The 143,403-nt window shown below is 48.4% G+C and overlaps 1 long non-coding RNA gene and 1 pseudogene across 2 annotated transcripts; one reads left to right on the top strand and one right to left on the bottom strand.

Moving 5' to 3' along the window:
• Positions 1-56,293: 56,293 nt before the first annotated feature.
• On the bottom strand, positions 56,294-130,696 carry LOC309621474 (thimet oligopeptidase-like; annotated as a pseudogene). The gene is made up of 8 exons: positions 130,673-130,696; positions 59,580-59,715; positions 59,004-59,379; positions 58,729-58,924; positions 57,673-57,724; positions 57,438-57,566; positions 56,663-56,801; positions 56,294-56,449 (listed from the first exon to the last, which is right to left on the bottom strand). The product of its transcript is annotated as a thimet oligopeptidase-like (transcript).
• A 2,023-nt stretch (positions 130,697-132,719) lies between these two features.
• LOC309621473 lies at positions 132,720-136,302 on the top strand. Its single transcript, XR_014240039.1, has 3 exons — positions 132,720-133,122; positions 133,896-134,232; positions 135,417-136,302. It is a non-coding gene; the product is annotated as an uncharacterized lncRNA (long non-coding RNA).
• The last annotated feature ends 7,101 nt before the right edge of the window (positions 136,303-143,403 follow it).

Raw genomic sequence — 143,403 nt, 5'->3', positions numbered from 1 at the left:
GGCAGCCACTAATCTGTTCTTTTGTCCCTTTTCCCTAGTTGTGCCTTTTCTGAAAAGTCATATAAATGGGATTGTACTGCGTGTAACCTTTGGAATCGGCTTCTTCCACTTATCACAATGCACAGCGCATTTGAGATTCACCCATATTGTTGCAGCTGTGAGCCGTTAGTTCTTTTATTCTATTGTATTTTATTGCACAGCTTTGTTTATCTGTTCGGAGGGGGACCAGTTGTCCTGGTTTCCGTGGGAGGGAATGGTTTTTCTGGGACATGGGACTTTCAGTGCTAAAACCAGGGTGGTTGGTTATCTTAGTTCTTTAGTTGAGGGACATTTGGGTTGTTTCTAGGTTGTTGATGATTTTGAATACCTCCTCAATATAACCAGTGACAGAGGGTTTTTTGGTGAACACAAATGTCCATTTCTCTTGGGTAAATACCTAGGAGTGGGGTTGCTCAGTTGTATGACGAGTGTACGTATCACTGTAAAAGAGGCTGCCAAGCTGTTCTCCAGAGTGGCTGTATTGTGTAGCATTGTGGGAGAATTCCACTTGCTCTGCATCTTAACCAGAACTTGGTAGTGTGTCAAAAAAAATTAAAAACCGGTTTTTTAGCCATCTTAATAGGTGTATAATGATATCTCCTCACGGTTGGCAGAGATTTCCTTTATTCGCCTTGAGTAGTGTTGTGCCCCCAGTGCCTGGGTTAGTGCCTGCTATGTAGTAGACACTCAATGAATTTTTCTTTTTTTTTACTGAGTGAATGAATGTATGGATGGATGAATGAATGAAGTCAAAGGGGCTTCCGGTATCTAAATCTGTTATAGCAAATACATAGCACACGTACCGCCAATTCCCCCATGCCCCATTCTGTTTCCATGGCAGACGTCACTCATCAATTGAGCCATTTTATCCACCTGCTTCATTTCAGACAGGTACGATCCAGTCCTTTGTGTAGCAAGTGAGATGAGCCCCATGAGCTAATGCAGCTTTAGTTCAAGCCTCTCATTGGCTGAAGAAGAGGCCAGGCTCAGAGCAGGGTCCAAGGCTGCCCAAGGACTCACAGCGAGCCAGTGGCAGGACTAGATCTCCAGGCTGGGCTCTCCCCAGAAAAATGCACGACGTCTCTGACAAGGCTGGAGTAGGATGGGAGGCATGGACGTGGATCTGGGCCTGAGGCCGGGTTGGAGCATTGTGGAGTGCTCCCTGGGCCCCGGCCGGGTGGGAAGGCTGATGCCGGCGCTCTTCCTGCAGGTGCCCAGGAGCTGCTGGGATGGCCTACCCGCCCACGTTGGCTCCCTGGCCCAGCGGGCGTACTGGGCTCTGCTGAGCCAGCAGAGGGACCAGAGCATCGTGGCCCTGGGCCAGAGCGGTGCTGGCAAGACCACCTGCTGCGAGCAGGTCCTGGAGCACCTGGTGGGGATGGCAGGCAGTGTGGATGGCAGGGTCTCAGGTACAGTGGTCTCCAGGTGACGTGCAGCTGGGACGTGGTGGGGGCGGTGGCGTGGGGGAAGGGAAGGGAGAGTCAGAGGGGGTGCTGGGCGGCTCTTTCTTATATCTGCTCAGCTAGCGTTCACTGAGCACCTGTGTGCAGACCCTGTGCTGGCTTCTGGGCAGGGCCACCCCTAGTCTGTTGGGTACTTTTGTGTGAATTAGAAACAGGTACTCCTTGCCTAAGACACTCACTGCCACATGTGGAACCGTCGTCACGCATTGACATTGTTAGAACCAAACACTTGACCACCACGTTCTGGGCCATCATCCTAATAAGTATACAGGCCTATGGCTATCTGATATAAATGCTGTGCCCTTAGGTGTGGTGTCCTTGTGCAGCGCACAGCCCACTGGACTGTGCAGAGGACCCGATAAGTAAAAACAAAGACAAGGAGGCACTGACAGCCGGAAGGGAGACTCAGCTGCTCATCTGTGCCAGACTCCAGTGCTCTGCACCGCTTGCTGGCCGAGCTGGGGAGGGGAGAGGCGGAGGGAGCACAGAGAAGGGGCCGGGGGGCTTCCTTGAGGAAATGATGTTTGAGCTGGGCATTAAAGAAAGAGTTTCAACATTGTAAATCAACTATACTTCAATAAAAAATAGTGTCAGTTGGTGATAATAATTACAATATTGATGGGGATCGTGGTAAATGCTTGCTGAGGACTTACGCGCCAGGCTCTATTCCAAGCAGGTTAACTTATTTATTATTTAAAACATCCCTATAAGGTAGACATTATTATTATTTGAATTTTATAGATGAGGCCATTAAAACGCAGGGAGGTTAACCAGCTTGCCCAAGGCCACACAGCTCATACATCCTAGCACCGAGATTCAAACACAGACAGTTTGGCTCCAGAGCTGTTACCCCTGGGCCAGTGTTCTCAATGTATTGTTGCCCCTCTGAGGAGCCTTTTTAGTTGTTCTTTCTCCTAATCGTCTCCCACCATGAAAAGTTAATGCCATAGATTCACCATATATTTGTTTATGCAGTGTGTGTGTATGTGTGTATATATATACAGACACACACAGACGTGTGTGTGTGTGTGTGTGTGTGTATCTGTGCTCTATTCTATACATAAGAAAGGAAAACTGCCCCCATCCTCAAGAATCAGTTTCTGCCCTCTTGGGGGCAGTATTCCCCCTGCTGAGAATATATGGCCCAGGCAGTATTGCTTTTCTAATAATAACAAACAATACTAACACCACCACATTTGGAGCATGTTCTGAGCACTTTACATTATTAAAGCTTTTAGTCTTTGTGGCAACCACATGAGGTAAGTAAGTACTATTATTACCCCCATCTTATAGATGGGGTATCTGAGGCACAGGGGGGTTAATTTATTCGCTCCAAATCAGGTGACTAACAACGGGGAGAGGCCATATTCAAGCTTGTTTAACCATTGTACTATCCTGCTTCTCCACTGGGCTTATTCCAATGCTTTATTGATCACCTGTTCTGCACCTGGCCCAGGTTAGAGCCCTGTGAGGAGCTGGGGATACAGCAAGGAGAGGCCCTCCCAGAATGTAGATCTGCTGAAAGTGTGTGTTGGGGGAGTGGGAGTCAGGCTAGGCTGTATCCAGGTGCCTAGCACATAGTGGGTGCTTGTTAAATAGTTATGTTAAAAAGCTTGGGACTGCTGGGCTTTTTGAGCTGGCTGTGATGGGCGTTCCCCGACAGCAGGTCCAAGAATGTTAATGCTCTGCCCTCCTCCTAGACTCCACCAGGCCCAGGAGGCCCTAGGGCAGCCCTTGTCACTCAGATCGTACCAATCCTAGGTGTGTGTATCTCCCCTTCTGGGCTCACTCTTGCTCACCCCGCGCCCCTGCTTGCAGCACAGGGCCAGCCCAGCAGCGGAAGAGGTGTGGCTTAGAGCTGAGTTGGGGGAGTGGAGGGGCCCCTGCTGGGGCCTGGGGCCAGAATGGGGTCCTGTGAGAGGTGGGGGTGGCAGCACCTGGGCCACGGGTGATGCCCTGTCTGTGCCCCACCAGTGGAGAAGATTCGAGCCACCTTCACTGTCCTCCGGGCCTTTGGCTCCGTGTTCACCGGCCACAGCCGCCGTGCCACCCGGTGCTCCATGGTGATGTCACTGGACTTGAACGCCACAGGCCGAGTCACGGCCGCCCAGCTCCAGGTGAGGCCTCTGGGTGGGAGGGAGAGGGGGCTCTTTAGGGCTGCAGTAGCCTCAGCCCCACTCAGCAGGGCCCACGCCTCCAGCTGGGACCCTGGAATGTGTCTAAATGGTCATCGCTCCCCAGGCCAAGGCCAGCTCCTCCCCACCTCACTCAGTGCCCAGACATCTCCTCCCGGAGCAGGCCAGCTCGTCTGTGCCTCGGAGTATCACAGGGATGAAATATTCATGAGTAGATACATAATTCAGCCACTCATTAGCTGGGTCTTAAAAGCGTAAGCTGAAATTAAACAGGCGCTCGCTGGCCTTCTGCGGCAGCCCGTGTGTGACAGGCACATGGCCTGTTTGTTCCTCTCTCTGAAATCACCTGGCTCCTCCCCTTCCCCCACCCCCGCCCCCACCAACATTCTGTTTGAACAGAAAACAGGATTAGGTTATTAGAAGGGTTGTTTGTATGCGGAGCTAGGAGAATACCCAGACTCGCTGGTGCACGATAAATCCCTTTCTGTCCCGGCCCTGAAAGTCTACCGTGCATCACCATGTGGGTCAAGTTATTAAGGGCTTCGGTTGCATAAGAGTGTGTTGGAGGGCGGCTCTGGGTTAATTGTTAGTACCCTTGGATTCCTTCATCGGAATGAGCCCGTTGCATTCATTGATTGCCTGCGTGGACGCTGAATCAGTGAGACAAAGGCCTGGCACGTTTTGATTTGGAGGCGTCCAGCCAAGTTGGGGCCTGAGGTGCTGCCTCGAAGAGTGGGCCTGGGGGTTGGTGGGGGTGTGCGGGCAGCCTAGCGGGGCCTCGTGCTGACCGGCGCCTGTCCTCTCCCCTGGCAGACGATGCTGTTGGAGAAGAGCCACGTGGCCCCGCAGCTGGAAGGGGAAGGCAGTTTCGAGGTTTTCTCCCAGATGCTATCCGGATTGGACCTGGCTCTCAGGTGAGCGACTGGGCTGAGCAGGGACAGCCGAGGGCAGTGAGACAAAGGGCCTCCGCTCTCCAGGGCCCCAGCCCTGCCTCTGCCCAGAGGTGAGAGGCAGTGGAGCCCAGTGGTTAGGAATCTGGCCTCTGATTCTTGCTGCCTGGTACTGCTCCTGGGCTGGGTGAACCTGGCCAGGTGTCACCTGCTCTGAACCTCCGTTTCTTCCTCTGTAAAGTGGAAATAGTACCTTGACTGCTGACCTTACAGGATTAAGTGAGATAATTCACATATGGCTCTTTATACACGCTGGGGGGTGGTGGTGGGTGTCTGCTGTGACGGTGACATTTTGGTACAGGTTCTGACAGCAGCGTGGGAGGTGGGCAAGGAACAGCAGACCCCAAATCTTCCAGAAGCTCCTAAACTCTGTGAGAGCCTTGGGTGCACCTGAGGTAGCTCAGGGCGAGGAGGCACCAGGTGGAACAGCAGAGAAGCCACAAGACTCATCTGGGAGGGCCTTCTGGGGGAGGTGGCCCAGGGAGTCATCTCTGCCCCTCGCTGACTCCTGGGAATTCTTGGACATGTGGCTCCCTGTCTCTGAGCCTTGGTTTCCTCATCTGTTGAACGAATGAGTAAGGTTCTATCTAGTGAAGCTCCAGGGAGTGCTCACCCCAGGCGAGGGGTGATAATTTTCAATTTGCCTCTGCGTCCCCCATCATTTGTCTCCTGCCTTCCACCCCCGTCTGAAGGGCAGGCCCAACCTGTCCTGAGCCTCTTGGCTAAGGCCAGAGGGGCACCTTACCCTTTGGAGAGAGGGCAGATTAGGGAGGAAACTCCCAGTTTTCAGAGCAGGGTAACTGAGGAGTAAGGAAGCTTCTGGGAGGCCTTCACTTAAGAAGGGCCCATTGAGGGCAGCAAGTGAGGAATATTCGGGAGGCAGGGCCAGGGCCTGAGGCAGACCCCGGGGCCACCTGGGGCACTCTGTGGAGCCCCGTGCCATGATGCCCACCTGCCCTGCCAGGCCACTGGTGTGGGTGGGTCCTCCCTTACTTCTGGTCCCTTCTCTGTTTCCAGGACAGAACTGTACCTGCACCAGCTGGCAGACAGCAGCTCCTTCGGCATGGGCGTGTGGCCTAAGGTAAAGAGGAGGTCCTTCTGGGTGTGAGTGGGTGTCTGTGTCCCCATGGCCAAGATGGGCGGGTCCCCTGTGTGGCTCGTCCCTCTGCCACTGGGGTGAGTAGTTGGCAAGGGCTGGTCACGTGGGGGAGGCAGGGTTGCCTTTATGGGGCCTGGGCTTGTCAGGGAAATGAGTCTTGTGCTAATAAAGGGAACCAGGAGGTGGTTTGTGTAGAGGTAAGGGCGTGGTCTCCGGGACAGGCTGTCTGGGTTCAAACCCCGGCTCTGACACTTACTGGATATGAGACCTCAGGCATGGACCCTAGCCTCTCTGAATGTCTGTGTCCTCTTCGGTAAAATAACAACGGAACGGGCGGGCAGGCTGAAGGGAGGACAGAGCGTGGCACGGCCTGCCCGCCTGGGCCACGGGGAGAAGGTCGGGGCGCCGCCCGCGCCCTCGTTCCGCTGCCTGGCGTCCTTTGTGGAGGCAGGGCTCCCAAGGAGCTCAAAGGCCAGGGAAGGACACACGGGACGGTCCAGAGCCACCCTACCGCTCCAGTGGTGCAGCACCCTCTCTGAATTCCTACTGCCACCAAAACACATCCCTAAGGCCTTTGGGAAGAATTGCTAGGACCCAGGAAGGCGGCCCCTTGCTGTGGTCCAGACTTCAGCAGCTGCCGATGACCAGAGGGAGCCAGCCGGCCGGCCGTGAGCAGGAGGACAGGACACGGGGACAGGGACAGCCACAGCCGGGCTTCCCGCAGCTGTGCCCACCGCCAGAACCAGCTCCAGCCAGTCACAGCCCCCGAGATGCCAAACAGTGACGGGCGAGAGGCCGGCAGGAAACTGACACCCCCTCACTGGAGAGCCTGCCCGGTCGGGGTGCGGGGCACCATCCCCGTCTGAACTCACCCCACAGCTCAGCCGTCTCCCAGTGACCCAGACGCGTCACCACGGCCCCAGGGCTGATCCCCGACCAAGGTCAGAACTCCCCCCAGTGTGACGGCCCCCATGCCACTCCTGTGGTGGAAGGGACGGCAGGCAGAGACCAGGAGTAGAGTCTTTTTTATTAATGGCTGCGTTTTCAAAGAACCGTTTTGTTACCAGGAAAGCTCCCCAGGAAGGGATTGCATTAGTGCAACAAGGGGGAGCCTTGATGCCAGGCTTTCCAGACACTTCCAGGTGGAGACTTTTGGCCTAGGCCGGCCGCCGGGGACTCGGGGGCTGGGAGGACACACGGCCCCTCCCCCGCCCCGACGGGGCGCTAAGGCACCCGGCCCGCCCGGGGGGGCAAAACCCCGTGCCGTCAGCAGGCCGGCGGCTTGCAGCCCTCAACCTGCAGCCCTTTGCTCAGGAGGAAGGCGTCCTGCATGGGGTCACAACCCAGGAAGAGCTTCACCATGCCCTTGGCATCCTCGGAGCCCCCTGGCCTCAGAATGCAGCTTCTGTAGTCCATGGCAACCTGAGGAGAGGGGGCGGGGCTGCAGGAGGGTGGAGCACCCCCTTCACGGAGGGTGTGGGTGTGGCCACCTCTGCTGTGACTCAACAAAGGGCAGGGGAGCAGGGGGTTCTGGGCAGGGCCCTCAGAGCCTGGCAGGCCCAGGCGGGCGGCAAAAGCATCTAGGCCCAGGCCCAAGGACCTCCGTGTTGGTCTGCACGGCAGGCCGGCCTCTCACCTTGCCACTCAGGACGCCCTCCTGCTTGAAACGAGTGTGTGGACCGTGTCCGCGGAGTACACCTCGCTGCACAGGTAGCCATAGGACTGGGCGTCGTAGCTTCCTGCCAGGTGGCCGAAGGTCGCAGGCAGGTGGGTCCCTGGGACACACGCGGAGAGGCTCCTGCCCGGCCCCCTGGCCGCTCCGTGCCCCTTCCCCAGAGCCCAGAGCTTGGGGCCTCAAAGCAGCCCTGTCTGAGTCCCCTGCCACTAGAGGGAGTATTGGCCCAACACTTCTAGAAAACGGGGACCTTGCGGGCAACTCAGTGGAGGGACACAAATCAATCTTTGCCGACTTTCTGCTGAAGCTCACGAGGGTTCACCCCTAAGCCTCTTACAGGGACAGCTGCCCGAGGCTCCGAGGGATGAGTCAGGGCTCGCCCTCCAGCACGGGGAGAGCGCGGGTTAAAGCGCTCACGAGGGAGTGAACTGCGTCTCCGCACCGACACGCTCGGGCAAACCTCGTCGACGCGTTCCGTCCGGGGTATGAAGCCCTCTCCTGCCTCTTCCAGGCTCTCCAGAAAGCACGTGCAGATACGCCCAGCCCACCCTCGGACTCCGCGGGCCACAGCTGGAGGGACCAGCCCAGGAACCCAGGCAGGAAGAGGCCAGAGGTCAGCGAGCCTCGACCAGAGCCCGTCAGTCGGTCCCCCTTCACACACCACCAGAGGATCCTCTTGACCTGGGCAGTAGCCGCCAACCGACCGCTAAGGTGGGCCCGGCGTGCGCTTGGCTACCTGGCGTGGCTGGGACCCCGAGGATCTCCTGGCAGAGGCGGGCATTGTCCTAGGCCGGGTCCGAGGGCGTCTGCGTGTGCAGGGCCTGGTCCACCTTGGCCAGGACGATCTGGCGCAGGTTGAAGAGGCCTGGAGGGCGGGAGGAAGGAGACGGGGGCGCTGGCACTGTGTCCAGGCCGCGCTTTCCAGCCGGGCGGTCCGGGAGCCCCTTTCCTTTCCCTCGGCCCGGCCGCACGGGGGTTGGCCAGCCGGGACTTGATGAGCTTGTCCAGCAGCTCCTGGGGGACGGCGCTGCTCGTGCCCCGCCGAGACTGGCAGCAGCGCCAGGGCTTCACAGGGCGCGGCGCTCCCGGCCCCAGAGCCTACCCTCTGGTTCTCATCCCCGGCTGTCACCAGAGTCGCAGGCAACGTGCCCTTCTTTTCGTTTGTCTTTTTTCCGGCCCTCGACCACGCAAAGGTGTGAAGCCCTGCCACTCGCTGCCACGTGGATGCACCGTGAGAACACGGTGCTCAGCGAGAGAAGTCAGACACAGAAGGACACACAGGGTGTGACCCCACTGAGGGGAAACGTCCAGAACAGGTAGATCCACAGAGTCAGAGTGGGTTCCTGGTTGTCAGGGACAGGGGAGGGGAGGGAATGATAACTAAGGGCGTGAGGGACCTTTTTGGGGTGAGGGAAATGTTCCAGAACAGGGCAGTAGTGACGGCTGCACAGCTCAGTAAAGTGTCCCCACGCGCTCCGGTTGCAGTCTGTGAGAGCATCGCTCTCAGGACGAAGGGCTGACTGCAGGAAGACTGAACGAGCACTGGGTCCTGGGCCCAGACGCTCATCTGGGGACCCCCCCCACATTGGGAAGTCACTGGGACTTGCTGAGCCTCCACCGAGACTGGCAGCAGCCCCAGGGCCTCACAGGGCGTGGTGCTCCCGGCCCCAGAGCCTAACCTCTGGTTCTCATCACTCATCACTCACCAGCCTTGCATGCAACGTTCCTTTCTTCTATTTTGTCTTTTTTAAAGGCAACTCTTGAATACCTGTATTTAACATGCAGGGAACCAGTCCTGACTCCTTGATCTGGGACTTCCAGCCTCCAGAGTCTCGAGGACATCCACTTCCGTTGTTTACGCGCCCAGTGCGTGGGGTTTGATGATGGAAACTGACACCGAGGGCGTCTCCTCGTGCGGGGTGACATCAGCGGAAGAATCCCGTGGCGAGGGCCTGCCTGAGGACCACGGGAGAGCCCGGGCCCTCCCCGCCCCCTGCCTTCAGCCCCTCGCCCGCACCCTCCTGGGAGCGGAGCTGGTGCATCGCTTGCCAGAACTCATGGAAGTAGGTCTCCAGCTCATCATGCTGGAACAGGGAGGGCGGGTTGGGCGTAGGCTTGGTGAAGTTGGCCACCATGGCCGCGATGGCAATCTGGCGCCTCCCGTCCTGCTGCAGGCAGCCCGGCTGCAGGCCAAAGCAGGCCATGTGCCCGGACTTCCCTTCCCTGGGGAGGGACGCGGGTGAGGCCCCGCTACCACAGAGGAGCCCCGGCCCACGGCCGACAGGTTCCCCCACGCATGCACCGAGGGTAGAGGTCCAGGTAGAACTTGCTGATGGATGACCTTGCCCGAGGCCACGTCCCGGACCGTGTAGAGCCTCACATCTTCATCTTCGTGACGCATGTTGGCGCCTTCCTCCAGGTCGAAGGTCAGCCCCAGCAGCTCCTGGGAGATGCCCAGCCGCCCGCGCGTGACCACCTGCATGGGGAAGGACTCATTGAGCAGGTACTGGTCCACGTGGTAGCGCGTCTCCTCCCCCTGGTTCATGTAGTAGCGCAGGTCCTAGACGTTGATGGGCCCGTCAAAGTGCAGGCCCCGCCTCTGGCACTCAGCCTTCTTTAGCTCCAGGATCACGGCCGCTCCTGCTCCCCGAGGGGCTTCAGCTTCTGGGCCAGCTCATCTGCGGGCGGAGGGGAGAGGCTCAGCTATGTCCCTGTGGCAGCCGCCCAGCCGCCCCCCACCCCACGCCCCTCGAGGCAGAATGAAGGGTTGGGGAAGGCGACCCCCAAGGGCTGACACAGTGGGGTCTCAGGCAGCACCACGTCCAGTCAAGGTCCACCTGACCCCCGTCCCCACTGGGACTCGGGGAGGCGGGGTTACCTAGGAAAGTGGCCACCACCTGGCTGGTCTTGGCCATGTTCATCTCCAGCACAGAGTCGGCACGCGTGCTGAATCCCAGCAGGCGGGACTTCTGAGCCTGCAGCCTTACCAGCTCCCCGAGGATCGCGCAGTTCTCCTGGAACCCAGAGACAGCCAGCGCTGGGGACCGTGGGCCACGCCCTCCCCACAGGCCCCGGGCCAGGTCTCTGTGGGTGGGAGGGCTCTCAGGCCACTGGCGGGCACAGCCAAACCCCCTCCCTCCTCCTCCTGGCCTGGATTTCTAGACACTTTGGTGCTGTCCTAACATGTGGTCTTTATGAACACAGGTCCTTTTGGAACCAGAAACGGCGTGAACCATGATGAGCTCTAAGGCCAAGGGCAGGAAGAAATGTGACCAGGCTCTCCAGGAGCCACCCAGGGGCCTCCCCGGGCTCAACAATACAAACTTGGCTGCCGTGCAGACAGCAGCTCATCCCCACGGCGCCCGAACACCCAGCCCCTGGACGGCGAGAGACCTGTTGCTGCAGGTGCCCCGTGGTTGGCTGGTGAGGCCTGGCCCCAGGCGTACGCCACCTTCTCTGGGGCCACCTCTCTGGGTCTGCGGTGGGGTTCTCCTGGGAGCCCCCAGTCACCACAGGACCAACGTGGCCTGTCTGCAGCCCAAGAAGGTGGGGACACAGGTCTGTCCCCCGTGGACATCACCCGCGAGGCCGAGCAAGCACCAGTGGTGTCTGCGGGGAAGATGAAGGGCTCATGCACAGCCCCCATCTACTGAAGATGCTAAACGGGAGAAGCACAGACTGCAGCCACATGCGGTATGGACCAAACGCAAGTGTCCTTGCAGGAACCGATGTCTGAATGTCGAGGCTGTTCCCGGGCCACAGTGAGAAGGCCCAGGCCCCACGCAAGGCACAGAGAGGGGATGGGGGGAACATCTGCGAATCTGAGCTCATCGGGCATCACCCCAGAAGGAGAGGGAGAGAGCCAGAAGGAGATACGGAGGGAGAGGGAGAGAGAGGGAGGTACAGACGTCTCTCCTTTCCCTGGGGGTTCTCTAGTGCAGCCAAGCCTGAAAACCACTGCATTTCGGGAGATGGGTCCTCGTGGAAAAGTTAAATAGTAGCTCATGGCATTATCGACACATATTAAAATGGCCCCAAATCTTGGGGAGTCAGGGAGGGGAGCTGGCGGCTGCCTCGTAAAGGAGGAGAGATTGGGCGTCAGAGGAGGTGCCTGCCTCCACCACCTCCGCCGCCGCTGCCCCCCCCCCAGGGCCCCGCAGACTTCATCTCCCAGCTGTGGTCCTGGGCTGGAAGGCAGCGGGGAGGTCAGGCCGTCCCAAGCATCAACGTTGACTTCAGGGCTGATCTGAAAGGCGCCTGGTGTTTGTTGAAGCAGAAAAAAGAGAAAGCAGTGGGCAGAGGATGGGAGGGGGAGGGAGCCCCCATCAGCCCTTCTCCCTGTCTCCCTCTCTGTCTCCCTCCCTCCCTCCCTCCCTCTACCTCCCTGCCTCTCACTCTCCCTCCATCTCTCCCTCTGCCTCTCTCCCTCCCTCTCTCCCTCCCTCTCTCCCTGTCCCTCTTGCCCTGTCCTGTCCCTCTCTCCCTCCCTCCATCCCTGTCTCTCTTTCCCTGTCCCTCTCTCCCTCTCCCTCTATCCGTCCCCCCTCCCTTTCCCCGTTTCCATCTCCCTCTCTGCCTCCCTCTTTCCCTGTCCCTGTTTCCCTGCTCTGCTCTCCCTCTCCCTCTCCCTCTTTCCCTCTCCCTCTCTCCCTGTCCCCCTTTCCCTGTCCCTGTTTCCCTGTTCCGCTCTTCCTATACCTCTTTCCCTCTCCCTCTCTCCCTCTCGTGCTCCCTCTCCCTCTCCCTCTCCCTCCACCTCCTTCCCTCTCCAGAGAGGGAAGGAGGTGGAGGGAGAGGGACAGGGAGCAGGAGAGGGAGGGGGGAGAGGGAGAGAGGGATAGAGGGAGGGAGAGGGACAGGGAGCAGGAGAGGGAGGGGGAAGAGGGAGAGAGTGATAGAGGGAGGGAGGGAAAGACAAAGACATCTCTCCCTCCCTCCCTCCCTCCCTCTCTCCCTCCCTCTCTCCCTCCCTCTCTCCCTCTTCCTCGCTCCCTCTCCTCCCTCTCCCTCCGTCTCTCCATCTCCCTCACTCCCTCCCAGAGACAGAGAGACGAAGAGGCAGAGACAAGGGAGAGGGAGAGAGGGAGAGGGAGAGAGAGGGGGAGAGAGGGAGAGACGGAGAGAGGGAGAGAGAGAGAGGTCTCTTCCTCCCTTTCCCTCTCTCCTCCTTCTCTCCCTCTCTCCCACTCTCCCTCTTCCCTCTCCCTCCCTCCCCCCTCCCTCTCTCCCTCTCCCCCTCTCCCTCGTCTCTCCCTCTCCCTCCATCTCTCCCTCTCTGGGAGGGAGTGAGGGAGAGGGAGAGACAGAGGGAGGGAGAGGGTGAGACAGAGGGAGGGAGAGGGAGAGAGGAAGGGAAAGGGCGAGGGAGGGAGAGGGAAGGAGGACGAGACGTCTCTCCCTCTCCGTCTCCCTCCCCCTCCCTCTCTCCCTCTCCCTCCCTTCCTCTCCCTCTCCCTCTCCTAGAGGGAGGGAGGGAGAGGGAGAGACAGAGGGAGAGGAGAGGGGGAGTCGGAGAAGGAGGTAGGGAGAGGGAGAAGGCGAGAGGGTGCCTGCTTCCCTCTCTGTCTCCCTCCCTCCCTCCCTCCCTCTCCGTGTCCCTGTCTCCCCCCTCTCCCTCTCCCTCTGTCTCTCCCTCTCTGGGAGGGAGAGAGGGAGAGGGAGAAGGAGGGAAAGTGATGGAGGGAGGGAGAGGGAGAGAGGGTGAGGGAGAGAGGGAGAGAAGGAGGAGAGAGGGAGAGGGAGGGAGGAAGAGAGCTCTCCCTCTCTCCCCCCTCTCTCTCCCCCTCCCTCTCTCCCTCTCCCCCTCTCCCTTGTCTTTGCCTCTCCCTCCGTCTCTCCCTCTCTGAGAGGGAGTGAGGGAGACGGAGAGACGGAGGGAGAGGGAAAGGGAGGAGAGGGAGGGAGGGAGGGAGAGACGTTTCCTCCCTCCCTTTCCTCCCTCTTCTCCCTCTCCTTCTCCCTCTCCGTCTAACTCTCCCGCTCCCTCCATCTCTCCATCTCCCTCACTCCCTCCCAGAGGGAGAGGGGAGGGAGAGAAGGAGAGGGAAAGAGGAGAGGGAAGAGGGAGAGGAAAGAGGCAGAGGAAAGAAGCAGAGGGAAGAGGCAGAGAGGGAAGAGGGAGAGAGGGAGAGGGAGAGAGAGGGGGAGAGAGGGAGAGACGGAGAGAGGGAGAAAGAGAGAGGTCTCTTCCTCCCTTGCCCTCTCTCCTCCTTCTCTCCCTCTCTCCCACTCTCCCTCTTCCCTCTCCCTCTCTCCCCCCTCCCTCTCTCCCTCTCCCCCTCTCCCTCGTCTCTCCCTCTCCCTCCATCTCTCCCTCTCTGGGAGGGAGTGAGGGAGAGGGAGAGACAGAGGGAGGGAGAGGGAGAGACAGAGGGAGGGAGAGGGTGAGACAGAGGGAGGGAGAGGGAGAGAGGAAGGGAAAGGGCGAGGGAGGGAGAGGGAAGGAGGGCAAGACATCTCTCCCTCTCCGTCTCCCTTCCCCTCCCTCTCTCTCTCTCCCTCCCTTCCTCTCCCTCTCCCTCTCCTAGAGGGAGGGAGGGAGGGAGAGGGAGAGACAGAGGGAGAGGAGAGGGGGAGTCGGAGAAGGAGGTAGGGAGAGGGAGAAGGCGAGAGGGTGCCTGCTTCCCTCTCTGTCTCCCTCCCTCCCTCCCTCCCTCTCCGTGTCCCTGTCTCCCCCCTCTCCCTCTCCCTCTGTCTCTCCCTCTCTGGGAGGGAGAGAGGGAGAAGGAGGGAAAGTGATGGAGGGAGGGAGAGGGAGAGAGGGTGAGGGAGAGAGGGAGAGAAGGAGGAGAGAGGGAGAAGGAGGGAGGAAGAGAGCTCTCCCTCTCTCCCCCCTCTCTCTCCCCCTCCCTCTCTCCCTCTCCCCCTCTCCCCCTCTCCCTTGTCTTTGCCTCTCCCTCCGTCTCTCCCTCTCTGAGAGGGAGTGAGGGAGACGGAGAGACAGAGGGAGAGGGAAAGGGAGGAGAGGGAGGGAGGCAGAGGGAGGGAGGGAGGGAGAGACGTCTTCTCCCTCCCTCTCCTCCCTCTTCTCCCTCTCCCCCCTCTCCCTCTCCCTCTCCCTCCAACTCTCCCGCTCCCTCCATCTCTCCATCTCCCTCACTCCCTCCCAGAGGGAGAGACGGAGGGAGAGGCAGAGACAGGGGAGAGGGAGAGAGGAAGAGGGAGAGAGAGGGGGGAGAGAGGGAGAGGGAGAGGGGGGAGGGAGAGAAGGAGAGGGAAAGAGGAGAGGGAAGAGGGAGAGGAAAGAGGCAGAGGAAAGAGGCAGAGGGAAGAGGGAGAGGAAGAGGGAGAGAGGAGAGAGGGAGATAGGGAGAGGAAAGAGAGAGGGAGAGGGAGGGAGAGGGAGAGAGGGAGGGAGAGAGGAAGAGACAGAGGGAGAGCGAGAGAGGGAGTGGGAAAGAGGTAGAGGGAGAGCGGAACAGGGAAAGAGGTACAGGGAGAGAGGGAGGCAGCGAGGGAGGAGAGGAAGCAGGGAGAAAAGAGAGAAAGAACACACCGTCTACATTTCTGTCAAATGACACCGGGGATCCTTACACAACCAGGAGAAAGTAACACAGGGAGGCTCTTTCTCAGCTGGAACTGGAACTGCAGACGGGGCCAAACACCACCAGGCTGGCCACACGTGTCCAGCCGCCGCTCCAGCCCCGTCAGCCGTGAGTCCGGTCACCAGGGCTCTGAGTGTCTGCTCCAGGGAGCTGGGGTTCACCCTCTCACCCGGGAGGCCGGGCCAAGAGAGCAGGGCCCCGGGCTGGACACATAGGGGAAAACGCATCCCCACAGGACAGCTTGTGCGAGCAGATTCAGCTACCAGATTCTAGAGGCCCGGGACCACCCTGTGGCCCGTGAAACCCAGGAGCCACGAGGGTCTTGCAACGTGATTCCTGTCCGTTGGACTGTAAAGTTTATGTAGGGAATCTTGGAAACAGTGGTAACAAGGCTGAATTGGAACGAGCTTTAGGCTATTATGGACCACTCTGAAGTGTGTGGGGTGCTAAAAACCCTCCCGGCTTCGCTCTCGTTGAATGTGAAGATCCCCAAGATGCAGCCGATGCTGTCCGAGAACTAGATGGGAGAACACTATGTGGCTGCCGAGTAAGAGTGGACCTGTCGAATGGGGAAAAGAGAAGTCGAAATCGTGACCGCCTCCTTCTTGGGGTCGTCGCCCTCGAGATGATTATGGGAGGAGGAGTCCTCCACCTCCCACACATCTCCAAGATGGAGAGCCTTCTCCGTCAGCCAGAGCAGGTCCCTTTCTAGATATAGGAGAAGAGAGAGATCCCTGTCCCAAGAGAGAAATCACAAGCCGTCCCGATCTTTCTCTAGGTCTCCTAGCCGATCTAGGTCAGATGAAAGGAAATAGAAGACCACTTTGCAAGAGGAGTGGTGTACAGGCAATAACTTCATTTGGCAGGAGTATGTACAGAAAATTCAAGTTTTGTTTGAGACTTCCGAAGCTTGGTGCACTTTTTAAATGTTTTAGTTGTTCACATTTGTTTGTCTCTTGGGACAGTGACACATAAAGGTGTCATTCTCTATGGTTTGAAATGGGTCCTGTGAGGCATGTAATATGAAGAATTGTTACCTTACAATGTTCCCTTAAGCAAAATTGAACTTGCTTTGAATTTTTGGTCTTGCCTAGACTGATAATAAAACTCTAACTCCTGCCCACCTAAAGTGTGATGTTTACTATTATGGAAACAACACTGGCAAACATTGAAAAGACTTTCTGTAGCTGGGATGTGGTATGCAGCTGTAGTTAAGCAAGCAGTCTTTAAAAGGTGCTGTGAACCCAAGCCAGCAGGTAAAAATGAAAGCCGCACCCTTACCCTAGATTAGAGGTTTAAAAATTCCACTAGTCTTCACACCGGACAAGAGATTGTCCAGGGAGTTTAAAATCTAAGAAGTTTCAAGGAAGTTAGTTTACCTTTGAGTTAGGTCATACGTCCCCTCTGTGATTGCTGTACATGAATACATAGCTCTTTGTAATATTTTTTGGAAATTTGAGATTATCAAGATACCAATGTCCTGCCAGATTAAGAGTATATTGTAGAGCTGAACTTTGAGTTACTGTGCAATTTTTTTTTTCATGCTGTCATTTGTAATATGTTTTGTGAGAATCCTTGGGATTAACGTTTTGGTTGCAAAAGAAAAAAAGAAAAGAAAAGAATCCGCCTGCCAATGCAGGGGACACAGGTTCAAGCCCTGGTCCGGGAAGATCCCAGGTGCCGCAGATCAACTAAGCCCGTGGGCCACAACTACTGAGCCTGCACTCTAGATCCTGGGAGCCAGAACTCCTGAGCCCCCGTGCCACAACTACAGAAGCCCACACGCAACGAAGACCCAACGCAGCAAGAAAAAAAAGACAATACTGGCCAGGTGATCAAGGGTAAAATCGTTTGTCATAAGTCCCGTTGATGGTGTGTATCCTTGATGTGACCTGAGGAGAATGGCATTTTTATCTCTGTCTGGGTCTTCCGCCCCAAACCCCATAACTCCAGACCAACCATAAGAAAACATCAGAAAACAAACAGACTAACAAATTGAGGGACAAAACACCTGACCAGTCCTCCTCAAAACTTTCAAGGTATCAAAACCCAGCGACGTCTGAGAAATGTCACAGCCCAGAGGAGACTGGGACAGAAAAAGGATGTTAGGGGAACACTAGGGAAATTCTAATAAAGTGTGGACTTTAGTTAATAACAATGTATCCATCTTGGTTCCTTAGTTGGATAAACATGTCACACTAAGGTACTAATGAGTTGGAAATAGGGGTACTGGGTCAGGGTCCACGGCACTCTGTACACTCTGTACAGATCTTTGCAACTTTTTTGTAACTCTAAGCTCTTGTAAAATTAAGCGAGTACTGAACAGAGCTAAGAATGTTATTTCCCTGATTTGAACATGCCTGAGTTTCTTTTCATGGTCACATTTTTGCTATTTGGATGTGTCTTGGAATCAGTAGCAAAGGAGAGTTGCCAGCCCCTGGGAAGATGTGGGTGGTTCGCAGGTGGCTTGCTCTGGAGCTGAAGACCACGGTGGGGTGGGAAGTCTGCAGCCTCGGGCTGCACTTAGAAACATGGGAGGGGATGGGCCAGCTCAGTTAGGGATGGAACCTATAAATAAAACTTTTTTCTTTTCCGTTATGGCTTATCACAGGATACTGAATATAGTTCCCTGTGCTAGACAGTAGGACGTTGTAGTTTATCCATCCTATATTTAATAGTTTGCATCTGCTAACCCCAAACTCCCAATCCAACCCTCCCTCACTGTTTCTCCCCCTTGGCAACCACAAGTCTGTTCTCTATGTCTGTGAGTCTGTTTTTGTTTTGTAGACGCGTTCATTTGTGTCGTATTTTAGATTTCACATATAAGTGAGATCATATGATATTTGTCTTTCTCTTCTGACTTACTTCACTTAGTATGATAATCTCTAGGTCCATCCACGTTGCTGCAAATAGCATTATTTCATTCTTTTTATGGCTGAATAATATTCCATTGTATATATGTACCACATCTTCTTTATCCATTCATCCATCAGTGGACATTTAGGTAGCTTCCATGTCTTGGCTACTGTAAATAGTGCTGCAATGAACGTTGGGGTGCATGTATCTTTCTTTCTTTCTTCTTTCCTTCTTCCTTTCTTCCTTTCTTTCTTTCTCTCTCTCTCTTTCTCTTTCTTTCTTTCTTTCTTTCTTTCTCTCTCTTTCTCTCTTTCTCTCTTTCTTTCTTTCTTTTTTCTTTCTTCTTTTATTGTCACACGGCATGTGAGATCTTAGTTCCCTGACCAGAGATGGAACCCACGCCCCCTGCACTGGAAGCATGGATTCTTAACCACTGGACCACCAGGGAAATGCCAGGGGTGTATGTATAGTTTTGAATTAGAGTTTTCTCCGGATCTATGCCCGGGAGTGGAATTGTGGGACCCTATGGCAGCTGTATCTGTTCCTGCACGCCTCACATCAACCACCTGCACTCCAATCCTTGCTCTCAACGTCATCTTCGGGGAACCCAACCTGCGACAGGGACCTTGACAAGAAGAAATGGCTCAGGGAAAAGCTACCTGCACGGGGAGGAGATAGAGACCATCGCCCCTGGGGTGCGGAGGGGAGAGTGGGTGCAGAGGTTTGTCATTTCACCCCCGATACTCATCTCAGCCCTCGTGGCTGCCCCACTCTAGGTCACCTCGGGATACAGAGGTGAGCCGGTTAGAGTCCCTGCCTGTGCAGGAATCGGGGCACCAGCGGGTCTGAATAATATTAGTGCAGGGTCTCCCCCGTGGCACTGGGGTTATTTGGGGCGGGTCATCCTCTGCTGAGGGCCCCTCCTGGGCACTGTGTGGGGTTTAGCAGCATCCCTGGCCTCACCCATTTGATTCCAGGGGCCCTCCCTCCCAGTTGTGACAACCACAGATTTTCCCCACACATCACGGAAGAACTGGGTGAGGCGGGGGCAGGATGGCTCTGGGCGAGGACAGCTGTGTTGAAGCAACCAGCCTGGCCCAGGGCAAGGTCTGCCCCAATCCCGTCAGCGCCTGCATTTAGAACTGCCCCTTTCCTCTCCCACCTCCCCTGCCCTGCAGTGGTCTCCGAGACATCATCCCCATGTAATAAATCACACCTTCTCAGTTTACTGTTTGCTGCCCTCACTAGAACGTGAGCTCTTTGAGGACAGGGATGCTGTTATGTCCCCAGCACCTAGAAGAGTGTCTGCTGTGTAGTAGATGCTTCATAAATACTTGCTGAATAAAGGAGTTGAATAAAGGGATGAGTGGATGAATGAATGAAGGTTACAATGGAAGGAGGGGGGAGATTCCCTTTCTGGCTCTCGGGGGTTGGGAGATCAAGTGAAAGATCTGTCCTAAATAGGCTGACCAGCCTTCTGGGGTTCCCCAGGACTGAGAGTTTCCCCAGAGTTCCAGCGCTCAAACCTGAGCGGTCCTGGGCAAACTGGGGGCGGGTGTTGGTCACCCTATCTAAACACAGTAACAATTCCAGCTGCAATAGCAATGGCCAATGACCTCTACGGTCTTATTGACCATGCACAGTTCTCTACCTGGCGGGGAAGGGTGGGCCGGGATTGGAATTCTGGTGATCCAGGGCGGGTGAGGGCACACCCTGGGCTTGTGGAGGGGAGTCCAGGAAGGTTCTGGAGGAAGTGACAGTGACACAGGAGGGAGGGAGGAGTCTAAGGAAGAACATCCCACATGACAACCTGTGCCAATGGCCCTGGGCCCAAGGTCACACCTGACCAGGGCTTGCTTTTTTTTTTCTAATTTACTTTTCCCCACATGGATATGCAATTGTCCTAATGCCATTTATTGAAAACTCCTTAATTTCCCCACTTTCTATCATATCAAGTTCTCATATATCTGTTTCTGGACCTTTTTTCTATACCATAGAGCTATACGTCCCATCCTTGCACCACTAGGGCTGTTTCATCACTATAACTTTATTCATTTTGTTTTGGCCGTGCTGTGTGGCATGTGGGATCTTATGTCCCTGACCAGGGATCGAACCCGCGTCCCCTGCAGTGGAAGCTCGGAGTCTTAATCACTGGACCTCCAGGGAAGTCCCCAGGGCTTGCTTTGACATCCATGGAATGGTGGCAGGTGGGCACGGGGAGCAGCTGTCTGTGAGCCATCCTGGGTAGAAATGCAGGGTGGAGGGGAGGACAGATGGAGCTGGAGGGGAAGAAGCGGAGGAGGGAGGGAGGAAGGGAGGGAGGCCGGGCGAGAGACAGACAGAGAGTTTCCGGAGACAATAGCTCTGGCCGTGTCCTAGGGCATGAAAGCTGAAAATAGCTCCTAGTGCCGGGAGCCTTGGAGCCGGAGGCTGGGAGCCAGGGTGACTGGCTCTCCTCCCTGGTGTGTGTGTGTTGCGGGGGGGTGGGTGGCTCTGGGCTTCTCAGGCTGGGAATGGGGTGCACAGAGCAGGAACGGAGCAGGGACCCTTCTCTCTGGAACCTCGTGGGCCATCCTCAGCTCACAAAGCTGAGCCACTCCTTGCCCTACGAGTGGGGGGCTTATCCTCCCTGTCCCCTGGATCATACCCCCTCACACACAACTTCCCCGTGTGTGTTCCCAGCAACCAAGAGAATCTGTTTTTAAAAGATTTGGGGGAGGGGGGTAACCATACAAACAAGAGCAGAATGGATACTTTTTCAGGATATGAATGGCTCTGTGTAAGCCCACCCCCAGGGTAACCACAGTCCTGACCTCTAACACTCTTGACGAGTCAGCCTTGGTCTGGGCTTGCGGACCCACGGAAGCTTCCTCATTCCCTCCTTCAGGTCCCGACTCTCCCTCGGCATCTTTGTGAGAAGCACCCGGGGAAGTGGGACTGCTAAGCTGTACTGCTGCTAGAACTCCACCTGGGCTCCACCAGGCTCCAGCCCCCCGCCCTGTCCACCTAACTGACCCTGAGGCACCTCAACTGGTAGGAGCAGCATCACCTTCCCTCCTGGGACTCGTGATACTTAAGGGAGACACCGAAAGACAAGCCTTTGGCTCCCTGGCTGGCAAAGAGCAGGTACTCAATTGTCATAAGTGTCCGTATCAGTGAGGGTTCTCCAGACAAACAGAATCCATATGGGGTGTGTGTGTATATACACACACACGTACATATGTACAAGCATACAAAAATATACAGCTGTGTACATATGCAGTATGCGTACACACATATACACACATAGTATATACAATACACACATACATATATACACACATATAAAATGCAGTTCGTATATATACAGTATGTATACACACATATACACACAATATAGACAATACACACATACATATACACTATACATACACACATATAAAATGCATAGTTTGTATACAGTATGTACACATACATATAACATATGCAATATACACACCTAGGTACATATATAGCATACGTATATACACACATACAAAGATATTTAGGTGTGCATATAGACAGTATACATACATACACATATAATATATGCAATACATACACGTACATACATATAGACACACATATACACCTACATATAAAAGCATATAGCATAAAAATATATATGTACTGTATATAGAAATTCATCGTATATATACATACATATATCATATATATAAGATATATACACATACATATATACAATGTGTACACACACACACCTATATGTAAATATGCGCATGTACATACACATATAAATTCATACGCAAGTGTGTATATAATAGTATATTCATATATACATATAATACCTAGAAACATATTGGGGGGGAGGTGTCACGGTACGTCAAGGGCGGGAGTCGAACCCGCCACCCCAGGCCCCGAGGGGTCTCCCCGGGTCTCCACTTCGGGCCGGTGGGTGTGGCCGGGGGCAGCTGAAGACGTGCGTGCGTGCTTGCGTGCGTACGTGCGTGCGTTCGTACGTGCGTACGTGCGTGCGTGGGGGCGGGTCCACGGGGCGGGAGGTGCTCGCCGCGAGTGAGTGGTTCAGCCGGGCCCCGGCTCATTGTGCTTGCTCAGGCCGGCCCCAGTTGGCAGCAGCGCTGGAGGCCCCGGGCCTGTGACCACAAAGAGGGAGCCGGGGGCCGGACGGGAGCAGGCCGGCGGCGGCGGCGGCGGCGGCGGCGCCGGCTGAGGCCCAGGCCAGGCTCCCTCCCCTCAGCCTCCCGCCCGCCCGCCCGCCTGTCCCGCCCCCGCCGGCGGCGCCCCGCCCCTCCCCCAACCGCCAGACTAGCCTGGTGCGGGGGCCGCGCGCGAAAACGTGGGGGAGAAGCTGAGACTGGAGTCGCCCGTGGTGGCCGAGCCCGCCGTCTACCCATGGCTGCTGCTGGTCTACGTGAGTGCCGCCCGTCCCCTCTTCCCGGACCTCCACCTCTCTTCCCCCACGGCGCGCGCTGAGCCCACCGAGTAACGGAGCGACTCGAGTCGCCAGACCCTCTTTGGAGCCCCCCTTCCCGCCCTGCCTGGTTCTCCACGGCCGTTTCCAGCCCCCGCGCGCAGGGTGGGCAGAGGGGAGCCGGAGCCGGCCGGGGCCACAGACTCGGCAGCGGGGACCCCGCGCTTCCGAGGGGCGCCCGAGCCGGTCTGCCGTTGGCCCTGTAGGGCTGGGGACCCAGGTCCCCCCCACCCCGGCCTGGACTGCCGGCGGGCTTGCCCTTCCGTACTTTATGATCTTGACACGTCGGGTTTCTTTTTCCTGGCCAGCTTTACCATTACCTGACCAGCTTTCCCAGCATCCCCTGATAATGTGTTAGATATTCAAGTTTTAGGGCCCGGTCCCAGCCCTATGGAATCAGCAACTCTGGTGGGGCTCAGTGATCTCTGTTACAACAGGCCCTCCAGATGATTTTTATTCACCTTAAAGTTTGAAAATATCTGCATTGTCAGCTGGCCGAAGCGTCCACCAGCAGGTGAAGGGGAGTGGCGCCTGGAAAAGATAGGGACTAGCCAAGGTAAGTACAGTAGCATTTGCCATGGTAGTAATGGAGAATGCCTTTTCTCCACTGGTTGGCACAGACTAGTATCTGGGAGCAGTGGCAGGGTTATTTAGGATGCTTTACATTGCAGTGTAGAGTGACCGCTGTCCTGGTTTGCCAGGGACTTCCCCTGTGTGAGCACTTAAAATCTCATCCTGGCAAACCCCTTAGCCTTGGGTTTGATAAACTTAGGGAATAACATGAAATTTAGGGGAAACATGATCTAGGTTTTGGGCAAGTCACAAGTGCTAATTAAAGCTAAGCAAGTATGGACAACATCTAGCCTTCTTTACCCCTTTGCGGGGAGGTAAATCTTGATTGGGTGAGAGGACTTATTGTTAAGAGATCTTTGTAGAAACATCCCCTTCTGCTTAGTCCGCTGGTTCTCCGTTCTGGCTAGACATTGGCATCGTCTGAGGAGAGTTAAAATGATTGTATTGGTCTAGCATGACCAACCGTCGGTGTGAGGGTTTTTAAAAAGTGCTTCAGAGGATTCTAATGTGCAGCCAAATTTAGGTGCCACTGCTTAAGCTTTTGAACCGCTGCTATGTATTTTCACCTCATCTTGCTGTGAGAATATCCAACTGTAGTTGAGGTTTGTTGTTTTTCTTTTTCTTTTTTTAACTGTCTTATTATAAGAGTTACTGTCTTAAATAAGATTGAATGGACAGAAAATCCTGCTAGTCCATTTGGTATAGCTGGATACCCAGAGTAATATCGTTAAGATATGTACCATTTAAGTATTGTGACTGGCCTTTTAAAAATTAACATATGCATTAAATTAGTATTGATAGTATAGATCTCTTTCGAAGTTGTCATGTTGGGGAGCTATACCTCTAATCTGCTGCCATTGCTAAATATCTGGACACCTCTTATTAGGAATTGCTTTTAAAAATCTTTAGGGATTAAAACCAAGATTGTTGTATTATTTGTACTGGGACCACAAAAACCTCACAGAGTTCCCCCGCTGTACCTTCTACCCCCATCTCTAACCCTTGGCAACTTCTAATCTGTTCTCCATCTCCACAGTTTTGTTATTTTAAGAATAATATGTAAACATAATCATGAATTACTTAATCTTCGGAGATTGGCTTTTAAAAACTTTCCCCTCGGCATCATTCCCTTGAAGTTCATTTCAATTTTTGCATATATTAATAATTTGTTCCTTGTTGTTGCTCGGTAGTATTCTATCATAAGATTTTATCACAATCTGTTTCAACATTCACCCATTGAAAGACATTTGGGGAGTTGCCAGTTTGTGGCTATTAGAAATAAAACTGCTATGAACATTTATGTGTAAGTTTCTGTGGGAACTTCATTAAGTTTTTGTTTCTTTTGGATAAATGCTCAAGAGTACAATTACTGCATTGTAGGGTGAATCTACTTTTAGGATTAAAAGAGACTGTCAAGCTGTTTCTCAGAGTGGCTAAACCATTTTATTTTCCCACCAGTGATGTGATATAATTTTTCTACGTACTCGCTAGCATTTGATGTTGTCACTATACTTTAATTTTAGTTATTCTCTGATATCTCATTATGGTCTTAATTTGCATTTCCCTGATGGCTAACGATGTTGAACATCTTTTCATGTGCTTCTTTGCCATGTGTATATTCTCTTCCATGAAATGTCTGTTCCTGTCTTCTGCCTATTCTCTAGTTGGATTTTTTTAAGTTGTTTGGAGAGTTCTTTGTATATTATAGATACAAGTCATTTGTCTCCTATGGGATTTTCAAATATGTTTTCCCACTGTGTAATTTGAGTTTTCATCCACTTAAAAGGATCTTCTATGAAGCATTTTTAACTCATTTTGATGAGATCCAATTGATCAGTTTTTGCTTTTATTGATCATACTTTCGGTGTCAAGTCTAAGAATTATTCACCTAGTTGTAGATGCCAAAGATTTTCTCCTATTTTTTTTTTCTAAAAATGTCCTGCTTTTACATTTAAGATTATGATCCACTTTGATTTAATTTTTGTGTAAGATGTGTAAGGTTTAGGTTAAGGTTCATTGTTTGTTTGTTTGTTTTTGTCGAGGGATGTCCAACTGTTTCAGTACCATTTTTTGAAAAGTCTATTCTTCCTTGATAGCTTTTGCACTGCTGTCAAAACCAAGTTAAATGTATTTGTGTCAGTCTATTGCTGGGTTCTCTGTTCCATTCCATTGATCTATGTATCTACCCTCCATCACTACTGCGAAATCTTGAAATTGGGTAGATTAATTCCTCCCATTTTAATCTTCCTTTACAAATTGTTTTAGCTATTCTTCAGCCTCTTCCTACCATATAAATCTTAGAATAAGCTTGTCTATATCCACAAAAACCTTGAGGGCATTTTAAGAGTAATTGTGTTAAGCCTCTTAACTTGGGGAGAATTGACAGCTTTATTATGTTGTGTTTTCTAATCCGTGAACAAGGTATGTCTCCCTCTTTGTTTGGGACTTTTAAAATTTTCTTCATCAGCATTTTGTAATTTTCAGTATAGAGGTCCTATAAATGTCTTATTGGGCTTCTATTTAAGTATTTATTTAGGTCAGTTGTAAATGGCATCACATATTTTTATTTAAGCTTCTACACATTTGTTATTAATATATAATTTGATAAAATTGTGTGGATCTTGTACTCTAAAACATTTACAAACTAATATTATTTCTCAAGCTTTATGTGGATTCCTTGGTATTTTCTCCATTTAGATTATCATCTCATCTTCAGATATAGACAGTTTTAGTTTTCCTTATTCAATATAATAGGATATATTACTATTCAACATTCAGGAGGATATATTCCTTCCTATTCAACATAGTAGGAATAGTTCTTTCATCTTTTAAATAAACTTTTTAAAAATTTAACTTTTAAATTTATCTATTTATTTATTTTTGCTTTATTTTCTTACTAGAACCCCCAGTAATATATTTAATAAAAGTGGTGAGAGCAGATATCGGTGCCTTGTTTCTGATCTTACAGAGAAAGCGTTCAGTCTTTCACAGTTAAATATAATGTCGGTATAGGTTGTTTGTAGATCATCGTTATGAGTTTCTGTATGTTCCTTTTCTATTCCTAGTTTGCTTGGAGTTTCTTTTCTTCTTTTTTTTTAAATCATGAATGGGATTGGATTTTGTCAAATGCTTTCTCTGCATTAATGATTAGGATCACATGACTTTTCCCCCTTAATCTATTGGCTATGGTAGATTACATTGTTTGATTTTCAAATATTTAACCAACTTTGCATAACTGGAATAAATACCACTTGGTCATGGTATATTATTCTTTTTATATATTTCTGGAGTTAATTTGCTAATATTTGGCTGAAGATTTTTACAGCCAATTTCATAAAAAATACTGGCCTGTAGTTTTCTTCTTTCTATACTATCCCAGTCTGGTTTTGGTATCAAGGTAATACTGGCTTCATAAAATTAATTAGGAACTGTTCCCTCTACTTCTGTTTCTTATCAAGTCATGTAAAATTGGTGTTAATTCTTTAAGTCTTGGGTAAAAGTGAAACATCTAAGCCTGAATATTTCTTTTGGGAGTTTTTAAATGAAAAATCAGTGTTTCTCATAGTTACAGGAAAATTGAGATTGTCTCTTTCATCTTGGCTGAGTTTTGGTAGTTTTGGGTGTAGACGCATTGGTCCATTTCATCCACATTTTTGAATTTATAGTGTAGACTTGTTCATAATAACTTGTCCCTTATTAACCTGCAGGATATGTCATGGTATCCTTGGTTGCATTTCTGATATCTGTGATTTGTGCCATCTCTCTTTTTATCTTGATCAGTCTTGCTACATCTTTCTTGATGAGATTGTTTATTTTGAAGAACCAGCCTTTTGTTTCATTGATTTCCTCCCCCCCCCCATTTTCCTGTTTTCAGTTTCATGGATTTTTGTTTCATCTTTATTATTTCCTTCTTTCTGCTTGTTTAGTGTTTTTTCCTCTTCCGTTTTTACTATTTTAATATAGAAAATTAGACTATTTCTTTGAAATATTTTCTTTCCCAATTTAGTGCTATAGACTTCCCTTTCAGCATTGCTTTCACTTCATTCCACAAATGTTGATCTGTTATATCTCCATTTTCTTTTATTCTATGCATTTAAAAATTTTTCCTTGACTTTTTACCCATGAGTTATTTGGAATTGTGATGTTTAGTTTTCATGTGATTGAAGATTTTCCTGTTGTCTTTCTGTTATTGATTTCTAGTCTGGTTCCATTATGGCTAGAGAATATACTCTCTATGATTTTAATTCTTTTAAATCTGCTAATGTTTTTTTTTATCACCCAGTGTATGGTATATGAGTGAATGTTCCATGGACACTTGAATATGTATTCTGCTTTTATTGAGTGTGTTCTTTAAATGTCAGTTATATCCTGTTGATTGATGATGTTTTCAGTTCTTCCATACCCTTGCTGATTTTTCTCTCTGGGAGTTCTATAAATTGCTGTGTTGAAGTCTCAAATAATAATTGTGGATTTGAAATTCTCTCCTTTTACCTTTTTCAGTGTTTGCTTCATGTGTTTTGAAGTTCTGTTGTTTGGTGCACACACATTTAGTATCACTAGGTCATCTAGGTGGATTATTCCTGTTATCTTTATGTAATGACCCTCTTTGCCCCTAATAATTTCCTTTGCTCTGAAATCTACTTTATCTGATATTAATATAGCCATTCCTGCTTTTTCTGATGAATGTTCACATGATATACCTTTTTCATCCTTTTACTTTGAACTACCTATATCATGATGTTTAAAGTAAGCTTCTTATAGACAGTATAGAGTTGGATCATGCTTGTGATTTTTTCATCTACTCTTCCAATCTCTGTCTTTGACTTGGTTATTTAGATCATTTACAGTTAATGTAATTATTGCTATGTTAAAGATTAGGTCTACCATTTTATTTTTTGTTTTGTCTTTTACCTTAGTTTCTCAATCCTGTGTTTCTCTTATTTTGCCTTCTTGTGGGTTACTTAAACATTTTTTGGTAAGTCCATTTTAATCTAATTTATTTATAATCATTTGTGTATACTGTTTGTATAGTTTTCTTAGTGGTTGCTTTTGGCCTTACACTATACATATGTAACTTATCATAGCCTACTGGAATCTGTCTTTTATTACTTCAAGTGAAGTTTCAAAATTTTACTTCCATTTAGGTCTCTTAATAGTCCCCAGTTTTAAAGTATGATTTTCTGTAGTATTTCCTTTATATACATTGAGAACCACATCAGATGGTGTCATAATTTTTGTTTGACCATCATAGGGAATTTAAGAAACTCATGAGACTAATGATAGTCTCTTATATTTATCCCACTTGTTTTCACCCATTCCATTGTTCGCCTTTTCTTTCTGAAGTTGCCAGTCTTCTGTTATTGTTTTTTATGTTTTCATAACAGTAGGTGATATCTGGGCTTTCCAGTGCCATTGGATATGAGTTTCAGGAAACACTGAGCCTGGCTCACTTAATGCTACTGAGTTGGAGGGTTTGTATACGTTGGGCCTGTTGGCACAGCAGATGCTAGCAGATTAGACTAATGCTGATGGGACTAGTGCCACAGGAGGATGCATTCCCATTCAGGCTATGCTGCTGCTACAGTAGATCAAATCCCCCTCTACCCCAAGTGTGGGGCAGTGACCTGCTGCTGTCACTGCTTCTTTATTAGGCTGCTTTCGCCTCAGGTGTGTGGTGGGATCCCTTGGAAGCTGCTGCTGCTGTGAATCACAGGGTTAAATTCATTTTAGAAATACTTAAATATAAATATATAGCCTGGCTCTTGTAGGACCTCTGTATTTGTTTTTTATTGCTTTCATACGAATTACCGCAAATTGAGTGACTCAAAACATCGTAAATTTATTACCTTACAAGTCTGACATTGGTCTCAGTTGAGTAAAGTAAAAGTGTTGGCAGGATCGACAGATGAATGGATAAAGCTGTGGCACATATATACAATGGACTATTACTCAGCCATAAAAAGAAAAGAAATTGAGTTATTTGTAGTGAGGTGGATTGACCTAGAGACTGTCATACAGAGTGAAGTAAGTCAGAAAGAGAAAAACAAATACCGTATGCTAACACATATATATGGAATCTAAAAAAAAAGAAAAAAATGGTTATGAAGAACCTAGGGGCAGGACAGGAATAAAGACTCAGCCATAGAGAATGGACTTGACACAGGGAGGGGGAAGGGTAATCTGGGATGAAGTGAGAGAGTGGCATGGACATATATACACTACCAAATGTAAACTAGATAGCTATTGGGAAGCAGCCACAAAGCACAGGGAGTGGAATCCTGCAGTGTTTGCTGATGGTCATTTGACTGGTGTGAGCTGAAACCTTTTTGACGTTGAATTTGCATGTGGCTAATAATTCCTTATACTGAGCTTTAGGCATGTCCTTTTTTTTCTTTTCCTTTTTTTTAAAGAGTGACTACAACTTCCCTCTTCATATTGACGTCTTGAAAAATTTGTCATGTGTTGAATTTCCTTGCCTATTCCCTACCCCAGGGCATTTTTTGAGGGCAGGCGTCATTTACAGCCCAGCAGTCCTTGTGACTATTAAGCTACCATTAGCACTGGGTTTAAAGCTGCTGTTGTGGGAAAGAGCCACAAGGTGGCAGCATTATTTCGTTCTCAACTCTTGTTACTAGGGCAACAGAGTCTTCCTGGAGGTAGCGTTCCAAGGTTGTAAATTAGAGTGGAATGTGCTCGGACAAGCCCCCAGAAGTTTATGTCTCCTTACTTATGTTTGCTTTTTAAATTTAATTTCTATTTCTTATCGGAGTAAATTTGATTAGAGTGTTGTGATTGTTTGGCTGTACAGAATCTGCTCAATGATTCATGCATATGTCTGTTCATCTTCGGATCCTGTTACCATGTATGTTATTACAGAATGTTGAGTAGACCTCCCTTGGTATTTGGTAGGTGTTTTGTCATTATATATTTTCTATGTATTCGTGATTATATAATTCATATAGTTTATATGTTATATGTTTATATACATTTAACATACATTAATCTATGTATGTTAGCCCCTTAGTCCTAAATTATCCATCCTCCCACCTTTCATTTTGGTTAACCATTAGTTTGTTTTATAAGTCTGTGAGTGTCTTTTTCTGTGGAAATATGTTCATTGGTAGCAATCTTAGGATAACATGTATAAATGATATCATAGGATATTTGTCATTCCCTTTTGACTGACTTAACCTAATATGATTATTTCTAGGCTCATCTGTAGTCCTGTAAACGGCACTGTTCATTTTTTTCCCGAGGCTACTATTCCATTCGGTACGTATACCACTTCTTCTTTGTCCATTTATCTGTTGATGGGCATTTTGTTTGCTTCCATGTCTTGCCTATTGTAAATACTGCTGCAATACACGATTTTCCATCCCGTGTCTTTTGGATTCTGGCTTTCACAGGTGACAGGCCCAATAGTGGGCCTTCCAGATCATATGGTGACTCACTTTTTACCTTTAAACACACTGCCATTCTGTTCCTATTATTGGCTGTTACCAGTTTACATCCCACTTAGACCGAGAGGTTATGCTGTTCTCCACAACTTCTTCAACATCTATTGTTTGTTGACTTTTTGCTGATGGTCATTCTGACTGGTGTGAGGTGATACCTTTGTGTAGATTGGGTTTCCATGCGTCTGACAATTCCTGATGTTTTGCGTTTATCAATGTCCTTTTCATTTTTTTTTAAGATTGAGCTAAACTTACAACTTCTAATTGCCTTCTTGAAAAATTTGCCGCGTTTGGATTTTTTGGCCATTCCCTGCCCCAGGATATTTTTTGAGGGCATGAGTCATTTACAGCCCTGCAGTCCTTGTGAATATTAGTGACCATTAGCAGTAGATTTGAGCTGCTGTTTGAGGAAACGGCCTTAGGGTGGGAAGACTTCTACGTTGCCAACTCTGCTTGCTAGGGAAACAGAACCTTGCTGCAAGTTGTGCTTTTAGGTTGCAGATTAGAGTGGAATGTGCCAGGACAAACCCCCATAAGTTTTAGCCTCCTTAATTCTTGTCTGTGTCTTTAAGTTGTAGTTTTTATCAGAGCAAACTTGATTGAAAAATGTCTTTTTTTCTAGGTGTACAGAATCTTGTTCATTTACACATATACATATATCTATTGATCTTTGGGTTCTTTTCCATGTAGGTTATTACAGAGTGTTGAGTAGACCACTCTTGGTATTCCATAGGTCTTTGGGGATTATATATTTTATATGTATTAGTATATGTGTGTTAACCCCAATATCCTAATTTATCCATTCCTCACACCTTTTCTTTGGCTTAACCATAAGTTTGTCTTCTCAATCTGAGATTGCCTTTCTCTGTGGAAATATGTTCATTTTTATGAATTTTCAGATAACATAAGTGATATCAAAAGGCATTTGTCTTTCGCATTCTGATTTACTTCACGTTGTGTGATTATCTCTAGGCTCATGTGTGGTGCTGCATATGCCATTCTTTTACTTTTTTTCGTGACTTATATTCCATTCTGTCTATATACCACTTCTTCTTTGTCCATTCATCTGTTTATGGACCTTTTTTTTGCTTCCATATCTTGGCTATTTCAATATTGCTGCAGTGCACATTTGCCTGCCTCTGTCTTTCCGATTCTGGTGGCCTTAGGTTATAGGCCCAAAAGGTGCCCTGCCGCATCATATGGTAGCTGAATTTTTACCTTTTAAAGCAGCTCCATTCAGTTTGTGTTAGTGCTGTTACCACTTTACATCCCACCAGCAGCTAGAAGGTACACAGTTCTCTACAAGCCCTTCAGCATTTATAGTTTGTAGACTTTTTGCTGATGGTCATTTGACTGGTGTGAGCTGAAACCTTTTTGGACGTTGGATTTGCATATGGCTAAGAATTCCTTATAGTGAACTTTAGGCATGTCCTTTTTTTTCTTTTCCTTTTTTTTTTAAAGAGTGACTACACCTTCCCTCTTCATATTGAGTTCTTGAAAAATTTGTCATGTGTTGAATTTCCTTGCCTATGCCCTACCCCAGGGCATTTTTTGAGGGCAGGCGTCATTTACAGTTTTTTTTTAAATTTAATTTATTTTATTTTTTATTTTATTTTATTTTTGGCTGTGTTGGGTCTTCATTGCTGCGCACTGGCTTCCTCTAGTTGCGGTGAGCAGGGGCTACTCTTTGTTACAGTGCGCAGGCCTCTCATTGTGGTGGCTTCTCTTATTGTGGAGCACGGGCTCTAGGGTGCGCGGGCTTCAGTAGTTGTGGCACGCGGGCTCAGTAGTTGTGGCGCACGGGCTTAGTTGCTCCGCGGCATGTGGGATCTTCCGGGACCAGGGCTCGAACCCGTGTCCCCTGCGTTGGCAGGCGGATTCGTAACCACTGCGCCACCAGGGAAGGCCAAGAAGGTGTTTTTTAACGTGTAATTTGAGCAAGTGGTTCCGTGTTATTAACATGCCCGGGGCGGGGTGGGGGGTCGGTGTGACAGGCCTGCCCTCCTCTGCAGGTCTAGTTCCAGTCTCTGAAAGGCATTGAGGATTCTGTTTGAGGATTCTGTCTTCCTTTGTGTTTTCTGCTCCCCACGCTCCCTCCTGTAACCCCTTTCTGCCATCCCCACTCCCCCCACCCCCCCAGTCACACGTTGCAAACCCCAGACCCGTTTTTTCCGTTGTGATTAAACCGTCACCTGAAGCCGCCTCCAGGAGCCTCTGATCTGAACCCCCTAGTGGCATTAACGTGGCCCTCGTGCTATTAACTTCAGCCTCACAGACTTTCCCCGCTGAGAACAGCTTTGCTGGGCACTGAGGGTCTGTGACTTTTATCTCAGTTAGGCCGTTAAAAAACTGAAACATGGTTTAGATAAATAAATAACTCCTCCTTCCCTTCCTCCTGGCTCTGAGCTTGGAGCTGGTGAGCTGTCTGGGGAGAAGGTCACGGGATGGGGGCTGGGGGATGGGGAGAGAGGACAAGGTAACCGTGCCTGACACGGATCTGTAACTACACGTGGACAGAGCTCTATACTGAACGTGTCTGGTCCCTCCTTTGCTCCGAGGCGTTCCCGTTTTCTGGTTGGTGTGAGGGGTGGGGCAGAGTGGAAGGTGGACCAAGGTTGCAGTAGCTTTGTCTGACTCTAGGTCTGTGACATCCCCCTTCAAGCACATCCCTCTTCCCCACTGTCTCCCCATCTCTTCCCTCCGCCCCTTTCCGTGACTGTCTCCGTGTGTTTCCACCTTGTTGCTTTTCTGTGGTCCCTCTGTTTCTCTTTCACCCTCTACCTGTCTCCGCCTTTTGTCTCCTTCCGAACCTTCCAGCATCCCCTGTGCTGCGGTTGGCGCATGGTTTGGGGGATCGCCCTCCAACGCGGGCTGCAGGCGACTTGTCAGACTGCTTTGTGAAACCAAAAAATGTAGAAATCTTTCATTTCCTTGGCCTCTGAGGCTTCGCTGGGGTGGCGGGCAATTGGCAGGCCTGTCGGCTACACCCCACACTGGTCGTTGTTTCATATTCTTAGCTATAAAAGTGGGGATACAAATGGTACCTGCTTCATAAGGCCGTAGTGAGGATCCAGCAGGAAGTGGATGTGAAGCCCTGAGCACAGTGATTGATTCTCAGCAGATGCTCAATGAATGAAATCTCTTAAATGAAATCGTTTATTATAAAAATGTTTAGTCCGGGGTAAAAGTGGACCAGAACAATGAGCCCCCATGCATATACATCAGCCAGATTCGGTATGTTTCAACATTTTGTGTACCTGCTTTGTCCATCCCCTCTTCTTGTGGTTGCCGGAATATTTTAAAGCAATTAGCAAACCCCTCGTAGCATTTCAGCCCTATGTGCGTCTCTAAAAAATCTGAATGTTTTCTCATACAACCTTAAGACCTTTATGCCAACCAATGAAAATGATGATTCTTACTTTAATACTGAGTCCATATTCAGGTTTTTCTGATTAACTTTAAAATGTCCTTTTACTCTTGTGTTTTTTGAATCAGGATCCAAATATTGTTCTTGTATTGTAATTGGTAATAACATCCCATTAATCCAGAACAGCCCCCCACCCCACCCCCACCCCCACCCCCAGGTAATTGACGTATTGAAGAAACTGGGCCGGCTGTAGAGTGTTCCACATTCTGGATTTCTCTGTTTGCTTTTTCGTGGTGTCATTTAAATTGCACTTCTGCTTCCTAAATTTCCTATGAGCTGAAAGCCAGCTCCAACAGCTGGATTAGCGTGTTAGGTTCGGACTTTGTAGCAAGAGGCACATGACACGTAGGGGCCGCTCTGCCGTCCGTCACTTCTCTAAAGTGGGCTCAGGTGCGCTCAGCTCTCCGGCTCCTCACTCAGCTGTCATCTGCCATTCGTTTCATTTTCACTGACGATCTCTGCATAAATCGATTATTTTATTAGGAAGTTAGGAAGCGGTGAGTTTGCTAATCATGCCATTCCTTCCACGTTGACTGCTTTTTACTCATCCACTTGCGCTATATATTTGCCTGTAAAGACAGTCAGGTGCGGTTGGCAGATTTCTGCGACGTCTCCCGTGACTTTTAAAAGCCTCCAGGGGTTACTCCCAGGGGTAACCCGCTGAAAGAGATTTTGCAGATATAATTAAGGTTGTGTTCTGGGTGGGTTGAATTTGCTCACACCAGCCCTTTAAAAGCAGAGAATGTCCTCAGGCCGGCAGCAGAAGTCAGAGAGATTGAAGCAGGAGAAAGGTGGGACGCACCCTTGGCAACTTTGCAGGTGGAGGGGGCCCCATGAGAAGGATTGTGAGTGTGTCGAGGAGCTGAGGGTGACCCCTCCTCCTTGGCAGGCAGCAAGGGAACGGGGACCTCAGTCCTACAGCCCTCGGACCTGCATTCTGCCAACAGCATGAATGAGTTTGGGAGCAGATTCCTCCCTGGAGCCTCTAGATAAGAACCCAGGTTGCCAGCACCTTGATTCTGGCTTTGTGAGCCCCTAGGCAGAAAACCCAGCAGAGCCAGCCAGGACTTCTGACCTCCAGAACTGGGAGGTATTTATTAGCGGTGTTTTTAAGTCACTGAGTTTGTGGGTGTTTGTTACACAGCAATAGAAGACTAATAGAGCAGGATCAATGCTTAACTTCTTTGTTTTTAATTGCCGGTTTCCAGAATAAAAAAGGTTAAGTAAATGACAGCTGCCTTTATCTTCCTCATCCTTACATAGAAACCATACGTCTTAACGGACATCAATGAAGTGGATTCCTAATTTGCTGTCAGTAAAACTTACTCATTTAGAGATTGACAAGTGTCCTGGGTTTGGCTCATTGAAAGAATGGTTTTAAAGGGATACTGGTTATCAAATAGACAGTAAAATCAATTTGTCGGTTAAAATCAATTTGTATGGTTAAGATGTTTTGCTACCATTTTCTTCTGTGATATACTGAAATAATTTCATCATATGCAAGTGGGGCACATAACATTTGATAAATTCCATCTGTCTGTTGACAATCTACTCACTTCTCTGACTGCATACCCTCTCCTGTTAGAGAAGGATGTTTCCGATTATAAGGAGACTCCAAAATAGATGCTTAATTCATAAAGTATGCAAATGTTACTCTCATATATAAAGAACATCATGGTTAAAGTACTATGACGTCACATCATTATTGCCATGGAAGACATTTCATTTTCTCACACTGACTTCAGAGCTTAATCCAGAGTCTGAATATTGATCTTTTTGAATTCGTGTGAGAATTGGTGTCTTTGAAACATGGTTTTGGTCAAAACAAAATTTTGCAACTTTTACTCTTTGAAAAACAGCTTTATCGAGGCATGCTATTACATGTTATAAAATTCACTCACTATGAGTGTAAATTTGATGAGTTTTAGTAAACTCTGAGTTGTGCAGCCAGCACCACAGTCTAATTTTAAAACATTTCCATGTGTCAAAGAGACCCCCTGTGCCCACTTGTAGTCACTTCCTGCTCCCATCCCCAGGCAACCAATAATCTGCTTTCTGTCTCTATAGTAATTTTCCTTTTCTGAACATTTCATATGAGTGGAATCTTACAGGTTGTAGACTGTTTGTCTTTTGCACATGGCTTCTTTCATTTAACACCAGGTTTTGGAGGTTGATCCACGTTGTGTGTTCCGGTCTCTCGTTCCCTTTTGTTGCTGAATAATATTCCATTACGTGGATAGACCACATTTTGTTTATCCCTTCGCCAGTTGATGGACATTTGAATTATTCCCACTTTTGGTCTATTACAAACGATGCTGCTGTGTTCACATTCACGTACAAGTGTGGATGTATGTTTTCATTTCTCCTGGGTATGTAACTAGGAGTGGAATTGCTGGGCTGTATGGTGAATTCATGTTTAACTTTCTAAGGAATCACTAGTTGCTTTCTAAATTATACTACATTTACATTCTCACCATCATTTTATGAGAGTTCCGGGTTTGCCATAGCCTCATCAACACTTGCTGTTGTCTTTGATTCTAGCCTTCCTAGTGGGTGTGAAGTGGTGCTTCATTGGGGTCTTGATTTGCATTTCCCTAACAGTTAGTGATATTGGACATGTTTGTGGTGATTAGCCATTCTTATATCTTCTTTGGTGAAATATCTATTTAAATCTTATGCCCATTTAAAAAATTGATTGTCTTTATTTATGTTATTTATCATGTGTATAATTCACAAATACTTCCTCCCAGTCAGTGGCTTCTTTTTCATTTTCTTCATAGTGACTTTTGAAGTACAGAAGGTTTTAATTTTGAAGTCCAGTTTACAACTTTTTGGAATGAATTTTAGTGTCTTATCTAAGAACTTTTTGCCTAACTGAATTCCCCAAAGATTTTTTTCTCTTTTTCTTCTAGAAGTGTTTTAGCATTTTAGCTCTTAGGTCTTTGTTTGATTTTTGAGTTGTCATGTATAACGTGAGGTAAGGGTCTAAATTCATCTTTTTTTGCATGTGGCTATCTAGTTGTCTGAAAAATGTTTGTTTTTTTGTTTGAAGATAAAAACGTTTTCTTCCCCCGTTGGATTGTCTTGGCACCTTTGTTGAAAATTGATTGACCATAAACTTAAGGACTTATTTCTGGACTCTTAGTTTTGTTCTGTGGATGTATATGTCTGTCCTTATGCTGGTCCCACAGTGTCTTGATTACTGTAGCTTTATAGTAAGTTTTGAAATCAGGAAATAAAAATCTTCTCACTTTATTCTTTTCTTTCTTTTTTTTTTTTCAAACTTGTTTTTGGCTCTTCTGGATCCTTTGCATTTCCATATGAATTTTAGCATCAGTTTTTCAATTTCTGCCCCCCCTCAAAAAAAAGCCTACTCAGATTTTGGTAGGGATTTTGTTGAATGTATAGATTTGGAGACAACTGTCATTTTAACAACATTAAGTCTTCCAATCCATGAATGAAATGTCTCTACAGTTGTTTACGTCATCCCTAATTTCTCTCAGCAGTGCTTTGTAGTTTTCAGTCTTATGTGTCTTCTTAAATTTATTCACAAATATTTTAATGTTTTTGATGCTATTATGGATGAAATTGTTTCTTTAATTTCATTTTTGGTTGTTCATTGCTAGTACATGGAAATAGAATTGGATTTTGTATGGTGATCTTGTATCCTACAATCTTGCTGAACTAATTTATTAGTTCTAGTAGATTTGTGTATGTGTGTATGTGTGTGAGTTCTTCAGGATTTTCTACATGTAAGATCCTGTCTCTGAATAAAAACAAATGTACTCCTTTCTTTCCAGTCTGGTGCCTTTTCTTTTCGATTTTTACTTTTCACTTTAATTTCTTAAATATTTATTAACGTTGGTCTCAAACATATTTAGCATGCTTTCAAAGAACATTCGGGTTGAAAGAATGCATAAATTATATTTGGCGTTTGGGGCTAAGGCATAAGAAATATACTTGCCATGGACTTTGAAAAAAAAATGTATGTTTCATTATAAAAAGGATACATTGGAAAGACAAATTGCTATCTTACAAAGTTCTTTTTTTTTTAATTATTATTTATTTATTTATTTATTTATTTATTTTTGGCTGTGTTGGGTCTTCGTTTCTGTGCGAGGGCTTCCTCTAGCTGCGGCAAGTGGGGGCCACTCTTCATCGCGGTGCGTGGGCCTCACTATCGTGGCCTTTCGTTGCGGAGCACGGGCTCCAGACGCGCAGGCTCAGTAGTTGTGGCTCACGGGCCTAGTTGCTCCGCGGCATGCGGGATCTTCCCAGACCAGGGCTCGAACCCGTGTCCCCTGCATTGGCAGGCAGAGTCTCAACCACTGCGCCACCAGGGAAGCCCCAAAGTTCTTTTTAAAAGGATTTTCTAAGCAGGCCTGTAGAAAGAAAGATGGACACAGACATGACATAGAGACCTCTTTTTTTAATTTGGTAATTATATGCAAAATACAGGACCACAGAAGTACTGAAAAAAAAATAAGCGACACAGAGGAAAACATTTTAGGTTTACTTTTTTGTCAGTTTCAAGGAACAAAGTTACCAGCCTATTTTATGATTATAAAATTATTGCTCGAAGTGCTTTGTGCTTCAAAACATGGTAGGTGGCTAAAATCTGCAAATACTTAACCTCTGTGCAACTTCTGACTTGAAGAGCAGAGTTAAATGATAGAACATCGAGCCCTTTTGCTTGTGGTCGTAGAGAGGGAAATCTTAACCTGGGAACCCCCCTTCAGGCTTTGTTTTCTCTTTTGTTTCCACCTTTGTTTGGAAGAGTTTGTTTGTGTCCCTGTGCAGGGCCTTCCCCAGACAAACAGCCTCCCTGATTGACAGTCACAGATGGCCGCCGTCCCACCCTGTCTGACGTGTAAAACTTCCTCCAGCTGAGAGCCACCAGCCCCAAAAGGGAAGAAAACCTGAGGCCCCATTCAACCCTGCATCAATTATCCATGGCTTTGTGGAGACTTCTAGTGAGGGAAAGAGTTAAAGATCCATTTAAACTTTCAAACAGCAGAGGTAAACACTTGGCTAAGCACAGCTGATTGGATTTTCAATTGAAGAGGCCAGGCAGCCACAGGCAACGGGTGGTGAGGAACCCACAGAAATGATGGACACAGATTCTGCACTTTCAACTTGCATCTCTAGACAGAAATGCCGCCTAGAGAGGAAAGACACTGAAGAAGAGGGAAAGGCTGTGAGTCCAAACCCCACTGGTAGGCAGTCCTTTGGGCTGACTCCTTATCTGTGTTGGCTCCCACAAGCCTGGGTATTGGCGCCCCAGGTTGGAGACGCCACCTGCCCTGCCACGCAGCCTCTGCGGCTCTGAAAACTGGGGACATCTGAGAAAATTGTGGCAGCTTTCAAAGAGAGTAAAAAGGCTTAAACCAGTCCTATGAGAAATTTCGTTGTCTTTTTTGTTCGTTTATTTTAAACCAGTTTATTTGGGCCGGTTTTCCTCTTACAAGACATCATTCAGGTTCTAAGATCAGCCATGATTATCTCTTCCCAGAAAAATTCAGAAGAGCTACACTTCTGCTGGAATGGCACAATCCTTTAACATCTGCTAATCACTAGAACTATAGGAACCCTGGCATGTGACCACCAGACCCCTGATCTGCAGGCTGGCAACTCTCTCTCTGATCTTGTAGGTGGTTGCTATTTAATTTTCCCTGAGCTCTTCTGAGCCCGTGGTTGATGGGAATTACTGTTGGTTTAAGACAGTGATGGCCACCTGTGTACTAAACACAGCACTAGTATTTTCTATGCTAGTTAAAATAATGTGACCAAGTTTGCCCATCCCCCAAAAAGCAGAGCCTGAATAGGAGGTAGGCACTTCACAACTGCTATTTTCCGTCTGTCACCAGGAAAAGTTAGTGGGGAAATGAGCACGCCTCGGGTTTTTTTTTTTTTTAATTTTTTTCTTTAAATTTATTTATTTATATTTATTTTTGGCTGTGTTGGGTCTTTGTTTCTACGCGAGGGCTTTTCTCCAGTTGCGGCAAGCGGGGGCCACTCTTCATCGCGGTGCGCCGGCCTCTCACTCTCGCGGCCTCTCTTGTTGCGGAGCACAGGCTCCAGACGCGCAGGCTCAGTAGTTGTGGCTCACGGGCCTAGTTGCTCCGCGGCATGTGGGATCTTCCCAGACCAGGGCTCGAACCCGTGTCCCCTGCATTGGCAGGCAGATTCTCAACCACTGCGCCACCAGGGAAGCCCTGGGTTTTTTTTTAATTGAAGTATAGTTGATAGAATGTTGTGTTAGTTTCAGGTGTACAGCAAAGTGATTCAGCTATACATATATGTATTGTTTTTCAGATTCTTTTCCATTATAGGTTATTACAAGATACTGAATGTAGTTCCCTGTGCCATACAGTAGGTCCTTGTGTTTATCTATTTTATATATAATGGTGTGTATCTGTTAATCCCAAACTCCTAATTTATCCCTCCCCACGTTTCTCCTTCGGTAGCCATAAGTTTGTTTTCTATGTCTGTGAGTCTATTCCTGTTTTGTAAATCAGTTCATTTGTATCATTTTTTTAGATTCCATGTATAAGTGATACCATGTAATATTTGTCTTTCTCTGTCTGACTCACTTCACTTAGTATGATCATCTCTAGGTCCGTCCATGTTGCTGCAAATGGCATTATTTCATTCTTTTTTATGGCTGCATAATATACCATTGTGTATATATTGATATATACCACATCATCTTTATCCATTCATCTGTGGACGGACATTTAGGCTGCTTCCATGTCTTGGCTATTGTAAGTAGTGCTGGAGTTTGTTTTTTAAAAAAGCATATAAACTATACAATTCCTAGTTAATATATCATGATACTAAAATCCAGAATTTGGGGGCAGTGCACAGGTCTCTGCTTTATGTGCTTTGTTGAATGAGACATTGAGAATCTAATATATATTAAGTGCTCCACTGGAAATGTCTTATTAAACAAAACAGCACATAGGGGAGACTAGAACAGCGTCAGGCCACAGAGGACTTTCCACCTGCCACCAGCTCACTCTGCAAAAGGATGGATGTGAAACCCACAGACCTCTGGCATGCCAGTATCAGACAGCTGTAAGGAGTGTTTACTACTGCCCAGAAGTCTCCGAAATTCTTGGAAGGGGCTACTGGTGATGTTTCAGCGCCATGAGTTTAGATCCCACGGCAAGTGTGGGGAAACCACTCTTAGCCAAAAGGAAAGTCTAGCCAATCAGCCAACATCTGCAACTGACTCAACTTTGTAGCTGTCTCGTTGCCTGGGTCCACATAATTAAGGGAAAATGCTACATGCTCTAGCAATATTAGCAAAGCTGGGGTCTTAATATATATTCCTAGAGAGTTCTAAGGACCCAGGAAACATCACCTCTACTGGAAAAGTTGACCGTCAGCTTTTTGAACTGACAGTAGAGGGATGATTGGGCGGGTTTAGGACTTTAGGAGCCCCAAACGCCTGAAATTCCAGGTGGCAGTGCACTGTCATTAATATCCCCTGGTTTTAGCTCTTTGGGAGATACCTTTTCTGAGGGTTTTATACATTATTTTTGATTTATTTTAGTATTCCTACTTCTAGTCAAAGTCAAGACCAGGAAATGTAGAGATATGCTATGAGGTGGTTCTCGGGCTTTGTTTGAAATCTACTAAAAATTCCGTCATTCGTTCAGTGACTTTCACTGTGTACCATGCATCCGTGAGTAGTACTGCTATGGGTGCCCCTATGGAGCTGACATTCTTTGTTTAATATATTTATTTAATTATTTATTTGGCTGCGCTGGGTCTTAGTTGTGGCACGTGGGATCTTTTAGTTGCAGCATGCGAACTCTTAGTTGTGGCATGTGGGATCTAGTGCCCTGACCAGGGATCGAACCCGGGCCCCCCTGCACTTAGCCACTGGACCACCAGGGAAGTCCCTGGAGCTAACATTCTACCGGGGGGTTGGGGGGGGGGCGGGAGACAGACCAACGAATACACACTGTCCGCACAGTAGTAAATGTTGTGGAGAATTGTAGAGGCCAGAGGGGGGCAGGGCTTGCCGGTATGTGCGGCAGTTTCAAAAGGGTGTTTGGAGAAGGCACCACTTATAAAGGGACGGTTGAACAGCGTCCTGGGGAGGTGTGAGGGCTGAGCCCCTGTGTACTGGGGGGAAGTGGGTCCAGGCAGAGGGCTCAGCAGGGCAGAGACCCTAAGACTGGAACCACGTGGTGGAGGAAGAGCAAGGTGGCTGCAGCCAAGGGGCTGAGTGCGAGGGACCGCGAGACAGGTGGGGGGTGGTTGGCGAGGCTTTTTAGGCAATCACGAGGATCTCCACTTTTACTGGTCCTGGGATGGGGCACAGGAAAGTTTGAGCACTGGGGCGGCACACCCTGACTCAAGTGCTCATGCAGCATCGTCTCGGTGCTGTGGAAGCAAGAAGCAGGAGATGCTGCAGCGCTCAGCAAGAGATGATCCCGGCTTTGGGACCAGCGGCCAGCAGTGGAGGTGGTGAGAAGTCATCTGAAGATGGGAGGATAGATTTGCAGTGAATTGTGCTGTGGTACAAAAGCGGGTGGGAGGCACAGGGGCTTGCAGGGTACCATGTGCTTGGGTTCAGCTGGGGTCAGAAGGTGAAAGAAAGGCTCAGGCAAGAGCCTGAGGGTGTAGGGCGATGACTGTGTTCATGCATCTCGGAATTAAGGTGACTTGCTTGCTTTGCACAGTGGGCCGTCTGCTGAAGAGTATTGTCACACCCGCTCTGTGTTCTGCGTGATGCTTTTAGGTCAGCCTTAGAGTTCAGAGCTTTGTCCCAACTCTGCTCGCTGATGAACAGAGAAGATTCTTGTGATTTGGTGGTTTCCAAGAGAAATCCCAGCAAAGTGTGGATGGAGGTGGGGGCAGAGAGAATTGCTTTAGTCCCTCAAAGAGACTGTTTATAACAGTAGAACACAGTGAGAGCAACTAGGACAGCTTCTTCAAGAAGCACATATTCTTTCTTCCCTTGTAAGAGGCACTTACTCTCCAAAGAAATCTTTTTTTTTTTCCTTACTGGAAATATTTCACTGCTTTGATTTTATTTTTTAATTCATTGTCTTCAAAGTTTGCTCTTTCAGAATTCATTTGCTTACCATACAATCTATGACTATTTCAGAAGATTGAAATTAGGTTTGTTTTGTGGCTTCTACTTTTAAACCAAGAAGTGGGTTCAGAATTGGTGATGGAAGAGAACTTGAAATAGGATAGCTTATTGGGAACATTGATTTGGGCCCTTTTCTTCTAGTGTTAACTTTTTAGCTTATCTCTTTCAGAATATGCCTGATTTCCTTCTCGTGAGATACCACATGTCTAAGGATCCAGTTGTTACTTAATTTTTCTTTGTTTACTGATAAATATGCTGTATGCTTTTGTTCTTTTAAAAAGCAATTTTATTGAGGTATAAAACACTCACAATAAAATACATCCAATTTAAGTATAGAGTTTGAGTTTTGACAAAAGTGTGCACCCGCGTACCTGTTACCACGATCCATATATGGACCATTTCCATCACTTTAAAAAGTACACTCTGGGCCCGTTTCTAAATAGCTCATCCCACCCAGCCCCAGGCAAACACTGATCTGCTTCTGCTTCCAGTCACAATAGATTATATTTGCCTTTTCTAGAACATCCTATCAATAGAATCAAATCCTATGCACTCTTTTGGGTCTGGCCCCTTTGCCTCAGCACCATGTTCTTCCTTGAGGTTCATTATCATGTTGCTTGTGTTGGGATTTTTGTTTCTTTTATTGCTGAATAGTATTCCAATGTATGGACTTATTAACACACTTCACTTTTCATGGACATCGGGTTGTTTCCAGTTCAGGGAAATTATGAGTAAAGCTGCTATGGATATTTTTCATCAAGTCTTGTTGTGAACAAATGCTGTCATTTCTCTTTGGTAAGTGCCTAGGAGAGGCATTGTTGCATCTCCTGTGATAGGTACACACGGTATTTTTTTGTTTTTTGGTCGTACCATGCAGCTTGCGGGATCTTAGTCCCCCGACCAGAGATTGAACCTGTGCCCCCTGCAGTGGAAGCATGGACCCCTAACCACTTACCGCCAGGGAATTCCCAGTACACACACATTATGATTGTTATGTCATCTTGATGAATCTACCACTTTTATCATGATGAGAAGTCTGTCCTGGTAATAATATATTTGTTCTGACGTCTACTTTGTCTAATATTGTTATAATCACTCGAGCTTTCTTGATATTAGTGTTTGCATGGTATGTCTATTCTCTGACCTCTGCCTTGTAATTAGACTATTTAGACCATTTACACTTGAATAATTACCAATTTAGTTGGATTTAAATCTCGTATGTATTATTTGTTTCCTTGTTGCTTTTTTCTTCTCCAGTCTTCTTTTGGATTGAGTATATCCTAGTAAGTTGTCATCACCACTGGCTTATAATAGCTATATAGCTCTTCATTTCATTTATTTTTCTGGTGTTTCCAGGCACCTCGTCTTCCGTGAACTCCTGGTGCCTTTGCCTCGGCAGGACCACCATGGTCTGCTTGGGTCCCCCTCCCAGCACCACATTTCAGAAAGTGCCTCCAGGCGAAGAGCTGACGCAGCCTGGGGTCCTCCTAGTTTGCTTCCCTTCTTTCAGGGACTCTAGCCCCTTCTGTGTCTGAAAACAGTTACTTCATATATTTTGTCCAGTTTTCTGGTTGTTATTGTGGGAGCTTAGGTTCGGCTCTGGTTACCATATTATGTTCTGAAGTGTAATTTTATTTTTGAAATAAAGTATTTGGTTCTTGGCAGGAGAATGTGTTAAATATGTGAAATTGGGACTGCCTGTAAAACCCTAGATGCATAACACCATTGTTATGACTTCACAAAGTGATGTAAAGATGGTGATGATCAGTTTCCGGCTTAGGCATAGCAGCACGTGTAAACCTCAGAAGCAGAAGCTTTGAAAAGTTCTGTATCAGTCCCGTTTGAATGATAACAGCCCATAATCGAGCCCTTAGGTGCTCAGTGTTCTACATACAGATCTTTTTTAAAAAAATCATCTTACGTGTGTGTTTTTTAAATTATTTATTTATTTATTTATTTTTGGCTGCGTTGAGTCTTCGTTGCTGTGCACGGGTTTTCTCTAGTTGCGGCGAGCGGGGGCTGCTCTTCGTTGTGGTGTGAGGGCTTCTCACTGTGGTAGCTTCTCTTGTTGCAGAGCACGGGCTGTAGCACGCGGGCTTCAGTAGTTGTGGTGCGTGGGCTTCAGTAGTTGTGGCTCACCGGCTCTAGAGCGCAGGCTCAGTAGTTGTAGTGCACGGGCTTAGTTGCTCCGAGGCATGTGGGATCTTCCCGGACCAGGGCTTAAACCCGTGTCCCCTGCATTGACAGGCGGATTCTTAACCACTGTGCCACCAGGGAAGCCCCTGAGGTTTTAATTTAATTTTAATTCATTTAAATTGAAATAGCCCCATGTGGCTAGTGGCTGCCGTATTAGACAGCAAAACTCCAGGTAGCAAGGGAGCAGGGGTAGAAAGACAGCCCTGTGATGGAGCAGTCAGGGGAGCCTCCCAGCAAAAGACTGACCAGCCTCTTGCCTCACTGTGGCAGGGGAAGCCCCAGGCTGGAAATGGCAAATACTTGGCACAGGCACCACTCCGAACCATTCCTGCGCCCATGGCAGACATTGCTAGTCAATCACCACACACTTTCTTGCTAGTTCAGCCATAGCTCAGGATCCTTCTCAATACAACACTCCAGGCAGTCCCCAACTACAGATCAGTAGATGCTAGCATTTGAGAGAAATATTACTGGTCATCCCTAGGCCAGGAGGCCCATCTGGGAGGTCCAGGATCTCACCAGGCTGTAAGGTGGCTGGCAAGGGACGTGTGGCCAACCTGGGTCAGTGAGGCAACCACAAATATGGAGAGTGGAGAGGCAATGTGCTGGAGGAGCCAAGATTTTTCTATTTCTTCAAGAAACACTCAGAGCATGATTTAGGGAGAGAGGAAGGGGGTGGGGGGAGAGGTGAAGACTTGTCAAAGCCAGCTGATGTGCAAAGCATTTGGAGATTTTTATTGAGCTGGGTGCAATATTGTGATTTATGAAGAAAAATACATATTTGGTCATTCAGACCAAAAATATATATTTGGCCATCTCCCACGTGGCCCAAACCTTAAAATATTTACATTTTCGCCCTTTTTGGAAAAAAAAAATTTGCGGACCCTTATTCTAGAGAGGGTTCTGAATTGCCCACAAAAGTGGACTTGCTGGATTAAAGGAAATATGCATTGAAAATTTCAGCAGATGCTGCCCTTCATACTTGCACTAGCAGTGTATGAGATTGCCTGTTCCCCAGTATCCTCACCAACACAGAGTAATATCAGACTTTTCCATGTGGCCAATTTGATAGGTGAAAATGGTATTTCACTATCGTTTTAATTGTACTTACCTTATTAGCAGTAAGATTTAGTATTAGGCAGTAGGTATAATAAAATATATATTTGGTCTTTGTCCCTCATTCCTGGCACAAAACTTCTAAACCCCGTGGAATTTCCAGATAGGAGTGTCTTTTGATATTCATAACAAAACCCTTTCAACCACACCTGAGTTTGTGTTAATGAGGTGACTTTTGGAAAGCCCCTAAGGAAGGGGCTGGTTGCCAGGGGAACCAACCAGAATTAGAGGATTGGAACTTTCAGTCTCTTCCACCCTCCCCCCCACCCCCTTGAAGGGGAGAGGGGCTTGAGGTTGAATCAGTTAATCCTGTCTACATAACGAAGCTTCAGTGAAATTAAAAGAATGGAGTTTGGGGCTTCCCTGGTGGCGCAGTGGTTGAGAGTCTGCCTGCCAATGCAGGGGACGCGGGCTCGAGCCCTGGTCTGGGAAGATGCCACATGACACGGAGCAAGTGGGCCCGTGAGCCACAACTGCTGAGCCTGCGCGTCTGGAGCCTGTGCTCCGCAACAAGAGAGGCCGCGATGGTGAGAGACCCGCGCATCGCGATGAAGAGTGGCCCCCGCTTGCCACAACTAGAGAAAGCCCTTGCACAGAAACGAAGACCCAACACAACTAAAATAAATAAATAAATAAATAATTTTTAAAAAAAGTTCTTCAAAATTATTAAAAAAAAAAAAAAAAAAGAATGAAGTTTGGAGAGCTTCTGGATTGGTGTACCCAGGGAGGTGCCAGGTGGGACAGCATGGAAGCTTTGCACCCCTTTCCCCATACCTTGCCCTGTGCGTCTCTTCCATATGGCTGTTCCTGAGTTAGATCTTTTTATAATAAACTGGTAATCTAGAAAGGAAAAAAAAATATTATATATATATATATATTTGGTCATCTCATATATATTTGGCTTTCCAAAAGTCACCTCATTAACATAACAAAAGGCACCTTTTTTAAAAAATTAATTTTATTTGAGCGTAGTTCTGCTGTACAGCAAAGTGAATCAGCTATACATATACATATATCCCCTCTTTTTTGGATTTCCTTCCCATTTAGGTCACCACAGAGCATTGAGTAGAGTTCCCTGTGCTATACAGTAGGTTCTCATTAGCCTGGAAGGGCGACGCTGCACTCTCCCCTCCGTTGCCAGGCAGGCTGTGCTTCTGTTACTGCAGCCCAAGGCCCCGAGAGCCTGCTCTGGTTCCTTAGGGGCCCCTGGGAGGGGTGTTTGTCACAGGTCTCTCCGCAAGCCCAGTTCTCTCGACCGTGACTGTCCTCGATTGAGGCGTCTGCTACACGGCCTGGGTCAAAGAGCCTAAAAGTGCGGGGATTGGGACCCAACCTGGTAGGAGGAACTTGAGTCCCGTGATCCCCCTAAGCCCCTGTAACCCTGCGGTGGGCGTGGGTCCCCCTCAAGTCACGCTGCCTCCCACACCCACAGCTTCCTTCTGTCTTTGGCTGAGTCCCCTCTGGTTCCTCAAATGGCCACCAGGTGGGAGCAGAGACCTGCGGTGAGGCTGGGACTGAGGCCTCCTTGAAGATGGGCTAGGAGGGCTCCAGGCAGGGCTGGGGGCCTCTCTCACTGGGGGTCTGGGCTTGCCGGGTGGCTGGGAGCTGGGTGCGTGCCTGGGGGTGCAGGCCTCTTTTGGGGTGAGTGTGCTGTGACTGCGTGGGGTGTAGATGGGCACACCTGTGTGCAGAGGCCTCTGCAGCTGTTGGGTGCGTGTGCCCTTGAGCATGCCCGTGTGCAAGCATGCAGGGGGTACCTGTGTGTGACTGTGGGGCCTGGGTCTGCAGAATCCTCCCTGTTCCCCTGCAGGCCTGAGAAGGCTGACGATTGGGATAGCCTGGCCCTTGAACTTTATGTTTCCAAAGCGGCAGGTGGCTCCGAGGCTCGGACCTCAGGACCCCCTGCCCGCTGCGTTCCCTTAGGCTGTGTCCAGCCAGTGTGGCGGCTTGTCCTACTTTGCCAGGTTTGGGGTCCTGCTGAGCCTTTTTTATTTATTTATTTATTTTAACATCTTTATTGGAGTATACTTGCTTTACAATGGTGTGTTAGTTTCTGCTGTGTAACAAAGTGAATCAGTTATACATATACGTATGTTCCCATATCTCTTCCCTCTTGCATCTCCCTCCCTGCCACCCTCCCTATCCCACCCCTCTAGGTGGTCACAAAGCACCAAGCTGATCTCCCTGTGCTCTGCGGCTGCTTCCCACTAGCTCTCTATTTGACGTTTGATAGTGTATATATGTCCATGCCACTGTCTCACTTTGTCACATCTTACCCTTCCCCCTCCCCATATCCTCAGGTCCATTCTCTAGTAGGTCTGTGAGCCTTTTGATTTGTGTCAGGATGGGGACTCATTGCTGTTCCTGGGGGCCTCGGGGTAGGAAAGGCCAACAGTGCACTGGGGGTGCTCCTTAGCCCCAGGCTGGGGGTTCGGGGAAGGGGAGGGCCGCCACACCGGAGTTTGTGCCCCTGGTCCTGCCAAGCCACTGGGAGGGTGGATGCTAGCCCACTTGTCACCCGCTTAGCATCCTGGGCTTCCAAGGTCCTCCTCCAGCCAGGCCCGTTTCCCTGCTCCCTTTGGTGCCTTTCTACTGCCCTCACTACCTCCACCGCCCTCTTCCGTTCTCCCTGAAAACCACGCTAAGCAGACATTTGTCAAGGTCACAGTGACCTCCATGCTGCCAAGCCCAGTGGACAATTCTCCGGCCTCCTCTGACTTGACCCTCAGCAGCACTTCAGGGGCTGGTCCTTCCCTCCTCCTGCCATCACTCCCTTCCGCAGCTCAGGAATTCCGCTCTCCTGGTTTTCCTTCTGTCCCGCTGGCCCTCCCTCTCAGCCTCCTTTGCTGGTCCCTGATCTCTCCAAGTCTGGGTGCCCCATCCCTACACCTCTTCTGTCTCCCTCTTTAAACGCCCACTTCCTTGGTGATCTCATCCAAGCTCATGGCTTTCAAATGACTCCCGTTCAGTATAATTTAATTAGTTGGTTTTTTATCATCTGTCTTCTCCCAAAGGAAAGCAAGCTCTACAGGCAGGGCTTTTTTTGTCTTAAGTCAGGTTTATTAAGGTATAATTTACATACAGTTAATGTCACCCTTTTTAGTGTTCACTTCTGTAAGTTTTTGACAAACACGTATAGTTGTGAAACTGTCTCTGCCGTCAATTACAGGACAGTTCCCATCACCCCCAAAAGTTCTCCATACCCTTGTGGTCATCCCCTCCCCCATGTCCCGCCCTGGGCAGCCACTAATCTGTTCTTTTGTCCCTTTTCCCTAGTTGTGCCTTTTCTGAAAAGTCATATAAATGGGATTGTACTGCGTGTAACCTTTGGAATCGGCTTCTTCCACTTATCACAATGCACAGCGCATTTGAGATTCACCCATATTGTTGCAGCTGTGAGCCGTTAGTTCTTTTATTCTATTGTATTTTATTGCACAGCTTTGTTTATCTGTTCGGAGGGGGACCAGTTGTCCTGGTTTCCGTGGGAGGGAATGGTTTTTCTGGGACATGGGACTTTCAGTGCTAAAACCAGGGTGGTTGGTTATCTTAGTTCTTTAGTTGAGGGACATTTGGGTTGTTTCTAGGTTGTTGATGATTTTGAATACCTACTCAATATAACCAGTGACAGAGGGTTTTTTGGTGAACACAAATGTCCATTTCTCTTGGGTAAATACCTAGGAGTGGGGTTGCTCAGTTGTATGACGAGTGTACGTATCACTGTAAAAGAGGCTGCCAAGCTGTTCTCCAGAGTGGCTGTATTGTGTAGCATTGTGGGAGAATTCCACTTGCTCTGCATCTTAACCAGAACTTGGTAGTGTGTCAAAAAAAATTAAAAACCGGTTTTTTAGCCATCTTAATAGGTGTATAATGATATCTCCTCACGGTTGGCAGAGATTTCCTTTATTCGCCTTGAGTAGTGTTGTGCCCCCAGTGCCTGGGTTAGTGCCTGCTATGTAGTAGACACTCAATGAATTTTTTTTTTTTTTACTGAGTGAATGGATGTATGGATGGATGAATGAATGAAGTCAAAGGGGCTTCCGGTATCTAAATCTGTTATAGCAAATACATAGCACACGTACCGCCAATTCCCCCATGCCCCATTCTGTTTCCATGGCAGACGTCACTCATCAATTGGGCCATTTTATCCACCTGCTTCATTTCAGACAGGTACGATCCAGTCCTTTGTGTAGCAAGTGAGATGAGCCCCATGAGCTAATGCAGCTTTAGTTCAAGCCTCTCATTGGCTGAAGAAGAGGCCAGGTTCAGAGCAGGGTCCAAGGCTGCCCAAGGACTCACAGCGAGCCAGTGGCAGGACTAGATCTCCAGGCTGGGCTCTCCCCAGAAAAATGCACGACGTCTCTGACAAGGCTGGAGTAGGATGGGAGGCATGGACGTGGATCTGGGCCTGAGGCCGGTTTGGAGCATTGTGGAGTGCTCCCTGGGCCCCGGCTGGGTGGGAAGGCTGATGCCGGCGCTCTTCCTGCAGGTGCCCAGGAGCTGCTGGGATGGCCTACCCGCCCACGTTGGCTCCCTGGCCCAGCGGGCGTACTGGGCTCTGCTGAGCCAGCAGAGGGACCAGAGCATCGTGGCCCTGGGCCAGAGCGGTGCTGGCAAGACCACCTGCTGCGAGCAGGTCCTGGAGCACCTGGTGGGGATGGCAGGCAGTGTGGATGGCAGGGTCTCAGGTACAGTGGTCTCCAGGTGACGTGCAGCTGGGACGTGGTGGGGGCGGTGGCGTGGGGGAAGGGAAGGGAGAGTCAGAGGGGGTGCTGGGCGGCTCTTTCTTATATCTGCTCAGCTAGCGTTCACTGAGCACCTGTGTGCAGACCCTGTGCTGGCTTCTGGGCAGGGCCACCCCTAGTCTGTTGGGTACTTTTGTGTGAATTAGAAACAGGTACTCCTTGCCTAAGACACTCACTGCCACATGTGGAACCGTCGTCACGCATTGACATTGTTAGAACCAAACACTTGACCACCACGTTCTGGGCCATCATCCTAATAAGTATACAGGCCTATGGCTATCTGATATAAATGCTGTGCCCTTAGGTGTGGTGTCCTTGTGCAGCGCACAGCCCACTGGACTGTGCAGAGGACCCGATAAGTAAAAACAAAGACAAGGAGGCACTGACAGCCGGAAGGGAGACTCAGCTGCACATCTGTGCCAGACTCCAGTGCTCTGCACCGCTTGCTGGCCGAGCTGGGGAGGGGAGAGGCGGAGGGAGCACAGAGAAGGGGCCGGGGGGCTTCCTTGAGGAAATGATGTTTGAGCTGGGCATTAAAGAAAGAGTTTCAACATTGTAAATCAACTATACTTCAATAAAAAATAGTGTCAGTTGGTGATAATAATTACAATATTGATGGGGATCGTGGTAAATGCTTGCTGAGGACTTACGCGCCAGGCTCTATTCCAAGCAGGTTAACTTATTTATTATTTAAAACATCCCTATAAGGTAGACATTATTATTATTTGAATTTTATAGATGAGGCCATTAAAACGCAGGGAGGTTAACCAGCTTGCCCAAGGCCACACAGCTCATACATCCTAGCACCGAGATTCAAACACAGACAGTTTGGCTCCAGAGCTGTTACCCCTGGGCCAGTGTTCTCAATGTATTGTTGCCCCTCTGAGGAGCCTTTTTAGTTGTTCTTTCTCCTAATCGTCTCCCACCATGAAAAGTTAATGCCATAGATTCACCATATATTTGTTTATGCAGTGTGTGTGTATGTGTGTATATATATACAGACACACACAGACGTGTGTGTGTGTGTGTGTATCTGTGCTCTATTCTATACATAAGAAAGGAAAACTGCCCCCATCCTCAAGAATCAGTTTCTGCCCTCTTGGGGGCAGTATTCCCCCTGCTGAGAATATATGGCCCAGGCAGTATTGCTTTTCTAATAATAACAAACAATACTAACACCACCACATTTGGAGCATGTTCTGAGCACTTTACATTATTAAAGCTTTTAGTCTTTGTGGCAACCACATGAGGTAAGTAAGTACTATTATTACCCCCATCTTATAGATGGGGTATCTGAGGCACAGGGGGGTTAATTTATTCGCTCCAAATCAGGTGACTAACAACGGGGAGAGGCCATATTCAAGCTTGTTTAACCATTGTACTATCCTGCTTCTCCACTGGGCTTATTCCAATGCTTTATTGATCACCTGTTCTGCACCTGGCCCAGGTTAGAGCCCTGTGAGGAGCTGGGGATACAGCAAGGAGAGGCCCTCCCAGAATGTAGATCTGCTGAAAGTGTGTGTTGGGGGAGTGGGAGTCAGGCTAGGCTGTATCCAGGTGCCTAGCACATAGTGGGTGCTTGTTAAATAGTTATGTTAAAAAGCTTGGGACTGCTGGGCTTTTTGAGCTGGCTGTGATGGGCGTTCCCCGACAGCAGGTCCAAGAATGTTAATGCTCTGCCCTCCTCCTAGACTCCACCAGGCCCAGGAGGCCCTAGGGCAGCCCTTGTCACTCAGATCGTACCAATCCTAGGTGTGTGTATCTCCCCTTCTGGGCTCACTCTTGCTCACCCCGCGCCCCTGCTTGCAGCACAGGGCCAGCCCAGCAGCGGAAGAGGTGTGGCTTAGAGCTGAGTTGGGGGAGTGGAGGGGCCCCTGCTGGGGCCTGGGGCCAGAATGGGGTCCTGTGAGAGGTGGGGGTGGCAGCACCTGGGCCACGGGTGATGCCCTGTCTGTGCCCCACCAGTGGAGAAGATTCGAGCCACCTTCACTGTCCTCCGGGCCTTTGGCTCCGTGTTCACCGGCCACAGCCGCCGTGCCACCCGGTGCTCCATGGTGATGTCACTGGACTTGAACGCCACAGGCCGAGTCACGGCCGCCCAGCTCCAGGTGAGGCCTCTGGGTGGGAGGGAGAGGGGGCTCTTTAGGGCTGCAGTAGCCTCAGCCCCACTCAGCAGGGCCCACGCCTCCAGCTGGGACCCTGGAATGTGTCTAAATGGTCATCGCTCCCCAGGCCAAGGCCAGCTCCTCCCCACCTCACTCAGTGCCCAGACATCTCCTCCTGGAGCAGGCCAGCTCGTCTGTGCCTCGGAGTATCACAGGGATGAAATATTCATGAGTAGATACATAATTCAGCCGCTCATTAGCTGGGTCTTAAAAGCGTAAGCTGAAATTAAACAGGCGCTCGCTGGCCTTCTGCGGCAGCCCGTGTGTGACAGGCACATGGCCTGTTTGTTCCTCTCTCTGAAATCACCTGGCTCCTCCCCTTCCCCCCCCCCCGCCCCCACCAACATTCTGTTTGAACAGAAAACAGGATTAGGTTATTAGAAGGGTTGTTTGTATGTGGAGCTAGGAGAATACCCAGACTCGCTGGTGCACGATAAATCCCTTTCTGTCCGGGCCCTGAAAGTCTACCGTGCATCACCATGTGGGTCAAGTTATTAAGGGCTTCGGTTGCATAAGAGTGTGTTGGAGGGCGGCTCTGGGTTAATTGTTAGTACCCTTGGATTCCTTCATCGGAATGAGCCCGTTGCATTCGTTGATTGCCTGCGTGGACTCTGAATCAGTGAGACAAAGGCCTGGCACGTTTTGATTTGGAGGCGTCCAGCCAAGTTGGGGCCTGAGGTGCTGCCTCGAAGAGTGGGCCTGGGGGTTGGTGGGGGTGTGCGGGCAGCCTAGCGGGGCCTCGTGCTGACCGGCGCCTGTCCTCTCCCCTGGCAGACGATGCTGTTGGAGAAGAGCCACGTGGCCCCGCAGCTGGAAGGGGAAGGCAATTTCGAGGTTTTCTCCCAGATGCTATCCGGATTGGACCTGGCTCTCAGGTGAGCGACTGGGCTGAGCAGGGACAGCCGAGGGCAGTGAGACAAAGGGCCTCCGCTCTCCAGGGCCCCAGCCCTGCCTCTGCCCAGAGGTGAGAGGCAGTGGAGCCCAGTGGTTAGGAATCTGGCCTCTGATTCTTGCTGCCTGGTACTGCTCCTGGGCTGGGTGAACCTGGCCAGGTGTCACCTGCTCTGAACCTCCGTTTCTTCCTCTGTAAAGTGGAAATAGTACCTTGACTGCTGACCTTACAGGATTAAGTGAGATAATTCACATATGGCTCTTTATACACGCTGGGGGGTGGTGGTGGGTGTCTGCTGTGACGGTGACATTTTGGTACAGGTTCTGACAGCAGCGTGGGAGGTGGGCAAGGAACAGCAGACCCCAAATCTTCCAGAAGCTCCTAAACTCTGTGAGAGCCTTGGGTGCACCTGAGGTAGCTCAGGGCGAGGAGGCACCAGGTGGAACAGCAGAGAAGCCACAAGACTCATCTGGGAGGGCCTTCTGGGGGAGGTGGCCCAGGGAGTCATCTCTGCCCCTCGCTGACTCCTGGGAATTCTTGGACATGTGGCTCCCTGTCTCTGAGCCTTGGTTTCCTCATGTGTTGAACGAATGAGTAAGGTTCTATCTAGTGAAGCTCCAGGGAGTGCTCACCCCAGGCGAGGGGTGATAATTTTCAATTTGCCTCTGCGTCCCCCATCATTTGTCTCCTGCCTTCCACCCCCGTCTGAAGGGCAGGCCCAACCTGTCCTGAGCCTCTTGGCTAAGGCCAGAGGGGCACCTTACCCTTTGGAGAGAGGGCAGATTAGGGAGGAAACTCCCAGTTTTCAGAGCAGGGTAACTGAGGAGTAAGGAAGCTTCTGGAAGGCCTTCACTTAAGAAGGGCCCATTGAGGGCAGCAAGTGAGGAATATTCGGGAGGCAGGGCCAGGGCCTGAGGCAGACCCCGGGGCCACCTGGGGCACTCTGTGGAGCCCCGTGCCATGATGCCCACCTGCCCTGCCAGGCCACTGGTGTGGGTGGGTCCTCCCTTACTTCTGGTCCCTTCTCTGTTTCCAGGACAGAACTGTACCTGCACCAGCTGGCAGACAGCAGCTCCTTCGGCATGGGCGTGTGGCCTAAGGTAAAGAGGAGGTCCTTCTGGGTGTGAGTGGGTGTCTGTGTCCCCATGGCCAAGATGGGCGGGTCCCCTGTGTGGCTCGTCCCTCTGCCACTGGGGTAAGTAGTTGGCAAGGGCTGGTCACGTGGGGGAGGCAGGGTTGCCTTTATGGGGCCTGGGCTTGTCAGGGAAATGAGTCTTGTGCTAATAAAGGGAACCAGGAGGTGGTTTGTGTAGAGGTAAGGGCGTGGTCTCCGGGACAGGCTGTCTGGGTTCAAACCCCGGCTCTGACACTTACTGGATATGAGACCTCAGGCATGGACCCTAGCCTCTCTGAATGTCTGTGTCCTCTTTGGTAAAATAACAACAGAACGGGCGGGCAGGCTGAAGGGAGGACAGAGCGTGGCACGGCCTGCCCGCCTGGGCCACGGGGAGAAGGTCGGGGCGCCGCCCGCGCCCTCGTTCCGCTGCCTGGCGTCCTTTGTGGAGGCAGGGCTCCCAAGGAGCTCAAAGGCCAGGGAAGGACACACGGGACGGTCCAGAGCCACCCTACCGCTCCAGTGGTGCAGCACCCTCTCTGAATTCCTACTGCCACCAAAACACATCCCTAAGGCCTTTGGGAAGAATTGCTAGGACCCAGGAAGGCGGCCCCTTGCTGTGGTCCAGACTTCAGCAGCTGCCGATGACCAGAGGGAGCCAGCCGGCCGGCCGTGAGCAGGAGGACAGGACACGGGGACAGGGACAGCCACAGCCGGGCTTCCCGCAGCTGTGCCCACCGCCAGAACCAGCTCCAGCCAGTCACAGCCCCCGAGATGCCAAACAGTGACGGGCGAGAGGCCGGCAGGAAACTGACACCCCCTCACTGGAGAGCCTGCCCGGTCGGGGTGCGGGGCACCATCCCCGTCTGAACTCACCCCACAGCTCAGCCGTCTCCCAGTGACCCAGACGCGTCACCACGGCCCCAGGGCTGATCCCCGACCAAGGTCAGAACTCCCCCCAGTGTGACGGCCCCCATGCCACTCCTGTGGTGGAAGGGACGGCAGGCAGAGACCAGGAGTAGAGTCTTTTTTATTAATGGCTGCGTTTTCAAAGAACCGTTTTGTTACCAGGAAAGCTCCCCAGGAAGGGATTGCATTAGTGCAACAAGGGGGAGCCTTGATGCCAGGCTTTCCAGACACTTCCAGGTGGAGACTTTTGGCCTAGGCCGGCCGCCGGGGACTCGGGGGCTGGGAGGACACACGGCCCCTCCCCCGCCCCGACGGGGCGCTAAGGCACCCGGCCCGCCCGGGGGGGCAAAACCCCGTGCCGTCAGCAGGCCGGCGGCTTGCAGCCCTCAACCTGCAGCCCTTTGCTCAGGAGGAAGGCGTCCTGCATGGGGTCACAACCCAGGAAGAGCTTCACCATGCCCTTGGCATCCTCGGAGCCCCCTGGCCTCAGAATGCAGCTTCTGTAGTCCATGGCAACCTGAGGAGAGGGGGCGGGGCTGCAGGAGGGTGGAGCACCCCCTTCACGGAGGGTGTGGGTGTGGCCACCTCTGCTGTGACTCAACAAAGGGCAGGGGAGCAGGGGGTTCTGGGCAGGGCCCTCAGAGCCTGGCAGGCCCAGGCGGGCGGCAAAAGCATCTAGGCCCAGGCCAAGGACCTCCGTGTTGGTCTGCACGGCAGGCCGGCCTCTCACCTTGCCACTCAGGACGCCCTCCTGCTTGAAACGAGTGTGTGGACCGTGTCCGCGGAGTACACCTCGCTGCACAGGTAGCCATAGGACTGGGCGTCGTAGCTTCCTGCCAGGTGGCCGAAGGTCGCAGGCAGGTGGGTCCCTGGGACACACGCGGAGAGGCTCCTGCCCGGCCCCCTGGCCGCTCCGTGCCCCTTCCCCAGAGCCCAGAGCTTGGGGCCTCAAAGCAGCCCTGTCTGAGTCCCCTGCCACTAGAGGGAGTATTGGCCCAACACTTCTAGAAAACGGGGACCTTGCGGGCAACTCAGTGGAGGGACACAAATCAATCTTTGCCGACTTTCTGCTGAAGCTCACGAGGGTTCACCCCTAAGCCTCTTACAGGGACAGCTGCCCGAGGCTCCGAGGGATGAGTCAGGGCTCGCCCTCCAGCACGGGGAGAGCGCGGGTTAAAGCGCTCACGAGGGAGTGAACTGCGTCTCCGCACCGACACGCTCGGGCAAACCTCGTCGACGTGTTCCGTCCGGGGTATGAAGCCCTCTCCTGCCTCTTCCAGGCTCTCCAGAAAGCACGTGCAGATACGCCCAGCCCACCCTCGGACTCCGCGGGCCACAGCTGGAGGGACCAGCCCAGGAACCCAGGCAGGAAGAGGCCAGAGGTCAGCGAGCCTCGACCAGAGCCCGTCAGTCGGTCCCCCTTCACACACCACCAGAGGATCCTCTTGACCTGGGCAGTAGCCGCCAACCGACCGCTAAGGTGGGCCCGGCGTGCGCTTGGCTACCTGGCGTGGCTGGGACCCCGAGGATCTCCTGGCAGAGGCGGGCATTGTCCTAGGCCGGGTCCGAGGGCGTCTGCGTGTGCAGGGCCTGGTCCACCTTGGCCAGGACGATCTGGCGCAGGTTGAAGAGGCCTGGAGGGCGGGAGGAAGGAGACGGGGGCGCTGGCACTGTGTCCAGGCCGCGCTTTCCAGCCGGGCGGTCCGGGAGCCCCTTTCCTTTCCCTCGGCCCGGCCGCACGGGGGTTGGCCAGCCGGGACTTGATGAGCTTGTCCAGCAGCTCCTGGGGGACGGCGCTGCTCGTGCCCCGCCGAGACTGGCAGCAGCGCCAGGGCTTCACAGGGCGCGGCGCTCCCGGCCCCAGAGCCTACCCTCTGGTTCTCATCCCCGGCTGTCACCAGAGTCGCAGGCAACGTGCCCTTCTTTTCGTTTGTCTTTTTTCCGGCCCTCGACCACGCAAAGGTGTGAAGCCCTGCCACTCGCTGCCACGTGGATGCACCGTGAGAACACGGTGCTCAGCGAGAGAAGTCAGACACAGAAGGACACACAGGGTGTGACCCCACTGAGGGGAAACGTCCAGAACAGGTAGATCCACAGAGTCAGAGTGGGTTCCTGGTTGTCAGGGACAGGGGAGGGGAGGGAATGATAACTAAGGGCGTGAGGGACCTTTTTGGGGTGAGGGAAATGTTCCAGAACAGGGCAGTAGTGACGGCTGCACAGCTCAGTAAAGTGTCCCCACGTGCTCCGGTTGCAGTCTGTGAGAGCATCGCTCTCAGGACGAAGGGCTGACTGCAGGAAGACTGAACGAGCACTGGGTCCTGGGCCCAGACGCTCATCTGGGGACCCCCCCCACATTGGGAAGTCACTGGGACTTGCTGAGCCTCCACCGAGACTGGCAGCAGCCCCAGGGCCTCACAGGGCGTGGTGCTCCCGGCCCCAGAGCCTAACCTCTGGTTCTCATCACTCATCACTCACCAGCCTTGCATGCAACGTTCCTTTCTTCTATTTTGTCTTTTTTAAAGGCAACTCTTGAATACCTGTATTTAACATGCAGGGAACCAGTCCTGACTCCTTGATCTGGGACTTCCAGCCTCCAGAGTCTCGAGGACATCCACTTCCGTTGTTTACGCGCCCAGTGCGTGGGGTTTGATGATGGAAACTGACACCGAGGGCGTCTCCTCGTGCGGGGTGACATCAGCGGAAGAATCCCGTGGCGAGGGCCTGCCTGAGGACCACGGGAGAGCCCGGGCCCTCCCCGCCCCCTGCCTTCAGCCCCTCGCCCGCACCCTCCTGGGAGCGGAGCTGGTGCATCGCTTGCCAGAACTCATGGAAGTAGGTCTCCAGCTCATCATGCTGGAACAGGGAGGGCGGGTTGGGCGTAGGCTTGGTGAAGTTGGCCACCATGGCCGCGATGGCAATCTGGCGCCTCCCGTCCTGCTGCAGGCAGCCCGGCTGCAGGCCAAAGCAGGCCATGTGCCCGGACTTCCCTTCCCTGGGGAGGGACGCGGGTGAGGCCCCGCTACCACAGAGGAGCCCCGGCCCACGGCCGACAGGTTCCCCCACGCATGCACCGAGGGTAGAGGTCCAGGTAGAACTTGCTGATGGATGACCTTGCCCGAGGCCACGTCCCGGACCGTGTAGAGCCTCACATCTTCATCTTCGTGACGCATGTTGGCGCCTTCCTCCAGGTCGAAGGTCAGCCCCAGCAGCTCCTGGGAGATGCCCAGCCGCCCGCGCGTGACCACCTGCATGGGGAAGGACTCATTGAGCAGGTACTGGTCCACGTGGTAGCGCGTCTCCTCCCCCTGGTTCATGTAGTAGCGCAGGTCCTAGACGTTGATGGGCCCGTCAAAGTGCAGGCCCCGCCTCTGGCACTCAGCCTTCTTTAGCTCCAGGATCAGGGCCGCTCCTGCTCCCCGAGGGGCTTCAGCTTCTGGGCCAGCTCATCTGCGGGCGGAGGGGAGAGGCTCAGCTATGTCCCTGTGGCAGCCGCCCAGCCGCCCCCCACCCCACGCCCCTCGAGGCAGAATGAAGGGTTGGGGAAGGCGACCCCCAAGGGCTGACACAGTGGGGTCTCAGGCAGCACCACGTCCAGTCAAGGTCCACCTGACCCCCGTCCCCACTGGGACTCGGGGAGGCGGGGTTACCTAGGAAAGTGGCCACCACCTGGCTGGTCTTGGCCATGTTCATCTCCAGCACAGAGTCGGCTCGCGTGCTGAATCCCAGCAGGCGGGACTTCTGAGCCTGCAGCCTTACCAGCTCCCCGAGGATCGCGCAGTTCTCCTGGAACCCAGAGACAGCCAGCGCTGGGGACCGTGGGCCACGCCCTCCCCACAGGCCCCGGGCCAGGTCTCTGTGGGTGGGAGGGCTCTCAGGCCACTGGCGGGCACAGCCAAACCCCCTCCCTCCTCCTCCTGGCCTGGATTTCTAGACACTTTGGTGCTGTCCTAACATGTGGTCTTTATGAACACAGGTCCTTTTGGAACCAGAAACGGCGTGAACCATGATGAGCTCTAAGGCCAAGGGCAGGAAGAAATGTGACCAGGCTCTCCAGGAGCCACCCAGGGGCCTCCCCGGGCTCAACAATACAAACTTGGCTGCCGTGCAGACAGCAGCTCATCCCCACGGCGCCCGAACACCCAGCCCCTGGACGGCGAGAGACCTGTTGCTGCAGGTGCCCCGTGGTTGGCTGGTGAGGCCTGGCCCCAGGCGTACGCCACCTTCTCTGGGGCCACCTCTCTGGGTCTGCGGTGGGGTTCTCCTGGGAGCCCCCAGTCACCACAGGACCAACGTGGCCTGTCTGCAGCCCAAGAAGGTGGGGACACAGGTCTGTCCCCCGTGGACATCACCCGCGAGGCCGAGCAAGCACCAGTGGTGTCTGCGGGGAAGATGAAGGGCTCATGCACAGCCCCCATCTACTGAAGATGCTAAACGGGAGAAGCACAGACTGCAGCCACATGCGGTATGGACCAAACGCAAGTGTCCTTGCAGGAACCGATGTCTGAATGTCGAGGCTGTTCCCGGGCCACAGTGAGAAGGCCCAGGCCCCACGCAAGGCACAGAGAGGGGATGGGGGGAACATCTGCGAATCTGAGCTCATCGGGCATCACCCCAGAAGGAGAGGGAGAGAGCCAGAAGGAGATACGGAGGGAGAGGGAGAGAGAGGGAGGTACAGACGTCTCTCCTTTCCCTGGGGGTTCTCTAGTGCAGCCAAGCCTGAAAACCACTGCATTTCGGGAGATGGGTCCTCGTGGAAAAGTTAAATAGTAGCTCATGGCATTATCGACACATATTAAAATGGCCCCAAATCTTGGGGAGTCAGGGAGGGGAGCTGGCGGCTGCCTCGTAAACGAGGAGAGATTGGGCGTCAGAGGAGGTGCCTGCCTCCACCACCTCCGCCGCCGCTGCCCCCCCCCAGGGCCCCGCAGACTTCATCTCCCAGCTGTGGTCCTGGGCTGGAAGGCAGCGGGGAGGTCAGGCCGTCCCAAGCATCAACGTTGACTTCAGGGCTGATCTGAAAGGCGCCTGGTGTTTGTTGAAGCAGAAAAAAGAGAAAGCAGTGGGCAGAGGATGGGAGGGGGAGGGAGCCCCCATCAGCCCTTCTCCCTGTCTCCCTCTCTGTCTCCCTCCCTCCCTCCCTCCCTCTACCTCCCTGCCTCTCACTCTCCCTCCATCTCTCCCTCTGCCTCTCTCCCTCCCTCTCTCCCTCCCTCTCTCCCTGTCCCTCTTGCCCTGTCCTGTCCCTCTCTCCCTCCCTCCATCCCTGTCTCTCTTTCCCTGTCCCTCTCTCCCTCTCCCTCTATCCGTCCCCCCTCCCTTTCCCCGTTTCCATCTCCCTCTCTGCCTCCCTCTTTCCCTGTCCCTGTTTCCCTGCTCTGCTCTCCCTCTCCCTCTCCCTCTTTCCCTCTCCCTCTCTCCCTGTCCCCCTTTCCCTGTCCCTGTTTCCCTGTTCCGCTCTTCCTATACCTCTTTCCCTCTCCCTCTCTCCCTCTCGTGCTCCCTCTCCCTCACCCTCTCCCTCCACCTCCTTCCCTCTCCAGAGAGGGAAGGAGGTGGAGGGAGAGGGACAGGGAGCAGGAGAGGGAGGGGGGAGAGGGAGAGAGGGATAGAGGGAGGGAGAGGGACAGGGAGCAGGAGAGGGAGGGGGAAGAGGGAGAGAGTGATGGAGGGAGGGAAAGACAAAGACATCTCTCCCTCCCTCTATCCCTCTCTCCCTCTCTCCCTCTCTCCCTCTTCCTCGCTCCCTCTCCTCCCTCTCCCTCCGTCTCTCCATCTCCCTCACTCCCTCCCAGAGACAGAGAGACGAAGAGGCAGAGACAAGGGAGAGGGAGAGAGGGAGAGGGAGAGAGAGGGGGAGAGAGGGAGAGAGAGAGAGGTCTCTTCCTCCCTTTCCCTCTCTCCTCCTTCTCTCCCTCTCTGGGAGGGAGTGAGGGAGAGGGAGAGACAGAGGGAGGGAGAGGGTGAGACAGAGGGAGGGAGAGGGAGAGAGGAAGGGAAAGGGCGAGGGAGGGAGAGGGAAGGAGGACGAGACGTGAGACGTCTCTCCGTCTCTCCCTCTCCGTCTCCCTCCCCCTCCCTCTCTCCCTCTCCCTCCCTTCCTCTCCCTCTCCCTCTCCTAGAGGGAGGGAGGGAGAGGGAGAGACAGAGGGAGAGGAGAGGGGGAGTCGGAGAAGGAGGTAGGGAGAGGGAGAAGGCGAGAGGGTGCCTGCTTCCCTCTCTGTCTCCCTCCCTCCCTCCCTCCCTCTCCGTGTCCCTGTCTCCCCCCTCTCCCTCTCCCTCTGTCTCTCCCTCTCTGGGAGGGAGAGAGGGAGAGGGAGAAGGAGGGAAAGTGATGGAGGGAGGGAGAGGGAGAGAAGGAGGGGAGAGGGAGAGGGAGGGAGGAAGAGAGCTCTCCCTCTCTCCCCCCTCTCTCTCCCCCTCCCTCTCTCCCTCTCCCCCTCTCCCCCTCTCCCTTGTCTTTGCCTCTCCCTCCGTCTCTCCCTCTCTGAGAGGGAGTGAGGGAGACGGAGAGACGGAGGGAGAGGGAAAGGGAGGAGAGGGAGGGAGGGAGGGAGAGACGTTTCCTCCCTCCCTTTCCTCCCTCTTCTCCCTCTCCTTCTCCCTCTCCGTCTAACTCTCCCGCTCCCTCCATCTCTCCATCTCCCTCACTCCCTCCCAGAGGGAGAGGGGAGGGAGAGAAGGAGAGGGAAAGAGGAGAGGGAAGAGGGAGAGGAAAGAGGCAGAGGAAAGAAGCAGAGGGAAGAGGCAGAGAGGGAAGAGGGAGAGAGGGAGAGGGAGAGAGAGGGGGAGAGAGGGAGAGACGGAGAGAGGGAGAAAGAGAGAGGTCTCTTCCTCCCTTTCCCTCTCTCCTCCTTCTCTCCCTCTCTCCCACTCTCCCTCTTCCCTCTCCCTCTCTCCCCCCTCCCTCTCTCCCTCTCCCCCTCTCCCTCGTCTCTCCCTCTCCCTCCATCTCTCCCTCTCTGGGAGGGAGTGAGGGAGAGGGAGAGACAGAGGGAGGGAGAGGGAGAGACAGAGGGAGGGAGAGGGTGAGACAGAGGGAGGGAGAGGGAGAGAGGAAGGGAAAGGGCGAGGGAGGGAGAAGGAAGGAGGGCGAGACGTCTCTCCCTCTCCGTCTCCCTTCCCCTCCCTCTCTCTCTCTCCCTCCCTTCCTCTCCCTCTCCCTCTCCTAGAGGGAGGGAGGGAGGGAGAGGGAGAGACAGAGGGAGAGGAGAGGGGGAGTCGGAGAAGGAGGTAGGGAGAGGGAGAAGGCGAGAGGGTGCCTGCTTCCCTCTCTGTCTCCCTCCCTCCCTCCCTCCCTCTCCGTGTCCCTGTCTCCCCCCTCTCCCTCTCCCTCTGTCTCTCCCTCTCTGGGAGGGAGAGAGGGAGAAGGAGGGAAAGTGATGGAGGGAGGGAGAGGGAGAGAGGGTGAGGGAGAGAGGGAGAGAAGGAGGAGAGAGGGAGAAGGAGGGAGGAAGAGAGCTCTCCCTCTCTCCCCCCTCTCTCTCCCCCTCCCTCTCTCCCTCTCCCCCTCTCCCCGTCTCCCCCTCTCCCTTGTCTTTGCCTCTCCCTCCGTCTCTCCCTCTCTGAGAGGGAGTGAGGGAGACGGAGAGACGGAGGGAGAGGGAAAGGGAGGAGAGGGAGGGAGGCAGAGGGAGGGAGGGAGGGAGAGACGTCTTCTCCCTCCCTCTCCTCCCTCTTCTCCCTCTCCCTCTCCCTCTCCCTCCAACTCTCCCGCTCCCTCCATCTCTCCATCTCCCTCACTCCCTCCCAGAGGGAGAGACGGAGGGAGAGGCAGAGACAGGGGAGAGGGAGAGAGGAAGAGGGAGAGAGAGGGGGGAGAGAGGGAGAGGGAGAGAGGGGGAGGGAGAGAAGGAGAGGGAAAGAGGAGAGGGAAGAGGGAGAGGAAAGAGGCAGAGGAAAGAGGCAGAGGGAAGAGGGAGAGGAAGAGGGAAGAGGGAGAGAGGAGAGAGGGAGATAGGGAGAGGAAAGAGAGAGGGAGAGGGAGGGAGAGGGAGAGAGGGAGGGAGAGAGGAAGAGACAGAGGGAGAGCGAGAGAGGGAGTGGGAAAGAGGTAGAGGGAGAGCGGAACAGGGAAAGAGGTACAGGGAGAGAGGGAGGCAGAGAGGGAGGAGAGGAAGCAGGGAGAAAAGAGAGAAAGAACACACCGTCTACATTTCTGTCAAATGACACCGGGGATCCTTACACAACCAGGAGAAAGTAACACAGGGAGGCTCTTTCTCAGCTGGAACTGGAACTGCAGACGGGGCCAAACACCACCAGGCTGGCCACACGTGTCCAGCCGCCGCTCCAGCCCCGTCAGCCGTGAGTCCGGTCACCAGGGCTCTGAGTGTCTGCTCCAGGGAGCTGGGGTTCACCCTCTCACCCGGGAGGCCAGGCCAAGAGAGCAGGGCCCCGGGCTGGACACATAGGGGAAAACGCATCCCCACAGGACAGCTTGTGCGAGCAGATTCAGCTACCAGATTCTAGAGGCCCGGGACCACCCTGTGGCCCGTGAAACCCAGGAGCCACGAGGGTCTTGCAACGTGATTCCTGTCCGTTGGACTGTAAAGTTTATGTAGGGAATCTTGGAAACAGTGGTAACAAGGCTGAATTGGAACGAGCTTTAGGCTATTATGGACCACTCTGAAGTGTGTGGGGTGCTAAAAACCCTCCCGGCTTCGCTCTCGTTGAATGTGAAGATCCCCAAGATGCAGCCGATGCTGTCCGAGAACTAGATGGGAGAACACTATGTGGCTGCCGAGTAAGAGTGGACCTGTCGAATGGGGAAAAGAGAAGTCGAAATCGTGACCGCCTCCTTCTTGGGGTCGTCGCCCTCGAGATGATTATGGGAGGAGGAGTCCTCCACCTCCCGCACATCTCCAAGATGGAGAGCCTTCTCCGTCAGCCAGAGCAGGTCCCTTTCTAGATATAGGAGAAGAGAGAGATCCCTGTCCCAAGAGAGAAATCACAAGCCGTCCTGATCTTTCTCTAGGTCTCCTAGCCGATCTAGGTCAGATGAAAGGAAATAGAAGACCACTTTGCAAGAGGAGTGGTGTACAGGCAATAACTTCATTTGGCAGGAGTATGTACAGAAAATTCAAGTTTTGTTTGAGACTTCCGAAGCTTGGTGCACTTTTTAAATGTTTTAGTTGTTCACATTTGTTTGTCTCTTGGGACAGTGACACATAAAGGTGTCATTCTCTATGGTTTGAAATGGGTCCTGGGAGGCATGTAATATGAAGAATTGTTACCTTACAATGTTCCCTTAAGCAAAATTGAACTTGCTTTGAATTTTTGGTCTTGCCTAGACTGATAATAAAACTCTAACTCCTGCCCACCTAAAGTGTGATGTTTACTATTATGGAAACAACACTGGCAAACATTGAAAAGACTTTCTGTAGCTGGGATATGGTATGCAGCTGTAGTTAAGCAAGCAGTCTTTAAAAGGTGCTGTGAACCCAAGCCAGCAGGTAAAAATGAAAGCCGCACCCTTACCCTAGATTAGAGGTTTAAAAATTCCACTAGTCTTCACACCGGACAAGAGATTGTCCAGGGAGTTTAAAATCTAAGAAGTTTCAAGGAAGTTAGTTTACCTTTGAGTTAGGTCATACGTCCCCTCTGTGATTGCTGTACATGAATACATAGCTCTTTGTAATATTTTTTGGAAATTTGAGATTATCAAGATACCAATGTCCTGCCAGATTAAGAGTATATTGTAGAGCTGAACTTTGAGTTACTGTGCAATTTTTTTTTTCATGCTGTCATTGGTAATATGTTTTGTGAGAATCCTTGGGATTAACGTTTTGGTTGCAAAAGAAAAAAAGAAAAGAAAAGAATCCGCCTGCCAATGCAGGGGACACAGGTTCAAGCCCTGGTCCGGGAAGATCCCAGGTGCCGCAGATCAACTAAGCCCGTGGGCCACAACTACTGAGCCTGCACTCTAGATCCTGGGAGCCAGAACTACTGAGCCCCCGTGCCACAACTACAGAAGCCCACACGCAACGAAGACCCAACGCAGCAAGAAAAAAAAGACGATACTGGCCAGGTGATCAAGGGTAAAATCGTTTGTCATAAGTCCCGTTGATGGTGTGTATCCTTGATGTGACCTGAGGAGAATGGCATTTTTATCTCTGTCTGGGTCTTCCGCCCCAAACCCCATAACTCCAGACCAACCATAAGAAAACATCAGAAAACAAACAGACTAACAAATTGAGGGACAAAACACCTGACCAGTCCTCCTCAAAACTTTCAAGGTATCAAAACCCAGCGACGTCTGAGAAATGTCACAGCCCAGAGGAGACTGGGACAGAAAAAGGATGTTAGGGGAACACTAGGGAATTTTAATAAAGTGTGGACTTTAGTTAATAACAATGTATCCATCTTGGTTCCTTAGTTGGATAAACATGTCACACTAAGGTACTAATGAGTTGGAAATAGGGGTACTGGGTCAGGGTCCACGGCACTCTGTACACTCTGTACAGATCTTTGCAACTTTTTTGTAACTCTAAGCTCTTATAAAATTAAGCAAGTACTGAACAGAGCTAAGAATGTTATTTCCCTGATTTGAACATGCCTGAGTTTCTTTTCATGGTCACATTTTTGCTATTTGGATGTGTCTTGGAATCAGTAGCAAAGGAGAGTTGCCAGCCCCTGGGAAGATGTGGGTGGTTCGCAGGTGGCTTGCTCTGGAGCTGAAGACCACGGTGGGAAGTCTGCAGCCTCGGGCTGCACTTAGAAACATGGGAGGGGATGGGCCAGCTCAGTTAGGGATGGAACCTATAAATAAAACTTTTTTCTTTTCCGTTATGGCTTATCACAGGATACTGAATATAGTTCCCTGTGCTAGACAGTAGGACGTTGTAGTTTATCCATCCTATATTTAATAGTTTGCATCTGCTAACCCCAAACTCCCAATCCAACCCTCCCTCACTGTTTCTCCCCCTTGGCAACCACAAGTCTGTTCTCTATGTCTGTGAGTCTGTTTTTGTTTTGTAGACGAGTTCATTTGTGTCGTATTTTAGATTTCACATATAAGTGAGATCATATGATATTTGTCTTTCTCTTCTGACTTACTTCACTTAGTATGATAATCTCTAGGTCCATCCACGTTGCTGCAAATAGCATTATTTCATTCTTTTTATGGCTGAATAATATTCCATTGTATATATGTACCACATCTTCTTTATCCATTCATCCATCAGTGGACATTTAGGTAGCTTCCATGTCTTGGCTACTGTAAATAGTGCTGCAATGAACGTTGGGGTGCATGTATCTTTCTTTCTTTCTTCTTTCCTTCTTCCTTTCTTCCTTTCTTTCTTTCTCTCTCTCTCTTTCTCTTTCTTTCTTTCTTTCTTTCTCTCTCTTTCTCTCTTTCTTTCTTTCTTTTTTCTTTCTTCTTTTATTGTCACACGGCATGTGAGATCTTAGTTCCCTGACCAGAGATGGAACCCACGCCCCCTGCACTGGAAGCATGGATTCTTAACCACTGGACCACCAGGGAAATGCCAGGGGTGTATGTATAGTTTTGAATTAGAGTTTTCTCTGGATCTATGCCCGGGAGTGGAATTGTGGGACCCTATGGCAGCTGTATCTGTTCCTGCACGCCTCACATCAACCACCTGCACTCCAATCCTTGCTCTCAACGTCATCTTCGGGGAACCCAACCTGCGACAGGGACCTTGACAAGAAGAAATGGCTCAGGGAAAAGCTACCTGCACGGGGAGGAGATAGAGACCATCGCCCCTGGGGTGCGGAGGGGAGAGTGGGTGCAGAGGTTTGTCATTTCACCCCCGATACTCATCTCAGCCCTCGTGGCTGCCCCACTCTAGGTCACCTCGGGATACAGAGGTGAGCCGGTTAGAGTCCCTGCCTGTGCAGGAATCGGGGCACCAGCGGGTCTGAATAATATTAGTGCAGGGTCTCCCCCGTGGCACTGGGGTTATTCGGGGCGGGTCATCCTCTGCTGAGGGCCCCTCCTGGGCACTGTGTGGGGTTTAGCAGCATCCCTGGCCTCACCCATTTGATTCCAGGGGCCCTCCCTCCCAGTTGTGACAACCACAGATTTTCCCCACACATCACGGAAGAACTGGGTGAGGCGGGGGCAGGATGGCTCTGGGCGAGGACAGCTGTGTTGAAGCAACCAGCCTGGCCCAGGGCAAGGTCTGCCCCAATCCCGTCAGCGCCTGCATTTAGAACTGCCCCTTTCCTCTCCCACCTCCCCTGCCCTGCAGTGGTCTCCGAGACATCATCCCCATGTAATAAATCACACCTTCTCAGTTTACTGTTTGCTGCCCTCGCTAGAACGTGAGCTCTTTGAGGACAGGGATGCTGTTATGTCCCCAGCACCTAGAAGAGTGTCTGCTGTGTAGTAGATGCTTCATAAATACTTGCTGAATAAAGGAGTTGAATAAAGGGATGAGTGGGTGAATGAATGAAGGTTACAATGGAAGGAGGGGGGAGATTCCCTTTCTGGCTCTCGGGGGTTGGGAGATCAAGTGAAAGATCTGTCCTAAATAGGCTGACCAGCCTTCTGGGGTTCCCCGGGACTGAGAGTTTCCCCAGAGTTCCAGCGCTCAAACCTGAGCGGTCCTGGGCAAACTGGGGGCGGGTGTTGGTCACCCTATCTAAACACAGTAACAATTCCAGCTGCAATAGCAATGGCCAATGACCTCTACGGTCTTATTGACCATGCACAGTTCTCTACCTGGCGGGGAAGGGTGGGCCGGGATTGGAATTCTGGTGATCCAGGGCGGGTGAGGGCACACCCCGGGCTTGTGGAGGGGAGTCCAGGAAGGTTCTGGAGGAAGTGACAGTGACACAGGAGGGAGGGAGGAGTCTAAGGAAGAACATCCCACATGACAACCTGTGCCAATGGCCCTGGGCCCAAGGTCACACCTGACCAGGGCTTGCTTTTTTTTTTTTCTAATTTACTTTTCCCCACATGGATATGCAATTGTCCTAATGCCATTTATTGAAAACTCCTTAATTTCCCCACTTTCTATCATATCAAGTTCTCATATATCTGTTTCTGGACCTTTTTTCTATACCATAGAGCTATACGTCCCATCCTTGCACCACTAGGGCTGTTTCATCACTATAACTTTATTTATTCATTTTATTTTGGCCGTGCTGTGTGGCATGTGGGATCTTATGTCCCTGACCAGGGATCGAACCCGCGTCCCCTGCAGTGGAAGCTCGGAGTCTTAATCACTGGACCTCCAGGGAAGTCCCCAGGGCTTGCTTTGACATCCATGGAATGGTGGCAGGTGGGCACGGGGAGCAGCTGTCTGTGAGCCATCCTGGGTAGAAATGCAGGGTGGAGGGGAGGACAGATGGAGCTGGAGGGGAAGAAGCGGAGGAGGGAGGGAGGAAGGGAGGGAGGCCGGGGGAGAGACAGACAGAGAGTTTCCGGAGACAATAGCTCTGGCCGTGTCCTAGGGCATGAAAGCTGAAAATAGCTCCTAGTGCCGGGAGCCTTGGAGCCGGAGGCTGGGAGCCAGGGTGACTGGCTCTCCTCCCTGGTGTGTGTGTGTTGCGGGGGGGTGGGTGGCTCTGGGCTTCTCAGGCTGGGAATGGGGTGCACAGAGCAGGAACGGAGCAGGGACCCTTCTCTCTGGAACCTCGTGGGCCATCCTCAGCTCACAAAGCTGAGCCACTCCTTGCCCTACGAGTGGGGGGCTTATCCTCCCTGTCCCCTGGATCATACCCCCTCACACACAACTTCCCCGTGTGTGTTCCCAGCAACCAAGAGAATCTGTTTTTAAAAGATTTGGGGGAGGGGGGTAACCATACAAACAAGAGCAGAATGGATACTTTTTCAGGATATGAATGGCTCTGTGTAAGCCCACCCCCAGGGTAACCACAGTCCTGACCTCTAACACTCTTGACGAGTCAGCCTTGGTCTGGGCTTGCGGACCCACGGAAGCTTCCTCATTCCCTCCTTCAGGTCCCGACTCTCCCTCGGCGTCTTTGTGAGAAGCACCCGGGGAAGTGGGACTGCTAGGCTGTACTGCTGCTAGAACTCCACCTGGGCTCCACCAGGCTCCAGCCCCCCGCCCTGTCCACCTAACTGACCCTGAGGCACCTCAACTGGTAGGAGCAGCATCACCTTCCCTCCTGGGACTCGTGATACTTAAGGGAGACACCGAAAGACAAGCCTTTGGCTCCCTGGCTGGCAAAGAGCAGGTACTCAATTGTCATAAGTGTCCGTATCAGTGAGGGTTCTCCAGACAAACAGAATCCATATGGGGTGTGTGTGTATATACACACACACGTACATATGTACAAGCATACAAAAATATACAGCTGTGTACATATGCAGTATGCGTACACACATATACACACATAGTACATACAATACACACATACATATATACACACATATAAAATGCAGTTCGTATATATACAGTATGTATACACACATATACACACAATATAGACAATACACACATACATATACACTATACATACACACATATAAAATGCATAGTTGGTATGTATACAGTATGTACACATACGTATAACATATGCAATATACACACCTAGGTACATATATAGCATACGTATATACACACATACAAAGATATTTAGGTGTGCATATAGACAGTATACATACATACACATATAATATATGCAATACATACACGTACATACATATAGACACACATATACACCTACACATAAAAGCATATAGCATAAAAATATATATGTACTGTATATAGAAATTCATCGTATATATACATACATATATCATATATATAAGATATATACACATACATATATACAATGTGTACACACACACACCTATATGTAAATATGCGCATGTACATACACATATAAATTCATACGCAAGTGTGTATATAATAGTATATTCATATATACATATAATACCTAGAAACATATTGGGGGGGGAGGTGTCACGGTACGTCAAGGGGGGGAGTCGAACCCGCCACCCCAGGCCCCGAGGGGTCTCCCCGGGTCTCCACTTCGGGCCGGTGGGTGTGGCCGGGGGGGGGGCGGGGCAGCTGAAGACGTGCGTGCGTGCTTTGCGTGCGTACGTGCGTGCGTACGTGCGTACGTGCGTACGTGCGTGCGTGGGGGCGGGTCCACGGGGCGGGAGGCGCTCGCTGCGAGTGAGTGGTTCAGCCGGGCCCCGGCTCATTGTGCTTGCCTCACGCCGGCCCCAGTTGGCAGCAGCGCTGGAGGCCCCGGGCCTGTGACCACAAAGAGGGAGCCGGGGGCCGGACGGGAGCAGGCCGGCGGCGGCGGCGGCGGCGGCGCCGGCTGAGGCCCAGGCCAGGCTCCCTCCCCTCAGCCTCCCGCCCGCCCGCCCGCCTGTCCCGCCCCCGCCGGCGGCGCCCCGCCCCTCCCCCAACCGCCAGACTAGCCTGGTGCGGGGGCCGCGCGCGAAAACGTGGGGGAGAAGCTGAGGCTGGAGTCGCCCGTGGTGGCCGAGCCCGCCGTCTACCCATGGCTGCTGCTGGTCTACGTGAGTGCCGCCCGTCCCCTCTTCCCCGACCTCCACCTCTCTTCCCCCACGGCGCGCGCTGAGCCCACCGAGTAACGGAGCGACTCGAGTCGCCAGACCCTCTTTGGAGCCCCCCTTCCCGCCCTGCCTGGTTCTCCGCGGCCGTTTCCAGCCCCCGCGCGCAGGGTGGGCAGAGGGGAGCCGGGGCCGGCCGGGGCCACAGACTCGGCAGCGGGGACCCCGCGCTTCCGAGGGGCGCCCGAGCCGGTCTGCCGTTGGCCCTGTAGGGCTGGGGACCCAGGTCCGCCCCCCCTCCCCCCGGCCTGGACTGCCGGCGGGCTTGCCCTTCCATACTTTATGATCTGACACGTCGGGTTTCTTTTTCCTGGCCAGCTTTACCATTACCTGACCAGCTTTCCCAGCATCCCCTGATAATGTGTTAGATATTCAAGTTTTAGGGCCCGGTCCCAGCCCTATGGAATCAGCAACTCTGGTGGGGCTCAGTGATCTCTGTTACAACAGGCCCTCCAGATGATTTTTATTCACCTTAAAGTTTGAAAATATCTGCATTGTCAGCTGGCCGAAGCGTCCACCAGCAGGTGAAGGGGAGTGGCGCCTGGAAAAGATAGGGACTAGCCAAGGTAAGTACAGTAGCATTTGCCATGGTAGTAATGGAGAATGCCTTTTCTCCACTGGTTGGCACAGACTAGTATCTGGGAGCAGTGGCAGGGTTATTTAGGATGCTTTACATTGCAGTGTAGAGTGACCGCTGTCCTGGTTTGCCAGGGACTTCCCCTGTGTGAGCACTTAAAATCTCATCCTGGCAAACCCCTTAGCCTTGGGTTTGATAAACTTAGGGAATAACGTGAAATTTAGGGGAAACATGATCTAGGTTTTGGGCAAGTCACAAGTGCTAATTAAAGCTAAGCAAGTATGGACAACATCTAGCCTTCTTTACCCCTTTGCGGGGAGGTAAATCTTGATTGGGTGAGAGGACTTATTGTTAAGAGATCTTTGTAGAAACATCCCCTTCTGCTTAGTCCGCTGGTTCTCCGTTCTGGCTAGACATTGGCATCGTCTGAGGAGAGTTAAAAGGATTGTATTGGTCTAGCATGACCAACCGTCGGTGTGAGGGTTTTTAAAAAGTGCTTCAGAGGATTCTAATGTGCAGCCAAATTTAGGTGCCACTGCTTAAGCTTTTGAACCGCTGCTACGTATTTTCACCTCATCTTGCTGTGAGAATATCCAACTGTAGTTGAGGTTTGTTGTTTTTCTTTTTCTTTTTTTAACTGTCTTATTATAAGATTTACTGTCTTAAATAAGATTGAATGGACAGAAAATCCTGCTAGTCCATCTGGTATAGCTGGATACCCAGAGTAATATCGTTAAGATATGTACCATTTAAGTACTGTGACTGGCCTTTTAAAAATTAACATATGCATTAAATTAGTATTGATAGTATAGATCTCTTTCGAAGTTGTCATGTTGGGGAGCTATACCTCTAATCTGCTGCCATTGCTAAGTATCTGGACACCTCTTACTAGGAATTGCTTTTAAAAATCTTTAGGGATTAAAACCAAGATTGCTGTATTATTTGTACTGGGACCACAAAAACCTCACAGAGTTCCCCCGCTGTACCTTCTACCCCCATCTCTAACCCTTGGCAACTTCTAATCTGTTCTCCATCTCCACAGTTTTGTTATTTTAAGAATAATATGTAAACATAATCATGAATTACTTAATCTTCGGAGATTGGCTTTTAAAAACTATTCCCTCGGCATCATTCCCTTGAAGTTCATTTCAATTTTTGCATATATTAATAATTTGTTCCTTGTTGTTGCTCGGTAGTATTCTATCATAAGATTTTATCACAATCTGTTTCAACATTCACCCATTGAAAGACATTTGGGGAGTTGCCAGTTTGTGGCTATTAGAAATAAAACTGCTATGAACATTTATGTGTAAGTTTCTGTGGGAACTTCATTAAGTTTTTGTTTCTTTTGGATAAATGCTCAAGAGTACAATTACTGCATTGTAGGGTGAATCTACTTTTAGGATTAAAAGAGACTGTCAAGCTGTTTCTCAGAGTGGCTAAACCATTTTATTTTCCCACCAGTGATGTGATATAATTTTTCTACGTACTCGCTAGCATTTGATGTTGTCACTATACTTTAATTTTAGTTATTCTCTGATATCTCATTATGGTCTTAATTTGCATTTCCCTGATGGCTAACGATGTTGAACATCTTTTCATGTGCTTCTTTGCCATGTGTATATTCTCTTCCATGAAATGTCTGTTCCTGTCTTCTGCCTATTCTCTAGTTGGATTTTTTTAAGTTGTTTGGAGAGTTCTTTGTATATTATAGATACAAGTCATTTGTCTCCTATGGGATTTTCAAATATGTTTTCCCACTGTGTAATTTGAGTTTTCATCCACTTAAAAGGATCTTCTATGAAGCATCTTTAACTCATTTTGATGAGATCCAATTGATCAGTTTTTGCTTTTATTGATCATACTTTCGGTGTCAAGTCTAAGAATTATTCACCTAGTTGTAGATGCCAAAGATTTTCTCCTATTTTTTTTTTCTAAAAATGTCCTGCTTTTACATTTAAGATTATGATCCACTTTGATTTAATTTTTGTGTAAGATGTGTAAGGTTTAGGTTAAGGTTCATTGTTTGTTTGTTTGTTTTTGTCGAGGGATGTCCAACTGTTTCAGTACCATTTTTTGAAAAGTCTATTCTTCCTTGATAGCTTTTGCACTGCTGTCAAAACCAAGTTAAATGTATTTGTGTCAGTCTATTGCTGGGTTCTCTGTTCCATTCCATTGATCTATGTATCTACCCTCCATCACTACTGCGAAATCTTGAAATTGGGTAGATTAATTCCTCCCATTTTAATCTTCCTTTACAAATTGTTTTAGCTGTTCTTCAGCCTCTTCCTACCATATAAATCTTAGAATAAGCTTGTCTATATCCACAAAAACCTTGAGGGCATTTTAAGAGTAATTGTGTTAAGCCTCTTAACTTGGGGAGAATTGACAGCTTTATTATGTTGTGTTTTCTAATCCATGAACAAGGTATGTCTCCCTCTTTGTTTGGGACTTTTAAAATTTTCTTCATCAGCATTTTGTAATTTTCAGTATAGAGGTCCTATAAATGTCTTATTGGGCTTCTATTTAAGTATTTATTTAGGTCAGTTGTAAATGGCATCACATATTTTTATTTAAGCTTCTACACATTTGTTATTAATATATAATTTGATAAAATTGTGTGGATCTTGTACTCTAAAACATTTACAAACTAATATTATTTCTCAAGCTTTATGTGGATTCCTTGGTATTTTCTCCATTTAGATTATCATCTCATCTTCAGATACAGACAGTTTTAGTTTTCCTTATTCAATATAATAGGATATATTACTATTCAACATTCAGGAGGATATATTCCTTCCTATTCAACATAGTAGGAATAGTTCTTTCATCTTTTAAATAAACTTTTTAAAAATTTAACTTTTAAATTTATCTATTTATTTATTTTTGCTTTATTTTCTTACTAGAACCTCCAGTAATATATTTAATAAAAGTGGTGAGAGCAGATATCGGTGCCTTGTTTCTGATCTTACAGAGAAAGCGTTCAGTCTTTCACAGTTAAATATAATGTCGGTATAGGTTGTTTGTAGATCATCTTTATGAGTTTCTGTATGTTCCTTTTCTATTCCTAGTTTGCTTGGAGTTTCTTTTCTTCTTTTTTTTTAAATCATGAATGGGATTGGATTTTGTCAAATGCTTTCTCTGCATTAATGATTAGGATCACATGACTTTTCCCCCTTAATCTATTGGATATGGTAGATTACATTGTTTGATTTTCAAATATTTAACCAACTTTGCATAACTGGAATGAATACCACTTGGTCATGGTATATTATTCTTTTTATATATTTCTGGAGTTAATTTGCTAATATTTGGCTGAAGATTTTTACAGCCAATTTCATAAAAAATACTGGCCTGTAGTTTTCTTCTTTCTATACTATCCCAGTCTGGTTTTGGTATCAAGGTAATACTGGCTTCATAAAATTAATTAGGAACTGTTCCCTCTACTTCTGTTTCTTATCAAGTCATGTAAAATTGGTGTTAATTCTTTAAGTCTTGGGTAAAAGTGAAACATCTAAGCCTGAATATTTCTTTTGGGAGTTTTTAAATGAAAAATCAGTGTTTCTCATAGTTACAGGAAAATTGAGATTGTCTCTTTCATCTTGGCTGAGTTTTGGTAGTTCTGGGTGTAGACGCATTGGTCCATTTCATCCACATTTTTGAATTTATAGTGTAGACTTGTTCATAATAACTTGTCCCTTATTAACCTGCAGGATATGTCATGGTATCCTTGGTTGCATTTCTGATATCTGTGATTTGTGCCATCTCTCTTTTTATCTTGATCAGTCTTGCTACATCTTTCTTGATGAGATTGTTTATTTTGAAGAACCAGCCTTTTGTTTCATTGATTTCCTCCCCGCCCCCCATTTTCCTGTTTTCAGTTTCATGGATTTTTGTTTCATCTTTATTATTTCCTTCTTTCTGCTTGTTTAGTGTTTTTTCCTCTTCCGTTTTTACTATTTTAATATAGAAAATTAGACTATTTCTTTGAAATATTTTCTTTCCCAATTTAGTGCTATAGACTTCCCTTTCAGCATTGCTTTCACTTCATTCCACAAATGTTGATCTGTTATATCTCCATTTTCTTTTATTCTATGCATTTAAAAATTTTTCCTTGACTTTTTACCCATGAGTTATTTGGAATTGTGATGTTTAGTTTTCATGTGATTGAAGATTTTCCTGTTGTCTTTCTGTTATTGATTTCTAGTCTGGTTCCATTATGGCTAGAGAATATACTCTCTATGATTTTAATTCTTTTAAATCTGCTAATGTTTTTTTTTAGCACCCAGTGTATGGTATATGAGTGAATGTTCCATGGACACTTGAATATGTATTCTGCTTTTATTGAGTGTGTTCTTTAAATGTCAGTTATATCCTGTTGATTGATGATGTTTTCAGTTCTTCCATACCCTTGCTGATTTTTCTCTCTGGGAGTTCTATAAATTGCTGTGTTGAAGTCTCAAATAATAATTGTGGATTTGAAATTCTCTCCTTTTACCTTTTTCAGTGTTTGCTTCATGTGTTTTGAAGTTCTGTTGTTTGGTGCACACACATTTAGTATCACTAGGTCATCTAGGTGGATTATTCCTGTTATCTTTATGTAATGACCCTCTTTGCCCCTAATAATTTCCTTTGCTCTGAAATCTACTTTATCTGATATTAATATAGCCATTCCTGCTTTTTCTGATGAATGTTCACATGATATACCTTTTTCATCCTTTTACTTTGAACTACCTATATCATGATGTTTAAAGTAAGCTTCTTATAGACAGTATAGAGTTGGATCATGCTTGTGATTTTTTCATCTACTCTTCCAATCTCTGTCTTTGACTTGGTTATTTAGATCATTTACAGTTAATGTAATTATTGCTATGTTAAAGATTAGGTCTACCATTTTATTTTTTGTTTTGTCTTTTACCTTAGTTTCTCAATCCTGTGTTTCTCTTATTTTGCCTTCTTGTGGGTTACTTAAACATTTTTTGGTAAGTCCATTTTAATCTAATTTATTTATAATCATTTGTGTATACTGTTTGTATAGTTTTCTTAGTGGTTGCTTTTGGCATTACACTATACATATGTAACTTATCATAGCCTACTGGAATCTGTCTTTTATTACTTCAAGTGAAGTTTCAAAATTTTACTTCCATTTAGGTCTCTTAATAGTCCCCAGTTTTAAAGTATGATTTTCTGTAGTATTTCCTTTATATACATTGAGAACCACATCAGATGGTGTCATAATTTTTGCTTTGACCATCATAGGGAATTTAAGAAACTCATGAGGCTAATGATAGTCTCTTATATTTATCCCACTTGTTTTCACCCATTCCATTTTTCCCCTTTTCTTTCTGAAGTTGCCAGTCTTCTGTTATTGTTTTTTATGTTTTCATAACAGTAGGTGATATCTGGGCTTTCCAGTGCCATTGGATATGAGTTTCAGGAAACACTGAGCCTGGCTCACTTAATGCTACTGAGTTGGAGGGTTTGTATACGTTGGGCCTGTTGGCACAGCAGATGCTAGCAGATTAGACTAATGCTGATGGGACTAGTGCCACAGGAGGATGCATTCCCATTCAGGCTACGCTGCTGCTACAGTAGATCAAATCCCCCTCTACCCCAAGTGTGGGGCAGTGACCTGCTGCTGTCACTGCTTCTTTATTAGGCTGCTTTCGCCTCAGGTGTGTGGTGGGATCCCTTGGAAGCTGCTGCTGCTGTGAATCACAGGGTTAAATTCATTTTAGAAATACTTAAATATAAATATATAGCCTGGCTCTTGTAGGACCTCTGTATTTGTTTTTTATTGCTTTCATACGAATTACCGCAAATTGAGTGACTCAAAACATCGTAAATTTATTACCTTACAAGTCTGACATTGGTCTCAGTTGAGTAAAGTAAAAGTGTTGGCAGGATCGACAGATGAATGGATAAAGCTGTGGCACATATATACAATGGACTATTACTCAGCCATAAAAAGAAATGAAATTGAGTTATTTGTAGTGAGGTGGATTGACCTAGAGACTGTCATACAGAGTGAAGTAAGTCAGAAAGAGAAAAACAAATACCGTATGCTAACACATATATATGGAATCTAAAAAAAAAGAAATAAATGGTTATGAAGAACCTAGGGGCAGGACAGGAATAAAGACTCAGCCATAGAGAATGGACTTGAGGACACAGGGAGGGGGAAGGGTAATCTGGGATGAAGTCAGAGAGTGGCATGGACATATATACACTACCAAATGTAAACTAGATAGCTATTGGGAAGCAGCCACAAAGCACAGGGAGTGGAATCCTGCAGTGTTTGCTGATGGTCATTTGACTGGTGTGAGCTGAAACCTTTTTGACGTTGAATTTGCATGTGGCTAATAATTCCTTATACTGAGCTTTAGGCATGTCCTTTTTTTTCTTTTCCTTTTTTTTAAAGAGTGACTACAACTTCCCTCTTCATATTGACGTCTTGAAAAATTTGTCATGTGTTGAATTTCCTTGCCTATTCCCTACCCCAGGGCATTTTTTGAGGGCAGGCGTCATTTACAGCCCAGCAGTCCTTGTGACTATTAAGCTACCATTAGCACTGGGTTTAAAGCTGCTGTTGTGGGAAAGAGCCACAAGGTGGCAGCATTATTTCGTTCTCAACTCTTGTTACTAGGGCAACAGAGTCTTCCTGGAGGTAGCGTTCCAAGGTTGTAAATTAGAGTGGAATGTGCTGGGACAAGCCCCCAGAAGTTTATGTCTCCTTACTTATGTTTGTTTTTTAAATTTAATTTCTATTTCTTATCGGAGTAAATTTGATTAGAGTGTTGTGATTGTTTGGCTGTACAGAATCTGCTCAATGATTCATGCATATGTCTGTTCATCTTCGGATCCTGTTACCATGTATGTTATTACAGAATGTTGAGTAGACCTCCCTTGGTATTTGGTAGGTGTTTTGTCATTATATATTTTCTATGTATTAGTGATTATATAATTCATATAGTTTATATGTTATATGTTTATATACATTTAACATACATTAATCTATGTATGTTAGCCCCTTAGTCCTAAATTATCCATCCTCCCACCTTTCATTTTGGTTAACCGTTAGTTTGTTTTATAAGTCTGTGAGTGTCTTTTTCTGTGGAAATATGTTCATTGGTAGCAATCTTAGGATAACATGTATAAATGATATCATAGGATATTTGTCATTCCCTTTTGACTGACTTAACCTAATATGATTATTTCTAGGCTCATCTGTAGTCCTGTAAACGGCATTGTTCATTTTTTTCCCGAGGCTACTATTCCATTCGGTACGTATACCACTTCTTCTTTGTCCATTTATCTGTTGATGGGCATTTTGTTTGCTTCCATGTCTTGCCTATTGTAAATACTGCTGCAATACACGATTTTCCATCCCGTGTCTTTTGGATTCTGGCTTTCACAGGTGACAGGCCCAATAGTGGGCCTTCCAGATCATATGGTGACTCACTTTTTACCTTTAAACACACTGCCATTCTGTTCCTATTATTGGCTGTTACCAGTTTACATCCCACTTAGACCGAGAGGTTATGCTGTTCTCCACAACTTCTTCAACATCTATTGTTTGTTGACTTTTTGCTGATGGTCATTCTGACTGGTGTGAGGTGATACCTTTGTGTAGATTGGGTTTCCATGCGTCTGACAATTCCTGATGTTTTGCGTTTATCAATGTCCTTTTCATTTTTTTTTAAGATTGAGCTAAACTTACAACTTCTAATTGCCTTCTTGAAAAATTTGCCGCGTTTGGATTTTTTGGCCATTCCCTGCCCCAGGATATTTTTTGAGGGCATGAGTCATTTACAGCCCTGCAGTCCTTGTGAATATTAGTGACCATTAGCAGTAGATTTGAGCTGCTGTTTGAGGAAACGGCCTTAGGGTGGGAAGACTTCTACGTTGCCAACTCTGCTTGCTAGGGAAACAGAACCTTGCTGCAAGTTGTGCTTTTAGGTTGCAGATTAGAGTGGAATGTGCCAGGACAAACCCCCATAAGTTTTAGCCTCCTTAATTCTTGTCTGTGTCTTTAAGTTGTAGTTTTTATCAGAGCAAACTTGATTGAAAAATGTCTTTTTTTCTAGGTGTACAGAATCTTGTTCATTTACACATATACATATATCTATTGATCTTTGGGTTCTTTTCCATGTAGGTTATTACAGAGTGTTGAGTAGACCACTCTTGGTATTCCATAGGTCTTTGGGGATTATATATTTTATATGTATTAGTATATGTGTGTTAACCCCAATATCCTAATTTATCCATTCCTCACACCTTTTCTTTGGCTTAACCATAAGTTTGTCTTCTCAATCTGAGATTGCCTTTCTCTGTGGAAATATGTTCATTTTTATGAATTTTCAGATAACATAAGTGATATCAAAAGGCATTTGTCTTTCGCATTCTGATTTACTTCACGTTGTGTGATTATCTCTAGGCTCATGTGTGGTGCTGCATATGCCATTCTTTTACTTTTTTTCGTGACTTATATTCCATTCTGTCTATATACCACTTCTTCTTTGTCCATTCATCTGTTTATGGACCTTTTTTTTGCTTCCATATCTTGGCTATTTCAATATTGCTGCAGTGCACATTTGCCTGCCTCTGTCTTTCCGATTCTGGTGGCCTTAGGTTATAGGCCCAAAAGGTGCCCTGCCGCATCATATGGTAGCTGAATTTTTACCTTTTCAAGCAGCTCCATTCAGTTTGTGTTAGTGCTGTTACCACTTTACATCCCACCAGCAGCTAGAAGGTACACAGTTCTCTAAAAGCCCTTCAGCATTTATAGTTTGTAGACTTTTTGCTGATGGTCATTTGACTGGTGTGAGCTGAAACCTTTTTGGACGTTGGATTTGCATATGGCTAAGAATTCCTTATAGTGAACTTTAGGCATGTCCTTTTTTTTCTTTTCCTTTTTTTTTTAAAGAGTGACTACACCTTCCCTCTTCATATTGAGTTCTTGAAAAATTTGTCATGTGTTGAATTTCCTTGCCTATGCCCTACCCCAGGGCATTTTTTGAGGGCAGGCGTCATTTACAGTTTTTTTTTAAATTTAATTTATTTTATTTTTTATTTTATTTTATTTTTGGCTGTGTTGGGTCTTCATTGCTGCGCACTGGCTTCCTCTAGTTGCGGTGAGCGGGGGCTACTCTTTGTTACAGTGCGCAGGCCTCTCATTGTGGTGGCTTCTCTTATTGTGGAGCACGGGCTCTAGGGTGCGCGGGCTTCAGTAGTTGTGGCACGCGGGCTCAGTAGTTGTGGCGCACGGGCTTAGTTGCTCCGCGGCATGTGGGATCTTCCGGGACCAGGGCTCGAACCCGTGTCCCCTGCGTTGGCAGGCGGATTCGTAACCACTGCGCCACCAGGGAAGGCCAAGAAGGTGTTTTTTAACGTGTAATTTGAGCAAGTGGTTCCGTGTTATTAACATGCCCGGGGCGGGGTGGGGGGTCGGTGTGACAGGGCTGCCCTCCTCTGCAGGTCTAGTTCCAGTCTCTGAAAGGCATTGAGGATTCTGTTTGAGGATTCTGTCTTCCTTTGTGTTTTCTGCTCCCCACGCTCCCTCCTGTAACCCCTTTCTGCCATCCCCACTCCCCCCACCCCCCCAGTCACACGTTGCAAACCCCAGACCCGTTTTTTCCGTTGTGATTAAACCGTCACCTGAAGCCGCCTCCAGGAGCCTCTGATCTGAACCCCCTAGTGGCATTAACGTGGCCCTCGTGCTATTAACTTCAGCCTCACAGACTTTCCCCGCTGAGAACAGCTTTGCTGGGCACTGAGGGTCTGTGACTTTTATCTCAGTTAGGCCGTTAAAAAACTGAAACATGGTTTAGATAAATAAATAACTCCTCCTTCCCTTCCTCCTGACTCTGAGCTTGGAGCTGGTGAACTGTCTGGGGAGAAGGTCACGGGATGGGGGCTGGGGGATGGGGAGAGAGGACAAGGTAACCGTGCCTGACACGGATCTGTAACTACACGTGGACAGAGCTCTATACTGAACGTGTCTGGTCCCTCCTTTGCTCCGAGGCGTTCCCGTTTTCTGGTTGGTGTGAGGGGTGGGGCAGAGTGGAAGGTGGACCAAGGTTGCAGTAGCTTTGTCTGACTCTAGGTCTGTGACATCCCCCTTCAAGCACATCCCTCTTCCCCACTGTCTCCCCATCTCTTCCCTCCACCCCTTTCCGTGACTGTCTCCCTGTGTTTCCACCTTGTTGCTTTTCTGTGGTCCCTCTGTTTCTCTTTCACCCTCTACCTGTCTCCGCCTTTTGTCTCCTTCCGAACCTTCCAGCATCCCCTGTGCTGCGGTTGGCGCATGGTTTGGGGGATCGCCCTCCAACGCGGGCTGCAGGCGACTTGTCAGACTGCTTTGTGAAACCAAAAAATGTAGAAATCTTTCATTTCCTTGGCCTCTGAGGCTTCGCTGGGGTGGCGGGCAATTGGCAGGCCTGTCGGCTACACCCCACACTGGTCGTTGTTTCATATTCTTAGCTATAAAAGTGGGGATACAAATGGTACCTGCTTCATAAGGCCGTAGTGAGGATCCAGCAGGAAGTGGATGCGAAGCCCTGAGCACAGTGATTGATTCTCAGCAGATGCTCAATGAATGAAATCTCTTAAATGAAATCGTTTATTATAAAAATGTTTAGTCCGGGGTAAAAGTGGACCAGAACAATGAGCCCCCATGCATATACATCAGCCAGATTCGGTATGTTTCAACATTTTGTGTACCTGCTTTGTCCATCCCCTCTTCTTGTGGTTGCCGGAATATTTTAAAGCAATTAGCAAACCCCTCGTAGCATTTCAGCCCTATGTGCGTCTCTAAAAAATCTGAATGTTTTCTCATACAACCTTAAGACCTTTATGCCAACCAATGAAAATGATGATTCTTACTTTAATACTGAGTCCATATTCAGGTTTTTCTGATTAACTTTAAAATGTCCTTTTACTCTTGTGTTTTTTGAATCAGGATCCAAATATTGTTCTTGTATTGTAATTGGTAATAACATCCCATTAATCCAGAACAGCCCCCCACCCCACCCCCACCCCCACCCCCAGGTAATTGACGTATTGAAGAAACTGGGCCGGCTGTAGAGTGTTCCACATTCTGGATTTCTCTGTTTGCTTTTTCGTGGTGTCATTTAAATTGCACTTCTGCTTCCTAAATTTCCTATGAGCTGAAAGCCAGCTCCAACAGCTGGATTAGCGTGTTAGGTTCGGACTTTGTAGCAAGAGGCACATGACACGTAGGGGCCGCTCTGCCGTCCGTCACTTCTCTAAAGTGGGCTCAGGTGCGCTCAGCTCTCCGGCTCCTCATTCAGCTGTCATCTGCCATTCGTTTCATTTTCACTGACGATCTCTGCATAAATCGATTATTTTATTAGGAAGTTAGGAAGCGGTGAGTTTGCTAATCATGCCATTCCTTCCACGTTGACTGCTTTTTACTCATCCACTTGCGCTATATATTTGCCTGTAAAGACAGTCAGGTGCGGTTGGCAGATTTCTGCGACGTCTCCCGTGACTTTTAAAAGCCTCCAGGGGTTACTCCCAGGGGTAACCCGCTGAAAGAGATTTTGCAGATATAATTAAGGTTGTGTTCTGGGTGGGTTGAATTTGCTCACACCAGCCCTTTAAAAGCAGAGAATGTCCTCAGGCCGGCAGCAGAAGTCAGAGAGATTGAAGCAGGAGAAAGGTGGGACGCACCCTTGGCAACTTTGCAGGTGGAGGGGGCCCCATGAGAAGGATTGTGAGTGTGTCGAGGAGCTGAGGGTGACCCCTCCTCCTTGGCAGGCAGCAAGGGAACGGGGACCTCAGTCCTACAGCCCTCGGAACTGCATTCTGCCAACAGCATGAATGAGTTTGGGAGCAGATTCCTCCCTGGAGCCTCTAGATAAGAACCCAGGTTGCCAGCACCTTGATTCTGGCTTTGTGAGCCCCTAGGCAGAAAACCCAGCAGAGCCAGCCAGGACTTCTGACCTCCAGAACTGGGAGGTATTTATTAGCGGTGTTTTTAAGTCACTGAGTTTGTGGATGTTTGTTACACAGCAATAGAAGACTAATAGAGCAGGATCAATGCTTAACTTCTTTGTTTTTAATTGCCGGTTTCCAGAATAAAAAAGGTTAAGTAAATGACAGCTGCCTTTATCTTCCTCATCCTTACATAGAAACCATACGTCTTAACGGACATCAATGAAGTGGATTCCTAATTTGCTGTCAGTAAAACTTACTCATTTAGAGATTGACAAGTGTCCTGGGTTTGGCTCATTGAAAGAATGGTTTTAAAGGGATACTGGTTATCAAATAGACAGTAAAATCAATTTGTCGGTTAAAATCAATTTGTATGGTTAAGATGTTTTGCTACCATTTTCTTCTGTGATATACTGAAATAATTTCATCATATGCAAGTGGGGCACATAACATTTGATAAATTCCATCTGTCTGTTGACAATCTACTCACTTCTCTGACTGCATACCCTCTCCTGTTAGAGAAGGATGTTTCCGATTATAAGGAGACTCCAAAATAGATGCTTAATTCATAAAGTATGCAAATGTTACTCTCATATATAAAGAACATCATGGTTAAAGTACTATGACGTCACATCATTATTGCCATGGAAGACATTTCATTTTCTCACACTGACTTCAGAGCTTAATCCAGAGTCTGAATATTGATCTTTTTGAATTCGTGTGAGAATTGGTGTCTTTGAAACATGGTTTTGGTCAAAACAAAATTTTGCAACTTTTACTCTTTGAAAAACAGCTTTATCGAGGCATGCTATTACATGTTATAAAATTCACTCACTATGAGTGTAAATTTGATGAGTTTTAGTAAACTCTGAGTTGTGCAGCCAGCACCACAGTCTAATTTTAAAACATTTCCATGTGTCAAAGAGACCCCCTGTGCCCACTTGTAGTCACTTCCTGCTCCCATCCCCAGGCAACCAATAATCTGCTTTCTGTCTCTATAGTAATTTTCCTTTTCTGAACATTTCATATGAGTGGAATCTTACAGGTTGTAGACTGTTTGTCTTTTGCACATGGCTTCTTTCATTTAACACCAGGTTTTGGAGGTTGATCCACGTTGTGTGTTCTGGTCTCTCGTTCCCTTTTGTTGCTGAATAATATTCCATTACGTGGATAGACCACATTTTGTTTATCCCTTCGCCAGTTGATGGACATTTGAATTATTCCCACTTTTGGTCTATTACAAACGATGCTGCTGTGTTCACATTCACGTACAAGTGTGGATGTATGTTTTCATTTCTCCTGGGTATGTAACTAGGAGTGGAATTGCTGGGCTGTATGGTGAATTCATGTTTAACTTTCTAAGGAATCACTAGTTGCTTTCTAAATTATACTACATTTACATTCTCACCATCATTTTATGAGAGTTCCGGGTTTGCCATAGCCTCATCAACACTTCCTGTTGTCTTTGATTCTAGCCTTCCTAGTGGGTGTGAAGTGGTGCTTCATTGGGGTCTTGATTTGCATTTCCCTAACAGTTAGTGATATTGGACATGTTTGTGGTGATTAGCCATTCTTATATCTTCTTTGGTGAAATATCTATTTAAATCTTATGCCCATTTAAAAAATTGATTGTCTTTATTTATGTTATTTATCATGTGTATAATTCACAAATACTTCCTCCCAGTCAGTGGCTTCTTTTTCATTTTCTTCATAGTAACTTTTGAAGTACAGAAGGTTTTAATTTTGAAGTCCAGTTTACAACTTTTTGGAATGAATTTTAGTGTCTTATCTAAGAACTTTTTGCCTAACTGAATTCCCCAAAGATTTTTTTCTCTTTTTCTTCTAGAAGTGTTTTAGCATTTTAGCTCTTAGGTCTTTGTTTGATTTTTGAGTTGTCATGTATAACGTGAGGTAAGGGTCTAAATTCATCTTTTTTTGCATGTGGCTATCTAGTTGTCTGAAAAATGTTTGTTTTTTTGTTTGAAGATAAAAACGTTTTCTTCCCCCGTTGGATTGTCTTGGCACCTTTGTTGAAAATTGATTGACCATAAACTTAAGGACTTATTTCTGGACTCTTAGTTTTGTTCTGTTGATGTATATGTCTGTCCTTATGCTGGTCCCACAGTGTCTTGATTACTGTAGCTTTATAGTAAGTTTTGAAATCAGGAAATAAAAATCTTCTCACTTTATTCTTTTCTTTCTTTTTTTTTTTTCAAACTTGTTTTTGGCTCTTCTGGATCCTTTGCATTTCCATATGAATTTTAGCATCAGTTTTTCAATTTCTGCCCCCCCTCAAAAAAAAGCCTACTCAGATTTTGGTAGGGATTTTGTTGAATGTATAGATTTGGAGACAACTGTCATTTTAACAACATTAAGTCTTCCAATCCATGAATGAAATGTCTCTACAGTTGTTTACGTCGTCCCTAATTTCTCTCAGCAGTGCTTTGTAGTTTTCAGTCTTATGTGTCTTCTTAAATTTATTCACAAATATTTTAATGTTTTTGATGCTATTATGGATGAAATTGTTTCTTTAATTTCATTTTTGGTTGTTCATTGCTAGTACATGGAAATAGAATTGGATTTTGTATGGTGATCTTGTATCCTACAATCTTGCTGAACTAATTTATTAGTTCTAGTAGATTTGTGTATGTGTGTATGTGTGTGAGTTCTTCAGGATTTTCTACATGTAAGATCCTGTCTCTGAATAAAAACAAATGTACTCCTTTCTTTCCAGTCTGGTGCCTTTTCTTTTCGATTTTTACTTTTCACTTTAATTTCTTAAATATTTATTAACGTTGGTCTCAAACATATTTAGCATGCTTTCAAAGAACATTCGGGTTGAAAGAATGCATAAATTATATTTGGCGTTTGGGGCTAAGGCATAAGAAATATACTTGCCATGGACTTTGAAAAAAAAATGTATGTTTCATTATAAAAAGGATACATTGGAAAGACAAATTGCTATCTTACAAAGTTCTTTTTTTTTAAATTATTATTTATTTATTTATTTATTTATTTATTTTTGGCTGTGTTGGGTCTTCGTTTCTGTGCGAGGGCTTCCTCTAGCTGCGGCAAGTGGGAGCCACTCTTCATCGCGGTGCGTGGGCCTCACTATCGTGGCCTTTCGTTGCGGAGCACGGGCTCCAGACGCGCAGGCTCAGTAGTTGTGGCTCACGGGCCTAGTTGCTCCGCGGCATGCGGGATCTTCCCAGACCAGGGCTCGAACCTGTGTCCCCTGCATTGGCAGGCAGAGTCTCAACCACTGCGCCACCAGGGAAGCCCCAAAGTTCTTTTTAAAAGGATTTTCTAAGCAGGCCTGTAGAAAGAAAGATGGACACAGACATGACCTAGAGACCTCTTTTTTTAATTTGGTAATTATATGCAAAATACAGGACCACAGAAGTACTGAAAAAAAAATAAGCGACACAGAGGAAAACATTTTAGGTTTACTTTTTTGTCAGTTTCAAGGAACAAAGTTACCAGCCTATTGTATGATTATAAAATTATTGCTCGAAGTGCTTTGTGCTTCAAAACATGGTAGGTGGCTAAAATCTGCAAATACTTAACCTCTGTGCAACTTCTGACTTGAAGAGCAGAGTTAAATGATAGAACATCGAGCCCTTTTGCTTGTGGTCGTAGAGAGGGAAATCTTAACCTGGGAACCCCCCTTCAGGCTTTGTTTTCTCTTTTGTTTCCACCTTTGTTTGGAAGAGTTTGTTTGTGTCCCTGTGCAGGGCCTTCCCCAGACAAACAGCCTCCCTGATTGACAGTCACAGATGGCCGCCGTCCCACCCTGTCTGACGTGTAAAACTTCCTCCAGCTGAGAGCCACCAGCCCCAAAAGGGAAGAAAACCTGAGGCCCCATTCAACCCTGCATCAATTATCCATGGCTTTGTGGAGACTTCTAGTGAGGGAAAGAGTTAAAGATCCATTTAAACTTTCAAACAGCAGAGGTAAACACTTGGCTAAGCACAGCTGATTGGATTTTCAATTGAAGAGGCCAGGCAGCCACAGGCAACGGGTGGTGAGGAACCCACAGAAATGATGGACACAGATTCTGCACTTTCAACTTGCATCTCTAGACAGAAATGCCGCCTAGAGAGGAAAGACACTGAAGAAGAGGGAAAGGCTGTGAGTCCAAACCCCACTGGTAGGCAGTCCTTTGGGCTGACTCCTTATCTGTGTTGGCTCCCACAAGCCTGGGTATTGGCGCCCCGGGTTGGAGACGCCACCTGCCCTGCCACGCAGCCTCTGCGGCTCTGAAAACTGGGGACATCTGAGAAAATTGTGGCAGCTTTCAAAGAGAGTAAAAAGGCTTAAACCAGTCCTATGAGAAATTTCGTTGTCTTTTTTGTTCGTTTATTTTAAACCAGTTTATTTGGGCCGGTTTTCCTCTTACAAGACATCATTCAGGTTCTAAGATCAGCCATGATTATCTCTTCCCAGAAAAATTCAGAAGAGCTACACTTCTGCTGGAATGGCACAATCCTTTAACATCTGCTAATCACTAGAACTATAGGAACCCTGGCATGTGACCACCAGACCCCTGATCTGCAGGCTGGCAACTCTCTCTCTGATCTTGTAGGTGGTTGCTATTTAATTTTCCCTGAGCTCTTCTGAGCCCGTGGTTGATGGGAATTACTGTTGGTTTAAGACAGTGATGGCCACCTGTGTACTAAACACAGCACTAGTATTTTCTATGCTAGTTAAAATAATGTGACCAAGTTTGCCCATCCCCCAAAAAGCAGAGCCTGAATAGGAGGTAGGCACTTCACAACTGCTATTTTCCGTCTGTCACCAGGAAAAGTTAGTGGGGAAATGAGCACGCCTCGGGGTTTTTTATTTTATTTTATTTTTTTCTTTAAATTTATTTATTTATATTTATTTTTGGCTGTGTTGGGTCTTTGTTTCTACGCGAGGGCTTTTCTCCAGTTGCGGCAAGCGGGGGCCACTCTTCATCGCGGTGCGCCGGCCTCTCACTCTCGCGGCCTCTCTTGTTGCGGAGCACAGGCTCCAGACGCGCAGGCTCAGTAGTTGTGGCTCACGGGCCTAGTTGCTCCGCGGCATGTGGGATCTTCCCAGACCAGGGCTCGAACCCGTGTCCCCTGCATTGGCAGGCAGATTCTCAACCACTGCGCCACCAGGGAAGCCCTGGGTTTTTTTTTAATTGAAGTATAGTTGATAGAATGTTGTGTTAGTTTCAGGTGTACAGCAAAGTGATTCAGCTATACATATATATATTGTTTTTCAGATTCTTTTCCATTATAGGTTATTACAAGATACTGAATGTAGTTCCCTGTGCCATACAGTAGGTCCTTGTGTTTATCTATTTTATATATAATGGTGTGTATCTGTTAATCCCAAACTCCTAATTTATCCCTCCCCACGTTTCTCCTTCGGTAGCCATAAGTTTGTTTTCTATGTCTGTGAGTCTATTTCTGTTTTGTAAATCAGTTCATTTGTATCATTTTTTTAGATTCCATGTATAAGTGATACCATGTAATATTTGTCTTTCTCTGTCTGACTCACTTCACTTAGTATGATCATCTCTAGGTCCGTCCATGTTGCTGCAAATGGCATTATTTCATTCTTTTTTATGGCTGCATAATATACCATTGTGTATATATTGATATATACCACATCATCTTTATCCATTCATCTGTGGACGGACATTTAGGCTGCTTCCATGTCTTGGCTATTGTAAGTAGTGCTGGAGTTTGTTTTTTAAAAAAGCATATAAACTATACAATTCCTAGTTAATATATCATGATACTAAAATCCAGAATTTGGGGGCAGTGCACAGGTCTCTGCTTTATGTGCTTTGTTGAATGAGACATTGAGAATCTAATATATATTAAGTGCTCCACTGGAAATGTCTTATTAAACAAAACAGCACATAGGGGAGACTAGAACAGCGTCAGGCCACAGAGGACTTTCCACCTGCCACCAGCTCACTCTGCAAAAGGATGGATGTGAAACCCACAGACCTCTGGCATGCCAGTATCAGACAGCTGTAAGGAGTGTTTACTACTGCCCAGAAGTCTCCGAAATTCTTGGAAGGGGCTACTGGTGATGTTTCAGAGCCATGAGTTTAGATCCCACGGCAAGTGTGGGGAAACCACTCTTAGCCAAAAGGAAAGTCTAGCCAATCAGCCAACATCTGCAACTGACTCAACTTTGTAGCTGTCTCGTTGCCTGGGTCCACATAATTAAGGGAAAATGCTACATGCTCTAGCAATATTAGCAAAGCTGGGGTCTTAATATATATTCCTAGAGAGTTCTAAGGACCCAGGAAACATCACCTCTACTGGAAAAGTTGACCGTCAGCTTTTTGAACTGACAGTAGAGGGATGATTGGGCGGGTTTAGGACTTTAGGAGCCCCAAACGCCTGAAATTCCAGGTGGCAGTGCACTGTCATTAATATCCCCTGGTTTTAGCTCTTTGGGAGATACCTTTTCTGAGGGTTTTATACATTATTTTTGATTTATTTTAGTATTCCTACTTCTAGTCAAAGTCAAGACCAGGAAATGTAGAGATATGCTATGAGGTGGTTCTCGGGCTTTGTTTGAAATCTACTAAAAATTCCGTCCTTCGTTCAGTGACTTTCACTGTGTACCATGCATCCGTGAGTAGTACTGCTATGGGTGCCCCTATGGAGCTGACATTCTTTGTTTAATATACTTATTTAATTATTTATTTGGCTGCGCTGGGTCTTAGTTGTGGCACGTGGGATCTTTTAGTTGCAGCATGCGAACTCTTAGTTGTGGCATGTGGGATCTAGTGCCCTGACCAGGGATCGAACCCGGGCCCCCCTGCACTTAGCCACTGGACCACCAGGGAAGTCCCTGGAGCTAACATTCTACCGGGGGGTTGGGGGGGGGGGCGGGAGACAAACCAACGAATACACACTGTCCGCACAGTAGTAAATGTTGTGGAGAATTGTAGAGGCCAGAGGGGGGCAGGGCTTGCCGGTATGTGCGGCAGTTTCAAAAGGGTGTTTGGAGAAGGCACCACTTATAAAGGGACGGTTGAACAGCGTCCTGGGGAGGTGTGAGGGCTGAGCCCCTGTGTACTGGGGGGAAGTGGGTCCAGGCAGAGGGCTCAGCAGGGCAGAGACCCTAAGACTGGAACCACGTGGTGGAGGAAGAGCAAGGTGGCTGCAGCCAAGGGGCTGAGTGCGAGGGACCGCGAGACAGGTGGGGGGTGGTTGGCGAGGCTTTTTAGGCAATCACGAGGATCTCCACTTTTACTGGTCCTGGGATGGGGCACAGGAAAGTTTGAGCACTGGGGCGGCACACCCTGACTCAAGTGCTCATGCAGCATCGTCTCGGTGCTGTGGAAGCAAGAAGCAGGAGATGCTGCAGCGCTCAGCAAGAGATGATCCCGGCTTTGGGACCAGCGGCCAGCAGTGGAGGTGGTGAGAAGTCATCTGAAGATGGGAGGATAGATTTGCAGTGAATTGTGCTGTGGTACAAAAGCGGGTGGGAGGCACAGGGGCTTGCAGGGTACCATGTGCTTGGGTTCAGCTGGGGTCAGAAGGTGAAAGAAAGGCTCAGGCAAGAGCCTGAGGGTGTAGGGCGATGACTGTGTTCATGCATCTCGGAATTAAGGTGACTTGCTTGCTTTGCACAGTGGGCCGTCTGCTGAAGAGTATTGTCACACCCGCTCTGTGTTCTGCGTGATGCTTTTAGGTCAGCCTTAGAGTTCAGAGCTTTGTCCCAACTCTGCTCGCTGATGAACAGAGAAGATTCTTGTGATTTGGTGGTTTCCAAGAGAAATCCCAGCAAAGTGTGGATGGAGGTGGGGGCAGAGAGAATTGCTTTAGTCCCTCAAAGAGACTGTTTATAACAGTAGAACACAGTGAGAGCAACTAGGACAGCTTCTTCAAGAAGCACATATTCTTTCTTCCCTTGTAAGAGGCACTTACTCTCCAAAGAAATCTTTTTTTTTTTTCCTTACTGGAAATATTTCACTGCTTTGATTTTATTTTTTAATTCATTGTCTTCAAAGTTTGCTCTTTCAGAATTCATTTGCTTACCATATAATCTATGACTATTTCAGAAGATTGAAATTAGGTTTGTTTTGTGGCTTCTACTTTTAAACCAAGAAGTGGGTTCAGAATTGGTGATGGAAGAGAACTTGAAATAGGATAGCTTATTGGGAACATTGATTTGGGCCCTTTTCTTCTAGTGTTAACTTTTTAGCTTATCTCTTTCAGAATATGCCTGATTTCCTTCTCGTGAGATACCACATGTCTAAGGATCCAGTTGTTACTTAATTTTTCTTTGTTTACTGATAAATATGCTGTATGCTTTTGTTCTTTTAAAAAGCAATTTTATTGAGGTATAAAACACTCACAATAAAATACATCCAATTTAAGTATAGAGTTTGAGTTTTGACAAAAGTGTGCACCCGCGTACCTGTTACCACGATCCATATATGGACCATTTCCATCACTTTAAAAAGTACACTCTGGGCCCGTTTCTAAATAGCTCATCCCACCCAGCCCCAGGCAAACACTGATCTGCTTCTGCTTCCAGTCACAATAGATTATATTTGCCTTTTCTAGAACATCCTATCAATAGAATCAAATCCTATGCACTCTTTTGGGTCTGGCCCCTTTGCCTCAGCACCATGTTCTTCCTTGAGGTTCATTATCATGTTGCTTGTGTTGGGGTTTTTGTTTCTTTTATTGCTGAATAGTATTCCAATGTATGGACTTATTAACACACTTCACTTTTCATGGACATCGGGTTGTTTCCAGTTCAGGGAAATTATGAGTAAAGCTGCTATGGATATTTTTCATCAAGTCTTGTTGTGAACAAATGCTGTCATTTCTCTTTGGTAAGTGCCTAGGAGAGGCATTGTTGCATCTCCTGTGATAGGTACACACGGTATTTTTTTGTTTTTTGGTCGTACCATGCAGCTTGCGGGATCTTAGTCCCCCGACCAGAGATTGAACCTGTGCCCCCTGCAGTGGAAGCATGGACCCCTAACCACTTACCGCCAGGGAATTCCCAGTACACACACATTATGATTGTTATGTCATCTTGATGAATCTACCACTTTTATCATGATGAGAAGTCTGTCCTGGTAATAATATATTTGTTCTGACGTCTACTTTGTCTAATATTGTTATAATCACTCGAGCTTTCTTGATATTGGTGTTTGCATGGTATGTCTGTTCTCTGACCTCTGCCTTGTAATTAGACTATTTAGACCATTTACACTTGAATAATTACCAGTTTAGTTGGATTTAAATCTCGTATGTATTATTTGTTTCCTTGTTGCTTTTTTCTTCTCCAGTCTTCTTTTGGATTGAGTATATCCTAGTAAGTTGTCATCACCACTGGCTTATAATAGCTATATAGCTCTTCATTTCATTTATTTTTCTGGTGTTTCCAGGCACCTCGTCTTCCGTGAACTCCTGGTGCCTTTGCCTCGGCAGGACCACCATGGTCTGCTTGGGTCCCCCTCCCAGCACCACATTTCAGAAAGTGCCTCCAGGCGAAGAGCTGACGCAGCCTGGGGTCCTCCTAGCTTGCTTCCCTTCTTTCAGGGACTCTAGCCCCTTCTGTGTCTGAAAACAGTTACTTCATATACTTTGTCCAGTTTTCTCGTTGTTATTGTGGGAGCTTAGGTTCGGCTCTGGTTACCATATTATGTTCTGAAGTGTAATTTTATTTTTGAAATAAAGTATTTGGTTCTTGGCAGGAGAATGTGTTAAATATGTGAAATTGGGACTGCCTGTAAAACCCTAGATGCATAACACCATTGTTATGACTTCACAAAGTGATGTAAAGATGGTGATGATCAGTTTCCGGCTTAGGCATAGCAGCACGTGTAAACCTCAGAAGCAGAAGCTTTGAAAAGTTCTGTATCAGTCCCGTTTGAATGATAACAGCCCATAATCGAGCCCTTAGGTGCTCAGTGTTCTACATACAGATCTTTTTTAAAAAAAAATCATCTTACGTGTGTGTTTTTTAAATTATTTATTTATTTATTTTTGGCTGCGTTGAGTCTTCGTTGCTGTGCACGGGTTTTCTCTAGTTGCGGCGAGCGGGGGCTGCTCTTCGTTGTGGTGTGAGGGCTTCTCACTGTGGTAGCTTCTCTTGTTGCAGAGCACGGGCTGTAGCACGCGGGCTTCAGTAGTTGTGGTGCGTGGGCTTCAGTAGTTGTGGCTCACCGGCTCTAGAGCGCAGGCTCAGTAGTTGTAGTGCACGGGCTTAGTTGCTCCGAGGCATGTGGGATCTTCCCGGACCAGGGCTTAAACCCGTGTCCCCTGCATTGACAGGCGGATTCTTAACCACTGTGCCACCAGGGAAGCCCCTGAGGTTTTAATTTAATTTTAATTCATTTAAATTGAAATAGCCCCATGTGGCTAGTGGCTGCCGTATTAGACAGCAAAACTCCAGGTAGCAAGGGAGCAGGGGTAGAAAGACAGCCCTGTGATGGAGCAGTCAGGGGAGCCTCCCAGCAAAAGACTGACCAGCCTCTTGCCTCACTGTGGCAGGGGAAGCCCCAGGCTGGAAATGGCAAATACTTGGCACAGGCACCACTCCGAACCATTCCTGCGCCCATGGCAGACACTGCTAGTCAATCACCACACACTTTCTTGCTAGTTCAGCCATAGCTCAGGATCCTTCTCAATACAACACTCCAGGCAGTCCCCAACTACAGATCAGTAGATGCTAGCATTTGAGAGAAATATTACTGGTCATCCCTAGGCCAGGAGGCCCATCTGGGAGGTCCAGGATCTCACCAGGCTGTAAGGTGGCTGGCAAGGGACGTGTGGCCAACCTGGGTCAGTGAGGCAACCACAAATATGGAGAGTGGAGAGGCAATGTGCTGGAGGAGCCAAGATTTTTCTATTTCTTCAAGAAACACTCAGAGCATGATTTAGGGAGAGAGGAAGGGGGTGGGGGGAGAGGTGAAGACTTGTCAAAGCCAGCTGATGTGCAAAGCATTTGGAGATTTTTATTGAGCTGGGTGCAATATTGTGATTTATGAAGAAAAATACATATTTGGTCATTCAGACCAAAAATATATATTTGGCCATCTCCCACGTGGCCCAAACCTTAAAATATTTACATTTTCGCCCTTTTTGGAAAAAAAAAATTTGCGGACCCTTATTCTAGAGAGGGTTCTGAATTGCCCACAAAAGTGGACTTGCTGGATTAAAGGAAATATGCATTGAAAATTTCAGCAGATGCTGCCCTTCATACTTGCACTAGCAGTGTATGAGATTGCCTGTTCCCCAGTATCCTCACCAACACAGAGTAATATCAGACTTTTCCATGTGGCCAATTTGATAGGTGAAAATGGTATTTCACTATCGTTTTAATTGTACTTACCTTATTAGCAGTAAGATTTAGTATTAGGCAGTAGGTATAATAAAATATATATTTGGTCTTTGTCCCTCATTCCTGGCACAAAACTTCTAAACCCCGTGGAATTTCCAGATAGGAGTGTCTTTTGATATTCATAACAAAACCCTTTCAACCACACCTGAGTTTGTGTTAATGAGGTGACTTTTGGAAAGCCCCTAAGGAAGGGGCTGGTTGCCAGGGGAACCAACCAGAATTAGAGGATTGGAACTTTCAGTCTCTTCCACCCTCCCCCCCACCCCCTTGAAGGGGAGAGGGGCTTGAGGTTGAATCAGTTAATCCTGTCTACATAACGAAGCTTCAGTGAAATTAAAAGAATGGAGTTTGGGGCTTCCCTGGTGGCGCAGTGGTTGAGAGTCTGCCTGCCAATGCAGGGGACGCGGGCTCGAGCCCTGGTCTGGGAAGATCCCACATGACACGGAGCAAGTGGGCCCGTGAGCCACAACTGCTGAGCCTGTGCGTCTGGAGCCTGTGCTCCGCAACAAGAGAGGCCGCGATGGTGAGAGACCCGCGCATCGCGATGAAGAGTGGCCCCCGCTTGCCACAACTAGAGAAAGCCCTTGCACAGAAACGAAGACCCAACACAACTAAAATAAATAAATAAATAAATAATTTTAAAAAAACGTTCTTCAAAATTATTTAAAAAAAAAAAAAAAAAAAGAATGGAGTTTGGAGAGCTTCTGGATTGGTGTACCCAGGGAGGTGCCAGGTGGGACAGCATGGAAGCTTTGCACCCCTTTCCCCATACCTTGCCCTGTGCGTCTCTTCCATATGGCTGTTCCTGAGTTAGATCTTTTTATAATAAACTGGTAATCTAGAAAGGAAAAAAAAATATTATATATATATATATATATATATTTGGTCATCTCATATATATTTGGCTTTCCAAAAGTCACCTCATTAACATAACAAAAGGCACCTTTTTTAAAAAATTAATTTTATTTGAGCGTAGTTCTGCTGTACAGCAAAGTGAATCAGCTATACATATACATATATCCCCTCTTTTTTGGATTTCCTTCCCATTTAGGTCACCACAGAGCATTGAGTAGAGTTCCCTGTGCTATACAGTAGGTTCTCATTAGCCTGGAAGGGCGACGCTGCACTCTCCCCTCCGTTGCCAGGCAGGCTGTGCTTCTGTTACTGCAGCCCAAGGCCCCGAGAGCCTGCTCTGGTTCCTTAGGGGCCCCTGGGAGGGGTGTTTGTCACAGGTCTCTCCGCAAGCCCAGTTCTCTCGACCGTGACTGTCCTCGATTGCGGCGTCTGCTACACGGCCTGGGTCAAAGAGCCTAAAAGTGCGGGGATTGGGACCCAACCTGGTAGGAGGAACTTGAGTCCCGTGATCCCCCTAAGCCCCTGTAACCCTGCGGTGGGCGTGGGTCCCCCTCAAGTCACGCTGCCTCCCACACCCACAGCTTCCTTCTGTCTTTGGCTGAGTCCCCTCTGGTTCCTCAAATGGCCACCAGGTGGGAGCAGAGACCTGCGGTGAGGCTGGGACTGAGGCCTCCTTGAAGATGGGCTAGGAGGGCTCCAGGCAGGGCTGGGGGCCTCTCTCACTGGGGGTCTGGGCTTGCCGGGTGGCTGGGAGCTGGGTGCGTGCCTGGGGGTGCAGGCCTCTTTTGGGGTGAGTGTGCTGTGACTGCGTGGGGTGTAGATGGGCACACCTGTGTGCAGAGGCCTCTGCAGCTGTTGGGTGCGTGTGCCCTTGAGCATGCCCGTGTGCAAGCATGCAGGGGGTACCTGTGTGTGACTGTGGGGCCTGGGTCTGCAGAATCCTCCCTGTTCCCCTGCAGGCCTGAGAAGGCTGACGATTGGGATAGCCTGGCCCTTGAACTTTATGTTTCCAAAGCGGCAGGTGGCTCCGAGGCTCGGACCTCAGGACCCCCTGCCCGCTGCGTTCCCTTAGGCTGTGTCCAGCCAGTGTGGCGGCTTGTCCTACTTTGCCAGGTTTGGGGTCCTGCTGAGCCTTTTTTATTTATTTATTTATTTTAACATCTTTATTGGAGTATACTTGCTTTACAATGGTGTGTTAGTTTCTGCTGTGTAACAAAGTGAATCAGTTATACATATACGTATGTTCCCATATCTCTTCCCTCTTGCATCTCCCTCCCTCCCACCCTCCCTATCCCACCCCTCTAGGTGGTCACAAAGCACCAAGCTGATCTCCCTGTGCTCTGCGGCTGCTTCCCACTAGCTCTCTGTTTGACGTTTGATAGTGTATATATGTCCATGCCACTGTCTCACTTTGTCACATCTTACCCTTCCCCCTCCCCATATCCTCAGGTCCATTCTCTAGTAGGTCTGTGAGCCTTTTGATTTGTGTCAGGATGGGGACTCATTGCTGTTCCTGGGGGCCTCGGGGTAGGAAAGGCCAACAGTGCACTGGGGGTGCTCCTTAGCCCCAGGCTGGGGGTTCGGGGAGGGGGAGGGCCGCCACACCGGAGTTTGTGCCCCTGGTCCTGCCAAGCCACTGGGAGGGTGGATGCTAGCCCACTTGTCACCCGCTTAGCATCCTGGGCTTCCAAGGTCCTCCTCCAGCCAGGCCCGTTTCCCTGCTCCCTTTGGTGCCTTTCTACTGCCCTCACTACCTCCACCGCCCTCTTCCGTTCTCCCTGAAAACCACGCTAAGCAGACATTTGTCAAGGTCACAGTGACCTCCATGCTGCCAAGCCCAGTGGACAATTCTCCGGCCTCCTCTGACTTGACCCTCAGCAGCACTTCAGGGGCTGGTCCTTCCCTCCTCCTGCCATCACTCCCTTCCGCAGCTCAGGAATTCCGCTCTCCTGGTTTTCCTTCTGTCCCGCTGGCCCTCCCTCTCAGCCTCCTTTGCTGGTCCCTGATCTCTCCAAGTCTGGGTGCCCCATCCCTACACCTCTTCTGTCTCCCTCTTTAAACGCCCACTTCCTTGGTGATCTCATCCAAGCTCATGGCTTTCAAATGACTCCCGTTGAGTATAATTTAATTAGTTGGTTTTTTATCATCTGTCTTCTCCCAAAGGAAAGCAAGCTCTACAGGCAGGGCTTTTTTTGTCTTAAGTCAGGTTTATTAAGGTATAATTTACATACAGTTAATGTCACCCTTTTTAGTGTTCACTTCTGTAAGTTTTTGACAAACACGTATAGTTGTGAAACTGTCTCTGCCATCAATTACAGGACAGTTCCCATCACCCCCAAAAGTTCTCCATACCCTTGTGGTCATCCCCTCCCCCATGTCCCGCCCTGGGCAGCCACTAATCTGTTCTTTTGTCCCTTTTCCCTAGTTGTGCCTTTTCTGAAAAGTCATATAAATGGGATTGTACTGCGTGTAACCTTTGGAATCGGCTTCTTCCACTTATCACAATGCACAGCGCATTTGAGATTCACCCATATTGTTGCAGCTGTGAGCCGTTAGTTCTTTTATTCTATTGTATTTTATTGCACAGCTTTGTTTATCTGTTCGGAGGGGGACCAGTTGTCCTGGTTTCCGTGGGAGGGAATGGTTTTTCTGGGACATGGGACTTTCAGTGCTAAAACCAGGGTGGTTGGTTATCTTAGTTCTTTAGTTGAGGGACATTTGGGTTGTTTCTAGGTTGTTGATGATTTTGAATACCTACTCAATATAACCAGTGACAGAGGGTTTTTTGGTGAACACAAATGTCCATTTCTCTTGGGTAAATACCTAGGAGTGGGGTTGCTCAGTTGGATGACGAGTGTACGTATCACTGTAAAAGAGGCTGCCAAGCTGTTCTCCAGAGTGGCTGTATTGTGTAGCATTGTGGGAGAATTCCACTTGCTCTGCATCTTAACCAGAACTTGGTAGTGTGTCAAAAAAAATTAAAAACCGGTTTTTTAGCCATCTTAATAGGTGTATAATGATATCTCCTCACGGTTGGCAGAGATTTCCTTTATTCGCCTTGAGTAGTGTTGTGCCCCCAGTGCCTGGGTTAGTGCCTGCTATGTAGTAGACACTCAATGAATTTTTTTTTTTTTTACTGTGTGAATGAATGTATGGATGGATGAATGAATGAAGTCAAAGGGGCTTCCGGTATCTAAATCTGTTATAGCAAATACATAGCACACGTACCGCCAATTCCCCCATGCCCCATTCTGTTTCCATGGCAGACGTCACTCATCAATTGAGCCATTTTATCCACCTGCTTCATTTCAGACAGGTACGATCCAGTCCTTTGTGTAGCAAGTGAGATGAGCCCCATGAGCTAATGCAGCTTTAGTTCAAGCCTCTCATTGGCTGAAGAAGAGGCCAGGCTCAGAGCAGGGTCCAAGGCTGCCCAAGGACTCACAGCGAGCCAGTGGCAGGACTAGATCTCCAGGCTGGGCTCTCCCCAGAAAAATGCACGACGTCTCTGACAAGGCTGGAGTAGGATGGGAGGCATGGACGTGGATCTGGGCTTGAGGCCGGGTTGGAGCATTGTGGAGTGCTCCCTGGGCCCCGGCCGGGTGGGAAGGCTGATGCCGGCGCTCTTCCTGCAGGTGCCCAGGAGCTGCTGGGATGGCCTACCCGCCCACGTTGGCTCCCTGGCCCAGCGGGCGTACTGGGCTCTGCTGAGCCAGCAGAGGGACCAGAGCATCGTGGCCCTGGGCCAGAGCGGTGCTGGCAAGACCACCTGCTGCGAGCAGGTCCTGGAGCACCTGGTGGGGATGGCAGGCAGTGTGGATGGCAGGGTCTCAGGTACAGTGGTCTCCAGGTGACGTGCAGCTGGGACGTGGTGGGGGCGGTGGCGTGGGGGAAGGGAAGGGAGAGTCAGAGGGGGTGCTGGGCGGCTCTTTCTTATATCTGCTCAGCTAGCGTTCACTGAGCACCTGTGTGCAGACCCTGTGCTGGCTTCTGGGCAGGGCCACCCCTAGTCTGTTGGGTACTTTTGTGTGAATTAGAAACAGGTACTCCTTGCCTAAGACACTCACTGCCACATGTGGAACCGTCGTCACGCATTGACATTGTTAGAACCAAACACTTGACCACCACGTTCTGGGCCATCATCCTAATAAGTATACAGGCCTATGGCTATCTGATATAAATGCTGTGCCCTTAGGTGTGGTGTCCTTGTGCAGCGCACAGCCCACTGGACTGTGCAGAGGACCCGATAAGTAAAAACAAAGACAAGGAGGCACTGACAGCCGGAAGGGAGACTCAGCTGCACATCTGTGCCAGACTCCAGTGCTCTGCACCGCTTGCTGGCCGAGCTGGGGAGGGGAGAGGCGGAGGGAGCACAGAGAAGGGGCCGGGGGGCTTCCTTGAGGAAATGATGTTTGAGCTGGGCATTAAAGAAAGAGTTTCAACATTGTAAATCAACTATACTTCAATAAAAAATAGTGTCAGTTGGTGATAATAATTACAATATTGATGGGGATCGTGGTAAATGCTTGCTGAGGACTTACGCGCCAGGCTCTATTCCAAGCAGGTTAACTTATTTATTATTTAAAACATCCCTATAAGGTAGACATTATTATTATTTGAATTTTATAGATGAGGCCATTAAAACGCAGGGAGGTTAACCAGCTTGCCCAAGGCCACACAGCTCATACATCCTAGCACCGAGATTCAAACACAGACAGTTTGGCTCCAGAGCTGTTACCCCTGGGCCAGTGTCCTCAATGTATTGTTGCCCCTCTGAGGAGCCTTTTTAGTTGTTCTTTCTCCTAATCGTCTCCCACCGTGAAAAGTTAATGCCATAGATTCACCATATATTTGTTTATGCAGTGTGTGTGTATGTGTGTATATATATACAGACACACACAGACATGTGTGTGTGTGTGTGTGTGTATCTGTGCTCTATTCTATACATAAGAAAGGAAAACTGCCCCCATCCTCAAGAATCAGTTTCTGCCCTCTTGGGGGCAGTATTCCCCCTGCTGAGAATATATGGCCCAGGCAGTATTGCTTTTCTAATAATAACAAACAATACTAACACCACCACATTTGGAGCATGTTCTGAGCACTTTACATTATTAAAGCTTTTAGTCTTTGTGGCAACCACATGAGGTAAGTAAGTACTATTATTACCCCCATCTTATAGATGGGGTATCTGAGGCACAGGGGGGTTAATTTATTCGCTCCAAATCAGGTGACTAACAACGGGGAGAGGCCATATTCAAGCTTGTTTAACCATTGTACTATCCTGCTTCTCCACTGGGCTTATTCCAATGCTTTATTGATCACCTGTTCTGCACCTGGCCCAGGTTAGAGCCCTGTGAGGAGCTGGGGATACAGCAAGGAGAGGCCCTCCCAGAATGTAGATCTGCTGAAAGTGTGTGTTGGGGGAGTGGGAGTCAGGCTAGGCTGTATCCAGGTGCCTAGCACATAGTGGGTGCTTGTTAAATAGTTATGTTAAAAAGCTTGGGACTGCTGGGCTTTTTGAGCTGGCTGTGATGGGCGTTCCCCGAGAGCAGGTCCAAGAATGTTAATGCTCTGCCCTCCTCCTAGACTCCACCAGGCCCAGGAGGCCCTAGGGCAGCCCTTGTCACTCAGATCGTACCAATCCTAGGTGTGTGTATCTCCCCTTCTGGGCTCACTCTTGCTCACCCCGCGCCCCTGCTTGCAGCACAGGGCCAGCCCAGCAGCAGAAGAGGTGTGGCTTAGAGCTGAGTTGGGGGAGTGGAGGGGCCCCTGCTGGGGCCTGGGGCCAGAATGGGGTCCTGTGAGAGGTGGGGGTGGCAGCACCTGGGCCACGGGTGATGCCCTGTCTGTGCCCCACCAGTGGAGAAGATTCGAGCCACCTTCACTGTCCTCCGGGCCTTTGGCTCCGTGTTCACCGGCCACAGCCGCCATGCCACCCGGTGCTCCATGGTGATGTCACTGGACTTGAACGCCACAGGCCGAGTCACGGCCGCCCAGCTCCAGGTGAGGCCTCTGGGTGGGAGGGAGAGGGGGCTCTTTAGGGCTGCAGTAGCCTCAGCCCCACTCAGCAGGGCCCACGCCTCCAGCTGGGACCCTGGAATGTGTCTAAATGGTCATCGCTCCCCAGGCCAAGGCCAGCTCCTCCCCACCTCACTCAGTGCCCAGACATCTCCTCCTGGAGCAGGCCAGCTCGTCTGTGCCTCGGAGTATCACAGGGATGAAATATTCATGAGTAGATACATAATTCAGCCGCTCATTAGCTGGGTCTTAAAAGCGTAAGCTGAAATTAAACAGGCGCTCGCTGGCCTTCTGCGGCAGCCCGTGTGTGACAGGCACATGGCCTGTTTGTTCCTCTCTCTGAAATCACCTGGCTCCTCCCCTCCCCCCCCCCCGCCCCCACCAACATTCTGTTTGAACAGAAAACAGGATTAGGTTATTAGAAGGGTTGTTTGTATGTGGAGCTAGGAGAATACCCAGACTCGCTGGTGCACGATAAATCCCTTTCTGTCCCGGCCCTGAAAGTCTACCGTGCATCACCATGTGGGTCAAGTTATTAAGGGCTTCGGTTGCATAAGAGTGTGTTGGAGGGCGGCTCTGGGTTAATTGTTAGTACCCTTGGATTCCTTCATCGGAATGAGCCCGTTGCATTCGTTGATTGCCTGCGTGGACTCTGAATCAGTGAGACAAAGGCCTGGCACGTTTTGATTTGGAGGCGTCCAGCCAAGTTGGGGCCTGAGGTGCTGCCTCGAAGAGTGGGCCTGGGGGTTGGTGGGGGTGTGCGGGCAGCCTAGCGGGGCCTCGTGCTGACCGGCGCCTGTCCTCTCCCCTGGCAGACGATGCTGTTGGAGAAGAGCCACGTGGCCCCGCAGCTGGAAGGGGAAGGCAATTTCGAGGTTTTCTCCCAGATGCTATCCGGATTGGACCTGGCTCTCAGGTGAGCGACTGGGCTGAGCAGGGACAGCCGAGGGCAGTGAGACAAAGGGCCTCCGCTCTCCAGGGCCCCAGCCCTGCCTCTGCCCAGAGGTGAGAGGCAGTGGAGCCCAGTGGTTAGGAATCTGGCCTCTGATTCTTGCTGCCTGGTACTGCTCCTGGGCTGGGTGAACCTGGCCAGGTGTCACCTGCTCTGAACCTCCGTTTCTTCCTCTGTAAAGTGGAAATAGTACCTTGACTGCTGACCTTACAGGATTAAGTGAGATAATTCACATATGGCTCTTTATACACGCTGGGGGGTGGTGGTGGGTGTCTGCTGTGACGGTGACATTTTGGTACAGGTTCTGACAGCAGCGTGGGAGGTGGGCAAGGAACAGCAGACCCCAAATCTTCCAGAAGCTCCTAAACTCTGTGAGAGCCTTGGGTGCACCTGAGGTAGCTCAGGGCGAGGAGGCACCAGGTGGAACAGCAGAGAAGCCACAAGACTCATCTGGGAGGGCCTTCTGGGGGAGGTGGCCCAGGGAGTCATCTCTGCCCCTCGCTGACTCCTGGGAATTCTTGGACATGTGGCTCCCTGTCTCTGAGCCTTGGTTTCCTCATCTGTTGAACGAATGAGTAAGGTTCTATCTAGTGAAGCTCCAGGGAGTGCTCACCCCAGGCGAGGGGTGATAATTTTCAATTTGCCTCTGCGTCCCCCATCATTTGTCTCCTGCCTTCCACCCCCGTCTGAAGGGCAGGCCCAACCTGTCCTGAGCCTCTTGGCTAAGGCCAGAGGGGCACCTTACCCTTTGGAGAGAGGGCAGATTAGGGAGGAAACTCCCAGTTTTCAGAGCAGGGTAACTGAGGAGTAAGGAAGCTTCTGGAAGGCCTTCACTTAAGAAGGGCCCATTGAGGGCAGCAAGTGAGGAATATTCGGGAGGCAGGGCCAGGGCCTGAGGCAGACCCCGGGGCCACCTGGGGCACTCTGTGGAGCCCCGTGCCATGATGCCCACCTGCCCTGCCAGGCCACTGGTGTGGGTGGGTCCTCCCTTACTTCTGGTCCCTTCTCTGTTTCCAGGACAGAACTGTACCTGCACCAGCTGGCAGACAGCAGCTCCTTCGGCATGGGCGTGTGGCCTAAGGTAAAGAGGAGGTCCTTCTGGGTGTGAGTGGGTGTCTGTGTCCCCATGGCCAAGATGGGCGGGTCCCCTGTGTGGCTCGTCCCTCTGCCACTGGGGTAAGTAGTTGGCAAGGGCTGGTCACGTGGGGGAGGCAGGGTTGCCTTTATGGGGCCTGGGCTTGTCAGGGAAATGAGTCTTGTGCTAATAAAGGGAACCAGGAGGTGGTTTGTGTAGAGGTAAGGGCGCGGTCTCCGGGACAGGCTGTCTGGGTTCAAACCCCGGCTCTGACACTTACTGGATATGAGACCTCAGGCATGGACCCTAGCCTCTCTGAATGTCTGTGTCCTCTTCGGTAAAATAACAACAGAACGGGCGGGCAGGCTGAGGGGAGGACAGAGCGTGGCACGGCCTGCCCGCCTGGGCCACGGGGAGAAGGTCGGGGCGCCGCCCGCGCCCTCGTTCCGCTGCCTGGCGTCCTTTGTGGAGGCAGGGCTCCCAAGGAGCTCAAAGGCCAGGGAAGGACACACGGGACGGTCCAGAGCCACCCTACCGCTCCAGTGGTGCAGCACCCTCTCTGAATTCCTACTGCCACCAAAACACATCCCTAAGGCCTTTGGGAAGAATTGCTAGGACCCAGGAAGGCGGCCCCTTGCTGTGGTCCAGACTTCAGCAGCTGCCGATGACCAGAGGGAGCCAGCCGGCCGGCCGTGAGCAGGAGGACAGGACACGGGGACAGGGACAGCCACAGCCGGGCTTCCCGCAGCTGTGCCCACCGCCAGAACCAGCTCCAGCCAGTCACAGCCCCCGAGATGCCAAACAGTGACGGGCGAGAGGCCGGCAGGAAACTGACACCCCCTCACTGGAGAGCCTGCCCGGTCGGGGTGCGGGGCACCATCCCCGTCTGAACTCACCCCACAGCTCAGCCGTCTCCCAGTGACCCAGACGCGTCACCACGGCCCCAGGGCTGATCCCCGACCAAGGTCAGAACTCCCCCCAGTGTGACGGCCCCCATGCCACTCCTGTGGTGGAAGGGACGGCAGGCAGAGACCAGGAGTAGAGTCTTTTTTATTAATGGCTGCGTTTTCAAAGAACCGTTTTGTTACCAGGAAAGCTCCCCAGGAAGGGATTGCATTAGTGCAACAAGGGGGAGCCTTGATGCCAGGCTTTCCAGACACTTCCAGGTGGAGACTTTTGGCCTAGGCCGGCCGCCGGGGACTCGGGGGCTGGGAGGACACACGGCCCCTCCCCCGCCCCGACGGGGCGCTAAGGCACCCGGCCCGCCTGGGGGGGCAAAACCCCGTGCCGTCAGCAGGCCGGCGGCTTGCAGCCCTCAACCTGCAGCCCTTTGCTCAGGAGGAAGGCGTCCTGCATGGGGTCACAACCCAGGAAGAGCTTCACCATGCCCTTGGCATCCTCGGAGCCCCCTGGCCTCAGAATGCAGCTTCTGTAGTCCATGGCAACCTGAGGAGAGGGGGCGGGGCTGCAGGAGGGTGGAGCACCCCCTTCACAGAGGGTGTGGGTGTGGCCACCTCTGCTGTGACTCAACAAAGGGCAGGGGAGCAGGGGGTTCTGGGCAGGGCCCTCAGAGCCTGGCAGGCCCAGGCGGGCGGCACAAGCATCTAGGCCCAGGCCAAGGACCTCCGTGTTGGTCTGCACGGCAGGCCGGCCTCTCACCTTGCCACTCAGGACGCCCTCCTGCTTGAAACGAGTGTGTGGACCGTGTCCGCGGAGTACACCTCGCTGCACAGGTAGCCATAGGACTGGGCGTCGTAGCTTCCTGCCAGGTGGCCGAAAGTCGCAGGCAGGTGGGTCCCTGGGACACACGCGGAGAGGCTCCTGCCCGGCCCCCTGGCCGCTCCGTGCCCCTTCCCCAGAGCCCAGAGCTTGGGGCCTCAAAGCAGCCCTGTCTGAGTCCCCTGCCACTAGAGGGAGTATTGGCCCAACACTTCTAGAAAACGGGGACCTTGCTGGCAACTCAGTGGAGGGACACAATTCAATCTTTGCCGACTTTCTGCTGAAGCTCACGAGGGTTCACCCCTAAGCCTCTTACAGGGACAGCTGCCCGAGGCTCCGAGGGATGAGTCAGGGCTCGCCCTCCAGCACGGGGAGAGCGCGGGTTAAAGCGCTCACGAGGGAGTGAACTGCGTCTCCGCACCGACACGCACGGGCAAACCTCGTCGACGCGTTCCGTCCGGGGTATGAAGCCCTCTCCTGCCTCTTCCAGGCTCTCCAGAAAGCACGTGCAGATAGGCCCAGCCCACCCTCGGACTCCGCGCGCCACAGCTGGAGGGACCAGCCCAGGAACCCAGGCAGGAAGAGGCCAGAGGTCAGCGGGCCTCGACCAGAGCCCGTCAGTCGGTCCCCCTTCACACACCACCAGAGGATCCTCTTGAACTGGGCAGTAGCCGCCAACCGACCGCTAAGGTGGGCCCGGCGTGTGCTTGGCTACCTGGCGTGGCTGGGACCCTGAGGATCTCCTGGCAGAGGCGGGCATTGTCCTAGGCCGGTTCCGAGGGCGTCTGCATGTGCAGGGCCTGGTCCACCTTGGCCAGGACGATCTGGCGCAGGTTGAAGAGGCCTGGAGGGCGGGAGGAAGGAGACGGGGGCGCTGGCACTGTGTCCAGGCCGTGCTTTCCAGCCGGGCGGTCCGGGAGCCCCTTTCCTTTCCCTCGGCCCGGCCGCACGGGGGTTGGCCAGCCGGGACTTGATGAGCTTGTCCAGCAGCTCCTGGGGGACGGCGCTGCCCGTGCCCCGCCGAGACTGGCAGCAGCGCCAGGGCTTCACAGGGCGCGGCGCTCCCGGCCCCAGAGCCTACCCTCTGGTTCTCATCCCCGGCTGTCACCAGAGTCGCAGGCAACGTGCCCTTCTTTTCGTTTGTCTTTTTTCCGGCCCGCAGCCACGCAAAGCTGTGAAGCCCTGCCACTCGCTGCCACGTGGATGCACCCTGAGAACACGATGCTCAGCGAGAGAAGTCAGACACAGAAGGACACACAGGGTGTGACCCCACTGAGGGGAAACGTCCAGAACAGGTAGATCCACAGAGTCAGAGTGGGTTCCTGGTTGTCAGGGACAGGGGAGGGGAGGGAATGATAACTAAGGGCGTGAGGGACCTTTTTGGGGTGAGGGAAATGTTCCAGAACAGGGCAGTAGTGACGGCTGCACAGCTCAGTAAAGTGTCCCCACGCGCTCCGGTTGCAGTCTGTGAGAGCATCGCTCTCAGGACGAAGGGCTGACTGCAGGAAGACTGAACGAGCACTGGGTCCTGGGCCCAGACGCTCAGCTGGGGACCCCCCCCACATTGGGAAGTCACTGGGACTTGCTGAGCCTCCACCGAGACTGGCAGCAGCCCCAGGGCCTCACAGGGCGTGGTGCTCCCGGCCCCAGAGCCTAACCTCTGGTTCTCATCACTCATCACTCACCAGCCTTGCATGCAACGTTCCTTTCTTCTATTTTGTCTTTTTTAAAGGCAACTCTTGAATACCTGTATTTAACATGCAGGGAACCAGTCCTGACTCCTTGATCTGGGACTTCCAGCCTCCAGAGTCTCGAGGACATCCACTTCCGTTGTTTACGCGCCCAGTGCGTGGGGTTTGATGATGGAAACTGACACCGAGGGCGTCTCCTCGTGCGGGGTGACATCAGCGGAAGAATCCCGTGGCGAGGGCCTGCCTGAGGACCACGGGAGAGCCCGGGCCCTCCCCGCCCCCTGCCTTCAGCCCCTCGCCTGCACCCTCCTGGGAGCGGAGCTGGTGCATCGCTTGCCAGAACTCATGGAAGTAGGTCTCCAGCTCATCATGCTAGAACAGGGAGGGCGGGTTGGGCGTAGGCTTGGTGAAGTTGGCCACCATGGCCGCGATGGCAATCTGGCGCCTCCCGTCCTGCTGCAGGCAGCCCGGCTGCAGGCTAAAGCAGGCCATGTGCCCGGACTTCCCTTCCCTGGGGAGGGACGCGGGTGAGGCCCCGCTACCACAGAGGAGCCCCGGCCCACGGCCGACAGGTTCCCCCACACATGCACCGAGGGTAGAGGTCCAGGTAGAACTTGCTGATGGATGACCTTGCCCGAGGCCGCGTCCCGGACCGTGTAGAGCCTCACATCTTCATCTTCGTGACGCATGTTGGCGCCTTCCTCCAGGTCGAAGGTCAGCCCCAGCAGCTCCTGGGAGATGCCCAGCCGCCCGCGCATGACCACCTGCATGGGGAAGGACTCATTGAGCAGGTACTGGTCCACGTGGTAGCGCGTCTCCTCCCCCTGGTTCATGTAGTAGCGCAGGTCCTAGACGTTGATGGGCCCGTCAAAGTGCAGGCCCCGCCTCTGGCACTCAGCCTTCTTTAGCTCCAGGATCAGGGCCGCTCCTGCTCCCCGAGGGGCTTCAGCTTCTGGGCCAGCTCATCTGCGGGCGGAGGGGAGAGGCTCAGCTATGTCCCTGTGGCAGCCGCCCAGCTGCCCCCCACCCCACGCCCCTCGAGGCAGAATGAAGGGTTGGGGAAGGCGACCCCCAAGGGCTGACACAGTGGGGTCTCAGGCAGCACCACGTCCAGTCAAGGTCCACCTGACCCCCGTCCCCACTGGGACTTGGGGAGGCGGGGTTACCTAGGAAAGTGGCCACCACCTGGCTGGTCTTGGCCATGTTCATCTCCAGCACAGAGTCGGCACGCGTGCTGAATCCCAGCAGGCGGGACTTCTGAGCCTGCAGCCTTACCAGCTCCCCGAGGATCGCGCAGTTCTCCTGGAACCCAGAGACAGCCAGCGCTGGGGACCGTGGGCCACGCCCTCCCCACAGGCCCCGGGCCAGGTCTCTGTGGGTGGGAGGGCTCTCAGGCCACTGGCGGGCACAGCCAAACCCCCTCCCTCCTCCTCCTGGCCTGGATTTCTAGACACTTTGGTGCTGTCCTAACATGTGGTCTTTATGAACACAGGTCCTTTTGGAACCAGAAACGGCGTGAACCATGATGAGCTCTAAGGCCAAGGGCAGGAAGAAATGTGACCAGGCTCTCCAGGAGCCACCCAGGGGCCTCCCCGGGCTCAACAATACAAACTTGGCTGCCGTGCAGACAGCAGCTCATCCCCACGGCGCCCGAACACCCAGCCCCTGGACGGCGAGAGACCTGTTGCTGCAGGTGGCCCGTGGTTGGCTGGTGAGGCCTGGCCCCAGGCGTACGCCACCTTCTCTGGGGCCACCTCTCTGGGTCTGCGGTGGGGTTCTCCTGGGAGCCCCCAATCACCACAGGACCAATGTGGCCTGTCTGCAGCCCAAGAAGGTGGGGACACAGGTCTGTCCCCCGTGGACATCACCCGCGAGGCCGAGCAAGCACCAGTGGTGTCTGCGGGGAAGATGAAGGGCTCATGCACAGCCCCCATCTACTGAAGATGCTAAACGGGAGAAGCACAGACTGCAGCCACATGCGGTATGGACCAAACGCAAGTGTCCTTGCAGGAACCGATGTCTGAATGTCGAGGCTGTTCCCGGGCCACAGTGAGAAGGCCCAGGCCCCACGCAAGGCACAGAGAGGGGATGGGGGGAACATCTGCGAATCTGAGCTCATCGGGCATCACCCCAGAAGGAGAGGGAGAGAGCCAGAAGGAGATACGGAGGGAGAGGGAGAGAGAGGGAGGTACAGACGTCTCTCCTTTCCCTGGGGGTTCTCTAGTGCAGCCAAGCCTGAAAACCACTGCATTTCGGGAGATGGGTCCTCGTGGAAAAGTTAAATAGTAGCTCATGGCATTATCGACACATATTAAAATGGCCCCAAATCTTGGGGAGTCAGGGAGGGGAGCTGGCGGCTGCCTCGTAAACGAGGAGAGATTGGGCGTCAGAGGAGGTGCCTGCCTCCACCACCTCCGCCGCCGCCGCCCCCCCCAGGGCCCCGCAGACTTCATCTCCCAGCTGTGGTCCTGGGCTGGAAGGTAGCGGGGAGGTCAGGCCGTCCCAAGCATCAACGTTGACTTCAGGGCTGATCTGAAAGGCGCCTGGTGTTTGTTGAAGCAGAAAAAAGAGAAAGCAGTGGGCAGAGGATGGGAGGGGGAGGGAGCCCCCATCAGCCCTTCTCCCTGTCTCCCTCTCTGTCTTCGTCTCTGTCTCCCTCCCTCCCTCCCTCCCTCTACCTCCCTGCCTCTCACTCTCCCTCCATCTCTCCCTCTGCCTCTCTCCCTCCCTCTCTCCCTCCCTCTCTCCCTGTCCCTCTTGCCCTGTCCTGTCCCTCTCTCCCTCCCTCCATCCCTGTCTCTCTTTCCCTGTCCCTCTCTCCCTCTCCCTCTATCCGTCCCCCCTCCCTTTCCCCGTTTCCATCTCCCTCTCTGCCTCCCTCTTTCCCTGTCCCTGTTTCCCTGCTCTGCTCTCCCTCTCCCTCTCCCTCTTTCCCTCTCCCTCTCTCCCTGTCCCCCTTTCCCTGTCCCTGTTTCCCTGTTCCGCTCTTCCTATACCTCTTTCCCTCTCCCTCTCTCCCTCTCGTGCTCCCTCTCCCTCACCCTCTCCCTCCACCTCCTTCCCTCTCCAGAGAGGGAAGGAGGTGGAGGGAGAGGGACAGGGAGCAGGAGAGGGAGGGGGGACAGGGAGAGAGGGATAGAGGGAGGGAGAGGGACAGGGAGCAGGAGAGGGAGGGGGAAGAGGGAGAGAGTGATGGAGGGAGGGAAAGACAAAGACATCTCTCCCTCCCTCTATCCCTCTCTCCCTCTCTCCCTCCCTCTCTCCCTCTTCCTCGCTCCCTCTCCTCCCTCTCCCTCCGTCTCTCCATCTCCCTCACTCCCTCCCAGAGACAGAGAGACGAAGAGGCAGAGACAAGGGAGAGGGAGAGAGGGAGAGGGAGAGAGAGGGGGAGAGAGGGAGAGACGGAGAGAGGGAGAGAGAGAGAGGTCTCTTCCTCCCTTTCCCTCTCTCCTCCTTCTCTCCCTCTCTCCCACTCTCCCTCTTCCCTCTCCCTCCCTCCCCCCTCCCTCTCTCCCTCTCCCCCTCTCCCTCGTCTCTCCCTCTCCCTCCATCTCTCCCTCTCTGGGAGGGAGTGAGGGAGAGGGAGAGACAGAGGGAGGGAGAGGGTGAGACAGAGGGAGGGAGAGGGAGAGAGGAAGGGAAAGGGCGAGGGAGGGAGAGGGAAGGAGGACGAGACGTGAGACGTCTCTCCGTCTCTCCCTCTCCGTCTCCCTCCCCCTCCCTCTCTCCCTCTCCCTCCCTTCCTCTCCCTCTCCCTCTCCTAGAGGGAGGGAGGGAGAGGGAGAGACAGAGGGAGAGGAGAGGGGGAGTCGGAGAAGGAGGTAGGGAGAGGGAGAAGGCGAGAGGGTGCCTGCTTCCCTCTCTGTCTCCCTCCCTCCCTCCCTCCCTCTCCGTGTCCCTGTCTCCCCCCTCTCCCTCTCCCTCTGTCTCTCCCTCTCTGGGAGGGAGAGAGGGAGAGGGAGAAGGAGGGAAAGTGATGGAGGGAGGGAGAGGGAGAGATGGAGGGGAGAGGGAGAGGGAGGGAGGAAGAGAGCTCTCCCTCTCTCCCCCCTCTCTCTCCCCCTCCCTCTCTCCCTCTCCCCCTCTCCCCCTCTCCCCCTCTCCCTTGTCTTTGCCTCTCCCTCCGTCTCTCCCTCTCTGAGAGGGAGTGAGGGAGACGGAGAGACGGAGGGAGAGGGAAAGGGAGGAGAGGGAGGGAGGCAGAGGGAGGGAGGGAGGGAGAGACGTCTTCTCCCTCCCTCTCCTCCCTCTTCTCCCTCTCCCTCTCCCTCCAACTCTCCCGCTCCCTCCATCTCTCCATCTCCCTCACTCCCTCCCAGAGGGAGAGACGGAGGGAGAGGCAGAGACAGGGGAGAGGGAGAGAGGAAGAGGGAGAGAGAGGGGGGAGAGAGGGAGAGGGAGAGAGGGGGAGGGAGAGAAGGAGAGGGAAAGAGGAGAGGGAAAGAGGAGAGGGAAGAGGGAGAGGAAAGAGGCAGAGGAAAGAGGCAGAGGGAAGAGGGAGAGGAAGAGGGAGAGAGGAGAGAGGGAGATAGGGAGAGGAAAGAGAGAGGGAGAGGGAGGGAGAGGGAGAGAGGGAGGGAGAGAGGAAGAGACAGAGGGAGAGACAGAGAGGGAGTGGGAAAGAGGTAGAGGGAGAGCGGAACAGGGAAAGAGGTACAGGGAGAGAGGGAGGCAGAGAGGGAGGAGAGGAAGCAGGGAGAAAAGAGAGAAAGAACACACCGTCTACATTTCTGTCAAATGACACCGGGGATCCTTACACAACCAGGAGAAAGTAACACAGGGAGGCTCTTTCTCAGCTGGAACTGGAACTGCAGACGGGGCCAAACACCACCAGGCTGGCCACACGTGTCCAGCCGCCGCTCCAGCCCCGTCAGCCGTGAGTCCGGTCACCAGGGCTCTGAGTGTCTGCTCCAGGGAGCTGGGGTTCACCCTCTCACCCGGGAGGCCAGGCCAAGAGAGCAGGGCCCCGGGCTGGACACATAGGGGAAAACGCATCCCCACAGGACAGCTTGTGCGAGCAGATTCAGCTACCAGATTCTAGAGGCCCGGGACCACCCTGTGGCCCGTGAAACCCAGGAGCCACGAGGGTCTTGCAACGTGATTCCTGTCCATTGGACTGTAAAGTTTATGTAGGGAATCTTGGAAACAGTGGTAACAAGGCTGAATTGGAACGAGCTTTAGGCTATTATGGACCACTCTGAAGTGTGTGGGGTGCTAAAAACCCTCCCGGCTTCGCTCTCGTTGAATGTGAAGATCCCCAAGATGCAGCCGATGCTGTCCGAGAACTAGATGGGAGAACACTATGTGGCTGCCGAGTAAGAGTGGACCTGTCGAATGGGGAAAAGAGAAGTCGAAATCGTGACCGCCTCCTTCTTGGGGTCGTCGCCCTCGAGATGATTATGGGAGGAGGAGTCCTCCACCTCCCGCACATCTCCAAGATGGAGAGCCTTCTCCGTCAGCCAGAGCAGGTCCCTTTCTAGATATAGGAGAAGAGAGAGATCCCTGTCCCAAGAGAGAAATCACAAGCCGTCCCGATCTTTCTCTAGGTCTCCTAGCCGATCTAGGTCAGATGAAAGGAAATAGAAGACCACTTTGCAAGAGGAGTGGTGTACAGGCAATAACTTCATTTGGCAGGAGTATGTACAGAAAATTCAAGTTTTGTTTGAGACTTCCGAAGCTTGGTGCACTTTTTAAATGTTTTAGTTGTTCACATTTGTTTGTCTCTTGGGACAGTGACACATAAAGGTGTCATTCTCTATGGTTTGAAATGGGTCCTGGGAGGCATGTAATATGAAGAATTGTTATCTTACAATGTTCCCTTAAGCAAAATTGAACTTGCTTTGAATTTTTGGTCTTGCCTAGACTGATAATAAAACTCTAACTCCTGCCCACCTAAAGTGTGATGTTTACTATTATGGAAACAACACTGGCAAACATTGAAAAGACTTTCTGTAGCTGGGATATGGTATGCAGCTGTAGTTAAGCAAGCAGTCTTTAAAAGGTGCTGTGAACCCAAGCCAGCAGGTAAAAATGAAAGCCGCACCCTTACCCTAGATTAGAGGTTTAAAAATTCCACTAGTCTTCACACCGGACAAGAGATTGTCCAGGGAGTTTAAAATCTAAGAAGTTTCAAGGAAGTTAGTTTACCTTTGAGTTAGGTCATACGTCCCCTCTGTGATTGCTGTACATGAATACATAGCTCTTTGTAATATTTTTTGGAAATTTGAGATTATCAAGATACCAATGTCCTGCCAGATTAAGAGTATATTGTAGAGCTGAACTTTGAGTTACTGTGCAATTTTTTTTTTCATGCTGTCATTTGTAATATGTTTTGTGAGAATCCTTGGGATTAACGTTTTGGTTGCAAAAGAAAAAAAGAAAAGAAAAGAATCCGCCTGCCAATGCAGGGGACACAGGTTCAAGCCCTGGTCCGGGAAGATCCCAGGTGCCGCAGATCAACTAAGCCCGTGGGCCACAACTACTGAGCCTGCACTCTAGATCCTGGGAGCCAGAACTACTGAGCCCCCGTGCCACAACTACAGAAGCCCACACGCAACGAAGACCCAACGCAGCAAGAAAAAAAAGACGATACTGGCCAGGTGATCAAGGGTAAAATCGTTTGTCATAAGTCCCGTTGATGGTGTGTATCCTTGATGTGACCTGAGGAGAATGGCATTTTTATCTCTGTCTGGGTCTTCCGCCCCAAACCCCATAACTCCAGACCAACCATAAGAAAACACCAGAAAACAAACAGACAAACAAATTGAGGGACAAAACACCTGACCAGTCCTCAAAACTTTCAAGGTATCAAAACCCAGCGACGTCTGAGAAATGTCACAGCCCAGAGGAGACTGGGACAGAAAAAGGATGTTAGGGGAACACTAGGGAAATTCTAATAAAATGTGGACTTTAGTTAATAACAATGTATCCATCTTGGTTCCTTAGTTGGATAAACATCTCGTACTAAGGTACTAACGAGTTGGAAATAGGGGTACTGGGTCAGGGTCCACGGCACTCTGTACAGATCTTTGCAACTTTTTTGTAACTCTAAGCTCTTGTAAAATTAAGCGAGTACTGAACAGAGCTAAGAATGTTATTTCCCTGATTTGAACATGCCTGAGTTTCTTTTCATGGTCACATTTTTGCTATTTGGATGTGTCTTGGAATCAGTAGCAAAGGAGAGTTGCCAGCCGCTGGGAAGATGTGGGTGGTTCGCAGGTGGCTTGCTCTGGAGCTGAAGACCACGGTGGGAAGTCTGCAGCCTCGGGCTGCACTTAGAACCATGGGAGGTGATGGGCCAGCTCAGTTAGGGATGGAACCTATAAATAAAACTTTTTTCTTTTCCGTTATGGCTTATCACAGGATACTGAATATAGTTCCCTGTGCTAGACAGTAGGACGTTGTAGTTTATCCATCCTATATTTAATAGTTTGCATCTGCTAACCCCAAACTCCCAATCCAACCCTCCCTCACTGTTTCTCCCCCTTGGCAACCACAAGTCTGTTCTCTATGTCTGTGAGTCTGTTTTTGTTTTGTAGACGAGTTCATTTGTGTCGTATTTTAGATTTCACATATAAGTGAGATCATATGATATTTGTCTTTCTCTTCTGACTTACTTCACTTAGTATGATAATCTCTAGGTCCATCCACGTTGCTGCAAATAGCATTATTTCATTCTTTTTATGGCTGAATAATATTCCATTGTATATATGTACCACATCTTCTTTATCCATTCATCCATCAGTGGACATTTAGGTAGCTTCCATGTCTTGGCTACTGTAAATAGTGCTGCAATGAACGTTGGGGTGCATGTATCTTTCTTTCTTCTTTCCTTCTTCCTTTCTTCCTTTCTCTCTCTCTCTTTTTCTTTCTTTATTTCTTTCTCTCTCTTTCTCTCTTTCTCTCTTTCTTTCTTTCTTTTTTCTTTCTTCTTTTATTGTCACACGGCATGTGAGATCTTAGTTCCCTGACCAGAGATGGAACCCACGCCCCCTGCACTGGAAGCGTGGATTCTTAACCACTGGACCACCAGGGAAATGCCAGGGGTGTATGTATAGTTTTGAATTAGAGTTTTCTCCGGATCTATGCCCGGGAGTGGAATTGTGGGACCCTATGGCAGCTGTATCTGTTCCTGCACGCCTCACATCAACCACCTGCACTCCAATCCTTGCTCTCAACGTCATCTTCGGGGAACCCAACCTGCGACAGGGACCTTGACAAGAAGAAATGGCTCAGGGAAAAGCTACCTGCACGGGGAGGAGATAGAGACCATCGCCCCTGGGGTGCGGAGGGGAGAGTGGGTGCAGAGGTTTGTCATTTCACCCCTGATACTCATCTCAGCCCTCGTGGCTGCCCCACTCTAGGTCACCTCGGGATACAGAGGTGAGCCGGTTAGAGTCCCTGCCTGTGCAGGAATCGGGGCACCAGCGGGTCTGAATAATATTAGTGCAGGGTCTCCCCCGTGGCACTGGGGTTATTCGGGGCGGGTCATCCTCTGCTGAGGGCCCCTCCTGGGCACTGTGTGGGGTTTAGCAGCATCCCTGGCCTCACCCATTTGATTCCAGGGGCCCTCCCTCCCAGTTGTGACAACCACAGATTTTCCCCACACATCACGGAAGAACTGGGTGAGGCGGGGGCAGGATGGCTCTGGGCGAGGACAGCTGTGTTGAAGCAACCAGCCTGGCCCAGGGCAAGGTCTGCCCCAATCCCGTCAGCGCCTGCATTTAGAACTGCCCCTTTCCTCTCCCACCTCCCCTGCCCTGCAGTGGTCTCCGAGACATCATCCCCATGTAATAAATCACACCTTCTCAGTTTACTGTTTGCTGCCCTCGCTAGAACGTGAGCTCTTTGAGGACAGGGATGCTGTTATGTCCCCAGCACCTAGAAGAGTGTCTGCTGTGTAGTAGATGCTTCATAAATACTTGCTGAATAAAGGAGTTGAATAAAGGGATGAGTGGATGAATGAATGAAGGTTACAATGGAAGGAGGGGGGAGATTCCCTTTCTGGCTCTCGGGGGTTGGGAGATCAAGTGAAAGATCTGTCCTAAATAGGCTGACCAGCCTTCTGGGGTTCCCCGGGACTGAGAGTTTCCCCAGAGTTCCAGCGCTCAAACCTGAGCGGTCCTGGGCAAACTGGGGGCGGGTGTTGGTCACCCTATCTAAACACAGTAACAATTCCAGCTGCAATAGCAATGGCCAATGACCTCTACGGTCTTATTGACCATGCACAGTTCTCTACCTGGCGGGGAAGGGTGGGCCGGGATTGGAATTCTGGTGATCCAGGGCGGGTGAGGGCACACCCCGGGCTTGTGGAGGGGAGTCCAGGAAGGTTCTGGAGGAAGTGACAGTGACACAGGAGGGAGGGAGGAGTCTAAGGAAGAACATCCCACATGACAACCTGTGCCAATGGCCCTGGGCCCAAGGTCACACCTGACCAGGGCTTGCTTTTTTTTTTTCTAATTTACTTTTCCCCACATGGATATGCAATTGTCCTAATGCCATTTATTGAAAACTCCTTAATTTCCCCACTTTCTATCATATCAAGTTCTCATATATCTGTTTCTGGACCTTTTTTCTATACCATAGAGCTATACGTCCCATCCTTGCACCACTAGGGCTGTTTCATCACTATAACTTTATTTATTCATTTTGTTTTGGCCGTGCTGTGTGGCATGTGGGATCTTATGTCCCTGACCAGGGATCGAACCCGCGTCCCCTGCAGTGGAAGCTCGGAGTCTTAATCACTGGACCTCCAGGGAAGTCCCCAGGGCTTGCTTTGACATCCATGGAATGGTGGCAGGTGGGCACGGGGAGCAGCTGTCTGTGAGCCATCCTGGGTAGAAATGCAGGGTGGAGGGGAGGACAGATGGAGCTGGAGGGGAAGAAGCGGAGGAGGGAGGGAGGAAGGGAGGGAGGCCGGGGGAGAGACAGACAGAGAGTTTCCGGAGACAATAGCTCTGGCCGTGTCCTAGGGCATGAAAGCTGAAAATAGCTCCTAGTGCCGGGAGCCTTGGAGCCGGAGGCTGGGAGCCAGGGTGACTGGCTCTCCTCCCTGGTGTGTGTGTGTTGCGGGGGGGTGGGTGGCTCTGGGCTTCTCAGGCTGGGAATGGGGTGCACAGAGCAGGAACGGAGCAGGGACCCTTCTCTCTGGAACCTCGTGGGCCATCCTCAGCTCACAAAGCTGAGCCACTCCTTGCCCTACGAGTGGGGGGCTTATCCTCCCTGTCCCCTGGATCATACCCCCTCACACACAACTTCCCCGTGTGTGTTCCCAGCAACCAAGAGAATCTGTTTTTAAAAGATTTGGGGGAGGGGGGTAACCATACAAACAAGAGCAGAATGGATACTTTTTCAGGATATGAATGGCTCTGTGTAAGCCCACCCCCAGGGTAACCACAGTCCTGACCTCTAACACTCTTGACGAGTCAGCCTTGGTCTGTGCTTGCGGACCCACGGAAGCTTCCTCATTCCCTCCTTCAGGTCCCGACTCTCCCTCGGCGTCTTTGTGAGAAGCACCCGGGGAAGTGGGACTGCTAGGCTGTACTGCTGCTAGAACTCCACCTGGGCTCCACCAGGCTCCAGCCCCCCGCCCTGTCCACCTAACTGACCCTGAGGCACCTCAACTGGTAGGAGCAGCATCACCTTCCCTCCTGGGACTCGTGATACTTAAGGGAGACACCAAAAGACAAGCCTTTGGCTCCCTGGCTGGCAAAGAGCAGGTACTCAATTGTCATAAGTGTCCGTATCAGTGAGGGTTCTCCAGACAAACAGAATCCATATGGGGTGTGTGTGTATATACACACACATGTACATATGTACAAGCATACAAAAATATACAGCTGTGTACACATGCAGTATGCGTACACACATATACACATATAGTATATACCATACACACATACATATATACACACATACAAAGATATTTAGGTGTGCATATAGACAGTATACATACATACACATATAATATATGCAATACATACACGTACATACATATAGACACACATATACACCTACATATAAAAGCATATAGCATAAAAATATATATGTACTGTATATAGAAATTCATCGTATATATACATACATATATCATATATATAAGATATATACACATACATATATACAATGTGTACACACACACACCTATATGTAAATATGCGCATGTACATACACATATAAATTCATACGCAAGTGTGTATATAATAATATATTCATATATACATATAATACCTAGAAACATATTGGGGGGGAGGTGTCACGGTACGTCAAGGGGGGAAGTCGAACCCGCCACCCCAGGCCCCGAAGGGTCTCCCCGGGTCTCCACTTCGGGCCGGTGGGTGTGGCCGGGGGGCAGCTGAAGACGTGCGTGCATGCTTGCGTGCGTACGTGCGTGCGTTCGTGCGTGCGTGCGTGGGGGCGGGTCCACGGGGCGGGAGGCGCTCGCCGCGTGTGAGTGGTTCAGCTGGGCCCCGGCTCATTGTGCTTGCCTCACGCCGGCCCCAGTTGGCAGCAGCGCTGGAGGCCCCGGGCCTGTGACCACAAAGAGGGAGCCGGGGGCCGGACGGGAGCAGGCCGGCGGCGGCGGCGGCGGCGCCGGCTGAGGCCCAGGCCAGGCTCCCTCCCCTCAGCCTCCCGCCCGCCCGCCTGTCCCGCCCCCGCCGGCGGCGCCCCGCCCCTCCCCCAACCGCCAGACTAGCCTGGTGCGGGGGCCGCGCGCGAAAACGTGGGGGAGAAGCTGAGGCTGGAGTCGCCCGTGGTGGCCGAGCCCGCCGTCTACCCATGGCTGCTGCTGGTCTACGTGAGTGCCGCCCGTCCCCTCTTCCCGGACCTCCACCTCTCTTCCCCCACGGCGCGCGCTGAGCCCACCGAGTAACGGAGCGACTCGAGTCGCCAGACCCTCTTTGGAGCCCCCCTTCCCGCCCTGCCTGGTTCTCCGCGGCCGTTTCCAGCCCCCGCGCGCAGGGTGGGCAGAGGGGAGCCGGGGCCGGCCGGGGGCACAGACTCGGCCGCGGGGACCCCGCGCTTCCGAGGGGCGCCCGAGCCGGTCTGCCGTTGGCCCTGTAGGGCTGGGGACCCAGGTCCCCCCCTCCCCCGGCCTGGACTGCCGGCGGGCTTGCCCTTCCGTACTTTATGATCTGACATGTCGGGTTTCTTTTTCCTGGCCAGCTTTACCATTACCTGACCAGCTTTCCCAGCATCCCCTGATAATGTGTTAGATATTCAAGTTTTAGGGCCTGGTCCCAGCCCTATGGAATCAGCAACTCTGGTGGGGCTCAGTGATCTCTGTTACAACAGGCCCTCCAGATGATTTTTATTCACCTTAAAGTTTGAAAATATCTGCATTGTCAGCTGGCCGAAGCGTCCACCAGCAGGTGAAGGGGAGTGGCGCCTGGAAAAGATAGGGACTAGCCAAGGTAAGTACAGTAGCATTTGCCATGGTAGTAATGGAGAATGCCTTTTCTCCACTGGTTGGCACAGACTAGTATCTGGGAGCAGTGGCAGGGTTATTTAGGATGCTTTACATTGCAGTGTAGAGTGACCGCTGTCCTGGTTTGCCAGGGACTTCCCCTGTGTGAGCGCTTAAAATCTCATCCTGGCAAACCCCTTAGCCTTGGGTTTGAAAAACTTAGGGAATAACATGAAATTTAGGGGAAACATGATCTAGGTTTTGGGCAAGTCACAAGTGCTAATTAAAGCTAAGCAAGTATGGACAACATCTAGCCTTCTTTACCCCTTTGCGGGGAGGTAAATCTTGATTGGGTGAGAGGACTTATTGTTAAGAAATCTTTGTAGAAACATCCCCTTCTGCTTAGTCCGCTGGTTCTCCGTTCTGGCTAGACATTGGCATCGTCTGAGGAGAGTTAAAAGGATTGTATTGGTCTAGCATGACCAACCGTCGGTGTGAGGGTTTTTAAAAAGTGCTTCAGAGGATTCTAATGTGCAGCCAAATTTAGGTGCCACTGCTTAAGCTTTTGAACCGCTGCTATGTATTTTCACCTCATCTTGCTGTGAGAATATCCAACTGTAGTTGAGGTTTGTTGTTTTTCTTTTTCTTTTTTTAACTGTCTTATTATAAGATTTACTGTCTTAAATAAGATTGAATGGACAGAAAATCCTGCTAGTCCATCTGGTATAGCTGGATACCCAGAGTAATATCGTTAAGATATGTACCATTTAAGTATTGTGACTGGCCTTTTAAAAATTAACATATGCATTAAATTAGTATTGATAGTATAGATCTCTTTCGAAGTTGTCATGTTGGGGAGCTATACCTCTAATCTGCTGCCATTGCTAAATATCTGGACACCTCTTATTAGGAATTGCTTTTAAAAATCTTTAGGGATTAAAACCAAGATTGCTGTATTATTTGTACTGGGACCACAAAAACCTCACAAAGTTCCCCCGCTGTACCTTCTACCCCCATCTCTAACCCTTGGCAACTTGTAATCTGTTCTCCATCTCCACAGTTTTGTTATTTTAAGAATAATATGTAAACATAATCATGAATTACTTAATCTTCGGAGATTGGCTTTTAAAAACTTTTCCCTCGGCATCATTCCCTTGAAGTTCATTTCAATTTTTGCATATATTAATAATTTGTTCCTTGTTGCTCGGTAGTATTCTATCATAAGATTTTATCACAATTTGTTTCAACATTCACCCATTGAAAGACATTTGGGGAGTTGCCAGTTTGTGGCTATTAGAAATAAAACTGCTATGAACATTTATGTGTAAGTTTCTGTGGGAACTTCATTAAGTTTTTGTTTCTTTTGGATAAATGCTCAAGAGTACAATTACTGCATTGTAGGGTGAATCTACTTTTAGGATTAAAAGAGACTGTCAAGCTGTTTCTCAGAGTGGCTAAACCATTTTATTTTCCCACCAGTGATGTGATATAATTTTTCTACGTACTCGCTAGCATTTGATGTTGTCACTATACTTTAATTTTAGTTATTCTCTGATATCTCATTATGGTCTTAATTTGCATTTCCCTGATGGCTAACGATGTTGAACATCTTTTCATGTGCTTCTTTGCCATGTGTATATTCTCTTCCATGAAATGTCTGTTCCTGTCTTCTGCCTATTCTCTAGTTGGATTTTTTAAAGTTGTTTGGAGAGTTCTTTGTATATTATAGATACAAGTCATTTGTCTCCTATGGGATTTTCAAATATGTTTTCCCACTGTGTAATTTGAGTTTTCATCCACTTAAAAGGATCTTCTATGAAGCATTTTTAACTCATTTTGATGAGATCCAATTGATCAGTTTTTGCTTTTATTGATCATACTTTCGGTGTCAAGTCTAAGAATTATTCACCTAGTTGTAGATGCCAAAGATTTTCTCCTATTTTTTTTCTCTAAAAATGTCCTGCTTTTACATTTAAGATTATGATCCACTTTGATTTAATTTTTGTGTAAGATGTGTAAGGTTTAGGTTAAGGTTCATTGTTTGTTTGTTTGTTTTTGTCGAGGGATGTCCAACTGTTTCAGTACCATTTTTTGAAAAGTCTATTCTTCCTTGATAGCTTTTGCACTGCTGTCAAAACCAAGTTAAATGTATTTGTGTCAGTCTATTGCTGGGTTCTCTGTTCTATTCCATTGATCTATGTATCTACCCTCCATCATTACTGCGAAATCTTGAAATTGGGTAGATTAATTCCTCCCATTTTAATCTTCCTTTACAAATTGTTTTAGCTGTTCTTCAGCCTCTTCCTACCATATAAATCTTAGAATAAGCTTGTCTATATCCACAAAAACCTTGAGGGCATTTTAAGAGTAATTGTGTTAAGCCTCTTAACTTGGGGAGAATTGACAGCTTTATTATGTTGTGTTTTCTAATCTATGAACAAGGTATGTCTCCCTATTTGTTTGGGACTTTTAAAATTTTCTTCATCAGCATTTTGTAATTTTCAGTATAGAGGTCCTATAAATGTCTTATTGGGCTTCTATTTAAGTATTTATTTAGGTCAGTTGTAAATGGCATCACATATTTTTATTTAAGCTTCTACACATTTGTTATTAATATATAATTTGATAAAATTGTGTGGATCTTGTACTCTAAAACATTTACAAACTAATATTATTTCTCAAGCTTTATGTGGATTCCTTGGTATTTTCTCCATTTAGATTATCATCTCATCTTCAGATACAGACAGTTTTAGTTTTCCTTATTCAATATAATAGGATATATTACTATTCAACATTCAGGAGGATATATTCCTTCCTATTCAACATAGTAGGAATAGTTCTTTCATCTTTTAAATAAACTTTTTAAAAATTTAACTTTTAAATTTATCTGTTTATTTATTTTTGCTTTATTTTCTTACTAGAACCTCCAGTAATATATTTAATAAAAGTGGTGAGAGCAGATATCGGTGCCTTGTTTCTGATCTTACAGAGAAAGCGTTCAGTCTTTCACAGTTAAATATAATGTCTGTATAGGTTGTTTGTAGATCATCTTTATGAGTTTCAGTATGTTCCTTTTCTATTCCTAGTTTGCTTGGAGTTTCTTTTCTTCTTTTTTTAAAATCATGAATGGGATTGGATTTTGTCAAATGCTTTCTCTGCATTAATGATTAGGATCACATGACTTTTCCCCCTTAGTCTATTGGATATGGTAGATTACATTGTTTGATTTTCAAATATTTAACCAACTTTGCATAACTGGAATAAATACCACTTGGTCATGGTATATTATTCTTTTTATATATTTCTGGAGTTAATTTGCTAATATTTGGCTGAGGATTTTTACAGCCAATTTCATAAAAAATACTGGCCTGTAGTTTTCTTCTTTCTATACTATCCCAGTCTGGTTTTGGTATCAAGGTAATACTGGCTTCATAAAATTAATTAGGAACTGTTCCCTCTACTTCTGTTTCTTATCAAGTCATGTAAAATTGGTGTTAATTCTTTAAGTCTTGGGTAAAAGTGAAACATCTAAGCCTGAATATTTCTTTTGGGAGTTTTTAAATGAAAAATCAGTGTTTCTCATAGTTACAGGAAAATTGAGATTGTCTCTTTCATCTTGGCTGAGTTTTGGTAGTTTTGGGTGTAGACGCATTGGTCCATTTCATCCACATTTTTGAATTTATAGTGTAGACTTGTTCATAATAACTTGTCCCTTATTAACCTGCAGGATATGTCATGGTATCCCTGGTTGCATTTCTGATATCTGTGATTTGTGCCATCTCTCTTTTTATCTTTATCAGTCTTGCTACATCTTTCTTGATGAGATTGTTTATTTTGAAGAACCAGCCTTTTGTTTCATTGATTTCCTCCCCCCCCATTTTCCTGTTTTCAGTTTCATGGATTTTTGTTTCATCTTTATTATTTCCTTCTTTCTGCTTGTTTAGTGTTTTTTCCTCTTCCGTTTTTACTATTTTAATATAGAAAATTAGACTATTTCTTTGAAATATTTTCTTTCCCAATTTAGTGCTATAAACTTCCCTTTCAGCATTGCTTTCACTTTATTCCACAAATGTTGATCTGTTATATCTCCATTTTCTTTTATTCTATGCATTTAAAAATTTTTCCTTGACTTTTTACCCATGAGTTATTTGGAATTGTGATGTTTAGTTTTCATGTGATTGAAGATTTTCCTGTTGTCTTTCTGTTATTGATTTCTAGTCTGGTTCCATTATGGCTAGAGAATATACTCTCTATGATTTTAATTCTTTTAAATCTGCTAATGTTTTTTTTTTATCACCCAGTGTATGGTATATGAGTGAATGTTCCATGGACACTTGAATATGTATTCTGCTTTTATTGAGTGTGTTCTTTAAATGTCAGTTATATCCTGTTGATTGATGATGTTTTCAGTTCTTCCATACCCTTGCTGATTTTTCTCTCTGGGAGTTCTATAAATTGCTGTGTTGAAGTCTCAAATAATAATTGTGGATTTGAAATTCTCTCCTTTTACCTTTTTCAGTGTTTGCTTCATGTGTTTTGAAGTTCTGTTGTTTGGTGCACACACATTTAGTATCACTAGGTCATCTAGGTGGATTATTCCTGTTATCTTTATGTAATGACCCTCTTTGCCCCTAATAATTTCCTTTGCTCTGAAATCTACTTTATCTGATATTAATATAGCCATTCCTGCTTTTTCTGATGAATGTTCACATGATATACCTTTTTCATCCTTTTACTTTGAACTACCTATATCATGATGTTTAAAGTAAGCTTCTTATAGACAGTATAGAGTTGGATCATGCTTGTGATTTTTTCATCTACTCTTTCAATCTCTGTCTTTGACTTGGTTATTTAGATCATTTACAGTTAATGTAATTATTGCTATGTTAAAGATTAGGTCTACCATTTTATTTTTTGTTTTGTCTTTTACCTTAGTTTCTCAATCCTGTGTTTCTCTTATTTTGCCTTCTTGTGGGTTACTTAAACATTTTTTGGTAAGTCCATTTTAATCTAATTTATTTATAATCATTTGTGTATACTGTTTGTATAGTTTTCTTAGTGGTTGCTTTTGGCCTTACACTATACATATGTAACTTATCATAGCCTACTGGAATCTGTCTTTTATTACTTCAAGTGAAGTTTCAAAATTTTACTTCCATTTAGGTCTCTTAATAGTCCCCAGTTTTAAAGTATGATTTTCTGTAGTATTTCCTCTATATACATTGAGAACCACATCAGATGGTGTCATAATTTTTGCTTTGACCATCATAGGGAATTTAAGAAACTCATGAGACTAATGATAGTCTCTTATATTTATCCCACTTGTTTTCACCCATTCCATTGTTCCCCTTTTCTTTCTGAAGTTGCCAGTCTTCTGTTATTGTTTTTTTTTTATGTTTTCATAACACTAGGTGATATCTGGGCTTTCCAGTGCCATTGGATATGAGTTTCAGGAAACACTGAGCCTGGCTCACTTAATGCTACTGAGTTGGAGGGTTTGTATACGTTGGGCCTGTTGGCACAGCAGATGCTAGCAGATTAGACTAATGCTGATGGGACTAGTGCCACAGGAGGATGCATTCCCATTCAGGCTATGCTGCTGCTACAGTAGATCAAATCCCCCTCTACCCCAAGTGTGGGGCAGTGACCTGCTGCTGTCACTGCTTCTTTATTAGGCTGCTTTCGCCTCAGGTGTGTGGTGGGATCCCTTGGAAGCTGCTGCTGCTGTGAATCACAGGGTTAAATTCATTTTAGAAATACTTAAATATAAATATATAGCCTGGCTCTTGTAGGACCTCTGTATTTGTTTTTTATTGCTTTCATACGAATTACCACAAATTGAGTGACTCAAAACATCGTAAATTTATTACCTTACAAGTCTGACATTGGTCTCAGTTGAGTAAAGTAAAAGTGTTGGCAGGATCGACAGATGAATGGATAAAGCTGTGGCACATATATACAGTGGAATATTACTCAGCCATAAAAAGAAATGAAATTGAGTTATTTGTAGTGAGGTGGATTGACCTAGAGACTGTCATACAGAGTGAAGTAAGTCAGAAAGAGAAAAACAAATACCGTATGCTAACACATATATATGGAATCTAAAAAAAAAGAAAAAATGGTTATGAAGAACCTAGGGGCAGGACAGGAATAAAGACTCAGCCATAGAGAATGGACTTGAGGACACAGGGAGGGGGAAGGGTAATCTGGGATGAAGTGAGAGAGTGGCATGGACATATATACACTACCAAATGTAAACTAGATAGTTAGTGGGAAGCAGCCACAAAGCACAGGGAGTGGAATCCTGCAGTGTTTGCTGATGGGTCATTTTGGAAGAGCTGACTTTCAGTCTGAAGCTCTGCCTGTTTGCATCTGAAGAATCTGCATTTAAGGAGAGGGTGTATGAGGAAGGGGGTGTATGGGACAAAGGTGTCCTGGGTGCAGATGAGCCAGGACCTGACCAGCTGCCTTTTGTGTCCTCTGGTCCCATCTCTTGGTCTGTGCCTCATCTGCATCATCACTGTCCCCGCTGGCACCCCTGGGGTGTTGTTGTCTGAGTGAGATTCCCCTGGTGCCCCTGCTCTCCTCCCCTCCTCCTGCTGGTTGGGGAGGGAACTGCTTATTGTGTGGTCTGTACTCCTGAGGCACGAAGGACCCTGTAGCATGGACCTGCAGAGTGTGGGATGTGGTCCCAAGAGCATGGGGCCCACATAGGACACAACATCGGGGCATGACCAGTATTAGGGCTGCCTCATCACTGACAGGGAATGTTGTCCAGATCCTGCTCGGGAGGGTGTGGTGGGTGGCCTGGGACCCTAGAGGCCCCATTCCTATCCTGGAGCTTGGAAAGTGCATCCCCATGGGCTCCAGATTCACCCCATATCTCAGCCATATCCCTCTGTCCTGTCTTTGAACTCAGGAAAACGAGCTCTCTTGTCCACAACATAGGCCTGGTCCTGTTGGTATTAGGATTCTTTAAGTTAGGCATCCTGGGATAGCTCTTTTTAGGCCTGAGAAGGAACAACTCAGGAGTGTACAACAATTTCAGATGAAACTGATATTCAATGACTATCTCTAACTACTCGGTTGTTGACTTCTATTAGTCATTATTCTCCTGGTTTTAGCTCTGATGTGGGGATTACAGAGGAGTCAACATTTAAATCTTCATAATCTGTGTATTTGTAGCTTCAGTATCATTACTGACCCATAGTTTTTATGGTTTGGGAAGAGTTATTGATTTCATGTGTCACGTAAAGGATTCACAATGATGATAGGGCAATTAAGATTACAATAATGGCTAGTAAATTGTTCACATTTTCTCTACCTGTGCATCTATTCTATGCATATGAGTTAGTTTAGATGTCAATATTAGTGAAATGATATAGAGGACTAGAGAACTTATTTTAAAAATCACTATTAATGTGTGATGATGAAAATGTAAAAGTCCTTCCGTAATCGGTGATGTTGTATCTTGAGAGCCTAGATGAAACTGATATGCCTTAGTGATATACAGGATTTTAGCCTATGATTTAACTTTGACAAAGCTACATCACTTTTTACTTTTATCTCATTTATTGAGAAAGACATAATTGTTATGGTGTTGGCTTGAAACTGGTTGAGAAGGACTTGAGTCCTTCCTTATTTTACATTTACATAGGTAGGATCTTGAAACATAGGATATGGTGGAGGGCATTCGTGTAACCATTCTAGGTTAGGAGTAGCAATTTCCACTGCTAAGACTTCTTGTTTAGACGCAAATGCTTTTCAAAGTATGAAGATTATTAGCATTACTGCTGCTACTGAGATGAATGAGCCTAAAGATAAAATATTTCATGTTGTGTGTGCCTCAGGGTACTCAGACTAATGTAGTGACATCCCTGAGAGGCCAAGAAAGTGCTGCAGGAAGTCATATTTACTACTACAAATATACTTGTGAAGTGAATTTTTGCTCATGCTGAGTTAACTGTATAACCTGAGAATAGTGGGAATCAGTGTAGGAAGCCTCCTATAATAGTGAAGACTGCTCCCATGGACATTAGGTCATGGAAGTGTGCTACTACATAGTATGTATCCTGGAGGACAATGTCTGGGGATGAGTTGGCTAAGATGATTCCTGTCAAACCACCTACTGTAAAAAGAAAAACTAAAGCCTAAAACTCATAGTATAGTGGGAGGTCATATAATATTACCTCCGTGAACAGTTGCTAACCAGGGACTTCCCTGGTGACACAGTGGTTAAGAATTCGCCTGCCAATGCAGGGGACATGGGTTCGAGCCCTCGTCTGGGAAGATTCCGCATGCCGCGGAGCAAAAAGCCCGTGCACCACAACTACTGAGCTGCCCTCTAGAGCCCGCAAGCCACAACTACTGAAGCCCACGCGCCTAGAGGCTGTGCTCTGCAACAAGAGACGCCACTGCAATGAAAAGGCCGTGCACCGCAACCAGAGAAAGCCCACGTGCAGCAACCAAGACCCAACGCAGCCAAAAAAAAAAGAAACGAGAAAGAAAACTTAAATAAAGAGTTGCTAATCAGCTAGATACTTTTACTCCTGTAGGGATAGAAGTAATTACGGTAGCTGATGCAAAGTATGCTCCTGAGTCAACAGCTATCCCTATGGTAAACATATGATGGGCCCACAAGAGAAATCCTAAAAAGCCAGTGGACATGACTCATACTAGTCCCAAATAGCTGAAAGGCACTTTTTGTCCTAAATAGTATGTAATGATATGTGAGATTATAACAAAGCCTGGTAGGCCATGAATACAGACTTCAGGGTGACCAAAGAGTCAAAATAGCTGTTGGTATAGGATTCAGTCTCCTCCTGCAGGGTCAAAGAAAGTAGTGTTTAGATTTCTATCTCTTAACAATATGGCAATTCTGGCTGCTCAGACTGAGAGTGGTAATTATGTAATATGTCTATAGTTGGGAAAGATTAAACAAATACTGGTGTTTGGTATTGGGATATGACTGCTAGTTTTGTATTAAAGACTATAGTAATAAAAGTAATAGCACCAAGAATTGAAGAGACACCTGCTAAATGTAAGGAGAAAATGGTTAGGTCGACAGAGGCTCCTTCATGGGCCAGATTGCAGGCTAGAGCTGAATATAGGGTTCCACTTGTACCAGAACCAGCTTCTACTATTGGTGATATGAGTAGGAGTAAGAATGATGGGGGAAGTAGTCAAAAGTTTATATGATATATTGGGGGAAATGCTACCTCAGGTGCCCCAGTTATTAGTGGCCCAAGTCAGTTTTCAAACCCTGAAATCATAATGGGTACAACTATAAAGAAAATTATTACAAGTGCAGGGACTGTTATGACTACCTTACAGATTTGGGCATCTCCAAGTAGCGCTCCAGGTTAGCATAGCTCAGCCAGGATTAATATACTTAAGGCGCTGCCTGCTACTCCAGCTCAAGCACCAAATAGTAAAGATAAAATGCCGATATCTTTGTGATTTATTGAAGATAATCAGCAGTGTATGAACAGAGGTAAAATGACTGAGCTAGCATTCGACTGTAAATCTAAAGACAGAGATTGAGCCCTCTTTCTGGCAAACCCTGTGGTGAATCAACAGATTGAATTGTAACTTGAGAGAAGCAGCTTCAATTCTGCTGGTGATTTTCCTGCCTTTTTTTTTCTTCTTTTTTCTTTCTCAAAGGCAGGAGAAGTAGATTGAAGCCAGTTGACTAGAGGATTTGCCTGTTAACTAAAATTTCCTGGGGTTAAAACTCATCAATCTCGTAAGGATTTGGCTTAATTACAGTGTTTGCTTTGCATTCAATTGATATAGGAGAAAGTCCTGCAGTCCTTATTTTTAGAAATTAAGTAAATTGTACTTGTTTAGGGTTTTGAAAGCTCTTGGTCTAAACTAACCTAAATTCCTAGTCCAGCACTGATAGGATGGGTGTTATGGGTAGTAACCGTGTGGCTATTATGATGAGTAATGATAGGAAAGTTATTTGTTTTGTATGTTCAAATTGTTGTACTTTTGTGTTGTTTAATGAAGGGAATATAGTTAGTGATGTGGAGTATGTTAGCTGCAAGTAGAAATATATGCTGAGGACTGCTGTGATGGCTATTAGTGTTGGTAGAATGATGTTATCATTTTTGTTATCTCTTGGATAATTATTCATTTGGGTCAAAACCCTGATAATGGTGGGCGACCTCCTAATGACACTATAATGCTGAGGATAAGGATCCTGATGGGAGGTGTTTTATCTCATGTGTGTGATAATGATACCCTTGTAGTACATGATCTGGGTATAAATAGGAAGAAGATAGTGTTGTTATGATATAAATTAGTATGTTTAGGATTGTTATACTTGGAATATACATTATAATAGCTGTTATTCATCCTATATGGGCAACTGATGAGGAGGCTGTAATTTTTTCCAGGTGAGTATGGCTAAGTCTGCCTCAGCGTCCAACTATGATTTATAATATCACTATGATTAACAGTATGTTTAGGTTGATGGATGGTGACATGTGGTATAAAACTGATAGGGGTGCAATTTTGTCATGTTGATAGCATCAGGCCTGCTGTTCATGGAATGCCTTGAGTTACTTCGGGCACTCAGAAGTGAAATGGGGAATGTCCTACTTTTGTGACAAGGACGATTGTCATGATAGTGGATGCTGCTGGATTAAAGATTTTTGTAATTCATTGTGTTCTTTGACCAGAGTATATTAGATTAATGATAATAGCCATTATAAGTAGTATTGATGTGGTGGATTGTTTTAGAAAATATTTGTTGGATGCTTCTGTAGCTTATGGGTTCATGTTTTTTATTAGAATGGGGATACCATTAACCAGTGTGAGCTTGTTACTACAATTATATTTCCTGAAATAATGGTCAGTAGAATGATAGTAAAAACAATGAGAGTTTATTAGTACAGGAAGGATATACAACAATATTTTGGGGGTATGGGCCTTGAAGCTTTCTTAGAGAACCTTACTATATAGCATTGTGGTGTAATGTGGTAGCATGGAGAATGTAAAATTCTTAGAAATAAGTTCAATTCCAGGAATAAGCGCATTTAAACCTCTATCATTTACTTTATCAAAGTAACTCTTTAGTCAAACATAATTCTTAAGTTTGCTGTGGGTTGCCTGGTATGATGACAGGTAGTGAAAACTCTCATATACATAGGGCTAATGTTAGTAGTAAAAAATATTTTTATAAGAGATGTATACGTTGATCATATCAAAATTGTGGGTAGGATGCTTGAATTCATAGAAAGGAGATTGTTAGATGTGTTTTAATGATGACTTGGGCTGTATATAATTCTGGCACGTAGGGATTGTCAAATGCTCCTAAAAATAGAATGTTGTGAAAATGTTTATTATAAGGAAATTGACATATTCTCTAGGAAGGACGGGGTGAATGGGCCTGCTACATTTTCTACATTGAAGACATATACAGGTTTTGATTCTACTTCTGTTAAATCAAGTGGGGCTTCATTGGATTTCTGCTACTGCGGAGATAATCAAATTCTGGGTAAGGGTCAGGAGAAAATTAGTCATAGGTGTTCTTGTGTAATAATTACTGTTGAAAGTGTAAATGATCCATTTAGCATTAGGACTGAGAATAGAATAACTGCCAGCAAGACTTCATATGAGATTGTCTGTGCTACTGTCCGTAGAGCTCCAGTGAGTGAGTATTTTGAATCTGAAGCTCGACCAGATCAGAGGATGGAATAAATGGCTAGGCTTGATATGGCTAACATAAATAGTATGCCTACATTTATATTAATTAGTGGATAAGATATGGGAAGAGGAATTCATGTTGTGAGAGCCATGGTTAAGGCTAGCATTGGGGCAATAATATATAAATTGATGATGTTGATGGTCATGGTGGTTCTTTAAGAAATAATTTGAATGTCTCAGTAATGGGTTGTAATAATCCATAGGGGCTGATGACTTTTGGCCCTTTCTGGATTTGTATATAGCCTAGGATTCTCCATTTAGTTAATATGAGGACTGCTATGGTGAATTAAATTGGGTACTTTGTGAAAGAATGTTGATTATAAACATATTCTTAGGAAGAGAACTTGAACCACTGCAGATAAATGTTTCAGTTTTACCTAATTACCGGGCTCTGCCACCGTAACAAACCCTGTTCTACAGTAGGGTATGTATAAATTAACTGAATGTAGATTATATCATCATTTGGTTTGAAGACATTTTGTAAAGTAAGCCGTATTGCTCTTGTCCTTTCATACTGGAAGAAATCTGCAATAGACAGAAACCAACCAGGATGACTCCAGTCTGAACTCAGATCACGTGAGACTTTAATCGTTGAACAAACAGACAGTTAATAGCAGTTATGCCATTGAAATGTCGTGATCCAGCATCAAGGTCATAAAACATATTGCCGATATGAACTCCAGAATACAATTACTCTATTATCCCTAGTAAAACTTGTTCCGTTGATCAGTGGTTTAGAAGAACAGGTGATAAAGCATTTTGACTAGCTGGTCTAGATTTTAATCACTCAGAGGCAGTTTTATTCTCCAAAAAATAAATGGCGCACGGGCTCAAGGCACACCATCTTCAGTACTTGTGGCACGCAGGCTCAGTAGTTGTGGCCCACTGGCTTAGTTGCTCCGTGGCACGTGGGAAATTCCCAGACCAGGGATTGAACCGGGTCCCCTGCATTGGCAGGCGAATTCTTAACCACTGCATCACCAGGGAAGTCCCAGAATCGCAGTCTCCCTTTTAATATACCTTAAGCCCAAAGAATCCATGGAAAATTGTTACAGAAAATAAGACAAAAAAATATTGTAAGGACTATAACAGAAGCATATAATACACAGTTCATATAGACACATCCCAAGCAGTTACAAAGTATATTAAAAGGGAGACTGCGATTTTAAAAAAATAAGATAAATTATACCCACAAACTCCTAGTCTTTCCTGAAACATTGCAATCTGAAACCCTATTGTAGGAAGCAGAAGATTCCAGGAGACATTCTACAAATGAAGGACTCTAAACCCTGTGGTTGGAAAAGGAATTCTGGAAGGAAGGTATCCTCACCCAAGGAGAGCAGGTTCCTATACTTCTCTAACATCACACCCCTGTACAATTCCCATTGATCTTGGTCCAGGCATTGTCACTCCTCTTGAGAGAAATCTATGGCCACATCCTGGAATGGCAGCAGTCCCTGAAATTAAAAGTACACATGCCATGTGGCCACGGGAAGAGTTCATAATGTGACCCAAGAAGAAAACAGCAAGTTAAGAGAAGTGCTTTTAATTTAGAAGACTGTCTTCAATTATCCACTAATATATATATATTTACAAAGTAACTTTCTCTACCTTATTTGTAACTACAAGAAAAGAGTATGGCATGTGATCCACAAAACCAGTGTAGAGACTATACTTATCTGGAAAAGAAATGATAAAATGATGGTTTCAACACAGGCATATGCATTTTTGAGTGTTTTATTTATATCAAACTGGATAAAATGTGTGTATTTCTCAGACAGAAAAGACATGTCGAGGTAGAAATGTACCTTTCAACTATTCATGGGTACCCAAGTACACTGGGGAGATTGTAAAAGTGCAGATCGTGATTCAGTAGGTCTGGTGGGCCTGAGTTCTATTTTTTCCTCAAGCTCATTTTTAACTAGTGATGCCACAGTCTCTGATTCATTAACCACAGTTGGGAATAGCAGAGACATAATTAGAAAGGTAAAAATTCGTATTTAACTTTGAACTTAAAGTGTTTTATGGATTTTACACCTTTAATAGAATAGTAAGCACAGCAGCAACAATCATTTGTGAATATTTACTATAGACTGTATCTTTCTTTCTTGTGTAGGATTCCAGGAAAAAGGCCTGGGCTGCGGCCACAGTGGGCGGGGCCCCCAGGCCGGGCCGCCCCTCCAGGACCCCCGGAAGGGCTCCTGGAGGCTCCAGGCGGCTCCTCCCCCGGCGCCGCCCTCCCTCCCGGAAGGCCTGGGGGCAGAGCGGTCCCACCTCCTCGCCCAGAACGATCCCGCGTTTCCGCAGAGCTGGAACTCCCGGCTCGGGGTCTCTTGCCTCCGCCGTCACTAAAGTGCCCCGGAGCCCGAGGGGAGGGCGGCCTCACTGAGGCTGCCGGCTCTGGAGGGGCCCCGGCCGCCAAAGCCGCGACAGTCCTGGGGACCGCGGGCCGGGTAAGTGGGCGCCAACCCTCCTCCTGGTCTGGTGCCCGGGCGTCAGTGCAAGACCAGCTTCTGAGGGGCAGGGGTTCGCTGCCACCCACCGCTGCTGTGCAGAAAGAGCAGCCCCTAGCGTTCTGGTCCCGGGGAACGTCGGTCCCTTCTCTCGCCCCTGCCCTCGGCCTGGCTCGCGGGGCCTGGTGGGCGTGGGGAGTGGGTCGGCCTGAGCGTCCTGAGGGGAAACGGGGAAAGGGAGGCCCAGGGTCCGGTTGGAGCGTCAGCGCCCCTCCTCCTGACTGCGGGGAAAGCGGCTGAAAACGCATCCCCAGGCTCGCAGGCCCCTTGTTCAGCCGAGTCTCTCTGCGCTCCTTCCTCCCTGAGCTAAAGTACTGGGGGGAGGGGACAGGGGAGGGGAATGGCGCAGGTAATGGGGAACATCAAAAGGTGATTGTTAACTAAGGAAAACCAGCTCTCCCAAGGTGAGGAATGTAGCGCTTTTCTTTGTATGGGAAGATGCAAGCGTCTGGGCTCACTGAAATCCTTCCTTTGATATGCACCTCAGCTCTCTGGGGCCAGCATTCTGTATTTGCATATCCTGAGTTCCTCAGGGCCTGCCGGCTCACACGGGAGGGCTGCAAGTGCTGATGCCTGTGACATCCTTTTTTTACTGATATGGCAAGAAATATTCCATTTCTCACAGGCTTGAGGGGCAGAGAGTGAAAAAGAGTAGGAGAATCTCACTCAGCATGTAATTTGGCATATATATATATATATATATATATATATATATATATATAATATAATATTTATATTTAACTGTGCTAATAGAGGCTCTCAATTCCAATCAATTTGTACTACTGCCCTCTATGTATTAATTTCATCAATATCATATGATAAATGCCTATAAAGTTGACGTAATCCATTTAAACAGGATAATGATTTTTAAAGGAAACATAATAGAAATATAACAACAAAACCCTTACCACCAAAGGCTGTGTGTGGAACAACCTAAATACATGTTCCATTGTTAAAATATTGAAAGATGTATTCAGTAGAAATATCAACAAAATGAAAAATAATAAGGGCAACGGAATGCTGAAATGTTGTATCTTTATCATTAAAGTGGCAGAAAATCATTTATTAGTAGGCAGTGAGGGCAGAGGATGCCTGATTTTTATATCTTTTTCATATTTGTGCAGTTGTTTCAGCAAGTAACTTAAAGACAAAATGGAAAAACAAGGAGGTTTGTGCCTGAGATCATGTTGATGTGAAACCAGGGATGGCCACCTTGTGCCAGGTGCGTGAAGTTTACCTGGCCAGGTAGACCGCAGAGCTCCTGAGAAGCCAGGGTTGGAATTCTTCTGCTGGGTGCCCCTTAGCTTCTGTGACTTGATTGATTTTGAGTCATGTTGGGGGATAGACCTGATCACAGGAAATGGGTGGAAATAGAGTGATTTGGGGAGCAGCTAACGACATTCATCACAGCTCATGGCCTGATTGAATTTTAAAGAAACAGGAAAACAAATGCTTCTTATGGAATCAGAGAATGTGAGGGCTGGACAATCCCAGAAAATGAGAAACACCCATCCCATTTTCCAGATGAGAAAACAGAGGCCCAGCAAGGTGAAATCCCTCACCTAAGTTGCACCTGTCTCTCCTCCCCACTACATGGTTCATGAAAGTAGGACTCTTCCTGTCTTGATCACTGCTGAACTCCAAACAGGGCCAGGCATCTAGCAGCTGCTTCAAAAATTTTGGTTGGGCTTCCCTGGTGGTGCGGTGGTTGAGAATCTGCCTGCCAATGCAGGGGACGCGGGTTCGAGCCCTGGTCTGGGAAGATCCCACATGCCGCGGAGCAACTCGGCCTGTGAGCCACAATTACTGAGCCTGCATGTCTGGAGCCTGTGCTTGGCAACGAGAGGCCACGATCGTGAGAGGCCCGCGCACAGCGATGAAGAGTGGCCCACGCTTGCCACAACTAGAGAAAGCCCTCGCACAGAAACGAGGACCCAACACAGCCATACATACATACATACATACATACATAAAAAGAATGTAAGCAGACAAGAATAGCATTAAAAAAATAAAAAATAAAAAAAAAATTTTGGTTGACTGGATGAACAACGCTATTTCTTTCTTTCTCACTCTTATTCAGGACTGTGCCAAGAACTCCCCAGGTTGCAATGTAATTTGATAAATGTAAATATTAATTGAGTTTTGTTGTGATGAGGGCTTAGGCTTTGAAGGTTACAGACTTGGTTCAGATCCTGGTTCTGCCACTCAATAGCTGTTTGGCTTTGGGAAAATTACTAAACCTCTCTGAGCTTACTTCCTCCTTTGTAAAGTGGGGATAAAACTATCTGAGCCAGCAGAGCACCTGCATCAGGGATGTGTACTAAGTATTGGTCTTTCTCACTCTCCCACTCCTTCCCTCTGTTCTTCCCCAAGAAGATGTATAGAAGGATATAGTAGTTTTTTAAAAAAATTAATTATTTTTGGCTGCGTTTGGTCTTCGTTGCTGCGTGTGGGCTTTCTCTAGTTGCAGTGAGCGGGGGTTACTGTTTGTTGCGGTGCGCGGGCTTCTCATTGTGGTGGATTCTCTTGTTGCGCTTGTTGTGGAGCACCGGCTTTAGGCGCGCAGGCTTCAGTAGTTGTGGCCTCCAGGCTCAGTAGTTGTGGCACATGGGCTTAGCTGCTCCGCAGCATTTGGGATCTTCCCTGACCAGGACTCGAGCCCAGGTCCCCTGCCTTGGCAGGCAGATTCTTAACCACTGCGCCACCAGGGAAGTCCAATATAGTACTTTTTAAAAAGGGGTTTTAATTTATTTCAGAAAATATACATTTTTCTTGTAGAAAAGTTTATTCCCCTATAGAAACATAAACACGCAAACCACTCCAAATGCTGTATTCTATGGGTTAGATATTATCAGTCACATTTTATAAGTAATTGGGCAAATGCCAAAGCACTAGCGACTGGGGAGTAAGAAGACTCAAATCTGGGGTGCCCCCCACCCCAATTTCAAGAGCATGGTGTGTTTTTCAAATCCATGTTTCATCTGGTCTTTGTTTCTCATCCATATTCTGTGTCTGCCTTTCTCCAGAAGGCTCAGATCCTCCTCTTTCACACCCTCCCGGCTGGCTGTGCCCCAGCTCCCGCCCTGGAACCTCTGCATGCCTGGGTGTGCCTGCTCCCCCTGTGCATCACCAGCTTTGCCAGGGAGCTGCTGTATCGTGCACTGCTTGCTGTGCCCAGAGTACCTGGACCCTTCTGGTACATGAAGTACACCCTCATCACCATGTGTGCACGCCCATCCCCTTACCTTATATCCTGCCTCTAAGCCAGGGTTGGGGGTGACTACAGTGTGCATTCAGCTGTGTGAGGTGCTGGGATCAAAGTGAAGTTCCCAACTTTTGAAGTTGCAGGCTTGAGGGGCATACAGTGATTTAAAATCAGGTCACCTGACTTAAAGGGGGGACTGATTGATTTAAAGCCAAGGCAGCTGACTTAAAGCCTGCGTCCCTCAGCTGCAAGACGAGACCAGCTTTGGCGGTGCACGGGTTCGCTCCAAGCCAGGACTGCTGTTCAGGAAGAGCTTCCAGTAGTGCCTTAGTGCAGGGGGACTTGGTCCGTGGTCTTGCCCCTGCCCTCAGAGGGGGGCCACCTGCTCTTCTGGAGAATCAGGGAGGGGGAAGTGCAGAGTCCCAGCTGGAGTTGCGTCACCCTTGTCTGATGGCAAGGAAAGGGGGGCGGGGCTGTGTGGTGTCCTGGGGCTGGACTCACCAGGTTGACTCAGCCTCTCAGCCCCCTAACCTCCCCTCACACACCCCACAAGAGTTTTCAGTAATATGTAATTGCGCCTTAGGTTCTCCGTCTTCAAACTCATACCCAGGCTCCCAGATCCCTTGATTCAGCCTATTCCTCTGTGCTCTTTCTTCTATTACATACAGTCCGAGAGGGAGGGGCTGGGGGATGGGACTGGAGCGATCCCGGCAGCACTGGCCTCAGCTGACTAAAGAGATCCGGGGCCTGCGCTATCACACGTGTGCGAGGACCCTTAAGGCGGAATCGAGGGGGCCAGTTAGAGGCAGTGCTTGCTGCCTCAAGTGAGTATGGATCACCGTCGGGTGGGGAGCACGCTGACCCCTGAGAAGTACTGTTAGGAGGATGTGTTCCTCCTTCGGCTTCAAGGACGTGGGTGGGCTTCAGGGCTCCAGTTCCTCTCCAGGCCTCCAGGTCCGACTGCACCGCAGCGGGCTTGCAGACCTGTCTTCCTGTCCCAGAACTTGCCAGGCTCCAGGAAGAATCCAGACTGCAGAAATGGTGCCTGAGCACTCCAGCGTAAGAAGTGCTGTCCCTGGGGACCCAACAGTGGAGGGAGGAAGGGTGAAGGGACTGGGGGTTAGGGTCGGGAGGGGTGGCTGCCCTGGGAGACATTGAGAGAGAAATATCGCCCCCCACACCCCTGCCCCTGCAACTGACCCATCGATGCCATAGGATCTCAGGGCCTTTTAGTCAGAGATGCCTCTGCTTCTTTACTCCTGTGTTCAAAACTATGCAAAACCAACTCTTCATCCTCTTGCTGCCTTGCCAGGACTTTTAAAGCACTGTTCTTTTGAAGCACTCGTTCCCTAAACTGCAGTTTGGAGCTGTCCCAGCTATTTAAAAGTGTTCTCCTTAAACTGAGACTAAATCCTACTCTTTTGGGAAAATGTCCTTAACTTCATTGGAGATCATCTTTTCTGCCCATTTCTTCCTTCTACTGCCCTCTTAAGAACCCCTGTGCTCAAAGAGCTTGGTGATTTATTTTTTGCTTGATGTCAAAAAGAAACCTTCCCCATGCACCCCAAAAAGCTTTCCTGGATCATAGGTGTTTCACAACCATGACAGTGTTTTGCAGTTAGTATACACTGGGTAGAGTGCCTAGCAATCCCTCCAAGAGCCAGAGGTGAGCAACACCTTTGCTTAGTTGATTGGATGTCCTTCAAGTTTAGGAAGGTACCATTCTTATGACCCAGGAGATAAGACAGAGCCCTGGATGGCTGTGGCTGTGATTAGATAACTTCTGATGATTTTATTTCCCTTACTGAGCTGCTGCTTCTAGGTTAATTTCATTTCATTACCTGTCCATTTTTAAAGAAAGACTGACAAAGTCACTGGAATAGGTCAGGAGTCTGAGCTCAGGGTTGGTCAAAGGTACTCACAGGGAGGAAGGTGGATAAAAATAGGTGGGTAAATAGGAGGGTTGGCAAGTACAGCCAGGACACCCGTGTTCATCGTGCATACTAATAAAGGCCAGAATCTCCTCATTTATCTCTGGTGGGAAGTTCTGATGGTTTCACAGGATCAAATTCAAGTCATATTCAAACTAGGGGCTTTCCCTGAGCATAAAAGGAAGTATCCATCCCTAGCAGGAGTCGCTGCAGAGGAATAAAGACGTAGCTGTAGAGAATGGACTTAAGGACACAGGGAGGGGCAAGGGTAAGCTGGGATGAAGTGAGAGAGTGGCATGGACATATATACACTACCAAAGGTGAAATAGATAGCTATTGGGAAGCAGCTGCATACAGCACAGGGAGATCAGCTCAGTGCTTTGTGACCACCTAGAGGGGTGGGTTAGGGAAGGTGGGAAGGAGACACAAGAGGGAGAGGATATGGGAATATATGTATACGAATAGTTGATTCACTTTGTTATACAGCAGAAGCTAACACAACAAGGTAAAGTAATTATACTCCAAGAAATATGTTAACAATAGCAACAACAAAAAAAACCCAAATCTAAGTCAATCAAGCCAACGGAGACATTGTATGTGTTTATAGTTCAAGAAATCCACAAGAGAATCCTTTATTCTGTAGGCAATGAATTGTCCATTCGAAAAGAAAAAAACTTTCTAAAATGTTGTTTTTCCATTTATTGTTCAGAACATCCTTTTTATACCTCTGAATTTCTTACTATTCAAAGCCAAGTCACGTGAGTTACAGGGAAGCAGCTGATTGATTTAAAGTTGGGTCATGTGATTTAAAAACCAGTGGCAGTTGTTTGATTTAAATCCCAGTTAAATGACATGAGGAAGGGGTGCTAGAAACTGCTTTTTCATCTCTGGCTCAGAATATCATATTTACCTTGGTTCTTCTTATGATTTAGAAAACTTGTGCTGTCTCTCCTTGGAATCATCAGGAGAAAAATACAGTATTTCAGGTTCATTCTTGATACCAACTTCTCACAGTTAAGGTGTATTGACTAAAAGATCTTCCTTCTTCAAGAGATTCCAAACTTCTGTAAGACACTTCATTGTAATTGGAGAAAAAAGAAGAATGAAATCAGGCCAGCAGCTGCAGGAGACCAAGGCAGCCCTCATGACTAGGGAAGGAGAAGGAAGGGCTGAGAGTTGGCTTTAGAGCAGACAACCTCCAGAGGGCGCTGAAGCACGGGCAGAGCCCAACTGCCACTCCCAGTTTGGCACTCCAGGGTCAGATTTGGGTTTGGAGATGGGGTTGCTGTAACCCCAAGGAGGTGAGCAGAGAGGAGGAGTTGATTACCTCTGATTATCCTCTGACTCTCTGATTTGATTATCCTCTGACTCTCTGGCCCAAATTGCCTGACGTCACAGGGGGGGGGCAGAGTTTTGCTTTCAGCAACTGATGGGACACTTCCAGGCTGGTCGGGTCGCCCAGTGGCCCGACAGCCTGACAGGCTGACTGCGGTATGATCGCCCTTCTTTTCTCCAGAATCTGTACATCAGGAGGTGCATGGGTGTGGGAGCCCATTCACCGCCACCCCCCACCCCCAGGGGGGATGGCACCTTCCCTGGCTGTACCCTATGATCACCAGGTGCTTGAAATGAATGCAAGATTTTTGACTTCAAGGAAAAGCTCACGTAACCACTTCTGCCTCATAATGTGTGGGATTTACTATAATGGAAGGACATTATAAAGAACAGGTAGAAAACTCACCTGTTGGTCTCCATGTAGGAGTTAATTTTGCATGAATCCCTCCTACATGAGTAGATAGCAGAGGTTTATTTTTGTTCCCGTGTGTGTAGTTGTGTCAGAGGATGTAGGTATGGTGATTTGAAGCCGTCAAAGAAATATTCTCAGAACTCTCAAGACTTCTCTTGATTGGAACCGAAAGAGACCTGGAAAAGGAGGAAAAGAAAAGGAGGAGGGAGAAAGAATGACTGTTTCTCAGTAAATTCACCTTCCTGGTTGATTGTTCTCTCTTCTCATTTCTTTTAACTTCCATGTATGTCTAGTGGAATAATGTAGAAAGGCTGATTTTTATGCTTTAAAAGATTTTACATCACAAAGAAACTAGAAGTGGCTAACAGAACTTATTCAAATCAATTTTACCTAGAGACTTTGATATTAAATTTGTATACTGAAATGGGTTTATCCAAATTTTCTCTTTCTTTTTGAGTGAATATTTGTAACATATTTTTGTAGATAATAATTTATCCTAGATATACAAAATTGTGAGAATGGGTACCATTTTTTACCACTTAAATGATTTCTTTTAAATGAATAGATTGTACACTTTAAATGCCAATGTTGTGTCTTACATGTTGTGTTTTAATTCCTGATTTCCAAAACTTGTGTTTATTTAATTGATTTCTATCTAATAATCTGTCTCCCCTTTATTGTTTCTTACTTTATATTTTATTGATCTATAGTTAATTTACATTATTATATTAGTTTCAGAGGTACAACAGTGATTCATAAATGTTTAGGTTCTTCTCCATTTATAGTTATTATAAAAGAGTGGCTATATTCCCCATGCTATACAGTACACCACTGTAGATTATTGATTTTATACATAGTGGATTGTACCTCAAAATCTCCTACCACTATTTTGCTCCTCCACCCTATCTCTCCCTGCTGGTAACCACTAGTCTGTTCTTTAATCTGTGAGTCTGTTTTTTTGTTGTTGTTGTTTGTGTTGTATTCAAATTTTTAGATGCCACGTGTAAATGATAACATACCATGCTTGTTTTCTCATAACATACCATGCTTTTTTTCTCATAACATACCATGCTTGTTTTCTCTGCGGCTTATTTTACTAAGCATAATACCCTCCAAGTCCATCCATGTTCTTGCAAATGGCAAAATTTCATTTTTTGCTGAAGTCATCATAAAAAATCTTTTTTATCCACTAAGCTATTGATGAACACTTACTTTGACTCTGTATCTTGGCTATGGCAAATAACACTGTTATGAACATTGGGGTGCAGTTATTTTTTTGAAATAGTGTTTTTGTTTTCTTCTGATATACCCAAGAGTGAAACGGCTGGATATTATGGTAGTTCTATTTTTAGTTTTTTGTGGAACCTCCATTCTGCTTTCCACAGTAGCTGCACTAATTCACATTCAAATCAAGAGTGTACAAGAGTTTCCCTTTCTCCACATCCTCACTAACCTTTGTTACTTGTGATCTTTTTGATGACAGCCATTCTGACAAGACTGAGGTGATATATCTCATAGTTTTGATTTGCATTTTACTGCCGATTAGCTATGTTTAGCATCTTTGTGAGTTCTGGCTGTCTATCTGTATATTTTCCTTGGAAAAGTGTCTATTTAGGTCTTCTCATTTAAAAAAAAAGATTTTGGGTGTTTTTTTGATACTGAGTTGTATGTGCTCTTTCTGTAGTTTAGCTATGAACCCTTGCTTAGTCATCTTTTTGGTGTTAACCTCTTATCATGTGCAAATATTTTCTCTCCTTCAGCAGGTTGTCTTTTCATTTTGTCTTTGGTTACCTTTGCTGTGCAAAATCTTTTAAGTTTAGTGAAGTCCCATTTTTTTAGTTTTGCTTTTGTTTCATTTGCCTTAGTAGATTGAACTTAAAACTGTTGCTATCATTTATGTTGAAGAATGTTCTATATTTTCCTCTAGGGGTTTTATGGTTTCTGGTCCTACATTTAGGTGTTTATTCAGTTTTGCATTTATTTTATATATGGTGTTCTAAAATAATCTAATTTTATTCTTTTCCATGTAGCTGACCAGTTTTCCTAGTACCACTTATTGAAGAGACAGTTTTTTCTCCATATTGCCTGCTTTGTCATAAATCAATTAAATATAAGTGTGTGGGCTTATTTCTGGGATCTCTGTTCTCTTCCAGTGATCTTTGTGTCTGTTTTTGCTCTGGTACGATTCTCTCTGATTACTGTCACTTTGCAGTATAGTCTGAAGTCAA

Source organism: Balaenoptera borealis (genome assembly GCF_965194805.1).
Source record: "Balaenoptera borealis genome assembly, contig: HAP1_SCAFFOLD_483, whole genome shotgun sequence".
Lineage (NCBI taxonomy): Eukaryota > Metazoa > Chordata > Mammalia > Artiodactyla > Balaenopteridae > Balaenoptera > Balaenoptera borealis.
This window is presented reverse-complemented; position numbering and strand designations above follow the sequence as displayed.